Source organism: Phyllostomus discolor, chromosome 4 (genome assembly GCF_004126475.2).
Source record: "Phyllostomus discolor isolate MPI-MPIP mPhyDis1 chromosome 4, mPhyDis1.pri.v3, whole genome shotgun sequence".
Taxonomy (NCBI): domain Eukaryota; kingdom Metazoa; phylum Chordata; class Mammalia; order Chiroptera; family Phyllostomidae; genus Phyllostomus; species Phyllostomus discolor.
This window is the reverse complement of record NC_040906.2, coordinates 107,062,114-107,200,906: the sequence shown is the minus strand read 5'-3', so window position 1 is coordinate 107,200,906 and position 138,793 is coordinate 107,062,114. Positions and strand designations below refer to the sequence as shown.

General features: G+C 58.6%; 1 protein-coding gene across 1 annotated transcript; it reads left to right on the top strand.

Annotated features, from left to right (window-relative positions):
- Nucleotides 1-19,165: 19,165 nt before the first annotated feature.
- On the top strand, nt 19,166-128,503 carry GRM4 (glutamate metabotropic receptor 4). The gene is made up of 11 exons (XM_028510973.2): nt 19,166-19,295; nt 29,728-30,626; nt 69,659-69,875; nt 93,811-93,946; nt 96,875-97,029; nt 99,078-99,218; nt 110,322-110,522; nt 110,769-110,905; nt 113,895-114,830; nt 121,192-121,438; nt 127,523-128,503. Exons 2-11 carry the CDS (start codon nt 30,108-30,110, stop codon nt 127,570-127,572), a joined length of 2,739 nt encoding a protein of 912 aa, XP_028366774.1. The 5' UTR covers nt 19,166-19,295; nt 29,728-30,107; the 3' UTR covers nt 127,573-128,503.
- Nucleotides 128,504-138,793: the final 10,290 nt, after the last annotated feature.

The following is a 138,793-nucleotide window of genomic DNA, read 5'->3' as shown; positions in this document are numbered from 1 at the left end:
AGAGTAACTATCACAGGCCCACAGGGTCCACAGTGGGGGTCAGCTAAGGACAGAGCTGTCTCATCCACTCTCCTGAGAGTCCTCGTGGGGATGAGGGAGCAGCTCACATCCCTATAGGGGATGCCTATGGGACACCCAACCCCCAAACCTGACACCTGCGTATGAGGTTCTCCTGGCTACCCACACTTGCTTCAGGTGTGGCTGGAGGAAGGGGGCAGGGGAAGCGAGGGAGGAGGCTCCACGCAGGCCTGAAACTCCAAGTCACCTGGTCCTGCGCTTCCCCCGTCCAGGTCCTTCTCACCCCCCACACCCAGCTTCCCCAGCGTCACCCAGGCCTAAGCCTGGTGCTTCTCTGTGTTCCCAGGACATACTGGGTTCACCCTGAACGGCGGAAATCCTCCGAGTCCCCCTTCTCCTGAAATTCCCCCATCACATACAGCAGGAACATTCTTACACCCCCTCAAACCCCTGGCTACTCCTTCAGGAGGGGCCTCCAGATGGCCTGTGCCAATCCTTGACCGTGGCCAGAGCTCACTGGATGCGGGGCTGGGAGTACTTCTTTTCCCTGTGGGGGTTTTGAAACTAGGACCCAAGGTATAGAGGTCTATCTGTTTCTCCTGTGGAAAGCAACAAGAGTTTAAACTCAAGAAGCTCTTGGCCGCGAGGGTAGAACACCCGCCGCTCCCTACCCTTAAGCGAGGCCCTCTTAGTAGTCTTTTGGAAAGCGCCCTCCTCCCTGTGGTCTGATAGGACTGACAGACAAAGGGGTGGGCCCATCAACCTGGCTGGACCAATCAGAGTTTCTCCTGGAGGTTTGGCGCATGCGCAGAAATACACAAAATGATGGGCGGAGGGGGGGCGGATGGACTTGGAGCTCACCCGCCCCCTTGACAGGGCCCCATGGATGGGAGTCCCTGAAGCCTCGGCTTCCTTTTTCATCTTCCCTGAGGCCTCGCTAGTCAACTGTGATTTTTTTTGTCTTTTTTTCCCCTCCTCTAATTATATAAGCCAGGAGTTTCCAATAAATTCTGCCTTTCTGTTCTCTAATAATGCCCCACCCCAGCGCATGCACATTTTAGTTTGAAAAATTTCAAAATTTGCTAAGTTGAAAGAGTAGTTCAATGACTATTCTTATTCCCTTTACTTTGATTCCCCACCTGCTAATATTTTGCCACATTTACTCACATATACACAAACTTTTTTTTTTTTCTGAATCATTTGCAAGTGGCACCACATCTCTAATTCCTTCAGTAAATTCAGGACATCCTCCTGAATACTGTAACACCATTACCATATTATCCAGTTATCACTATTGCACAATGAGTCACCTTAAAACTTAGTGGCTGAAATCAACAACAGCAACAATAGCAACAATTATTTTATTGTCTTGGTTCTGTGGGTCCACTAGGCTCAGTGGGTGACTGTGGCTTGGGATCCCTCCTGTGGTTGTAGTCAGATGGCAGTGGGGCCTGGAGTGGTCTGAGTTTCCCTCATTTACATGGCTGCTGGTTGAGACTGACTTGTTGGAAGTTGTTGGCCAACACCCCTATGGCTGGCCTTTCAAAGGGACCTGAGCTTCCTCACTGTGTGCTAGCTGGGGTCCAAGAGTCAGGCCCCAATAGGCAGGAAGTGAAAGCTTCCAGGTTCCTCAGACATGGTCTAAAATGCTAGCCAACATTACTTCTACCATATTCTATTGTTCAAGTCATCACAGAGCCCAGATTTAGCGACAGGACAGAGCCCCATCCCTAGATTAGAACTGTCAAAGAATTTGGAGACTACGTTTTAAAACTACCAAACAACTCTATACACTTAATATCTACACAATAATACCTTAAACCCAGTCTATATTTAAATTTGTCACAATAGTACCCATTATAATTATTTTTTAAAACTTCAGGGTCTAACCTGACCAGTGCAGCTTAGCTGGTTGGGCATCATCCTGTAAAGTGAAAGGTCATCAGTTCAATGTCTGGTCAGGGCACATAGCTGGGTTGCGGGTTCGGGCCCTGTCAGGGAGTGTGCGACTGATGTTTTTCTCCCTCTCTTCCTCTCTCTCTAAAAATAAATAAATAAAATCTTTAAAAGAAAAGCCCAGGAACTAGTCAAGGTTATGCACTGTATTTAGTTGTTATGATTCTTTAGTATCCTAGAACACTTGCTATGTATTTTGTCTTTTATGATATTTCCATTTTTGAAGAGTCCAGTTGTCTTGTAGAATATTCTACAGTCCATGTTTGATGGTTTCCTCAGGATTCGATTCAGGTCAAAACATTTCTGACAAGAGTATTACCCAGGCAGACACAGCCTTCCTGCAGCGTCTGGGGCTGTCAGTTTGTACCTTCACTGGTTAAGGTGGAGTCCACCAGGTTTTTCATGGCAAAGGTACACAATCTCTTTTCTAAGGTCTACTAAGGTTTTTCTTGGTTTACTAAAATCTCAGAGTTGACCATTCCAGGTCAACTTTTCTAAGTACTCAATAGGCCCTTTCAATACACAGATCACGTTTATTTCTAGAAAGTTTCTTTTTTGTGGGGGCGGTTACCTTTGTCTGCTATTAGCTCTTTCTATTGTTTTGTTTTTCTCCTTCTATGAACACTCCAATTATGTATATGTTGCATCGCTTTTGCATATCTTCTTTAACCATTTTTCTCTGTGATACTTTAAAAAAACTTTGTTATTGATTTTATTTTTATTATCTTGGCTCTTTTCATTTATTCAATGGTATGAATACCTCATTATATTGTTAGTTGGATTTAATTTCCCTTGAGTACCTTGAAATTTAATCTTCACTTCTGAGATGATTTTGACTTTTTCTTCAGTTTCTTTCCTGATTTTCATTAATTCTCATTTTCTTTAAAAAATTTTTTTTAATCCTCACCCAAGGACATTTTTTTCTAAAAAACATTTTATTTGTTTATTTTTAGGGGAAGGGAGGGAAAAAGAGAGGGAGAGAAACATCAATGTGTGAGAGATACAATCGGTCACTTCTCATAATCCATTGCCTCTTGCACGCCCCCTACTGGGGACCTGGCTTGCAACCCAGGCATGTGCCCTGAATGGGAATTGGACTGGCAACCTTTTGGTTCACAGGCCGGTGCCGGATCCACTGAGCTACACCAGCCAGGGCTCACTGCTTTTCTTCTCCTCCTCCTCCTCCTCCTCCTCCTCCTCCTCCTCCTCCTCCTCCCCCTCCCCTCCCCCTCCTCCTCCTTCTCCTCCCTCTCCCACTTCTTCTTCTTTTCCTCCTCTTCTTCTTCTTTTTTGGAGAGAGAGGCGGGGTGAGAGAGAATCATCAATGTGCTGTCTCCTACATGTGCCCTACCTGGTATCAAGCTGCAACCCTTGGAGGGGGGAGGGGGGGGCCTGACTTGGAATTGAACCCGCATCGGGTTATAGGACAATGGTCCACTGAACTGAGCCACAGCAGCCAGGGCAACTCTCATTCTCTGCTTTCCATTTTTTTGTTCCATTTCTGTTTGATGTTTTAAAATTTCTGATTTAAAGTACTTTTTATATGTTCAAATGCTTGTTTAAGAATATTTAGTCTGCCCTGGCTGGCGTAGCTCAGTGGATTGAGCGTGGGCTGGGAACCAAAGTGTCCCAGGTTCGATTCCCAGCCAGGGTACATTCCTGGGTTGCAGGCCAGAACCCCCAGCAACCGTACATTGATGTTTCTCTCTCTCTCTCTCTCTCTCTCTCTATCTCCTTCCCTTTCCTCTCTAAAAAGAAATAAATAAAATCTTAAAAAAAAAAGAATATTTAAGTCCATGTTAGAGTGTTGTGTTAGAGATTTCCTCTGCTTGGTAATGTTTCTCTGGAGTAGAATTTTCATTAGCTGAAATGTTTAGATTTATACAAGTATTGTCTGTTTTGTTATTGTTGTTGATGTTGAAATGTCTTCTACTTCCCTTAACCATCAATAACAGGCATTTGAAGACAGAGTGAGGTTTGGATGACTTACCAAGTTTCTTAGTTCAAGAGAGCCCTCTTCTGTTGGCAGAGTGAAGTTTTAAAAAAATTGATTGGCACTTTTGGCAGGGATGGGGGAGTGGGGGTGCCGTTGTTGATATGAGTTTTGATTTGGTGACTCTTGTGTCATTTTTTGTGTGTGTGAAGATTTTATTTATTGCCCTGGCTGGTGTGGCTCAGTGGATTGAGTGCTGGCCTGCAAACCAAAGAGTTGCCAGTTTGATTCCCAGTCAGGGCACATGTCTGGGTTGTAGGCTGGGTCCCCTGTAGGGGGTGTGTGAGGCAACCACACATTGATGTTTCATTCCCTCTCTTTCTCCTTCCCTTCCCTTCTCTCTAAAAATAAATAAATAAAATCTTTAAAAAAGTTCAGGATAACTTCTTTAAAAAAATAAAAAAGATTTTACTTACTCCTTTTTAGAGAGAGGGAAAGGGAGAAAGAGAGAAACATGGATGTACAAGAGATCCTTTGATCAGTTACCTCTCACACTCCCCCTACTGGGGACCTGGCCCTCAACCAGGCATGTGCCCTGACTGGGAATTGAACCTGCCACCTTTTTGTTTGCAGGTGGGCACTCAATCCACTGAGCCACAACAGCCAGGACTCTTATATCCTTAAGACCAGTAACTTTCACAGCTTATGCCTTTCTCTCTTTTCAGCAGCAGGCCTTCAAGGGACACCTTCCCCTTCCTAGTCACACTCTCACTCAGAAGTGATGCCTTTTCAAGACAGCCACCTGGTTCTGTGTAGTCTCAGACACCATCCTTCCAATCCCCACAGAAGCCAGTGCTCTCTGACCCATGGTGTCTCAGATCTGTTCTCAGTGTTTCCCCACCAGGGCAGGTCTCTCTCTCTCTCTCTCTAATTTTATTTGTGCCTCCATCCAGGCTCTTGGTGCTCTGTCCTCTTGCGTGGAGTCTCTCCCTCACCCTTTCCTCCTGCAGCCCAGATCTTGTGGTCATTTTCAGGTGTTTATTTCCCTACTTAGCTATAGATTGAATATTTCAGTGCTCTGTTTCCTGGTTACCCTGAAGGTTGGGGCACGGGTGGCTTTATTTGCTTTCCTTCTTATTCTGCACGGCTTTGGGAGGATGGGTGGATTTGGATTTTGGCAGCTGCTATTGTCCTAGGGAACCTGGAAACCAACTCAGGCCCTCTTAGTGAACTGGTAGTGCCCATCAGCAAGTTACACGTGAATTTGTCAAGGTCCTGTAATTTTACTTTATTTTTGCTTGAGTTTGCTAGAGTCATCCTGTTGCTTGCAACCTGAGAATCCTAGCTGTAACATCATGTTTCCTGTTGAGCTGGGCCGCAGGGGGAGGCAGATGGGAGCTGGAGAGAGCTTTGGAGCCCTGGTTTCAAGCCATCCTGAGGCCCCCAGGGCAATTCTGGGAATGGAGCAGCTTCAGAGTTCTGTGTATTTATTGAAATTTTACTGAGTAAAACACACTTTCACAGAGTGTCACTGGCATCTGCTTGCAGGACAGAGAAGACAAGCCCCCAGAGGACTCCTCATGTCCCTTTTAGCCACTACCCTCTTCAAGAGGAATCAGTGTGCTGACTTATCTAGCTATAGGTTACTGTGACCTGTTTTTATGCGCCGTACGGGCAGAGCCACACAGGATCACACGGTGTGCACACTTGGACCTGCTTTTTTCTGCTCACAGAAGCGCCTGTGAGTTTCTCCCATGTTGTTGCATAGATTTAGCACATATTTTGAGGGGGGAACTGACACAATGGAGATTTGCCTAGAGCCCTTGGACTGGCCGCCTCACCTCTCCAAATTCACTCCTTCCTCTGTAAAGTGGGACAGAAGGCACTGCCCTGGCGTCAGTGCAGTGGTCCCCACACTTAGCTCCTCAAAAGGGCCTGGAACAGGAGGGCCCTGGTAACCCTTGCCCTCCCTTTGTCTGAGCGTGGAGTTGTGAATGGGAGCACTTGCACTCGGTGGGCCCCAGTGTGCGTAACACACGCCTCTCCACCCACACACCCCTTGCTATTTGCACTTCCAGATTTTGAAAGGGCGCTTCTCCTGGAGCGCCTGCTGGCCTCTGCTCTCGACTCTGTTCCCCGGTCCCCAGTCCTCCGGCCCCTGGAAGAACGTGGCTATCCTGTCAGTAAAAGTACTACAGGAATAGCGATACATGTTACTGAGAACCTCTGTCAGCTTAAGGGGGCATTCGTTTGCGCAGCGTGGCACAGAGGTTCATTCCCAGCTCTCTGATAGCTCTCCGAGCCTCTGAAGATGGGGACCATCGTATGTATCTCTCTGGGCAGTGGTGAGGATGACAGGGGCGACCCCACGACGGCCTGTCATGCTGTGCCTGTGCCTGGCACTGTGGTCTGGGAGGTTTCTCTGGGTTTGGGGGAGGGTATCAGAAGAGGTTCTCCCCACCCCCGGCCGTCAGCACAGGTGAACCCAGCAGCGCACGCATCTGAGGGGGCGGCGGCCCAGTTGGGAAAGGGCTTGAAATAGACACACACCCACCCGCCCCCTCTGCCTCCTTGCGGAATCTGCTCAGGTGAAAAACAACCCTCTTGATTCCAGTCTCTCTCGGATACTCGGAGCGAGGAGGCGTGAAGCCACGCGGGCCGGGGTCCGCTCAGATCCGCCGGGACCTTCCCCGGGCAGGACCAGCGTGTGGGGTGAGGATGCTTGGCCACACGGCGGCGCTGCTGACCAGTGATGGGGCGTCTAACGCAGGCTGGTGGGAAGGGCGCCTGCGCCTGGCTCTCCTGAACCCACGCTCTTCGCGGCCCTTCTCCCTGAATTTTGGGGATAGAGCGGGGCTGAATGGACCCTTCCTCCTGAGGAAGTCGGGCACGGGTGTGCGCAGGCCAGTGCCTACACACTTCTGATCCTTCTGCAGCAGCCTCAGAAGGAGAAGTGGGGCCATCATTTCCACTCCTCTGATTCTTCTTTTGGTTCCACATTTCCCACATGCTTTCTGAGCTGTGAACTCTGGGGGTGTGTCAGGACCATTTAACCATTCGTCTGTGTATCCATCCAAATGTCTACCCACCTAACGCGTGCCCTTTACAGGCCATAAACCCACTGGGCTGAAGAAATTAGGGCGGGGGTAGTGGGAAAGATTGTGGACCAGTGAACTGGGTGCGTCCGAATTCTGGACCGGGGGGATGGTTAAGCCAGGCCTTGAAGCCTAGGAAGGGTCTTTCTGAGTGGGAAGAGGAGGTGATTCAGCTACAGAGGCCAGAGGGAGAATGCAAGGCCCAGGGTCCGAGGCTCTGGGATGCAGGGGAGGTAGGGAGGGACCACCTGACCACTCAAGACCAGAAGCCACACACACATCTCACCGGTCCCTCTGTATCAATGGGAAACTGAGGCTGCACAGACCAGGTGACCTGCCATAGTGTCCATTGCTGGCAGTGACTGCAGGCTCAGCTAGAGAAAGAACCTATCACCACAGAGCACGCTAACTGGGGGTATAGGCCAGGGTCAGCCCACATTAGCTCACAGTCCTGGTGCCGGTCTCCCAGGGACGTATGGGGTCTTTCATGCCCCTGGCTTCTACTTTTGTGCCCCCAAGGTTCCTCCTGCTCTGTATGTTCCACCCTGCTCTTGGAGAGGCTCTGCCATCAGCCACCGCCTCTGCAGTACATGGGAAAAGCCCTTGTGATTTGAATTCTGTCAGAAGTCAGGGGACACTTGGGGGTGCCAAGCCAATGCCTCTGTGTCCCCATTAGCCCTGCAACGCCCAGGGAGCTGCGGCCTGAGACGTTAGGGGCCCAGGGAATAGGGGCTGGGGCTTGGGACTGTGTAGAGTCGGGGCGGGACAGAGGCCAGACAGCTCTGCAGCAAGGCTGCTGTGCAGCCCTGGCTTGGTGGCTCCCCCTTTCTGGGCCTCAGGTGCTTGTGTGTACACTCAAGGCAGGGTGCAGATCCTTGAGGCCAGGAGCACTGAGGGAGGCCCGGGTGTGGGGATATAGGGGTGGAGCTGGGTACGTGGGCAGGCTGGTGGGAAGCTCTGGGTTCTCTGGGTAATGGCTGTGGCAACGGGTTACCACCCAGCCCTGTCGAGAGGTTCCGAGGTTCCGTTGCACCCCCAGCCACTCTCCTACCTTGCTCCTCCTTGTCCCCCACTCTCAGTTGTGGGGGCCTCATACCCCACTCCAGCTGGTTGGAGTTCTATTAATATTTCAGTTTGATGAATTAAAGATTCATTCTACCCTCCTTCTGACGTCCCAGGAGGGAATTAAAAACGCATCTGATCCAATCAAATGCCATTAAGATGCAGCCCACGAGGGTAGAAGCTGGTGGGTGTGGGCTTTCTTTCCAGTGCTGCTTTGTCCTCTTTGGGGGTCTGGGTGATGAGTAGGTTTTGTGGGTTACAGGTGGAGGGAGAAGGGTGTTTGCGTCAATGCTGCTGCCTCAGAGGCAAGCAGAATCCCTGTTCACTCAGGTCTCTGGAATGACTGAGGAGGTGGGGGCAGGGCAGGCCGCTGTGACCCCAGCCTCGATATCCCGCCATGACACCGCCAGGTCGGATATTTTCAGGGCGAGGACAGTCTCCCCGCTGCCAGCATCTCAGCCCTGGTGGCAGCACGAGCAGGCGATGCTCCTTGAGGCTCCACAGGTGGGAGGTACTGGGGGTCATTTCCGGCTTTCTGTCCTGTCAGCTAAGTCCCCCTAAGAGTGAGCAGCTGCTGGGCTTCCTTCCGATGCTGTCCAGGAGGGTCCTACGGAGAACTGGGGCTGCAGTGTGGGGGGACTTGAAAGAGCCCCGTCCCCTGGCTCCCAGCCCGCCATCAGCCAGCCAGCCAGCCAGGCTGTGTGGCCTGCGCCTTGCCCCAAGGGCCTGGGAGGACAAGAGCCACTGGACCAAATCTAAAGCTCCAGGCATTGGCACCCCTACCCTTGGAAAGCGTTTCTCCCTCCCATTCTTTCCTTTCATCCCTGATGCAGCTCCGAGTGAGAGGCAGCAGCCGGATCCACCCTGGACAGTAGAGGACGCGGAGGCTCCACGCAGGGGAGCGGCTGGGACATGAGTCCGGCAGCCTGAGCTGCTGTGGACAGCGTCTGCGGTCAGGTGGCTGTGGATCTGTGGATGAGACCAGAGCCCAGGGCGGTGGGTGTGTGAAAGGGATTGTGGGAGCTGGGGAGGACCTGGGAAGGCACTGCAGATGGGCACTCCCTTTCCACAGATGTCGTCTCATGGCCAGCTGGACTGTGTCCCTTCCTGCGAGAGTCACCCGCTGCTCCCCTGGCCCCCAGAGCCCTGCCACTTAGCCAAGGAAGTTGCAGCCTGGCCAAGAGGCCAAAGGCAGGGCAGGAGGGGCTTTTAAATGTTAATTGTATTTTGACATCCTGGCTTGTGACATCCATCCTAATGACATTTTGCTCACAGCTGACAGTCCCTGGACAGGTGGGGAGGGAGGGATGATAAGTAGTTTTAAATTGCAGTGTGGCAAAGAGATTGGAAAATTCTTAGTCTTAAGAAGGCAGAGAGGGGGAGAGAAGGAGCAGAAGGAAGCTGCTTCCTCTCTGGGGCAGGAGTCAGTCATTCATTCGTTTAACAAGGAAATATTTATTGGGCACCTGCTGTGTGCTCGGCACAGTCTCCGCCCATGGAGGGCGAGATGCCCTGTCTGGTGGTGCAGCCTGGGCTCTCAGAAATTTTTTAAAAAGATTTTATTTATTTAGGTTTAGGGGAAAGGAGCGAATCATCAATGTGCAAGAGAAACATCAATTGTTTGCCCCTCACATACCCCCAGTCAGGGACCTGGCCGAAAACCCAGGCATATATCCTGACTGGGAATCGAACCCATGACTCTTCAGTTTGCAGGATGACCTCCAACCCACTGAGCCTCACCTTAGGTCTGGACTCTCAGATCTTCTAAATCCCACTCCTTTGCCAGGGTCTGAGTGACAGATAACCTCCTCAGCGGCCCTGACCTCCAGGCCTCAGCTGTCCCTTCCTTCCTGGCCACCTTTGAGCTTGAGGCAGCCCAGGTGTCTTTCCTTTTTTTCCTTTCCCATATCCCCTCTCTTCAGCCCTTCAGGGAAACTGAGGCCGAGGAATAGAAGGGGAAGAAGCATTATCTTTCAGGCCAGGAAGCTCCAGAGCAGACAGAAGAAGAAGCTGAAGTTGACCTAAAGTGGATTTAAGTCTCCCTCCACGTGCCCCACCCCTAGTTCCAGTCCCGCCCACCCACTTGGTGAAGGTCCTCCCCTTCCTGGCAGCCGTCATCTCCGTGCAGGTGGCAGAGCCAGAGACCGCAGCTTAGCCTTTTGGCACCTGTCCTTTACCCTGATTTTTGTGGGGACTCCTGCAGCATGCTAAGGCCCCTCCATCCTAAATTCTTACATACCTCGTCTGGCTTCTGCATCTGGCTCTGCACACTTGGGTTTAGCAAAGATGTGTTCAGAGTCTGCTCTGTCTGCTCTGTCCAATCTCTCTCCTGTTCTCATTTGCCAGGGCAGCAGGAGGGTGTAGAGGTGACTGTGCTGGGTGCCCTGGAGAGCCCTTGGTCCAAATGGATGCTTACGGGTGCATAGCCCCTGTCAGAGACCCCTGGGGCCAGAATTTTTGGAATTTAAAAATATATGATGCAAATATCACACATCATGCAACACACCCAGGAGGCCTGGGGAAGCATCGCCATTACGAACCCACTGGGTTGCATTTCTACAAGCGAAGCAGGGCCTCTCCCCGCAGGGAGCTAGGCAGTGGCAGTGGCAGTGACTTCCTTTCACATCAGCTTTTGTTGCTAAATGAGTCTGCAGAAAACGTTGGGACAAACATGGTTTTCAGAGCATTTTGGATTTTGAAACTTTGAATAAGGGATTGTGGCTTTAGCTAAGTCCTTACTTCAAGGCAAAGACTTGAGAAAGTTCCAGGGGTACAGGAGGAGTGTAGGGGTAACCTCCAGTTCCTGGAGATTAGATCATACCAGCCTAAGGGAAGAGCAGGCTCCAAGGTAAACCGTCTGCTAGGGGTGTCAGGAGGGGGCGTCACTCACTGGTCCCAGCCAGTCCCAGAGCCCAGGCTGGGGGAATTTCAGAGTCCCGTGTCCTTGAAACTCAGTGTCTTCATGGGTCAAAGGAGAGGGGCTGGGGTGAATCCGGGTGGCAGAGTTGTATGGACGAAAAGGGGCCACTTTCTAAACCTGACAAGCTCAGCGGAGGTCTGCACGGCGGGCCTTACACACTCAGGGACCCACACTCACCCCATGGGGTGGGCTGAGCCTAAAATCTCCTAAGAGCAGGTCAAGGCGGCAGTCACATTCTAGCCCTGGAGCTTCCTTGACTAGACAAAGGTCGATCTTTACCTAAGTGAGCCTGTTCTTTTCTTAGCACCTTTCAAATGTTAGAGTCACCTTTTATAGGTCCCTCAGGGTGCACATGCCCACCAGGTCACGGGATCTCGGGCGATCGCAGAGCCCTCAGTGTCCTCTGGTCTCCCCCCACACACCATCTCTGTATGCTGTGAGCGTGACCCATTGCCCTGTTCTGTCCCCACCAATGGAGAGGGAGCATGTGTCTCTCGGTTTTACTTTCTATCCAAGTCCAGGAATTTCCCCTCTTCGCTTTCTCACACCCCTTCCTCTACCACCGAAGGATTTCATGTAGCCGCTCCTTTGATTCTAATGATAAAATAGGCTGCAAAACTGCCATTCTCTGGAGCATTTCCTCAGTCTTGTTGAGATTTTGCTTGCTGGCAATTGTCATCTGTTTGGCTCAACTAAACTCTTATAAGGCTTTTTCTGAGGCTGATGTTCTTTCTTCTGTAGGAGGAAGGACTTACTCCAGGATTTTTACGGAGGGGGATGCCCTGCCTCTGACCCCGGCCCTCTCCGACTGCTGCAGCCGCAGAGGACCTGGGGCTCTCTGGAGAGCCTGGGGCCGTTCCCTTCTCTCTTGTCTAGCTCTCCATCACAGAAATGTCCTGCCAGGGGACAGTTATTGTTTAAATAAACTCCCCCATCAGAGACATTTCCATCTAATGGCCTGGTTTAGGGGAGACCAGAATTGAAACCCATCAGACACAGGCTGAGGCAGTGCTGGCTCAAACCAATGTGGGGACTATTTATCAGGTGTTCTTGCCCCTGCACCTTCAAGCTCACTTTGATATATTTCAACAATTTCTAAACTTCAGAACTGTCAAAGACAATTGCCCACTCCTAACAGGATTATTTTACAGCAATGCTTTGAAACAAAAAGCTTTACATTTGTAAATAACCAGTGGCACTTAGTGCCACAAAATACAGCATTATAGGGGGTAGACTTCTGGCCAAGATGGAGGCCCAGGTAGATACACTTCGCCTCTTCACACAGCCAAAAGAAGGACAACAACAAATTAAAAAACAAAAAATAACCGTAAGTGCCAGAAAATCGAACTGTATGGAAGTCTGACAGCCAAGGAGTTAAAGAAACATTCATCCAGACCAGTAGGAGGGGTAGAGACAGGCAGCTGGGGTGGAGAGGACTTGTGGCAAGGTGGCTGCTGGAGGACCTAGGCCAGCGAGGCGGTGGCTGATGGACTAGGTGGTCCCACATTTGTGTGCAGATAAACTGGGAGGAACAATTGGGGAATAAGACAGACCTTGCCAACCAGGGTTCCAGTGAGGGGAAATAAAGCCTCAAAACCCCTGACTGAAAAAACCTGTGGGGGTTGTAGTGGCAGAAGAAACTTCCAACCACACAGGAGAGTTCATTAGAGAGATGCACAGGGCCCTAGAACATACAGCAACCCACTCACCTGGGGAATCAGCATCGGAAGAGCCCAACTTGCTTGTGGGTAGTGGGGGAGGTGACTGAAAGCAGGCAGAGAGCTGAGCAAGTGACACTGGTCCCTCTTGGACCCCTTCCCCGCAGGCAGCACCACGACACAGTGATGTGGGTTGCCCCGCCCTGGTGAATATAAGGCTCTTCCCCTCACTATGTAGCAGGTGCTCCAAGACAAAAAAAAATATGGCCCTAATGAAAGAACAAATCAAAACTCCAGAAAAAATACAACTAAGTGATGAAGAGACGGCCAACCTATCAGATGCACAGTTCCAAACACTGGTAATCAGGATGCTCACAGAAATGGCTGAGCATGGTTGCAAAATAGAGGGAAATGTGAAGGCTATGAAAAGTGAAATAAAGGAAAATGTACAGGGAACCAACAGTGATGGGCAGGCAACTGGGACTCAAATCAACAGTTTGGACCAGAAGGAAGAAATAAATAGTCAACCAGAACAGAATGAAGAAACAAGAATTCAAAAACATAAGGAGAGCCTTAGGAACCTCCAGGACAACTTTAAATGTCCCAACATCCGGATCATAGGGGTACCAGAAGGAGAAGAGGAAGAGCAAGAAATGGAAAACTTATTTGAACAAATAATGAAGGAGAACTTCCCTAACCTGGCAAAGGAAATAGACTTCCAGGAAGTCCAAGAAGCTCAGTGGGTCCCAGAGATATTTGATACAAGAAGAAATACACCAAGGCACATCATTATTAAGTAACTCAAGATTAAAGATAAGGAGAGAATCTTAAAAGCGGAAAGAAGAACGGAGACAGTCTCCTATAAAGAAGTTCCCATAAGACTATTAGCTGCTTTTTCAAAAGAAATCTTGCAGGCAAGAAGGGCTGGAAAGAGGTATTCTAAGTCATGAAAAGCAAGGACCTACACCCAAGATGACTCTATCCTGCAAAGCTGTCAAGGAGAATGGAAGGGCAGATAAAGTGCTTCCCAGATAAGGTCAGGTTAAAGGAGTTCATCATCACCTTATTATATAAAATATTATATAAAATGTTAAAGGGACTTATCTAAGAAAAAGAAGATGATGAAGAACATGAATAGTAAAATGACAGCAAACTCACAACTATGAACAACCAAACCTAAAAAAAAGAAAAATGAACTAAGCAAACAACTAGAACAGGAACAGACTGACAGAAATAGAGATCACAGGAAGGGTTATCAGCGGGGGAGGTGGAGGGGGGAGGGGAAAAGGTACAGGGAATTAGGAGCATGAATGGTAGGTACAAAATAGACAGGGGGAGGTTGAGAATAGCATAGGAAATGGAGAAGCCAAAGAACTTATATTTGTGACCCATGGACATGAACTGAGGTGGGGGAATGATTTGGGAGGGCGTGTGCAGGGTGGAGGGGAATCAAGGGGAGAAAAAATGGGACAACTGTAACAGCATAATCAACAAAATATATATTTTTAAAATCACATCATTACAAAGGACATTTATATGAATAAAAATATCTGCAGTCTGAAGGTGATGTTGAGGCAGTACAGTAAGAAGCTAGGAAAATTCCTTGGTAAGTGGAATAGGCAAACTGAGACACAGAGCTGAACAAACTGGCCAATTTATGGCCGGACACAGAAGGCCACCTCCCTGGAGATAACATCCAGGCCTCAGTAGCATTTGAGCTCCAGGCCCAGAGAAGCTGCAAAACCAGGTGGATGGCACCAGGACCAGCTGCAATGAATGATGACCCCCCTGAAGGGGCACACTGGGAGAACTGATGAACATTCTGCTGCAACCCTCCCCTGAGACCTCCCCTAAGATTCCTGCCTGCAGGAGAGAGATAAAACCCGCAAGACAAAGGACCCAGCGCCCGCATGCTCTCTCTCTGGGGAACACAACCACACCTTCCTCTCTCCCCTCTTCTCTCATAGGCAGGCATCTCCTAGACTCTAAGGGACCCTATGAGACTTGCAACCAGGGGAGTAGTGGGCAGCATCAGCTTGTTCTGCGTTAACCCCCTGGTCCTGTCTCCAAGGCCCCCTTTTTTTCTGACTTCCCAGTGAACTAAAGTGTCCCTGCCTAGGCTCTCCTATTGCATCTTCTATGCTAAGTCCTTCCTTGTCTCACGGCCCCAGCTTTAATAAATGTTACTCTCACATCACCTGGATTCATGCTGTGAAATCTTCCCTACACAAAGTCAAGAACCCACACACTACCAGCTGGCCCTAGGCAGACCCACTCGGGACCAGGTCCCTGTCCCGTAACAATGTGACCTCAGTCCTCATGTATCTGCACAGGCTGAGACCACCCACAGTCAGGAAGAACATTTCCATCCCACTTGGTGTACTGTTGCTCAGCTAGCCAGCTGCAGTCCAGGATTCCAGGACTGTGATCAGAAGCATCTGGCTGTGGCTGTGTGTACAGCATCCAGTAAATGAGTTTCTACAAGATGACTATCCTTCCAGTTTCCAAATAAAAAGACCCTTCAGCACAAATACACTGTAGTTAAACCTTTAAAAGAAGCAATAGACTCGATTATTTTCTTAGGATTCTTTTGAAGTAGAGAAGTCACAGGAGCAGTTTGGTGGGTTTGTGTTGCCAACACAGTGGGCGGGGAGGGGCGGACACGTTGTTTCCCCTTACCAGGGAGGCAGAATAAGAACAGGAAGAAAGACTGCTGCAGCAGGAGGGAGTGGGGGCAGACCTCAGGAATAACTTCCAGGGCACAAAGGTATGAAGCAGAAGTGCAGAACTTTGTATTATTATTTTCTCTAGCACCGCCTGCCTCTTTCCCTCCTCCCCTCAGGTCCTCTTTCCCCCAACAGCTGCTTTCTTTCCTCTGGGTAAGTCTGTGCACACGAAACTGGTGTTTCAATTGAGCGCCCTGCTCGCCCCACCAGTGTCAATCTAGTCAGCCTCCTGCAAAGGTGGCAGGATGAGACCCAGCCCCTAATCTCGGGTCCTTAGAGAGACCTCTGCCCAGCTCCCCATCTCTCCTATGGGAAACCAAGGCACAGAGAGGCTGAGGTTCTCCCCCAGGTCACACAGTCTTAGCACTGAGGACTTGGCTGCCTGCTTGCAGCCCTGTGTGCCCCTTCTCAGTCAGAGCACAGCCCTGAAGTGGGGGACAGCTTGCTGAAGAGGGCCGTTTGGAATTCAGGCCCTCGTACCAGCTGGCCCAGGCCCAGGCCCTTGCTATGTGACACCCTGAGGTCACTTCTGACCACTCTTCACTCACAGCGGTGGCTCTGTAGCTCCCTTGTTTCCACCCAACGACCCCAACTCCCCAGGGCAGGGGCCACCGACGGAAAGTCCTTGAGGTATGTGTGACTATTCGTGCATCTGTGTATGTCTGAGGGTTTCTGTGTGTGTGCATGTGGGTGTGTCTCTGTGTATGCATGTCTGAATGTGTCTCCATGTATCTATGTATGTACATGTGCGTATTTGTATGTGTGACTCTGTGTTTGTCTCCCTGGTAAGTCAAGCCAGCCATAATCAGCACGAGGGCACCCCTGCTGGACCACGCAGGGGCTCACATTGGGAAGGCCAGGTGGCTGACCACGAGGGATGGGAGGCCTGGAGGCCTGGGCAGGCCCAGGAGGCTGCCCAGAAGGGCTAGACCTCAGGCTGGGAATCTTCAAACTGGACGAGTCCACAAACTCAGCCATCTGCCAGCCAACAGTGTTTCTTTTTTTAACGCCTGAAAAATATAGCCTGCCCCAGCCTCCTGCAGCACAGCTGGTGGGGGGCGGGGGACAGGGTAATTATGGCCGGGGTGAAGGCAACACTGCGGGGCAATGGGTGGGGGAGTGGCTGGTTAGTTTTGGCTCTCAACAAACCGTGGCCCATTTATTTCCAGTTTCATTTATTCATTCATTCATTCAACAAAAGGGTATTGACAACTGTATTCTGTGTAAAATTGCAGTGGCTCCCACCTACGGCATCTAGGCACAGGACTAGGCACTGTGCAAACAATACTTCATTCCCTTTTCATGACTAGCCCTCGGGGTGACTTTGCATGAATTGGACAAAGGTCACTGATCTTTTGGGCAAACAGACTCAAGACATAACGTCACTTGGGAAGCCCAAGGCAGGCTGAATTTGAGCCTCCCAGTACCCCCTCCACTGGGTGGCTTTCTGCATACCATCCTGGCAGCCCTGCTCTGAGGTCAGCATTATGGTCCTTTTACTACAGATAGGAAACCGAGGGACCCTGGGCAGGAGGACCCAGGCTCAGGTGGGGTTTGGTCTGAACACAAGCAGAAAGTTCCCAAGGACACAGCCTCTCCAGGAGTAACCTGACTGCCCTGCAAGCCCAGAGCAGTGCACACTGGCTGGGCAGAGCCACTGGACAGCAGGAACTTCCGTGGTCTTGGCTTATATCCCTCCAAAATGCGCCGTGCTGAGGTGCTCGTGGCCACGTGGTGCACTTCCCAAGGGCAGGGTGATGTTCGGTCATTTGCACGATCCCAGGGCTGGGAGTGGAGCAGGATCTTGGTCAGGGCTGATTGCCTAAAAAAAGACATGAATAAATGCATGATCTAGGCCCTTCCGTCAGAGACTTCAGTCTGATTGGGTAAATAAGACATGTATTTGGGGCCGTTACACGTGACAGCAAAGAGAGTTTGTGCTTTGCCAACATTTATTCATTCACCAAACATTCATTGAGCTCACACTATGGGTCGGGCAGGCTGCCAGGCACTAGATGAACCACGGTGAACATGATGTGGTTTGGGCTGACCATAACCTGGAATTCTGGAGGAGGGGGCATCTGAGTGGGTCTTTGGGAAGGGGCAGGGTTGTTGGATAGGGGCATGGAGGGAGCCAGGGCAGACCAGTAGGTTCTGCCAGGAGGTTCAGCCCTGCTATTCTCGGACTCTCCCAGGCATTCCCCTGACTTATAAGGAGGTTATCTGTGGAATTAGGGGTTGGGTTGTGAGGGGTGCTGACTCTCCCAGGCCGGGGCTCAGCTGAGCACAGGCTGGCACTCTGCAGAGCAGCCAGGAGGACTGATGGGAAGGGAGGCCACTGGCCAGACACTCTCTCTCCCTAGCTCCCTGGCATGTGTTTGAGCACCATGCCTGGGACAAGGACAGTCACGCATCACAGCTCTCATTGAAGTTGCTTCTGCAGCCTGGGAGGTGATGCTCCTGCAATCCTAAGAGGGCCACATGGGTCCCTCCCTCTCTTCCTCCCCTGCTTGCCTCTAAGGCCAGCCCTCTCCTGGGATTTTTCACAGCCCTCTAGGAAGGAGAACTAGGGCTCCAGCTTTTCCCTGACTGAGCAATTCTTTCCCAGGTTTGCTCCAGTCTGCTGGCCAGGCCACCTGTTACACTTTACAAACGGTGCCAGAAGGAGACCAACGAGCTGTGGGCCATGAGGTGGGAGTGCCCTTAACCTGGTGGGGCTCCAGGGTGGAGGGGGTCTCAGTGGAAACACTCCCCCCTCCCAGGCTGCGTGACCAGGCACAAGTGGAATCGTCTCAGTGGGCCTCAGTTTCTCCCTTGTCATATGCTCGAACCAGGAGCAGTGGCGTGTGCAAATGAACATGCCACAGGGGGGCACACGCCACTGCTCCTGCGGATGTGAGAAGCAGCCCAGCGGGTGGAGGTTCTACTGACGCAAGGGGGTGGGGAGGAGCGCAACCCTTTTCGTCGCTGTGTTTTGCTGTACTTCTCAGGGTGTGTGTGAAGAGGCTGTGTTCTCTGACCCCGACCTTTGGGATCAGGAGGGGTTCCCGCCACATCGCGGTGTGTGTTTGGGGGCGTCCATTAGCAGACAACCGCACGGTGGAAAGAGGGAAGAAAGGGGGCTTCCAGGAGAGGGCGCCGGTGGGGCACGGCGGGAGGGGTAGCAGACGGCTGGCCGGTGTGGAAGGTGGCAGGGCGCTCCGAGAGCCCCAGGCTTCCGGCAGTGGAGGTGCGGGTCCGGGTGGGCTCCCAGGTGCTCTCTCTTTAAAAGGCGGGCGGAAACCCCGAGCGCTCGGCCCGCACTTGCAGCGCAAACTTGCCGGGCTGGGCAGGCGCCTTCTCGCGTGCGGCCGCGGGCGCCAAGCTGAGCGGCAGCGGTCCCCTCGCCCCCTCGTGCTCTGTGCGCTCCCGCCCCTCCCGCAGCCTCCTCTCTCCGCGTCTGCCTTGCTCTCCCAGTCTCTTGCTCGCTCTCCGGCACGCTCTCTCACTCGTTCTCATTTTTTCCGGTTGCCCCTGCCGCGGTGCCCGCACCTCGATCGGCTGCGCCAGTGGTTGGCTCCCGCTCCATTCCCTTCCCAGCCCGGAGCCGCCTCTCCCGCTACCTCCGGCTCGGACGCCGAGTTCCGGGGCGGCCGGAGCAGGGCTTGCCGACGCTCCCCAACTCGCTCGCTCTCGCTGGAGCAGCCGCCGAACGCCGCGCGCTTGCAGGCGGCTGCAGCCCGGCGGCCACCAGCTCTTCCTCGCGTAGTCCAGAACTCCAGGTGGCTCCGCTCCCGGCTCGGTCCGCAGCGTCAGCGCTGCTCGCTGCGGCCCGGGCTCTGGGCACCGCGAGAACCGGCCTCCGGCTGCCGCCTCTCCTCGCCCCCAGGGCGGAGGGGCGGGCGCAGCACCGACCCCTCGGCGCCGTGCAGACCTCGCTGGCGCGCGGTGAGTTGTGGCGCTCGGAGATCTGGCAGAGGGGACCATGCCCTTCGGCCTCGGGGGCGCGGACTGCGGCGGGGACCCCGGGGCTTGGGGAGGTGGACTCTGACGAGCTCCCGCGCTCAGGGCTCCCTGAGGATGGCCGACAGACTGGAGTTCTCGGGGCTGGAGGGTGTCCCCTCGGGGCTGGCCCGCCTTTCTGAATGCCCCTAAAGGAAGAAATGGGCAGTGGCTTTTCTGTGGGCCTGGGGGAAAGTGTTTCTGTATCCGGGGTTATGTCAGGTTTCACCGGGTGGGGGGTCACGCCTCTCAGGTGGGGGCGACGGCATTAAACGCGCCCCTCTGCGGGGAGGCAGGGCAGGTGGGGGCGCAGGGCATTATCTGCATCCCTTCCTCGCCGTCTCCCGGCGAGAGGGCAGCGCCAACCTCGCGCGCCTTGGCTGCTTTTCCCGCACCGCGTCCCGCTCCCGTGGCTGCCCCAGCACCGCCTTCGACACCAGCCAGAGCCCGGTCCCTGCTTGCTCGCCGCCGCGGCCGGGTTGGGACGGGCGCCGTAGGGTCTGAGGTTTCCCCCCGGCCCCGAGACTTCAGGGTCAGGTGCTCCTCGGACAATCTGGACCGATCCTCTCCGGGACCCAGATGAACTCAAGCCTCTATGTGGCAGCCGGGCCGCACGCGTGTGTATATGTGTGTTGGGGGTCCTCTCCGGGGTCGGGCTTCCCCGGCACTCGGGAGCTGAAAGCACCCGCTCTGTGGAAGCGCGGGGGCGGGGCTGGGAGGTGGAGGCCGGGACTAAGAGAGGCGCCCCCGCACCGGCGGTCGGAGGCTGTTTGTGCTGAAATGCTAGGCAGTGGCAGCAGCCAGGAGTCCTGAGGCCCAAACGTACGAGCGCCCCCTGCCCCTAGGCCACGAGCAACACCTCAGCCTTTAGACTTTCAGTTCTTTTTGAAGGCAGCTCCTTCTTTCCTCTTTCGTCAGCATCCCTGCCCCTGGTGCGGGAGAAAGCCGCTTTGCGGTATTGAGCTGGGTGTGCCTAGTGGGGTGCTCGAAGCCACGTGTCCTGTTGGAGCAGTTAGTCCGTCTGCTCCTCTGTCAGTCTGGTAAAAACGTCTCCGTGAAGGGGGAGGGAGTAGTGTGTGTGTGCGTGTTCCATCAGAGTCCCTCCTTGCTCCATTCTGGGGTGAGAGTGGGGACTTAGGGTAGGCACAGGCAGCCGGCCAGGCTCCGAGAGTCACCGTGCTGGGCATCCCGTTCCCATGCCTGCTACTTAGCCTCACGGTGGAAGAATTCCCACCGTGAGGCTAAGAATGGCCGAGTTCCCATCTCCCCACTCTCCCAGGATGTGTCCAGGTCTGTTCCACTCTCCCCCTGCATCCACAGGGGACGTTGGGCTGCCTCAGGCTCTGGGTGGCAAGCTCAGCTCCTCAGAAGCCCCAGGGCCTACGTGGTAGAAAAACTTTCTTGAAGAGGTGAGGACTGAAGGAGCTTTTTCTGCGGTGGCAGAGACAGCTTCCACTGAGGACTCGGAGGATCCTGGGTCTGGTCACCCACTGGGAAGGGGCGCGTGGCCTTTCCTGGGGTCCAGTGGTGAGGGCCCCTGAAGGGGGCCTGGCTACTGGACAGAGTGGGGCCAGAGCCTTTTCTCCCCTCCGTGGCCACCACTTCCTGGGGTCCTTAGTCAGAGTCCAGTCCTTGGGGTGGGGCGGGGACCTTTGAGTATGGTGCCCCCAAGCCTCGGCTGAGCCCTGGCTGACAGGCCTGCCCACTGTCTGCACCTCCTGCCCAGGTGACCACTGTCTGCACCTCCTCCCAACTTTGGTCCTTTTAGCCATCAACTTGCCCTCACCTGTCAGCACCTTCACACCTCTCAGAGATGAAAATAGCAAAAAGTTATCCCCTCTTGAAGTCTTTGTCACTTCAAGGGCTACCCCTCCCACGGAGTTTTGCATTTGAGAGAGACCCAGAGAGGAAGGTAGCAATGCTTAACCCCCAGAAGTGCTGTGGTTGGGGGGGGTGGCGGCACATGTGGCATGTCACAGGGAGAGGAGGGGGAAGTGGGAGCATGTCAGGAGTCAGCTGCTTTCTTGGCCTCAGTGGCCTAGCATAGGCTGCTCCACCACCGCCACCCCTGCATCTGGGAGGCCTTAAGCTTCATCTGTTGGCAGTGTGGTGTCTCCAGGAGGGAGTCCTTGCACAGTGACAGGCAGGCAGCCAGAGGTGGGTGAGGGCGCCTGTGAGTGAGTGTGCAAGTGAGCGGTGTGCTCTCCAGAAGGGTCAGGGGGTGGACCCAGGCCAGAAGGGCTCTGCAGCCCTCACCCCCTCCTGAGAGGTCCTCAGCTCAGCCTCCAGGATGCTTGGCCACATTGGAACCGCCCCACTGTATGGGGACAGCTGGCAGGAAAAGATGGGACCAAGACCCATGGACTTATGAGGGTTGTAATTACAGCCAACAGACACATCCTCTCCCCTAGAAAAGTGTGGGGCTGGCAGCCCCTAATTATCACCCACCCCAAGACATCTGCCTACCCGCCATCCTCCTCTGCTCGGCCTGGAACCCAGCTTTCCATTGGGCGGGCCTACTGGCAGCCTGGGCAGCTGGGCCCACTGGCTGGAAGTTTATCTTCCTTCTGCAGAATGGTGGCTGCCTTTGCTGCCCAGAGAAGGTGTGGGGGGAGCTGGCACCTGGGCTTTGCCCTGCTCGCTGGGCTGGAAGAGGAGCTGCTGGTGCTGCTGGTTGTCCAGGCCAACCCAAGGGCGGAGGCTGAGGGCCTTCCCCTGGTGGGCAGTGGGCCTTGGGCAGGGGACGCCACCTCTCTGTTGCTCCCACCCAGCTGGGTGCCAGCTTCTGCAAAAAAGCAGGGATGACTTGTTTTCATGTCAACTCTGCCCTAGTTAGCAGGGGACTATCAAAAATTAATTTAGAGATTTCACTGCCTTTCGCCCTTACAGAGGGCAGGCTGCCTTTCCCTTCACCCCAGGAGCCCTGGTTTTCTTTCACCGAGTAGCTGAGTACCATCTCTGGCTTCCCTCTGGCCCCCCAGTGCGCCCCAGACCTGTAGCTCTGTGTGTCCAAGCTCCACCAGCTCCCCACCCCATTCACACTCTGGGAGCTCCTGCTTCAGTTTCCTCCACCTGTGTCACTGCCTGAGCCTGCTCCTGAAAGGAAGGTGGGTAAACAGAACTGGCTGAGAAAAGATGGAGCCTGCCCCGCAGCCCCGTGGCCCGCCTCCTAGCCCACAGGCCTGGGAGAGCCTCTCCCAGCCTGTCCGCGTCTCTCCTGGCTCCTTGGGAAAACAAGCACCACAGGATAGTAAAAATCACCCTTAAATTAAAGCTGATGACTCCTGTCAAAATGTTTTATTAATCTCATTATTTAGCAATCTTGTGGCAGTCGTGAGGCTTAGATAGATATATGTGTACACACGTATATTAAATAAATTGGGGAACGTAGTGCATAATGACATTATCTGGACCCCATTCAATTAAAGTGGATATTATCTGCAGTGATTGGGAAGTGCCAGCCCACAACGACAGCCTCTGTCATCTCGGGGATGGACTGCGACGACGGGCTGGCTATGGAGTCGAGCCTCCCGGCTCTGGAGGCAGCGCTGCTGCCCGTGGGCCGTGAGGCTAAGTCCCGGGAGAGCTCAGTCAGCTGCTCACCCCGGGCTGGGCCACCTGTATCAGGACCCGTATCAGGACCCGGAGCTTTGCAGACTGCCCCCCCCCCCCCCCGCAGCCACCCCGTTGTTCCTCAGGAGGACGGGTACTACCTCCTGGACCTGTTTTCTAGTTGGCTTTTAGTGAGAACACCATCACAGCCACAGGGTTGTTTTTAGATCTGAATATTGAAATAAGAATTGGAGACTTGACCTGAATCTTAAGTTTCTGGCGGGTGATGGCTTCTGCGGTGTCACTGCCCCTTCCCTGTGCCTAGCCTCCGTGCGTCCTGGGGATGGATGTCTCACCCACAACTGTAGTTATGGTCATGGCTGCGTAAGATGGTAGAGTTTGGGTTTCACCTTGCTAAGCCATTGGGCCCTAGCTTTCCCGGGCAGTGCTGGGCTTGGGGGGCTCTGAACTAAGAGGGGAAAAAGGGAGGAGGAAGAGAGGAAGAAGCGGCACTGGGGGAAGCCCGCCATGGCAGCAGCTGCAAACAAAGACACTTGCCTGCCTGGGCCTCGTGCAGAAAACCACACATGCAGGTGGTGGCGGCTCGGGGCGGTGTGAGTTGGGGCGGGAAGGACAGGCGTGGAGGCTGCAGAGGGGCTGGTGGTTGGAGGGGAGCTGGGCAAGCGTGTGCTTGCTGGCTGGTCCCCTGGCTCTGGGTGCGGGGGAAGGTCAGGGCTGGGCATTTTCTGGGCTGGACTGGTGGGATCAAGGGCCAAGGAGAGGATCTTGCTTTGTCTTCCACCTGCTGTGAGCTTCTGTGGCCTTAGGTGACTCCCCTTTAAGCCTCAGGTTTCTCCTGTTATGAGCCAGGGTCAACCTGTCGCTGTCCCTCCGAGCCCCTCAGTGGGCCCTCACCCTTCTGTCCACAGCACAGCCTCAAAGTCTGGGTGATCTAGTGCTTGGTGTCCTCTCCGACCACCCCTCTTTCCTCCCCCTACCCCCCAGCCCTCCAGTCGTGCTGGCCTCCTTGCTGCTCCTTGAACAATGAATGCCAAGTGTATGCCTACCTCAGGGCCTTTGCATTTGCTGTTCTCACTCCTCGGGATGCTTTTCTCCCAGATACTTGCTCATGCTTTTACTGCTTTAATCTTTGCTCAAATGCCGCTTCCCAGAGAAACCTTTCTTGGCAATTTTTTTTCCTGAAAAATCTCCTCTGGGTCATTCCCTGTCTCCTTACCAGCTTTGTGTATTGGTTGTAGCCCCTGGGTTCCCTGAAGTGCCATGTGTCTGTGTGTAGATGAGTTGACTGTCCCTCCTGTGCCACCCCCACTAGGACATTGGCTCCACGGGGCAGGTGTTTGTACCTGTTTCTCTCCCAGCAGTTTCCCCAGTGCCCAGAGCAGAGCCTGGCGCATGGTAGGTGCTCAGCGCATATTTGAGTGAAACATTGAGTAACTGAATGGTTGTGGCAGAAGGAACTGTACCCTGTGCCTGACCGCTCCAGAGGGCCTTCAGGGCAGTAAGAATTCAGTGCAAGGTTAGAGTCCTCTCCGCGGGCCTGGATGCTGCTGCAGACCTGCCCTTGGCTCTGCCTTGGTGGGGGTGGCTGCCACGCTGTCTCTGGGCAGGGACCCAGGTTTGTCTTGTTACTTACTGAGAATTCCCTGTGTTCTGAGCCTTGGGCCAGGCACAGGGACAGGGGAGAGGGCAGTGCTGTTTAGACAGGCCCTCAGTGTGCCCTCGGGCCCATTGGTGCCCAACAACGATGCAGAGAGAGGCTGCGTGGAGGTGGCTGTGGACAGAGGTGGTCCTGGGAACCTGAGTAATCAGGGCAGGGGGCCTGGAGGAGGAAGGGTCACTCCAGGGGGCTGAGTTCACAGGGAGGAAGGTGGAGGGCATTGGGAGGGAAGCACAGGCAAGGGACTGAAAGTTTCCTCCTCCTCAGTTTCTGCTGGCATCAAGCTAAAGGATTTCTCCCTCCCTCCCTCCCTCCCTCCCTCCCTCCCTCCCTCCCTCCCTCCCTTTGTCCTCCCTTCTGTCCTTTCCTACCTGTTGCTCAGGCCACATGCCCAGCAGGGAACTGGTTGCTTCTGAATCGGGCCCTTTGTGTTTTGGTAGAGCAGGGGGGTTTGGAGCTTCAGAACTTGGGGAGGTTCACGGTCCAGGCTGGTGAGGTGGAGCCGCTCCCGGGAGGAGAAGGGAAGGGGACCGGGGCCCAGTGCCCACTGTGCACTCCTCCTGAACTTAGAACACGGCTGGGGCTGGGCAGGGGCTGGGAGCAGGGATGCTCTCCCTGCTAACAGAGAAGTAGATGACCCGGGAGCGGAGGGTGGGCAGAACCCAGGAACCACTCACTCATGTCACACCGTTCATTGACTTCCGCAAACCCGGTGGGGGTGCCGGGCATTCAGACGGTGAGCAGGACCGACCCTCTCAAGCTGCGGTCCAGGTGGGGAGAGGGTTGTGCTGTTAGGGTTTGAGGCACTCACTGGCCAGCCCTCTTTCCCCGTGGACCAGGAGTCACCAGGTGGAGATCAAACCTGGGCAGCTGGGGTGGAGCCTGGCTGCTGACGACCTGCTCCCTGAGTCCAGACAGGCAGCCAGCTGTGTCTCTGCCCGGCCAGTGGGGCGGCTGCAGGCTAGTGTCTGGGACCCAGATGGCTCCCGTGAGGGAGGGGTATAGGAAGGAAGGGGGAGACCTCAGGTTCTCCCTCACGTCCCCTTGGGAGCCTGGAGCTGCCAGTCCCTCCTTCTGTGGAAACGTGACACAAGGCGTCGAAACAGACCCCAGAGTGGCTCCACTCAACCGTTTACAGCTCCCAGCTTTGCCGAGCACCTGAGTTGGACTGGGCCCCGCAGAAGCAGGGGCGACAGATGTGAAATAAGTGCTGAAGGGAGCATGGGAACATGGAGGGGCCGAGGCAGGCAGCAGGCCAGGGAGCTTGGCTCCAGGAGGGCAGAGGACAGGGGGCCGGGGCAGAGGACAGGGGCCCGGGGCAGCCGGGGCAGGCCTGGGCCCTCTGTGGGCCCGGCTGTGCCCGCAGACTCCCGCAGACCCCGGGGCTGGCCTGCGGAGGAGCCCGGAGCCGGGGAGCCCCTCGGAGGGCTGCAGGCGGGAGGGGTGTTCCGGCGAGGCCCCCACCACTGGGCGCACAGCGCAGCCTCATTTCCCTCGGCCCCTGCCCTTTATTTTGGAGTTTGGGGAAATTCCATTTCCTTAGGTTTGGGAGAGTAAAAAGCAGCTCTGTGAGGGCTAAATTGGAGTTTAGTAAATCACAGTGGCGAACTTTGGATTTGGTTGTTCCGTGGTTTGTGGTTCGTTCTGGCTCAGGCCCTGGTTGCCAAGGGGAGGATTTAGGTGGGACCTGGGAAGGCCACGGCGAGCTGCTCGCTCAGGCTGGGAGGGTCCCCGGGGCAGGTTTGGGAGCCTGCCTCGGGCAGCAGGAGGCCCTCAGACTGCAGAGGGGGCTGGGGGGCAAGGGTGCACTGCAACCACCCCTCCAGCTCCCCTCACATCCTCTTTTACTGAAGAGAGTGTTCCAGAAAATGCCCTTGGCTGTGAGCTGTTGCTGTGTGGAGATGATTATGGGCTCTTCCCTCTGCTCCTCATCCCTTCCTGTCTAGCTCTGTCATCCCCTGGAGCCAAAGAATCTAGCAAGGGCTGGAGAGGGAAGTGGATGTGGCTGGGGGACAGAGCGGGAGGGAGGAAGGGAGAGGGAACATGTGGGAGAAGAGACCCATCTGGGGCGGGGTGGGCGCACTGGCTTGGACCTGCAGGCATCCTGGGGACGTCCCCTGGAGAGGGGTCCCCTCACTGTCCGGGTTTGAGCCCCCCTGGCTGTTTTGGAATGGAAGGGGGGTGGTCTGAGTGCTCCGAGCCTCCCTGCACCTGCTACCCCTCCCCCCACCCCAGCCTCTGCTCTTGGTGAGTCCTTTCACTCACAGGGTATTTTTACTTTTCCCTTGTTCCTGCTCCATGATCAAAGGGAGAAGGGGAGGCTGAAAGAGGCCGCCGTGTGCCCAGCTCTCTGGAGAAGCTCTGAAAAGGCAGGGCTGGTGGGACTGAGGGAAGCAGTGGGACCCAGTCCCTGTGGTGGGGGCGGTGGGCAGCCCGGCCAGCTCAGGCAGGGCCCCGTCCTTCGGTCTTGCTTTTAATCCTGCGTGTATTTGCCTGCGGCCTCACTGAGCCCTCTTTCCCCATACGGGTCTCTGTCCTCTCCGTGTGTGTGTGTGTGTGTGTGTGTGTGTGTGTGTAAGAGAGAGAGAGAGAGAGAGAGAGAGAGAGAGAGACTGTGGTGTTGGTGTGTGTGAGACTGCAGCATGTGACTGAACTGTGTTTGTGGTGCCCTGTGTGTGTGCACTGCCCAGCCTGCAGGTGCTCGGGCTTCGGGGAAAAGCTAGCTCGAACCCTCGGGGAGGAGCTGGGGGCCTGGGTGGGGCCCGGCGGGGAGCTGCTGTGCAGGCCTCTCAGCCCGAAGGCCCTGCTGCAGTCTCCGCACTCAGACTGCCAGGACGCCCCAAATCCCTCCTCAGAAAATTCAGCAAAAGCAGGCCTGAGCTCCTCGGCTGTTAGCACTGGGCAGGGCCAGCATGGTGGAGTAGTCAGGGGCCTGGGCAGCCCTCACAGGCCCGGAGTCGCTAGCTGAGGTTCGTGCCTTGGGGTCCTCATCTTGGTGATAGGGATGAAAATGCCCCGAATACGCAGGTGAGTGTCGCCCAAGGAATGTAAGCAGAGCATTTAGGACAGTTCCTGGCACACTGCAGTGTGTTGTCATTTGCTGTTATTTGTCCTCGGGACACTTGGCATTTGGACAAGATAGTATTTCATTGTGCAGGCTGTCCCCGCGGCGTCTCTGACCAATGCCTGGATGCAGGCGAGTAGGTGACAAATGAAAATGCTTCTACAGGGACAGTGCATCCTTTTGAATGGATTTTACTCCAACTCACCCATTTTCCAGATTTTGAAGCCGAGGCCTCTCTCGAGGGTGTGCCTGGCCCCTGCAGGGCAGTAGCAGGTCTGTGGCCTCTGTCTGAGGCTTTTCCAGTCTCTCTTCCCGAATCGCATGGCATTGGCCTCAGCACCCAGGTCCCACATCCTCTCAGTGCCCCCGCCCCTGGGGAGCAGCCCTGATGAACTCCCGTGGCCGCGTGAGTGATGGTGATGGTTCCATTCAGGTGTGGTCACCCCCTGCATCTTAACAGCCCTCACGCCTCCCCAGAGCGCAGGCCCCCAGCCCAGGTCACTGTGTTCCGGCTTCAGGGGTGAGGGCCGTATTAGGAAGCTTTCCTGCGGCCGTCCCCAGGGCTCTCTCAGTGTGGCTGGCGCTGGCTCTGAGTCCTGGGCCCACCCTGACTTGCTGTGTGACGTTGGGATGCTGCTGGGTTACTGGTTCGTCCTCGGAATGGGGCTAAGAACAATTACCAGCGTGCTCGTGGCCTCTGAGGAGCTACTGGGGAAGGGGGCATTTTGATGAGGGAGCGAGATGTGCGGGTCCAGAAGGCACTTGGCAGAGAAGCCCAGGAGTGGAGGCTGGGCTCCCGGGCTGTGGGAGTCTCCTCCCCGCCCTGTCCCAGAGCTGGAGCAGTGGGGGTCTCTGGCGGGAACTTACGGGTGGGGATGGGCGGCTCTTGAGACCACAGCTTGGCCTTGATGGAGGGGCCACACACCTGGGAAATCTCCCGATGCAAACACAAGCCCTTCTTCTAAGTGGCTAGGGAGACTGAGGCATGAAACGGGCAGGAGGCTTGCTGGTCTTCATTTGACAAATGCATGAGGAAGGGCATCTAGGGTCGGCCCTTGGGCCCAGCCCTGACTCAGCTTCCAGCCTTCTCCCTGCGGCCTTCTCAGCTGAGGGGAGGGGGGCTGCTGGCTTCGAGCAGGGAGGCTGGGGGGAGGACAGGAACCCCGGGGGAAATTAGCCCAAATTAGCAGTGAGATGAGGAAGAGCTGGTGCTCTCTCCTCTCCCCTGGCAGATAAATATTTAATCGCCACAACAATAACAATGCCGAGGATCCTGATAGTGTGCGGTTGCTCAGGCCGTAACTGGAGCCCCACTCTCAGAGGGAGGAAGTGGGGGGGAGAGGAGCGGTGGAGAAACTGAGGGTGAGATGGGCTGAGGGAGGGAGGGCGGGGCGGTGCAGCCAGCGGGAGCCCAGGGTTTGCTCTGTGCCTGGGTCGCGGGCGGCTGGGGTGGAAATATGAAATGGGAGGGTCCCCTTGCACTTGCCTGAACCCCTGACAGCCCCAGCTTCTCCCCAGCTGGCAGGGTGGGCGGCTCCCAGCCTGAGTCCTTCTCCAGGGGACTTGTCAGCCTTCCCAGCTGAGTCCCCAGGACGCCCAGGAGTCCCTGGTTCCAGAGCTGGGAGCTGGGAAGCTGGATGCCAGGTGGTGTTCTCTTGGTCACTTCCCGTGTGACTTGGGCAAGGTGCTCTCCTGCTCTGGGCCTCAGTCTCTTCTTCTCTAAAATGGGGTTGGGCCCAGTGGGACTGGTTTCTCCTCCTTCATGTGGATGAGTGTTGAGGAAGCACCCGTTCCTCCCAAGTCAGTCCAGGCTGTCCCCTGAGGAGCGTGCCCTCTAATGCCCAGGCTTCTGATGGCAGTGGGTACAGGCCTTAAGAAATATTCAAACGTGACCCAGTTTCTGCCGTAAGCTCTCCCGTTTGGACCCGGGTTGAGCAGCAGCCAGGAGGAAATGAAGATGAGGAGATTTGTGGAGTCTTTGGTGATAACCTCCAGCGTCTCCTCTCGGGCTCCTGATGAGAGATCAGAATAGCTAATGTCTTCTTTGGGCTTCTGTTTGATTCTCTCTCTCTCTCCCTTCTAAGGTTGGTAGGAGGGGAGCACTGGAGCCATTTCCTCTTTGATGCCCAGATATGCCCAGCTAGGAGCCCACTCCTCCGCTCACCGTCTCCCACCAAGAACAGGCCTGCAGCACGTGGGGACCAAGATCACAGCTTTGTTTGTTCGTCGTGGCCGCCCCCTGCCGTCTGTGGGCATGGCCTCTGCCAGCAACTGAGCACTGCACGCACTGCGAGGAGCACCAGCATGGTTTGCCCCGTCGGTGGCCCTCAGCCCTCCCGCTGCTGAAGCTGCCCCGGAGAGGCCTGTGGGGGTCGCTCCGCCCATGCCCACCCAGGCCGTGGGGCCAGGGGCCTGCCAGGGCTAGGAGTGGGCCTGCCGCCCATGGATCTCTAGGGACTCCGAGATGCCTGGGAAGAGAGGCTGGGGCTGGTGGTGGGCCCGCCTGCCCTTCTGCCTTCTCCTCAGCCTTTATGGGCCTTGGGTGCCTTCCTCTCTGGGGAAGCCCAAGGGCCACCCCCACATGAATTCTATCCGCATAGATGGGGATATCACCCTGGGGGGCCTGTTCCCCGTGCACGGCCGGGGCTCGGAGGGCAAGGCCTGCGGAGAGCTTAAGAAGGAGAAGGGCATCCACCGGCTGGAGGCCATGCTCTTTGCTCTGGACCGCATCAACAACGACCCGGACCTGCTGCCCAACATCACGCTGGGCGCCCGCATTCTGGACACCTGCTCGCGGGACACCCACGCCCTCGAGCAGTCGCTGACCTTTGTGCAGGCGCTCATCGAGAAGGACGGCACGGAGGTCCGCTGTGGCAGTGGTGGCCCACCCATCATCACCAAGCCGGAGCGCGTGGTGGGCGTCATCGGTGCTTCGGGGAGCTCAGTCTCCATCATGGTGGCCAACATCCTCCGTCTCTTCAAGGTCAGTGCCTACTGGTTGGCCCCAGAGGTGTCCTTCCAGCAACAAGGTGCCAGGCCTGGCCAGCTCCTTTCTCTTCTTCCTTATTCCAAGAGAGAAGAGACTTTGTTTTTGTTTTTGTTTTTTCACATTCATTGATTCTAGAGAGAGAGGGAGAGAGAGAAACATCGATTCGTTGTTCCACTTATCCATGTCCCATCGGTTCATTTCAGCATGTGCCCTGGCCAGGATCAAACCTGAAACCTTGGTGTGTCAGGACAGAGCTCCGACGGACTGAGCACCTGGCCAGGGCTTCCTGGAAGTAGTTTCTGAAAGTCTGGGGCGTGTGCAGTGCAGAGTTTAGGCGGAGGAGGGCAGAGGCGTGGAAGGAAGGTGCGGGCGGGGCAGGACCCTGCGAGCGCTGCTGACTGTGGTGCTGAAGCAGCACCGCCGCTGGCAGCTCCTCGATCAATTCCACTCTGTCTGCGGGGAATTCTGAACGAGACGGGAGAGGAAGTGCTGGTGGACAGGGGGAGGAGCAGATATGTAGGCCGCTGTAGAAACAGACAGACAGATAGAAAAGTAGACAGAGCAAGAGACAGACAGATAGATAGAATGCAAATATGAATGTTTCCAGGGAGAAAAAGTAAGACTTTTGTTTTGACATTGTTTTCAAATAATTGCAATTCCCAAGAAAGATGTTTTCCTTTCGGGTGCCTGCGGAAACCCCGCATGGCCTTTCTGCACCGCCCCAAGATCCTGGTTAGAAACGTGTCCCAATTTCCTCTGTGCGCACCGGGCCACTGGGCCCACAGAGGGTGGGGCAGGTCGGAAAAGAGCCTGGGGTGAGCAGGCGGTCCGTGTTTCGGTGCCCTTGGCCCTGGACCAAGCTTCCTCACTCGTTTCCTTCCTCTGCCCTTTCTCCTAGCCCACCTTTCTCCCTTTCCTCCTGGAATCACTCCCCGCTCCCTCCCTGCAGCCTCCCTTCCTCTCTTCCTGGGGCAGGAGCTGCTGATTTGCAATTCAATTGGAGCCGAGTGCTTCGCTAAGCTGCTAAAGCAACTGAAAGCTACCGGGTAGAGAGAAAAACATTACAAGCATTTTACCCATAATTATGTGCCTGCTCCTGTCTCGGGGAGCCTCCTTGTTTGCTCTGTGTTTGTGTGTGCAATGAGAGAGAGAGAGGTACACAGAGGAAGCGTTTGGGTCCCTCCGTCACCCTGGTGTCCAGTTCTCAGCCCCTGGATTTGGCCCCTTGTGTCCTCAGAGTCTCCAGAGTCAGGGATTGGACTGAGAGGGGCTGTTGGCCCCTTGCAGGGAGGGGAGTGCTGAGCATAGAGCCTTCTCTCCTGGGCCCTTTCTGGAACCCCCTCCCAGCCCACCTGCATCAGCACCGTGTGCTTGTGGGGGCAGCTGAAGTGGGGAAGAGGCGCAGAAGGTCTCTGTGGGGGGTGGGGGCCGGTGGTGGGAGACAAAGGGGGCTCTAGTTGTCTGTCACCTCACTGCACACGGTGGGTAAGTGCTGGGTCATGGGCTGGTGTGGGCCCCACGTGCCATATGGTTCTTGTCTTTGCACTTTTTTCTTGGAGTGTTGGCTTTACTCAATGAGATGATAGAGATGGAAAAAACCACTATTTTAATATGAGAACGAATGGATGCGTTATGAAGAATGCAACGCAAAGATGAGGGAAGTAGGAGACTTGAAGGGAACTTTGTCCTTGCGGAGGACAGTCTGAACAGACCCTGAGGAGCTGTGTGTGGGGCCATTTCTTCGTGGGTGGTTTGGGAATGGTGGCCCCGTCCAGTCCTCCCACCTGTTCAGTTCTGCAGCGAGGCTTGGAGACTCAGAGGGCATGGGGGCAGGGCTGGGCTGTCCCAGCTCGGGCCTGGTGATGGCCTGGGTTGCCTGGGTCATTGGCAGCCGGCCTGCTGTGGAAGTGAGGAGAAGGGGGCCATCTAGCAGAGGGGGCAATCCCTCCACTCCTTGTCAGCCTGTCTGGGAGGGGCACAGGACCCCGCTCCCCAGGCCAGAATTTGGCTGGGGCTGCACAGAAAGGTGGTTTAACAGCCTGTTTGTGCCCTTGGGGCTCTGACATTGGTGAGGGCCCCTGGCACCACATCCGGGAGGGAGGCAGTGCCCACGTTAGAGGGAGGTGGAAAAGATCAAAGGAGCTGAGAGGTGTCACTTAACACGTGGCAAAGGCTCTAAGCAAGGTCACTGTCAGCGTCGGGCCTTAAGGCGTGTTCTTGGGAACATGGATGTTTTGGGGTGAGGAGGTACCTGTGTCCCACCCTGGGTGGTCTCTGACTCCTGTGCCCTTCCCAGGGTTGGGAAGGTCTTGGTGGTTGAGGGGACCTGGGGCTAAAGTGCCTCACCTGCCAGGGGCTCCCAGGTGTTCCTTCTCTGCACCCGGACCCTGGCTGAGGCCTCGGTTTGTGCCCCCTCAGATTGCAAATAGATGAGTGGGTTGGGGTGGGGCCCTGTGTCCCCGGGGTGCACAGAGAGAGGGAACGGGGGACAGCAGGGATGGGGGGACAGGAGCGGGGAGAGGGGAGAGAGCCAGAAGCAGACTGAGCTCTGTGGTCTGCATTCTGGGCCCCTTTAACAGTGTCCGTGTTCCAGGCTGGCGACAGGAAGGCTCCTCAATAATTAAACTGATTATGAGAGGCTGAAATGAGAGGTTGAATGAGAAACTTAAAAGCCATTTACAGAGGCAAAAAGGTTGAACTTTGGGAAAGGAGGTCAGGAACAGGAGCCCCAGGCTGGAGAGGATGAGGAGGGGCCCCTCGGGATGCCCGGGAGCTGCCCAGTCAGCAGTCCGTCTCCAGGGGCAGCACAGCGGCCCCAGCCCAGCTCCCGCTCCCGCCAAAGCCAAGGTGTTCGCAGGGCCTGCTGGGAACTCCTTCCAGAGGCTGTGATTATAGCTCTCCTTCCTCCAAGAGGTGGGTTTCCTGTGCACAGCTCAGAGCAGAGCTCTGGCTTTGGGGGCCCTAGGGGTAGCCCGCAGCCTAGAGAATGCTGATGGGATGCAGTCAGGGTGAGGGTGTGAACAAAACTCACAACTAGCAGACTGGAAGGGGCCAGCTCCCTGTCCTGCAGATGTGGAGACTGCGCCCTGATTGGGCGACAGGACAGGGCTGGGACGGAGGTCAGACCCCAGCTCCAGACCTGACTCCTTCCAGACTGCCCGCCCAAGAAAACGGGGTTGGAAGTGGGACTGGGCCCCAGGCCTTCACTGGGGATTGTGACCTCCCAGGCCTGACTGGGAGGTCACGGGTCTGACAGCTTATCTTCCTTATTTCCCCACTCCTACCCTTCTCTGTCATCCCCATTTTGGCTCTATTCTCCCAGGAGAAGGGATATCGATGGATGTAAAGAACACCTTTTGGGGGAGATCCTAAACCTGGAAGGTGTGGCCCGTACAGTGCTGTGTTGTGGGGACCACGCAGCTTCTGGAACCAGTCCGGCCTGGGTTTGAATCTCAGCTTGGCCAGAGTTACCTCACCATAGCCACTCACATATCAGTCACTTACACCATAGTGTGAATGAGCCAAGTGGCAACTTTTCCAGAGAGCAAACATTGTTGGGGGGAGAAGGAACATTGTAAGTGCCCTGGAAGGAGGTCTTGTCAAATCCTGGACCTGTAAGTGCACAGAGGACCCAGAAATCGTTCAGTGAGTCCCTTGTCCATCTTACAGTGTAGGAGGAAATGGGGGCCTGGAGAAGGGGAGATACACAGTGTGCTGGCTAAGACCTTGGACGCCGCAGCCAGACAGCCTTCGCCATTTCGGCAAATTGTTTAGTCTGTGCCTCAGTTTTCTTGTTTATACAATGGGGATGATAAATGGTCTCTTAGACCAGGTATGGGAATTAAGAGTTAATGCCCAGAAAAGGCCTAGTGTGGTGCCTGGCACACAGTCAGCCCACAGGAAATGTCACTGCACAGCTTGTAGCTGAGCCCAAAGTCAGCATGAGAGACTCGTCCATGCGGAAGAGGCTGGAGCGGGTGGGCAGAGACAGACGGTGACCTTTGAGGCTGATCCTGGAGAGGCCCCACCATCTGCTGGGTCTCCTGTGTCTCCCTGCAGAGTGTTGAGACTGGGCAGCCAACTTAACTTTTGGATAATGAGAGTTTTCTTGCTGTCACAACAGTGGGGCTGGGAAGGAGTGGGGTGGAGTGGAGGGAGGGCATGAAGGGCAGGCAGGAAAGAGGATGGACAGGATGCCAGCCAGCGGGTGGGCAGGAGCCCCAGCTTCCCAGGAGAGGCACCGGATGCTGGTGATCCACGTTAGCCCCAGTGCACCCCCACCCCACCCTGGCTGTGTGAGTCCCCTTGCCCCAGGCGGGGCCACGAGTGCCAGGAGCGCCGGGGGCTGCTCCCGGAGAAAGCTGCCTGCCTGGTGCCAGGCTCTCTGCTCCTCGGTGCCTAGCCCAGGGCTCCTGCAGGAGCTTTGTGGCTTAACTGACACCACATACCCGGTTGAGGATGTGGGTTTTGTGTCCTCAAAGTATTTTGACAGCACAACTAAGAGAAACTTCTGATGGAGTCAGACTGTTCCACAGCCTGGCCATCTGCCTGGAAGACTGCTCTGTCCTCCCAGCACCCAGGCCAAAAACTCATGGCAGCACTCTGACCACCCTCTTTCCGCTGCCAGGAAGCCCTGCAGCTGCCTGTCAGAGTGCGCCTTGGAGCCGGGGACTCTCACGCTCCCGCCCTGCCGGTCTCACCCGGCCGCCGCACGAGCCTTGTCTCTCCGCTCCCTGGGCCTCCACGGGGCCTCCGCGGCCAAACCGTTGCTCAGCGGCCCGCGAGATCTTTCTAAAAGCCACTTCAAATCTGCTCATCCTTCTGCTTAAACTTTTTGTTCACTTCCAGTTGCTTTTGGATTAAAATGCAAACCCCCAGGCCCCACGCCTGTCTGAGGGGCCCCGGGCTCCCTGCGGCCCCGACCGTGTGCTCGGTCTCTCCCGGTGCAGTCATACTAGCCGGCTGTTTCCTTTGTGTCGGCTGGAGACTCCGAGCTGGTTTCCCACCCCAGGGCACTGTGCTCGCTGTCCCCTCTGTCTGGAATGTTCTCTCCCTCTCTTTGAGCTGGATCCTTGTTACATAGCCTTAAGCTTAAATGGACTTTCTTGAGAGATCCCCCTGCCCCGCCCCCAGTCTGCGGTCGGGGTCGCCTCCGTGTTTCTGTTTGCTGTCGGCTTTCCCTCCAGCCCGTCGCCCAGCTTTGTGTGGCCCAGGAGCTAGGAATGGTCTTTGTGTTTTACATGTTTGAAAAAAAACACAAAAGCGTCACACTACGTCATGACACATGAAAACCTGTGATATTCCAACATCGGTGTCCGCAGTGTCCACACAGCGTCAGGCCGCCCGGCTGTGCCTGTCCTGCACGGGTTGTCCAGTGCCGCTCTCAAGCCACCGCCTTGGTGCTGAGCGGGCGAGAGAGACACAGACCACCAGCGGACCTCTGCTAGGCCCTAAGCTGCGCCTTTAGGACCCCAAACTGATACCAGGCCCACCCTGGGCCCCCGGGAAATCTTGGCCGAATGGACTCGTGGGAAGTGAGTTACCTGCCGCCTGCATGTCCCTCAAAACCCTGTGGCGATGGCAGGGCAGCCGAGGTCTGAGAGCCCCGTGTCTGCTCCCAGCTGTGGGGGGAGCGCGGCAGGGCCCACCTTACCACTGGGTCAAACCAGTGCCCACCAGTGCCCACCTCGCAGTGACCGTCAAGCTGAGTCTGCCGACGAGCCCCGGGGCAGGTGTGCAACGCTGTCCCCATTTCATGTGTGGGGAGCAGAGGCACAGAGACACTGGGCGACTCATGCGGGTCACACAGCTGGTGGCGGCGGAGCCGGTGTTCGAACCCTGACTGTTTGGCTCAGAATCCGCCCTCTTCACCACTCTGCTCCTCTGTGTCTTGGCCATCAGACGGGCTTGGGTTTGGGCTCTGACCCGAGGCTCACCATGTGGCCTTTCCGAGCCTCAGTTCCCTTGGCTGTGAAATGGCTCACCTGGCAGAAACCGCAATGCGCTCAAAGCCTTCAGTAGGTGCTGGGCGCAGGTCTCACTGGAACAGGCTCGGTAGACCTTAGCAGGGCGTCCAACCTTTGGGCGTCTCTGGGCCACACTGGAAGAAGAAGAGTTGTCTTGGGCCAAACATTAAATACACAAACACTAACGAAAACTGATGAGCAAGAAGAAAGGCCTTAAGTAAACTTACGGTTTTGTGTTGCGCTGCACTCAGAGCCGTCCTGGGCTGCGGGTGGGACACTGGGCCAGGGTGGCGAGGTGCTGGGCCCCCCGAGGGCGAGGGAAGGAGTGGCAGAGGGCACAGAGGTGGGTCTCACTGAGGGGGACCTGCTCTCCCTGTGCGAGGGCCACACAGCCCTCCCTCTGATTTTATGGTGACTCTCTTCCCCTCAGCCCAGGTGTAGGTGTCTCTTGGTGGCAGGAGTCTGGGGAGGGGCCTCAAGACCCGGTCAGGTGGGGTATGAACAGACAGGAGAGAGGGAGGAGGGAGGAGGGGAGTGTGGCATTGGGGAGCAGCCCCTGCGGAGTCTGGGGCCCCCAGATGGCCCCCTGCCAGTTCTTCTGTGCCCTTGGCTGGGCCAGGGATGGGGCCGCTGGGGTAGAAGGACCATTGCCCCAGGGGCTCTCCAGCTCCAGGTGGTTTATCACAGCCACCTGGGGAACAGCAGGTGATGAGATCTGGGGGCCAGATCTGTATTTGGACGCTGGCTGGGAGGCTCTGCTGGCCTCGGGACCAGATGCTGTGGTTCTCCTCAGTACCCCAGTATTCTTGTCCCAGCCGGCTTTTCCCTGGAGTGCCCCCACCTGCTGTGCAGGCCTCTCAAGCGCCCTTCCTCTGAGGTGCACCCTGTATTCAGTCAGAACCTCTCTGATATGGGAGGCGAGGGAGTGGAAGCAGGAGGAGATCAGCTCTGGCGGGTGGACTGGCAAACAGGCTCATTATTGTGGAATTAAAAGGAGGGGGTAAAGGCCTTTGGGCGCCATTTCTTGGAGATGCCTTGGAGGGAGGCCTGATGGGCTCTTAGAGACCAGGCTGGAGCTCACAGGCCCCTGGGTGGGGTGCGTCACGTTGTGGACGGGCGGAGGTGGGGCTGAGCCCGGGGAGGCTCAAGTTCGTAATGGCCGGCTTCCGGCTCTCGCTGGGCCATCTGGACCTTGGTTTGCCCGTCTGTAAAAATCTACTCATTCATTCATTCATTCATTCATTCTCCAAATCTGAATTGAGCGTCCCTGAACCTTTCATTGCTTGAGCGGTGGTTCTCCCTGTGGCCGCACCCTGGGGTCCCCTGAAGAGTTTTAACGGTCCCGGCGCTGAGTCCCATCCTGGGGATTCAGGTGGCATTGGTTTGAGATAGGCCTGGGCTCCCCACGTGATGCCCATGTGCAAACCAGGTGGACAGCCACCACCCTGAGCAGGAAACAAACCAGGTGGAAGCCTTGCCCTGGCGGGTTCCGTGTTTGCAGGGGAAGGCGGGCGCTGAGCAGGTAAAACGAGTAAACACCTGCGGAGCAAAGTAAGGAAGTGGCTAGAGAGCCGTGCGGAGCAGTGGTGCCGATTCAGACGGGTGGTGGAGGGACTTTTAGAGGAGGGGGCGTTTGTTGATCGACCTGAATAGAGTGAAGGGGTTGCCCTATGGATATCTGGAGGAGACTGTTCCAGACGGAACAGCAAGTACAAAGGCCCTGGGGTCTGACTGTGCTTGGTTGTTGACTTGACCCAGAACAGAAGCTCAGGAGAAAGGACCCAGACAGCTCTGGGAGCAGGGAGAGGAGGATCAAAGAGTCTCCAAAATCCTCATCCTGCTCCTTCTTATTGCAAAGGGCATTGTGGAAAGAGGGTCACCAGGGTTCTGGTGACCTTGGACAAGTCACTGGGCCTCTCGGGGCTTTAGTTTTCTCCCCTGTAAGATAGGCAAGTGGACCCTGGATGGTCCTTGTGAAGCCACAGAGGTGATGGAGGAGGAGCCACAAGGGCAGAGCCTGTGTGAGAGGCATGTTCTTCCCTTCGGTTCCCACCTCGCTGGCTTCCCCTGACCGAGGCTCCCGTGCCTCTTCCCACTCCCCCTCCAGTTCCCTGCTGCGGGTGAACAGAGTCGGGTCCTGGGGACGTGTGGGAGGCAGGGCCAGCGAGGCAGGTGCTCTGAGGGCAGTAGTCGTGTGGGCCCTGGGCCCTGGGGTCGGACGGTCTGGGTTCATCCCCTGCCCTGCCACTTGTTACCTGGGGGCACTTCTTTGTGCCTTAGTGTCCTTGTGTGTACAATGGGGAGCCCTACAGCGTGCACCTCAGAGGGCACTGAGGGCCAGCTGAGGGGTGCATGGAAAGGGCTCCGGGCACTGCCTGGTGCGGAGACTGTGGCTATCTGCCCGTGCCTGCTTGTGGTGGGCAGCCCAGAGCGCTGGCTTTGGAGGCAGCCGTGCAGTCCGTAGCTCAGACCCCAGCCCCAGGCCACTGGGCCTCCCTGGGCCTCACTCACCTCATCTGTAAGATGGGCGGGATCACAGGGGCCTCTCAGGTGTGGAAGTAGAGTGGTATCGTGGGGAGCTGGCAGCATGGTGGGCGTACAGTGGGGCTCAGGAAGGGTAGCCTTCCTCTGCTGCTGCCAGAGCACCCGAGGGGACTTCGAAGGGCAGAGGTGTGGTCTCCGAGCCATGCAGGTGGGGGCTTGGCAGTGTGGACGCGCAGCTTGCTGGCGTTTGGCAGAGGGATGACTCTGGTGGGTTTCCCTGTATGATGGTCCCGGGGTCCTCCTGCCCACACTGTTGGGTGTGGGGGATGGCAGGGGCAATCTCTGGCTTCCCACTCTGGGGGGGGCTGTGGGCCCCCTTACCAGAAGCCTTTCGTAGCTCAGGGACCTGCCTTCTGGGCCTGGCTCTGCTGCCGGCTCTCTGGGACCCCGGCCAGGCTGGCTGTCTCCCCTGGGGGACGAGGGTGTTGGGTGGGCAGGCTGTGACCCCACCCTGGACAGTGGCCTTCCTGCAGAAGGGGCCCTGCGCTCACTCCCAGTGCCGGGCTGGCCCTGGCGCTTCCATAGCCGCCGGGGCCTCTCCAGGCACCTCTGTGCTGTACGTCTTAGCTGTGTCCTGTGCTCTCCCCACCCTGCCCCATGCCTGCGCCTTCTCCCAGCAGCCTCTCCCGACGTCTGGTGCGTAGTGTCGGCCTCCTCCTTCAGCCTGACTCAAGGCCCCCGGCTTCCCTGCCCTGTAAAGGCTGCAGTGACGCTGGGGTCCTTGTGGGTCCCCCTGGAGTCTGTGACCATGTCAAGGGCAGAATTGGGCTGGACCTCTCTTGTCATTCCCCCTCACCAGTGCCTGGCTTGAAGGCAGACAGACAGACAGACAGACAAGTCAGGGAGTCCGAGGAGAGGAGCGGTGCCTGCGGCGATGGCGGCCCCTGTCATCCGGAGGGTGGGCTAAGTGCCCCTGCCCAGCCCCGAAGGACCCGTGTGCTCTTCAGTTTCCTCCCAGTTTATTAAGCCAGAGTTTTTATGACCCAGGCATGTTGGAAATGGAAAGAAGGCAAATTCTACTTTTTATTCCAATTGACCTTTATGCTTGCCACTGGCCCGGGGCCCTGCGCTGGTGAGGTGAGGAGACGCAGGCCCAGGCCTCCATCCTTTGCCCTTCTCAGCAGTCAGGGGTCACAGCCTCAGGGGTCTCGGCTGGCAGTCAGGGGTCACGGCTGAAGCCACTGCGCTGTGGGGAGGGGAACAGGGGCCCCCTTCTCTGACGCCCTTTCTCTGTGCATCTGTCCCAGCCCCTCCTCGTCCTGACTCGGTGGCTTTCTCTGTTTTCCTGAATGACCTCCCACATCACTGCTCCTCCCGGCCCCCTCTGCACCCTGTCTGCCCTGTTTGGGCCTCTCTCTGGGTCACGCCGGGCAGCCCCATCCAGGCCCAGGGTCAAGGTGAGGAGGCAGAAGCAGCTGATCAGCCTGCTTGTCCCTGGCCAGGTGCCCCAGCCTTGTGCCCACTCTGGCCGCCCACCTGCCGCACTCCTGGTCTCAGCCGTGGGCATCTCAGTACTGAGCACTGCCTAGTGGACACCCAGCCCACCCAGGCCCCCCTCCCCCCCAGGCTGACCCCACAGAGCTCCAGAAATCCCCCTTGAGTGTGTGCCTGACCGTGGGCAAGTCTTGCTGCTGCTCCGGGCCCTGCTCTGCCCGCCTGTGGGGTGAGCGGGGCTGGCTCAGCTGACTTCCAGGGCGCGAACCTATTCCAGAAAAGGAGATTCCTGGCTCTGCCACCGACTGACTCTGTGACCTTGGGCAGGCCCCGGAACCTCTCCGAGCCCAGTTCGCAGGTCTGTGAGATGGGGAGGGCAGTGCGTTAAGCGGGACAATGTGCAGTCACAGCACAGGGCCGAACGCGCAGCCGCTGCTCAAGAAGCAGCAGCTGTGTGAAGTGTGCGGTGTGTGTGAGCGGGCGCTCCTGGCCCTTCTCTCCAGTTCCCTCCCTCTGGACCTGCGTCCTCCCGGGCTCCAGTTTCTCCCTGAGGTCTGTGGGGCGGTGCCCAGGGTGGCCCAGGAGGCACGAAGCTCCCCCCTGGCCCGCAGGGACATGAGGGCTCGGCCTGGCTTCGGGGAGGCTGGAGGCCCTGCCTGCTCTCCGGTGTCCCCGGGGGCCAAGGGGGACTTTGAAACCCCTCACAGCTGACATGTCCTGACGGGAGGGAGCACCACCCTGTCCTGAATGGCTCTCGGACTTCAACACTCACCTCGTTCTCCAACCCCCAGGGCTGGGCTTTAGGGGAGAGGGCAGGCAGCTCTGACCTCTGTGGGGCCCTGCGCAGGGGTTTGACTTCCTGCCCCGCAGCCAGAGCCACCACCTCGGTCCAGCCCGGCTTCCGGAGGCTGCTGGGGAATGCAGGGTGGCCTCCGGAGCAGCTGAAAGAGGGCAGACTTAACCCTTGGGAGGCGTGAATTCCAGGTGGGAGAAATTGGGAGCTAGTTACTGCAGGGGCCTGTGAGGGGTGTGCACAGAGCAGGGTGCACTCGGCTTTCCCAGCTGTGTCTTTGCTTCATCAAAGGTGAGAGGCGCCTGCAGTGTGGCTCTGACAGGGACCGGCCTCTCTCATATATTTCAGGAACAAGCTATTTTAACCACAGGAAACGTTACAGAGAATAATGTGATAAGCTGCCCTGTGCCCACCACTAGGCTCGGTCAGGTATTCATATTTTGTCCTAATTTTGTGTCAAAATTTGTTTTCATTTTAAGAAAGAAAACATTGCAGATCTAATGAGAGGCCCCTGCAGGGGCCCTGGGTCCCACTGCTTTCCTCCCCGGCCAGGCGGCCACGCCCTGCCCTTGTGCGTTGTGTTCCGTCCCTTTAATTCCTGCGCACTCAAAAACACACGTCTGTCTCCACAGGTCACCCTTGCCTGTGCCCGTGTAAGCTGGGTAACGACAGAGCACACAATGCGGTGTGTGTCCTGTAGCTTGCTCAGTGTCGCTCTGCTGTGCGGCTTCGTTCCTCCTCCCCGCCGTGTGGCCTTGCACCTCCTGACCGCGGCAGTGTCCCGTGCATCCCCGTTCCCTCAGTGGGTCGGTCTCCTGGGCACGTCCGCGACAACGCTGTCCCCGGGTTCACCGATGATGTTGCTGTATGGCCGTCCCTGCCCATGCCTCCTGGTGCTCTCGGGGACTTTTGGGTCATGTCGGGAGTGGGTTGCAGAGTTGAGGGGAGGAATAAGCCTGCAAGACGACTTTTCCAGAGACTGCCATGCACTCGGCAGGGGCCTCCACATCTGCCTGCCCACTGCCCCCTCCCCCAGTGGCTCGTTAAAGCAGGTTTTCAAGGGATGCCTGGGCCTAAGCCAGCCCTGCTGCAGAGACCCTTGGGGTGTGCAGTGTTATTTCTTAGAGCTCTGGGGAACTCCTTGGACCAGCATTTGCAGGTTCCTCTCTCATCTCTGTCTGCACTCATCATGTGACTTTGGGTCAACTGCAGGCTCTCTCTGAGCTGGGTGCCCTCCTCTAGGGTGGCAGGAATGGCGAGGACTCAGGCCGGCTGGGCCTTCGCTCCCTGCAGGGGGTGGCTGATGCTTTCTCAGGGCAGGGCTGGGCTCCGTGCCCCTGCACTCGTCTGCGGAGTCACGCTCACATCGTGCTTTGCTCAACAGCCGTCACAGACCCCTGGTTTGCACAGGCTGTGCTGTGCTGTGCACATGCGGAGTGTGGGCCGAGGCTCCTCTCGGGAAGGTGGCTGAATGGGCAGCAATTCCGTGTCAGTGAGGTGCGTGCTCTGCTGGGGCAGGGAAGGGGCCCTGGGGGTGTCTCTGAGGGGCCTCTTCGCCCATGTGGGGTGGGGGTATCAGGGAAGGCTTCCCGTCGGAGGACAGCTAGTCGTGAGTCCGTGGCCAGTGCGTGATGAGCTAGGTGGAGGCCACACTGGCTGGCAGGGGAGGGTATTTCAGGTGGAGGGAATGGTGAGTCCACAGGCCTGAGGGTGGCAGAGAGCCTGGTGTGCGCTTTGTGTGGGGTTTGTCCCAGGGCTGCTGGGGCCCCGGTGAGGGCAGGAGCCTGGGCCCGACCCTGGAGCACACCTCCCTGCAGCCATCGCTCTGCTCTGCTGGCTTCAGGTTGCAGCTGGAGGTGCTGATGGGAAGCCTGAAGTGTGAGGAAATGTTAAGTACCTTAGAAGTGCAGTACTTTGATTATTTTAAATTGCCTAAGTGGTTTCTAAGATAGTCCTAAGTACCCTAGTGACACAGACACAAAAATCAATTAGGAAAGTACAACAAACCGGCCAGAGGGAAGTAGCCCCTCACCTGCCTTCCCTCCTCCCGCACCCACCTTGGCCTGGCCAGTCAGCCGGGCCCTCCTCCCACCGTGCTCCTGGCCTTGGGTCCTGGCTCCTCTCTAAACATTTCAGGCCTGGGTAAGAGGGTTGGGTAGGGGGCAGGAGGGAGGGCGTGGGGGGTGCCTGAGAAGGTCCCCTGTAAACATGCTTCTCTCTCCTGAATGAGCCTTTCATCCAGTGGCCCCAGGGGAGTTGGAACCCCCAAGGAATGGTTTTCTTTTCAATTATAGCATTCTTATCTGAAGCCACAACACACCCCCTAGTGTGTTCAAAGGAACCACAGGACATGCATGTCCTGGCCTGGCCATGGAGGTAGCACTGCTCCCTGTATGCTCCCTCCCTCCCTGTGAGCTCCCTCCCTCCCTCCCTGTATGCTCCCTCCCTCCCTCCCTCCCTGTATGCTCCCTCCCTCCCTGCGCGAGCTCCCTCCCTCCCTCCCTCCCTCCCTGTGTGCACCCTCCCTCCCTCCCTGCGCACTCCCACCCTGCGAGCTCCCTCCCTCCCTGTGTGCTCTTCCAAGGAGCTCTGGGGCCTGAGCACAGGGTGCTGGTGTTGCACACTTGGGAGCACCATTCATCCAGTGTTTTCGGGGAATGTGTGCACACCCATTTTTATACACCTGCACATCTGCTTGGTGACCTCACACAGGGCCCTTGGGGATTGCTGTCTGTCAGTGAGGGAGGCCTTTGTATGGCCACATAGCATCCCTGCTTGTCCGCTGAGGGACACTTAGGTGGTTCCAGATCTTGTGATTGTACCAGCAGAGCCACGATGGGTGACTGTGCACACTGGCTGCTCTGCACGTCCCTGGAGGGTAAATTCCAACACACAGTGCTGGGTCAAAGGGCAAGTGTGTTTGTAATTTCTTGCCCTCCTTCCAGCAAGGGCTGAGGGCTGGACTCTCAGGGCCCTGTGGTGGTGCCTCCACCCCACTGCCAGCGGGGGGTCATCAGTTCCTGGAGGAGGCCTTATGCGCATGCCCCCTTCCCAGTTTGCTCCCAGGGTTTGGTCTTCTCTGCTGGGCGTGCCCTCCCTTCCCTTCTAACCAGCCTTGGGACCCCGGCATAATCATTTAGACTGTCTGCTCCTCAGTTCTCCCTTCGACAAAATGCATCCGGACCAAATTTTACTGGGAACTTCTAGAGGGTAGCGAGGAAGCTTTCCCACTTCCTGGAGGGCCTTCAGCCTGTTCTGCTGAGGGGCTTGAATCTGTACTTGTTTCCATGTTAGACATGGTCTTAAGTATCTGGGGGCCTGCCGCCTCACTTCTCCTACCTGAGGTGCACAGTGAGGTGAGAGCAAAGTGCGTCACCTGGAGCACATCGTATGTGTTTATTATATTAGTGTTGTATAATTCACAAACCTCCTTTGAAAAAGACGTGGCTCCTCCCCTCATTGCCGCCCTACCCGCTCTTCCCTGCTCTTCCAGTCCAGCTTCAGACCTCTGCCTTGTCTGTGCGGGGCCCTCCCCGCCTCCCAGCCCTCACCTGCCTCTGACTCCCGCTCCTGCTCCTCCCGCTTCTCGCTTCTCGTGGTCAGTGCTGGCCACTGAGTTGTCGCCTCCTCTGGTCTCCCCATTGAGGGAGGGAGGGAGAGAGGGAGAGAGCGCCTGAGCTTGGGGACTGTGTCATTCATTCGTTTTGTGGGTCCTCATAGAATCCAGAGGGATGAGTCAAAATATATTTTGAACAGAGGGGTGTCAATGTGGAAAAAACAAACACAAACAAACAAGTCTGTTCCTAACAGAAATCAGGCACAGAACCTACTGGAAACTAGGCAGCTGGTGCCGATTCATCGCTGGACGTTGTTCTATTTTGTGAGAGGTCAGGTGAGCAGGTTCTGTTCCAGTTGGTACAGCTGTGTTCCGTTTTGTAGCAACCGTGACAGGGCCATAGGGCCTGGTAGAGAAGCGGAAACGGGACTCAGGGGTCAGTCCCGACAGTTCACGGTTCAGTCTTTTGCAGTCACCTCTCGATCATCCCACTCCACCGTCCCACAACGAGGTGGGACGGACGCCCTGTTGTACAGGCGAGGACACAGGCCTGGAGAAGCCCGTGTCGGGGAGGCCACCGGGCACTTGGGACCAGAGCTGAGCTTAGAACCAGGGCCCAGCCGCCCAGCCCAGTGCCCGGCCCTCTCCACGCTGGACATCCCGGGTAGGCGGTCTGGCAGGTCCTTTCAGGGCAGTGGCCCTTTCTTACTGCAGGAGCGCGTGGGTGGCGTGGAAGGAAGGTGGCTGCAGGCTGGAGCCGAGCTGGTCCTCCCCCGCCCCGTGGAGCAGGGGATGGCCAGCCCTGTGTCCTTGTGTGGGGGCGTGGCCTGATGTCCCCTGACTCTGTCTTGTCTGGGCTGCCATAAGAGCCGGCATATCCGTTGTAGATCTGGGAGAAAACAGAAGAACGTGAAGAGCAAAGGAAGTTTACCCCTTCATCCCACCACCCAGAGTGACCCCTTGATGTGTTTGTGTATTTTCTTCCAGCTGTTCCTCTGTGTAACTTGTGAAGGTTGATGTCACAACACCTATGCTTCTGTAGCCAGCTTTTGCCCCCAGGCTGCAGCAGGGGGCATTTTCCAACACCCTTAAGCAGTGTTTGAAACACGGTACTAGTGGCTATGCAGCCCCCACCTGGGACGCCGTCCTCTTTGATGTATTGCCTCTCACAGGGGGCTGCTTCCTCGGGGGTGTCTGCAGTTCCAGTGGGCTCCTTCCCCCGAGGAGATGACAGGAAGGCTGGGTGCTGGGTGTGGGAAGCAGGAGGTGGGAGGGCCCTTCTTTATTGGGGAAGTTATCCTGAGAGAGGCAGGTGCTCAGGTGAGCTCCCAGAGACAGCGGTGGGAAGGTGGACATGGCAGGTGGCGTGTAGGAGGCGGAACCAGCTGTCCTCGGCGGTGCTGTGGGCGTGGGGTCGGGAGGTGTGCTGAGCTGAACCACAGGCACGGGGCTGGGGGACTGTGGCTTCCCCTTATTCCTGCCCAGGACAAAAGCCCCTAGAGCCCTGGAGACTGCTCAGGGATTTCAACCCAGCGTGGTGGCCGAGGGAGGGGGTGGGCAGGGGTCAGGCTGGCAGGGAGGGTGGTGACCTCACTTGTACTGTCTGCTGTGGACAGGTGGGAAGTGCGGCAGAAGGGGCCTGGGAGAGGAGGCAGAGGCCCTGGGGTTCCCAGGGTGGCACTGCCCTGGCCGGGTGCCAGTGTTGCCCTTTTTGGCCTGGCCCCTCTCCCAACCCCCCGACTTCCGCTGCAGAGCCCCAAGGCCATTCCCCACCCCTCAGAGTCCCAGCTGCCAGCCTCTGCCAGTGATGTCCCCTCTGCCCCTGAAAAGTGCTCTGTCCACCTTTGCTCTACATGGAAAGGAATTGAAGTATAGACACAGTGAAGTGTTCACGTTTCAGGTGCACTGCTTGACGAGCCTTTATAATGCATACACTTGCATGAGCATCGGGACGGGACATGTTTAGTCCCCTAGAACGTCCCCTGGAGCTCCTCCTTGTCAACACCCCTCTCTCCCCGCGGCTCCTCAGGAGCCTGACTTCTGTCTGACAGCACAGAGTGGTTTTGCCTGGTTCTGAGCTTCAGATAAACAGAAAGCATGTGTTTTGTGTCTGGCTTCTTTTCAGCCACGTTGTCTGTGAGATTCATCCCTATGGTAGGGTTTATTGGCAATCCACTCTTTTTCATTGCTCTGTAATATTCTATTGTGCTTGTTCACATAGCTCATCACTTGTCTGTCCCTTCTGCTGCTGGGCACTGGGGCTGACCCCAGTGCTTGGCTATAATGAATAAAGCCGCTCCGAACATTCGTGTACCTGCCTTTCAGTGGACACAGATGCTCCTTTCATGTAAATATGCACAGGGTCGCCAGCTCAGAGGCTGCACGAGTGCTCAGCTTTAGCAGGCACGGCCAAACACTTCCCCAGAGGTGTCATACCATCTCTCCATGCTGTTTTGCTTTGGAAATTCCGCCTGTGCTTCAAGGTGCATCCTGAAGGCTCCCCTCACATCACTCTGCTGGAGAGCAACACTGGTCACTTGGCGTTAGCTCTGCAAGGTGGTGTTTCTCTTCTTCCTTGCTCTAGCTGCCGGCCTGCGACTGTAAGACAGGTGGCTGAGTGTGTGTGCCTGGCCCTGGGTCAGGGGCCTCCCACAGCTTGTCCAGCATAAGTCACTGGCTGCAGGCAGGCGGGGAGGCTGCTGCTCGGCCAGGCGGCAGCAGAGGCCTGTAGCACTGCCTGTCACAGCCTGTGTGCACGCCGCAGTTCTCGGTGGCATGTGTTTGGAATTTCTTGCTCTTTTTCAGCTCGCCCACTTTGATTTTACTCGGCCTCATATTCTAGTCCGGGGGTTGTTGAATTAAATCTCATGGGTGACCTAGTTAGCTTGGACCAGCCAGCTCCTGAAAGATCTGTCAGCTCTTTCCTCACGCTGAGTCTGTGCCCTGGAACTGGGGATTTCCAGGCTGGGTGGGGGTGGGAAGGCTGCAGAAGCCCACCCGCGAGGAATGAAAGCCTTCTTCTGCATCCTCCAACATTTGTGCCTCATTTTATTGAATGCTTTTTCCAGGTTCCCTTCCATTGATGGTGACAGTCCCCGGAGGTCATAGCCTGGCTGTCGTCACTTGCATTTTTTCAGGGACAAAACTGGCGCCCAGGGAGGTGGTGCGATGCGATGCGCCGAGTTTGTCATGGAGCCTGGAGAGGAGCCAGGCCGGCGCCCTGACCCTGCCTTCCAGCGCGCTGTGAAGTGTTCCGTGGGGGCGGGGCCTGGAGCTGGCGGGGGACTGACGTTAGGCTCAGAACCCAGAGAGCCTCGTCCCAGGGCCGCTCTGGGAAGCTGGAAAGGCTCTTTTAGTTATCGATTTACTAAATGGTCTTTTAGAGCCCTGAAAGCTCTGCCGGGTGTCTCAGGGGCAGCCTCTGGGATGATGCTAACCGCAGACCCCTTTGGAGGCCCAGGGGCCGCTGTCCATGGTCCTGAAACAACCTCGCTTTTGGGAGGCAGGGGAGGGCAGCAGTGTTGGCCTTGGGGGCACTCATGGGTCCGCAGGAGGTGCTCTCCTGCTAGTCTTGGTGGCAGCTGGGCATGAGGCTGGGCAGACGGTGTGGGTGCCTTGATATTTAAACTGAAGCCTGGAGAAACGGTTGCTCTCTCGACTGTGCTGACAGTGTACTGAATAAATAATTAAGTGGTGGCTGTGCTGTGCCGTGCCGTGCCGGCCACCCTTATTGTGGGGGTGGCCACATGTGCACTCACAAGTGCAAGCTTCTGGGTGGGTCGGGAGCTACTGTTGTGGGCTGCCGGGTGGACCAGAGGCGGTGCATTGCCATCCTGACAGCGTCCTGGCCACCTCTCAGCCACGGTGAGTCAGTTTCCTCCTGGGCAGCCCTGAGGAGACATTAGAGGAATGTGGGACCAGCTTCTCCCGTGTGCAGTGATTAAGTGGCACTTAAAGGTCCATTTGTCCTCAGACCAGCCTGAAAAGCCAGCAACCTGGAGGAAAGGCCCCTCTTCCGGGGCACTCTCCTTGGGCTGTGTTTGAACTGGTTGCATTTAATTCAGCAAATCTGGAGCTCCAAGTTTGTACAAGATACCAGAGCAGGTGGTGGGGACAGCAGCGACTGCCAGAGTGAATAAATCTGGGTCCTTTTGGATGGGAAGGTATGACGCGTGTGATTTGTCACAGCTGAATTTGGGGTTGGGGTTGGGGGCTCTGGTGGAGGTACAGGCGAGGGGCTTTTGGGGCTCAGAGTGGGGAGAGGACAGGTCTGACAGGGCATGCATGGGTGGCTGCCTGGAGGAGGTGGCTGGTGTCCTGCAGGGAGAGAGGGAGCTATGCCAGTGCTGTAAGTGGAGAGGGCTGTATGGCTAGACTTTGAGGTGTGTCTGATATGGGTGCCGCAGGGCTTGTGGCGTGGGGAGGGTTGGTTGGCGACTCAGTGGAGACGCAGTGGGGGTGGACGGGGAGGCTTAGGCCGAGGATGGGGACTTGGTCCTGTAGGATGATGGCCTGGTCTGACTGGGGGTTAGAAATAGTCCCCTGGGTGTGGAGTGGAGGGTTGGCTGCAGGCCGAGGCCTGAGGTGGAGAGTGATTAGAGACAGATGGAATACTTCAGACTGGAAGTGTTGGTGGCCCAAAGGATGGCCTTTAGCATTTTGTCATTTGCTCATTCATTCATCAGTCAAATACTTAGTGAGTCAGATGTTGGGCTAGGTGTGGAATACAGCAGTGAACCAAAGCCCGACCCTCGCTCATGTGGAGCCCACTTCCCAGAGGGGGGAAGACAGGAATGAGATAAGCAGTGGTTTGAGACTGTGCAGAGGAGGAAAACTGCCCGGGGTCAGGGGCTTTGAGAGTGAGAGGGGGGAAGTCTCCTTTAAACAAGACCGTCAGGGAAGGGGCGTTCAAATAGACACAGGCAGGCAAGGAAGGGAGCCAGGCGGCTGAGTGGTGGAGGGCAAGCCAGTGCGAGGGCCCCGAAGCAGGAATATTCTCGGCCTGTCAGGGGCAACAGGACAGGGTTCAGAGGGGAGAGGAGGAGGCAGGGGCAGATCGCCTGGACTCCTGGACTCCAGGGCAGTTTGACCGTTCACTCCGGGTGTGATGGGCAGCCTCGGAGGGTTTTAACCAGAGAGTGGCAGGATTGGATCTGTGGTTTTAAAGGTACCCTCTTGCTGCCCTGTGTAGGCTCAGTTTGTAGTATTGTCAGTGGCTCCTGTGGAGTTTTCGTAAAAACCCTGCCCTCCCCTGCCCTCCCCTGCCCTCCCCTGCCCTCTCCTCATTCCCTCCTCTTTGTTCCCTTTTCTTTTCCTCTCTCCCATTCATTCTCCCAGGGGGCAGCCAGCCCTCCTCCATAGTGGCCCCTGAAGAGGCTTCCAGGTGGCAACCCGGCAGAGCCGTGTCCTCCTCCGCCCCTGCCCGGGACCCTCACCACCACGCCTGGGCCTTGTGCAGCGCCCCCTTGTGTGCCTCCGCTTCCCTCGCCCAGGAGGCAAGCACCCTGCCGGTGTCTCTTACATGGGAGATTGTATGTAGAGGCTGTAAGTGGGAGGCAACTGTCACCACAGTTGTCAAAGCCAGAGGGAAGGCCAAAGGGGGTGGTTGAGGGGCACCGTGGGAGTGGTTACTTAGGAGTCTGTGGCCTCCAAAGGGAGCCCTGGCTGAAGCATAAATGGAGGCAAAAGCCACCCCAGGGAGGAGAGCTTGGAGGAGGCAGATGCCCAGTGAACTGCTAGAGGGTGCGGGGCACTTCCTGGGCCAGAGGCTGGTGCAGCCACCCCGGTGCCAGTGCCCCTGGTGCCGGTGTGCTGGGGTGGAGAGAGGAGTCCGGTGTCCCTCCTCCCCTTCCCTGTGCCTCCGCAGCCCCTCCCACTGAGAGGCTGGGGCCAGGGTGGTGTTTCCAGCTGGGAGCTGCTGTGGGCACTCAGTGTCCTCATTTGGGGGGTGCTCACACTCCCACCTTCCACACCCAGGCCCCTCCCCCCACAAAGAAACCGGTGAGTCCCCTCCCCCCGGCGGTAAGGCCCAAACGCAGGAGCCTCCCTCCTCTGTCCTGCCTTAGCAGGACGGTTGAGTCCACCGCCCTTCATATTCTCGGCAGAGAGCTGGCAGTGAGGCCCGAGCTGGGGGTGCGCCTGCTGAGGGCTCCGTGGGAACCCCTCGGGTTGGCGTGGGAACCCCGGTCCTCCAGGCGCAGCTTACAGAGCTGTAAGCAGGCAGACACTGGCTCTCCCAAGGGATGGGGGGGGGGGACAGAAAGAAAAGCCCTGTTTAATTTAATTCTGTGTTTTTTCACTTGTTGGATAAATAACCTTCATTAAGACGGAAGGTGGGGGGATGGACAGGGAGAAGTTTGATTAACTTCGAGCTGGTTTCTCATTTGTTAATTTTCTCCCAGTTCAGCAGGATTATTAAAACAAATTACAGACCCTGCTTTCTCCTCCCTGGGCTGGAGAGAGGGCTGGCTCATAGGGATGATCCTGCCCCCCGCCCTTTCACTACAGTTATTTAGGTGCAACTTGGGATTTTGGGGGGAGGCCTCCTCGCCTCAGGTCTTTGGGTAAGGCCCCTGTTCCTTTCTGGGGGTCCCCCCAGCCTCATGAAAGATTTAGACAATTAGGAAATAGAGCAGGGGGCTGCTGGCCAGGACACCCTCCCCCCAGCAGTGCCGAATAGCCTGGGTGGGCTGGCGCCCTGGGATGAGGGACAGGCCTGCCCACTGCGCCCCTTCCTGTGGTGTCCAAGGGGGCAGCACTCTGGTGGGCCTGGCGAGCTGGCTCAGAGCCTCTGGGCTGCCCTAAGCTGGTGCCTCAGGCCCCTGAACCCCCACATCCCCTCGCCCATCAGCTCTGGCCCACCTCAAGCTCCACCCCCTGCCAGGTGTTAATGGGGGATAGCAGGTCAGCACTTTCCTGCAGTTAGGAGTCCCAGCTGCTTGATGGACAGCTGGGCAGAGTGCTGGCATTCTAGGGGTTATGAACATTCTTTTGTGCTCCCCAAACACACTTCGAACGCAACCCCTCGGCAGTCCCAAGGGTACCAACGAGTGTGTGTGTGTGTGTGTGTGTGTGCGCGCATGCTTGCTGACAGGTGTGTTTACCGTCGTGAGCCACTGTGAGTGTCACGTGCTTGAGTGTCCAGGAACCTCTGTGTGGGCCTCAGGGAGTGCCTCCTGGATACACACTCCTCTGTGGGCATGCATCCCTGAGTGTGGGGCTAGGCAGCTCAAGTGTCCCACGTACACGTGTGTGCTTGTGTGTGCCCACCTGCCTCAGAGCACGCGGTATTGGAGTGTATCTGTGTGACTCAGCGGTGCTTCTCTGTGTGCGTGTGTGCCCGGGTGTGTGTGGAGTGGCTGTGGTGAGCACTTGAGCGTGATTGCATGCGAGGGCCGAGTGTGAGCCTTTCTGGGATGTCCCCAGGGCGTCGTACCGTGGGTGCAGGTCCTTCGGTTTGGGGGCCGGACGGAGCCTGCCTGTTCCTGCCGTAGCTGGGTCCCTATGTTTGTGCCTCCCCTCCCTGGCTGCTGCTGCCATTAGCTGACACTCTGGAGCATGAGATTGGATTATCTGGAGCTGTCACCTGGCCTCAGCAGCCTGAGGGTGACCGTGGGGAGACCTGTCTCTGCTCTCCTCCTTGCCGCCTGTGGGGCTCAGGATGCTGCTGGAGACAGGCCATTTCCCGTGGGCTTCTACCTCTCCACACCCCCGGCCCCCCCAGGGGACCTTCCTGTTGTCACCCCATCTCCAGGCCTGAGCCGGGCAAAGGAGAGCTGCCAGGCAGCACAGATGCCCTGCAGCCTGGGCCGGGGGCGGGGCACCATTGTGACCTCTGATGCCCAGCTGTGGGGGTGAGCCTGGACTCCAGGGGTTCGCAGGCTGTTGGGGCTCCAGTCCTGCAGCCGAGAGGCTGAGCCTGACACTGACTCGAAGAGAGTCGTGTTGTATAAAGTCGGGGTGAAAGGGCCCTGGGTCAGGGGCCAGGGAGTAGGGCGGAGCCGCCCTAGATGTTCTGTGCCGAGACAGCCCCTCTGAGGAGGCGACGTTTGCTCAGGGGTGGGATGGTGTGAGAGAACACGCTCTGTAGGGAAAGCCAGCTAGGCAGACCAAGTGTGCAGGCGGGGAGGGAGCTCAGGCCTCGGGGCTCGGGGGCTGCCTAAGGAGCGCCGTGTGCCCCATGCTGTGGCCTGGGCTGTGGCCTGGGGGAGGCGGTGAGTGGAGGTCAGTGAGGCGGCAGGCCCACCCAGGGATGGGCTTTCCTTCAAAGTGGGAGGGTTTTGGGCGGGCACGCGAGTGGCCAGACTCATGGACTCACGTTTTAAGTGGTGGTCCGGCCTCAGTGTGTCCGTTCTGTTCCCTGTGTTCACATGTGCATGCATGCGGAGCTGGACCACTGAGCGCAGAACAGGTCAGATGCCAGGGGGTGGAGATGGGAAGGGGTGTCAGCGTAGAAGGGAGTCACCGGGCCTTGCAGGCCCTCAGCTGCGGGCGCAGGCTGGGCCTCTGGGCTCCCGAGGGCAGACCTGGAAGCACAGAAGTGCGTGGAAGTGGCACGGAGGGAGATTCCTGCTCAGCTCTGAAGGGCCCGCAGGCACTTCGGCTGGAACGGGTCCCTGCATGAGTGGTGAGGTGCATGGTGCTCCCAGAGGAGGCAGCAGCGGCCAGAGCCCCTGTCAGGGGCACCACGGGGGCGCTCCCGCCTCCTCATCTAGAGTCTCTGGTTAAGGCACCTTCTTCCAGGGAATGTGGGTGCGTTTGGGCAGAAACTCACTTTGTCCCAGTGATGGGTGTTTGGACCCCGAGGCAGATATGGGGAGATGTTCTGGGGCCTGGGGCCCAGCGCAGGCCCCTCCGAACTGACCCCGCAGGTGGCTGCCGTCTGCCGGCACCTAGTGAGGACCTGGCCGTGTCTGGGGTGCTGGGTGGCAAGACGCCTCTCCAGGGTCTGCTGCCACAGGCTGCCCAGTGGGACCTGCCGTCTGGGACAGAGCTTTGCCAGCCCTCAGGCTTTTATGGAGGTTCTGGGACAGGGCCTGGGGGGTGGGGCAGGGTGGAAGGGGCCGAGACCCACTGGGGCTTCCCTCTTAGAAAGTGCCAACTGAGATTGCCAGTTGCTGGAGACTGGAAGCATTGGGCTGGGTCAGGGACAGACTCTGGGCACCTGCTGTCTGTCTCCTCCCAGATGTGCTGGCAGCTGTGGCCACGGGCTCATGTGCAGGCCAGGCAGCAGGAAAGAGTCTCCGCCTCAGGCGTTGGTGGGCCTGGGTTCAGCCTCCAGCAGCGCAACTGAGCAGGGGCGAATTCTCTCAGAGTCCTTACCTGTAAAATATGGATGATAGTATCTCCTTGGAAAGTCATTAGGAGTAAATTAGGTGAAGTAACGGGGCAGGCACCATCCCAGGTCAGCCGCAGCAGCCCCGAGGTGAGGGTCACAGGCATTCTCCTGGGAGGGGACCTTGGGGCTCAGCGAGGGAGCCGCGCAGGTTCTTTAATGAGCAGGTCACCGGGCGGGCGGCGGGCCGACCCCACAGCCCTGCGGGTTCTGTGCAGAACAGGTCTCAGTGTCGGGCAGGGACTGTCCTGCCCCCGCCACGTCCCAGCGCCTGGCACGCTGTGGGCAGGGGCCGTGGTCGCTGAGCTGAATCCAGCGAGCACTTGGAGGTCTCGGCAGAAGGGGGCCGGAAGCAGGAGGGCCTGGGCAGAGACCCTCCCTGCCCCCTAGCTGCCATCCTGCGGGAGAGGCTGGTCCCTTCCTGGCGGGAGCCCATATTTCTGGGCCGAGGATCACAGAAGCAGCCACCACGAAGCTGCAGGGGCTTGAGGCGAGTGAGTCCAGCCCGTGTTCCCACAGGGAGGCAGTGGAGTGTGGTGGCAGGCAGGGCCAGTGTGAGGGTTCAAACCCCGGCTTGGCCACGTATCTCTGGGCCCAGTACTTCAACTTCTCTGGACTCCAGTTCCCTCACTATAACGTGGCACATGATAGCATGTGTCTGTGTGTGCCAGGCTTCTGCCCGGAACCAAATAGGTTAGTGCATATGCAGTGCTCAGAGCAGCCTGGGCTATATAGTAAGGGCTCAGTAAGATAAGCTGCTGTTGTATGTAGTTATTGTTGCGGTTACCAGATGGGAAACTTGGGGTGTGGGAAGGAGGAGTGTCTAGACCCTCCTTCAGGCTCTCACAGCCCCCGTTCTCTTCCCAGCACTCCCAGAGGTGTGACTGTGCTGTCTGTGCAGCTGCACTGAGTCCGTCCCTCCCCCTGGACTCAGCTCCCCAAGGGCAGGGATTTGCCTGACTTTTTTATTTTTTGCTCACTGGGGCCCCCTGGTGCCTACATGGTGCGGGGAGCTCAGTGAGTGCTGAGCCAGTAATACGTTTTGAATGAATGAGTGCCGGGGTGGGAGGCCCTTATCAGCCCAGCCCTTGCCAGGGGCCAGAAGCCCTCATTTTGCAGGTGGAGATGGGGCTTCCATGGCAACATTCCCTGAAATGGAGCCCCATGGTGCAACACCACCCTGAGTGTGCCTGCGTGTGGCCCTTCCTGAGGATGCCGACAGGAGCTGGGTCAGAGTGGGGGCTGCCCGTGGCCAAGGGTGGCCGGGGGCAGCCAGGAGTCGGAGAAGGCCCTGCAGTCTGGGTGCTCAGCAGCAGGCTCAGCCCTAGGCCCCACTGGCGGAAGTGCTGGGTCAGTGGGGTGGGCAGGGAGAGGCAAACTCCAGGAGGGGCTGACCGCCAGCCTGCCCTAGCTGCCATGTGACCTGTCCATTTCCCAGTTTCCTCACCTGGACCAGACCAGCGGTTTTCAAACTCTTTCTTTAAAAGCAGGTGTTTTCCCAACAGAATACTGTAAAGAAACTCGTTTGTGAGAATCAGGTAAACGCAGACCGCTGCTGTGGTTCACCCATTCATTCACTGATCGTTCCGGCTCATCTGCAGAGCCTGTGAAATGAGGGCTTTAGTGCTAGCTGCTGCCCTAAGTCCCGGGCCTGTGGCAGTGAGCGAGGCAGACGGAAACAACAACAACAACAAAACAAATGAACAGCCGTGCCCCTGTGGGCTTGGCATTCCAGTGGAAGGCAGAGGATCAAGAGGACACGTGAATGACATGTATAGTATTCTAAGTGGTGATAAGTGGGAACAGCCTGTGCAAGGGCCCTGAGGTGGGTCCTGCCTGGTGTGCTGGGAGGGACAGCATGGAGGCTGGAGCGGCTGGAGCAGAGCGAGCAGGGCAGGCAGTGGGGTGCGGGCTCAGGAGGCTGCAGGGGAACGTGGGCTGGGGCCTGGTGAGCCGTGGCAGGACCTTGGCTTTCACCCTGGCTGAGATGGAAGGCTCCTGAAAAGAGGAAGGACTGGATCTACCTGGGGGTTCAGTCAGGTTGCTCGGGCTGCCAGGTGAGCAGCGGACTGTGCCTGTGTGGTGGGTGGGTGGTACTTGTGGGGGTGGAGACCAGCCTGCTGCCAGGCCCAGGGTGGTAGCAGCAGAGGAGGAGCCGTGGTGGGTTCTGGTTCTGTTTCTAAGGTGGAGCCCCCAGTAGCTGCTGATGAATCCGGTTTGGGAGAGGAGAGGAGTCATGGTTGTGTCAGACATTGGTCCGGCTGGGAAGGACTCGGGCAGCATCTGGGGGTCCGGGGCTCAGTCAGCTCTGGGTCTTGGGAGTTTGAGATGCCCGTTTGCTGACCACAGAGAGCAGGCAGCGGGTGGGAGCCCGAGTTCAGGGGCATGTCATCCGCTGTGGGTGGCCCAGGAGTGAGTGGAGAGAGAGATGGGCTGGGGGACGCACCCTGGGGTCATCAGGGTCTGTCAGGGGAAGGAGGCGGGACCATCAAGGAGGCTGAGGAGGGGCTGCCTGGGAGGAAGGAGGGTACTGGGAGAGGGGGGCTGGGCTGCCAAGTGGGGGGCCTGCGTGGTTGTCGAGTGCTGCGTCAGGGAGGGGTGTCAAGTGAGTGGAGGACTGGCTGGAAGGCTTGGGGCCAGGACCCCCCCACAAGCCACAGCCTGGCATTCGGTCCTGGGGGTCACCTGGCCTTGCCTGCTTGACTGAGCCTTCCTTCCAGGCCGGTTTTGCCTTAGTTCCCGCCCAGGACTCAGGCCCCTCCCCAGCAAAAGCCCCAGAGTTCTAGTGGGGCCTTCCTCCTGCCAGCCCGGCTGTGGCTCAGCCTGGGTGTGATGTCAGTTACCTGGAGGGATGGTGCTGTGACTTTTATCGGGTCGAGTTCAGTAGTGTTAATGCATCCGCTGTACTGCCACAGAGTCGGCAGTACACACATTAACTTAACTTGGGGGTGCGCTAGGCAGACTGTGGGGCATTTCCTCTCGGCCTGGCCATGCCCTGTTGCTAGCCCTCGGTGTGTGCCAATGGTCAGCAGGACACCGGTGTCACACAGACACCCCAGGGCACCCTCTCTCTGGGGTGGTCCCAGTGCTGTAGCCTGTGGGTGGGTTGGCCAGTTTCGTGGAAGAGGCTTTTGGATGTCACTCCCACAGTGCGGAAGCCCCTCCCTCTGTCCTCGCTTTGTGGGTCCAGTGGGGTGGGGATCATTAAGCCCCCATTAAACAGGATGTGGAAACTGAGGCGCAGAGATATGAAGCAGCATGCTCAAGGGATGGGGAAAGGCTGGTCATGGACCCCTGGCTGCCTGCCAGGCACCGGGTGGGCTGGGCAATGTGCCCGAGGCAGCAGTGAATGGGGAGCGGGTCAGAGTCAGGTGGGCTTTGGGGGAGAGCGTGCAGGTGCTGGAGTCAGCGCACCCTGGGTCCAGCTCCCTTTTTGCCACTTACTGTGTGCTTTTTGTTTCTGCATTTTCTTGGGCCTCAGTTTTTTCATCTGAGAAATGAAGGTAGTAAGTAGTGTTCACTGCCCAGGGTTATTGGAGAAGGGTGGATGAGATAATCCCTGGGAAGAGCTGGTGAAACCCGGGCTGCGGTCCTCGTGTCAGCACTCACACCTGAGCAGCCTCCTGCCTGATGCCACCTGCCTGGTCACCAAGGTGTCCGGCCCGGCCCAGCCAGTTACCTGTCCCCAGTGCCTGCCCAGCTGCATCCTCAGCTTGGCCCCCTGGCACTGCAGCCATCAGGGCTGGTCCCGAGCCCCTGGTGCCCTGCACAGGGGAGCGGCCCAGCACTGCCAGTTCCCTGAGCATGGACGGACCCCAGCTGTGCACAGGTTACGGCGTGGTGATGCCCAGAGGAAAGGGGGTGGGGGAGGTAGAAGAGGGAAAAGGGGGGATGAGTGGTGATGGCAGGAGACATGACTTGGGGTGATGAACACACAACACAATATACAGATGATGTGTTATAGAATCATATACCCGAACCTGTATAATTTTATTACCCAATGCCACCCCAATAAACTCAAAGAAGACAAAAAGCCCAGATTTGCCACCAGGTGGGCCCGGGTGTCGCTCCTGACGCCAGTGCGGTGATGGGTGTGCTCCTCAGCTTTCTGAACCGCGCCTCCTCCTGGGTGAACTGGGATGGGGTTCCCCGCCTCGGGGCTGGGGATTGGCGCAGGGGAGGCTGGGTTCGCTGACTGCTGTACCTGGTATGTGGGCAGAGGTGGAACACTGGTTGTTCCCCTCTTTCCAAGCCTCTGTGACATTCACTCCCGCATGTGAGCCCCACAGTGGGGAGGACAGAGCCCAGAGTCTCACCATCTGCACCCACTCGGCCGATGAGATGGGGGCCCACGGGAGAGGTGACTCGCCCACAGTCACAGAGCCAGGCAGCAGGTGCAGCAGCCTGCCTCTCACCTCTGAAACCAGGGCTTTGGGCCCTTCCTGGACGAGGGGCACAGCGCTGTGGGCCCCTGGGGCTCCCCCAGGTCCCTGCCCTCCTCCGCGGGCCTCCGCCCCACCCCCCGCCCCGTGCCTGGCCTCCCCCACATGTATCATCCTTGACAAGGTGATGGAGTCAGCATGTAAAACCTACAAAAATGAGTATAATTTATTGATCTACATTTTGCCAATGATGTAGGACAAGTGCTGACTTGAGGGTTTCACTTGCTCTCAGCTGGCGCTCACCTGCGGTCGTTTCTCTGAGTGGGTCGGAGCCCTGCTTTGCCAGCCGGCCCAGGCTCTCCGCGCCACACCCTCTTCTCCAGCCTCATCGGCCAGCTCCCCTTTTCTTCCGGGGCACCTAAGAAAACATCGTGTTTAAAAGGGTGAGACAAGTGACCGAATAAAGTGCTTTCTGGGGAAATACTTGTTCAAAGGCCTGTTGCCTGCATCTGGCTGGTTCTCTCCAGGAACACATAATTCAGAACAGGCCCGGAGATTAGTCCAAGTGTCCACTTGCTCTCCTGATCAGTGGTGGGGCAGGCCCGGGGAGGTGAGGGACACTGGAGGGACCCCTCACCTCCAGCCTTGGGGAGGGAGGAAGGAGCCACGAGAGCTCCTTCCGTGTGCCAGGCGCTGCCGTGGGGCGGCCCCCTTCCCGCAGAGCCGTGCCTGTGGCTGCCCCTGGGGAGTGTCGGGCCACGTGGGAGTCGGAACTGCCACTGACAGCTCTGCAGCCTCAGCAGGGCCCCAGGCTCTGAGCCTCACCTGCCCGCGATGTTCACGGCACGGTGGAGATCGTCCTCAAGCCGGCTGTGTGGAAGGACGGTGGCGGCCCCTTGGTTCATGGCGCGCCTGCCCTGTGCCCAGTGCCCCAGGGCACAGCCGTGAGAAGTAAGACGCTCCCTGGATTCATGGAGCTGGTGCTTCAGGGGAGGTGGGTGGTGAGGAAGTAAGTGAGTAAATGCAGAGCATGTTAGAAAGTGACCGTTGTGTGGGGGGTCAAAGCAGGCTGTGGTGGGGATGGGCACGGGGGAGGGGACAGGGCTGCTGTTAGGTCAGCTGGCTGGTAGAGGGGAGGCCCCCTGAGAGGGTGACGCTGGAGTGGTCTTGAAGGGAGGGAAGCGAGGGAACGAGCTGCATGCCCATCTGGGTGGAGGAGCACTCTGGCACAGGGAACTGCCAGGGCAAAGGCCCCGAGGCAGAGCGTGCCTGGCATGTCCATTGCACAGCCAGGGGGCCAGTGTGGCTGGAGCCACGACGGCGTGGCCGAGACAGCAGTGGCTGCAGATGAGGTCGGAGGAAATGTGTGCAGAGACGCTCTGGTCAAACGCCAGGCGTTGCTCTTCATTGACAGCTCGCCCTACACTGAGCCGAAAAGGGCATTTTATTAGCACCTGGCTGGGCTCCTGAAGGAAGGCTGGCACGTGAGTTTTGCTGGAAGAAGGGAGGCCTGTTCTCTTTTCCGTCCCTGCCCACCAAAGTGCCCCAGTTCTGCTGGCTGCAGGGCGGTGCGAGCCCTTCCACAGCTGTTTCCCCTCACGACGTCAGGGGAGCAAAGAGGCCACTTGTGACTCTGGGGCCGTGCTGTGGTGTGGGATGGGTGTGGGCCTGGCAAGGGGCCCGGACCTGGCCAGTGGGGCACTGCTGACCACGGAGGTGCCCACCCATGCTGGCTGTGCCTGTGGCTTTAGGGAGAGGAGTCAGTGGCCATGAGCCCCCTCCTGCAGCCGTGGGTGGAGTTGGTGATCCTAATTAAAAGCTTGGGTCCAAAAGGCTTGATGAGAGAACGTCTAATTAAATCAATTTCATCTCATCTGGGAGACAGAGGTTTGCATGTGATCTTTGGTGTTGGAGACAGATGGGCCACGTCAGCCCTCGGGGTGACAGCCGGGAGTGGGGGTGGGCCGAGTACAGGGGGAGTGGGGCTGGCCGTTCCGCCACCGCCGCTGCCCGGAGGACCCTGCCCCGCAGGAGGTGTGGGCGGCCCTTCTCATCACTGAAGGCTGCCGCTCCCACCCTCAGAGTCTGCGTGTGCGTGTGCATGCACATGTGTGTGGCTCACTTGTGTGAGGGGAGACAGGTTTTACGTGACAGTTAGTGGCATGGGCTGTGGGCTAGTTCTGCGTTCACATCCTGGCTCAGCCACTCGCCGGCTGGTGACCTTGGACAAATCACCGCACCTCTCTGTGCCTCAGTTGGGGGACGATGGGGAGACTGAGAGGGCCTGCTTTACGTGGTTACTCTCAGACTGAAGGTGTTAAGGCACATGAATCTTCTTAGGTCAGTTCTTACACATAGGGAGCACTCAGGGTGAGTGCTCACAGTGCTAATGCCCTCTGTGTGTGTGCGCGTGTCTGTCTGGGTGGATTTGATTCCACTCTCGGGCCTCCTGGCCTGTGGTGAGTGTGAGCCTGACACGTCCAGGCGTGCGAGGCAGAGAGGAGCCGCCCAGGCTCTCCGGGAGCAAGAGCCCTGTGCCACCGCATCTGCCGCGTCGGCGAGGAGACGAGGAGACGCTGCAGGAACGAGCCGCCCCCAGGTCGGTGGCTGGAAGTGCACACGTGCAGTACCTGCTAAGGTGCGAGGCTAGGCACCCTGCCTGTCTGCTCAGGGACCGGGCTGGTTGGCCACAGGGCTGCTCTCAGTCACAGAGGGAACGTGAGCCTGCAGGGGCACACAGCCACAGTGCAATGCTCTGGCCTGAAGTGATGGTCTTTCCTGTTCCCAGCTCATTGGCCAGAACGTGTCACATGGCCCCAGCCTACTGGGAGCAGGGAGTCAGATTTTGCCTCATGGGAAGGGCAGAGAGCGGGGTTGTCTAAGGGCCAGCACCCACTGCTGGTTCTGCGCATACTCCTTCCTTGTCTGTTTTTTTCCCTACAGCGTGGGCTCCCTGACGGCAGGGGTTTCTCTCCGTGTGTGTGCCCCAGTGCTGAGGACTGTGTAGGGCGCCCGGCAGGTGCTCAGTAAGCCATCACTGAGGGAGTGGATTCATGAGGGAACCAGCGGTCTCTGAGGAGTGCCGGTGGGGGGAGGAAGGCTGGGGCCATGGGAGCAGCCGAGGCAAAGGGACTACATGGGCCTCATGGGCAAACTTCACTGTCTTTTGAGAACCTTTGCCCTGCAAAGACTCTCATGTCCACCTCCCAGTTCCAATGGGAAAATGCTGCAGGCCACAGTGTGACAGCAAGGGACCTGTGTGACAGGGCAGAGGGCGCCAGGGCCACCCAGCGCCCAGGCCTGGGGAGGGGCAGAGCCTGGAAGGCTGCGTGCCCTGGGCGGGGAGTCAGGCAGGCTAGCCGGGGCCTGGCCGGCAGTCGGTGGCCCTGGGGCACAGGTCTGCAGCCCCGGGCCAGGCCCCTAAGTGCGGGATACCCGTCTGGGAGTCGGTGGCCAGTCTGTGTCCGCAGAACAGAGTAATGTGATCTGACTGATGACGGCGTCCTGAAGTGAGTAGCCCAGGCCAGCCTGGCCCGAATTCCCAGGGGGTCTGTGGGGAAGTGGCCAGCAGCCCCCAAATGGCTCAGCGGGCGTGGGGAAGGCCCCCAGCATGTGGCCCTGGAGGAGGAAGTGGGGCAGGTGGCAGACTGTTCTATCTGGGCTCTATCCTAGCCCTTCCAAAGGCCACCCTGACCCCAGCCCAGTGCCTTGTCCAGGGCGCCCTCCACTGCTTTCCAAGCTTTGGAATTCCCTTCTCTGTTCCTGGATAATTGTGGGGGCACCCCCATGGGCTGTGGGTATCTGAGGCTTCCTGAGGACTGTCTTAAGCTGTGGGGCACTCCTGCCATCTGCCCTTGGACCTGTCACAGCGGGCTTGTTCAGGGTTGACTCCCTCCTCGGTGCTGGGCTGTTGGACTCTCCCTGTAGCTCCCCTGCAAGGCCCCAGGAATCCCTGGTTGCCCCAAGCCTAGCTCTTCAGCTTGGAGGCGTTCCGCTCTGAGGACCTCCTTTTTCAGCCCCACCCCCAGGCTAGTTCTCTGAAGGTGGGTTATTTACATCCTGTTCTCGGCACCTGGTAGACAGGAGGGTGTGTGCCCAGTTCTTAGTGAGACACCCTCTCTTCACCCACCCCCCACCGGCAACACCTCTTGCCCCCCTGGGCACTGTGTCTCGCAGCAGAGACCCCCTGCTTAGGTGGGCAAGAGGTGTCAGGGGTGGGGGACGGTGCCCCTCAGCCCTGACCATGCAGGCTGGGCTTTTGGAAGCTGGGCTTCTCTCTAACCCACACACTCCTGCCTGCATAGCTTCCATGTACCTAAAAGCCTTCCTTTTTTAAAAATATTTTATTTGTTTATTTTTAGAGAGGGGAAGGGAGGGAGAAAGAGAAGGAGAGAAACATCAATATGTGGCTGCCTTTCATGAGCTCCTGCTGGTCCCCACAACCCAGGCATGTGCCCTCACTGGGAATTGAACCGGCAACCTTTTGGTTCAAAGGCCAGCATACAATCCATTGAGCTACACCAGCCAGGGCAGCCTGGCTGCCTTTTATCTGTGAACAGCCAATGCTGAGAGCCCGGCACGCATTCAGCCAGGGTCAGAGAGGCCAGGAGCAGGCAGCCAAGCTCCAGGGTCTGCACAGCCCCACGCAGGGTCCCTGCTCCCTGGGTGAGGGGATACAAGAGCGTAGCTGGGGTCCTGCAGTTCGTGTGGGCCCTGGCCGGGACTGGGCTGACGGCGGAGGTGGCCACAGGATCCCAGCCTCACTCTGGCTGCCTGGCCTGGCCTGTGGTAGAACAGAAGGAGCAGAGTCAGCTGGGTCGGTGAGCCGGCCCTGAAGCCTGGACTTGGGTGGTGAACAGGGAGGCAGACCACCCTATGTGCCTTGTTCCTGGTACTGCCTGGTTCTCACACTTAGTGGGTGTTCCCATCTTTCTGGGCCTGCTTCCCTCAATCTGTAAAATGGGCCCAAGGGCCAGAGCCTTGCCTCCCTCTCAGTAATGATCTCTAGCATTTGCGGAGGGCCCCATGCTTTAAGCACTGCATGTGCTCACTAACACGGCCCTCTCTTTGTTCCTGTGACTCCTTTAGAGGTCAGGGAACTGCGGCCCAGGAGGCCTCTGGCTCCTCTGAGGTCGCACGGGATGGCAAAGCTGGGCTGCATGGTCCTGGGAAGGCTGGCTCTAGAATGTGCTGGAAGCTTACCTGCTGTGCCAGCATTAGGGAGGGGAAGGGAGGGGAAGGGCGGGGAAGGGAATGGAAGGGGAGGTGTTTTCAATCACTGAGCTCACAACAAGTGGCTTGGGGTTTCTGTCCCGTGGCCCTGGGGTATCCACGGTGGAGGCCGTCCATATCCAGCCACTTGGCTTGGGGTGCCCGGCCTTGCGCAGGTCGGGGTGGGGCTCCTGCCCGAGTGTTCTGAAGAGCCGTGAACAAGTGCTGGCCCTGGGAGACTGCGCCCTGAGTGGGCTCTGAGCGCTGGGCAGGCTGGCCCCCTCCCAGCCCCCTCCTCTTCTGGGTGGTGGGGGTGTGGGCTGGCTGCCCTCGGGGCCTCAGACCTCTCTGGCCCGGGAGCTGGTGACCCTGAGCCCGAGCCGTGGGCCCTGTGGGCGCGGCCAACGTCACCACACCTGGGTGGGTGTGTCAGCCGGGCAGCCCAGAAGAGAGCCAGGCCTGAACACATGTGCATGTGTGGACACAATGCATGTATACACTTACACACGTGTGCCCGTGCACACGGGCCTTTGCACTGGCTGCTCCCTCTGCATGAAATGCCCTCCCTCAGATACCCACGTGGCTTCCCCCTTTGTCTCCTGGCGTCTCGACTCAGAAGTCACCTTGTTAGAGGGGGTGTCCTTGGCCCTTCTGTGTGATGGCGCCCTGTTCCTCCCCTTCCTTCTGTTTCCTCCCGGGCCCTCTGCGCCATAGCAGCTCCAAGTCACCTTTCCGCCGCTGTCTCAGTCCAGACTGGGCACCCAACAAGGGCAGCGGTCACTGTTCACCCCAGGACTCGGCACCACACCTGGTAAGCGGTCGTGCTCGGTGACTTTTTGGGAAGAGTAAATGAGTGTGCTGCATACTCATGTGCCCAGGGCACATGCCCCTGTGTGTGCGTGTGTGTGCATGTTTGTGCTACACACACACGTGCACTTGGCATTCACTTTCATTGTTGCTCAAGCCTGGAGGCAGCTTTCGTCTTTCCACACATGGCATGAACCTGCTTACCTCTGAAGGAGTGGGCACTCTCCCCCTTCAGTCTCTCAGCCCTTCCACAGTGAGGCTCCACTGGGGCCAGCTGCAGACACACTGTGTGTCACTCAGGGAGTTCCACGTGCCCCTCCCCAGGGCGTCCCCCACAATGCAGTAGGGGTCACTAATTTTGGGACTGGGGTCAATCCAGTTCCCCTCCTCTGCTCCCCACAAACCCCACGTGGCCTTGCCCAGCACAGTGGGGTGCCTAGAAGGCTTGTTGAATTGGCAAGCAGACCAAGCATCCCCTCCGAGGGCACCTGAGGGGATGTGCCTGGTGCCCTCGGAGCAGCCTGACTCCATGCTGTGGGCGGTCTGAGCAGACTCTGTGGAGGATGAAGGCAGAGGGAGGGCTGCCTGGAGGAGGTGAAGTTTGAGCTGGGGTTTGCCTCACAGGGAAGAGTGGATGTGAGGAGATGAGGTCACAGGCTCTGTGGACAGGGAAGAAAGAGAAAGACAGATGGACGGACCTAGAGCAGGACCCGTGTGGCTGGCCGAGCACTGCTGGAATCTGGGTGCTTGCTGGTTCTCGCCCTCCGAGGATGTGGCAGGAGGCGCCGTGTCCCCAGCACCTAGAGCCCAGCAGGTGCTTAAAGTGTTGTGGCGGTGGGGAGGCGAGAGAGAGGACTTGGTGGCGGGTGGGCAGGCTGCCTCCCCCCTCCCTCCCTCTCACGCTGCTGCTGTGGGAGGAGAGGAGCGTCCCTGAGGAGAATGTTAATCCAGACCCTTCTCCGCCCCTCCACCCCCCTCCACTGTTGCTGGGCTGTGGAGATAGTGAGAGCTGAGGGGGACATCAGAGGCCCACTCGGGCCAGGCTGTTGCAGTCACCCTGCCCATGGTGTCCCTGGGCAGCCCCTGGCTCTCTCCCACCCCACGCCGGGCTGGGGTGGGGCGGGGGAGGGGCGGAGTGTCTCGGAGCGGGAGGGGCGTGACTGCAGACCTTCTCAAGCACAGCAGACATCTGGACTGCAGAGCCAGCGCTGAGAGCTGGAGGCGGGAGGGGTGGGCGCAGGGGAGAGTCCCGGGGTAAAAAAAAGTCAGGGGCAAGGGGAGAGGGCTGCCAGGAGGAAGACGGGACAACAGCTCCCGAGGCTCTGCCCCGAGGGCTTCTCATGCTCAAGGCCTTCACAGGGATCGGAAGTTCCCATGTGGCAGCGAGGAGAGGGAGGCCCAGAGAGGTGCAGTGGCTCCCAGAGGTTTCCCAGCGGGTGGTGGCTGAGTTGTGTAGTTCCAGGTCTCTGCCTGAAACCGCCCCCAGGGAGCTCGGCTGGAGCTGAGAGATCTGGCAGAGGGGACACATGGAAGGGTGCTGGGGCCCCTGGGCCCTGCTACCCTTTGGGGAGTGGGGGTGGGATGGGGAGTGGACGGCTGTGGATCTGATGCTGCAGGCAGCCTGGCTCCCCGGAAGGGCTCTGTGTCCCAACAACTGGACGGCATCGGTTCATCCGCTGACCCCGCCGGGTGGAGTGCCTGAGTGGGAGTGGGGGCGGGAGGCTGTGTGGAAGGAGGGAGGAGGGGAGAGTGGGAAGTGCTTCTCCAGCCTGCTCTGCCACCAGCCCCGACGCCTCCCGGGGCTTCCTTTGATTCTGGGCTGTGTTGGGAGAGAATGGCAGAAGTAGGAGCCGGTCTTCTAATTAGCAGGAGGCTGGGTTCCTGGGTGTGTGATTAGGGCCAGTGGCGGGTTGGGTGGGGGGGGCCGAGGCGAGCTACCGAACAAAGGGACAGACCTGCTGTCTCCGCCCGGCCAGTCGGAAGGCTGCCCCGAGGTCCGCAGCAACCTCTGCCACCTTCTCCAGCCCCAGCTCTGGCCTCCGTCTGGGACTTCTGTCCAGAGCAATGAGTTGGAGGCAATGTTAATTTTGTTCTGTTTTATTGACAAATTAAAAAACAAGGGCATTTCAGACACGTGGAAAAGCACAACAAACGGCCGGAGTGCTGCTAAGCGTGCCACGCACAGGCGCCAGCTCCGGCCGGGCTGCCCCCTCACCCCCACTCTCCCACCCGGGTCCTCTGAAGGGCGCCCCTTCATTGGGTCGCCTCATTGGGTCGCTTCATCCCCAGCCGGTTCGGAGCGTGTCTCTAAGACAGTGGGTCTCAGCGGCACAGTGCTGTCCCCAGGGGAAATTTGACAACGTCTAGAGATGTTTTTGGTTGTCACAGCTGGAGGGGGGGGTGTGCCATGGTGTCTAGTGGGTAGGGGATGCTGCTAACCCTCCCACAATGCACAGGACAGCCCCCAACAAAGAGCGGTCTCCCCAAAGCACGTATTAATAGTGCCGAGGCTAAGGAACGCTGCTCTAGACACAGGGGCTCTCAACAACCAGCTAACTGCAACTATAATGTCATTACCAGACCTCAAAACCAGTAATATTTTTTAAATGAACCATCAACGAGACAATCAGAGCCTACATTTTAGAGGGTGCCATCTCAGGCAGGAAAAGATGCTCACCAAGATTCAAATGTGGTTTGTGTTCTAAACAGGAGCTATGTTCGTGTGGAGCTGCACACAAAAGGTGCAGAAGGTACCAGGTGAAAGGCCCCTGCCCAACCCCGCCCAGCACCCGGGTCCCTCCCCAGAGTTTACAGCTGAGCGTGCACGGCCCTCATGCAGTGAATGCGTCTGCACCCTGCCTCTCTACTGCGTTGTGTTTACGCTGGGCCCCAGAGAGCGGTCCAGAGCTGCCGTGGAAGGCCGTGTGTGGAAGGCCGTGTGTGGAAGGCTGTGTGTGGAAGGCTGTGCACGCCCCTTTTTGCAGCTGCAGGGCGTTCCTCACGTGGCCAGAGCTTCTTTCACCAGGTGGTTCCCACAGTGTCACTGCTGCAGCGGGCGCTGCAGTGAATGACGTAGAACAGCGGTCCCCAGCCTTTTGGCTCCAGGACTGGTTCACTGTCTCACTCGCCTGCTCCCTGCCTCCTGCTGTGTGGCCCGGGGGTCGGGGACCCCTGACACAGAGCATACCGTTCCACAAAGACCACAGGACTGCCAGGAGAGGGTGGCTCAGGAGATCCGGAACACCGGTCATCTGTTTCTCCCTCCCCCGGCCTCCCAGGGACTTGGTCCTTTCCCAGCGAGGGGCCTGCTGGGGCACTGCAGGGGCTGAGCGGGGCCCTGCCCTTTTTGTAAGAGGGGTCCTCAGTGGAAGGCACACCCCAACTCTCCTTGGGGATAGGGCGCAGCATAGGCTAGGTGGGCAACCACTTGTCCAGGGGACACCCCAGTCCTTTTGCCCCCAGGATGTTTTCCCGCCCTCAGTTTTCACAGGGATTGAAGCTCTGGCCACGAGTTTTTTGGGTCTGTTTTTGGCAAGATTGAATCTTAGTGATTCCTTAGGGATATAAGTTTTAGATTTGACATCAACACAGATCGGTATGCTGACCCCTGCACCCTGCCACCCTGGTCAGCTGAGGGCATGGCAGAGGGCATGCAGGAAGGGCACGTTTTGGTGTGCACAGAGGCGGTAATGGTGAGCACGGGGCACGGAGCATCCCCAGGGCCTGGGACAGTGGGAGGCCTGTGAGGAGCACTCTGGGGATGTGAGTGAAGGCCCGGCAGGAGGGAAGGTGCAGGAGGGTCCACGGGCCCTTCCAGGTCCTTCGGGGGTGGTGTCGTCAGCCACCGGAGGAAGGGGCGCTTAAGGGCCCTGCATCTCACCTTTCCCCAGGGATGGGCACGTGGGGGCTGTGGCCTGGAAAGTGCTCCACAGCTGGGGGAGCGGGGGCTGGGCAGCAGGCCTGGAGTCTGCTGCGGAGAGGCTGTGGGCCTGGTGGGCTCCTCCCCCTCTGGGTCCTGGGTCCCAGGCTATCACGAGAGGGACTTCCCGGAGGCCCCACCCACAATGGCCTCCTGGGGCGCCATCCATGGGAGGGTGGGGCCGGCGGGGCTGGAGCCTGGGCTCTGCCTCCTCTGAGCCCGGCAGGAGGAAGGAGCCGGGGCCAGGAGGGAGTTTTGCGGACAGGGCTCTGCTGGGTGCTGACCTAGGGGCTACCTGGGGGAAGGGGATGGACCAAGTGACCCCTCAGGGCTCCCTCTCATGACCCTCAGCCCACCGCACCCCCAGGCGGAACCATCTCACTCACCGGGGATTTTCCTCAGCTGGAATCTTCCCTCTGTTTCAGGGGTGTCCAACCTGTGGCCCAGGATGGCCAATACAAAATCATAAACTTAATGAGATCATAAACTTAAAACATTATGAGATTTTTTTCATGATTACGTGTTGCAATGTATTTAATGTGTGGCCCAAGACAATTCTTCTTCCTAGGTGACCCAGAGATGCCAAAAGGTTGGACACCCCTGGCCCAGAGGCCCTGGGGTGTGTATACACAAACGTGTATGTGTGCGTGTGTGTGAGGTTCCTGATGACTTTGTGGTGTGTACGTGTGTGCCGTTGGGGCACCACCAGCCACCTGACCCAGCCGAGGCTGCTGGGAGATTTCTGGAGGACGGTGAGGCCGACAAGACAGTCACTTCTCACTCTGACGCAGCCTCACTTGTGCTGGGTGCAGGGGGCCCGGGGCACAGGATCTGACTGGAGGTGGGAGGCATCGAGACCCCGGGCTGGAGCCGGGAGTGGGGCCGGCCAAGCCCCTGCCCAGCCTCTCTCTGGGCCTTGGTTTCCTCCGTGTTCCAGGGTCTCCCCAGCATCAGAGGAGGCCGCGCCCCTGGGGAGGGCTGGGCCATGGGATCGGAGGAAGGTCGGTGCGTAGGGGTGTGGTGCTGGCTGGGCAGGGTGGGGGTGCCAACCACCCCATTAGTGGCCCCTCTCACCCCCAGATCCCCCAGATCAGCTACGCCTCCACAGCCCCCGACCTGAGCGACAACAGCCGCTACGACTTCTTCTCCCGAGTGGTGCCCTCGGACACGTACCAGGCCCAGGCCATGGTGGACATCGTCCGCGCCCTCAAGTGGAACTACGTGTCCACGCTGGCCTCGGAGGGCAGCTACGGCGAGAGCGGCGTGGAGGCCTTCATCCAGAAGTCCCGAGAGGACGGTGAGTCAGGCGCCGTCTGCAGGGTCCTGCTCGGGGACGGGGGAGGTCACAGCACAACAGTGAGCACTGGCCGAGAGCCCTGCTCCGGTCCTGCTGGGGGCTCTGCCTGCCCTGGGCCGTGCCCCCTGTGGGCCTGGGTCCCCCCTCTGAGCACCGGGGACTGGGCTGTGGCCGGGCCAGGCAGCTGGGTGACTCCTGGGGGCGAGGGCTGCATGTGAAGGACTTCTGCAGGTGAGGCCGATGCAGGGGGATGGTCAGCATTCCTGCCGTGGGAGCTGGTGGAACAGCCGCTGTTCTCAGGCAGAGAGGAGGGGACAGGGTGGGGACGGAGGTGGCCTTGTCTAAGGGGCCTCGGGGCCAGCAGGTTCTTGGAAGGTTGGGAACTCGGGGTCCCTAAGACTGAATAGTCTGGTGGGGGTGGGAGGCAGGGACTGTGAGAGTCACATGTCACCTCTGTCTCTGTCTCGGCTCGGCTGGGGCTTCAGTGAAGTGGGTGCCCTGGGGGTGGGGTTTGAGGACTGCAGAAAAGCGGTGAGCTTCCTCGGGCTCCTCCCACTTCCACAGGCTGCCTCCCCCTGGTTAAGCTCCCTGCTTTTCCTTAATTGCTTCAGAAGCTCCAGTGATAAAGCTCTTGGCATTAGCAAGCGATAAGAGGGAAACAACAGGGTTTAACACCTGCGGGGGCTGAAACCCTGGGCCTCCGAGGGGGTCTGTTCCATTGGCCCAGCCGGGGGAGGGCAGCCTCCTCGGGGCTGTGGTGGTGGGCCCTGGGCGGGGGGGGGGGGGGGGGGGGGGGGGGGGGGGGGGGGCTCCCCCTGAGTTGGGTGAACCCTGCCTGGAGGGAGGGCTGATTGAGGGCAGTGGGGGGCCCCTCCTCCTCCTGGCAGACCCACCTTCCGGTAGGGAGGGCCCCCTCTGCCCCCTCTCCCGAGGTCTTTTCTCCGAATAGCTCCTGCAGCACACTCGGCTTGGGGGGTGGGGGGGCGCGGCGCCTGTGTGTTTATGTCCGTATAACCATGGACTCTAATTGCTTTTTCTAAGGACCAGTGTCTAGAGGCTGGTGTTGGTAACACCCTTTGGGCATAATCCCGCTATAAATCTTGGATAAGCCCCTTTAATTGTACAGCCAAAGCCACTTGGGTACCTGCGACCTGGTGGAGAGGGCAGCGGGCAAAAGTGGGGCAGCAGCTGATAGATGCCTGCGGCTCCGGGCCACTGCCCGCTCCAGCAGCTGGGCCCACAGAGGGACGAAGGGCTGGCCGGCCCCACTCCCACCTCCAGCCAGATGGGGGGCAGCTCCCCGAGACTCCTGGTGACTGTGTCACACCATGGTGTGGTGCGAAAGCCCCCTCCCTCTGGCTGTGCGCATCAGACTCTGGGCTGGCCCATGCCCCCTCCAAGTAAGCCCATTGCCTTTCTGTTCAAGGTGCAACCTCTGCAGGATTGGGTGACAAAGGTGCTGGATGGGGGCAGGGACAGAAAGTTCAGCATCTTAGATTTCAGCCCCTGCACTAAAGGACTTACAGCACCCCCAGTACCTTCTAGCCCTTCACGTGTGTCCAGAGAGTCAGAGTACCTGGCTTACCCTGTTGTCCTGGGTATTCTGCTTTGTCCCATGAGGTAGACACCCTGTTTTACAGGGAGGGCCTGAGGCACAGAGAGGCCAAGTAATAACTGAGAGCAGGTTACACACACATTATTTGTAGAGAAGGGATGTGAACCCTGGCAGTCTGGCTCCAGGACTAGGGGTGCTAACTGCTCTTGTATTCTTGCGACTCTAGCTTCTGTTGTTTCCCGCTGCGCTGACTGAGACCCTCGTGGACTGGTCCTATGCAGAGCATGTGCATGTGTGTGCGAGCGCGCGCGTGCGCGCACACACACACACACACACACACACACACACATGGTATTAAGAGCTGGGGAGGCAGGAGATATGTGTGAGGTCTGGGTACTGCATTTTATCTGAAACTAATTTTTCACAAGCACCTACTCAAGCATTGGGTAGTTAGAAAATAAATATAATTTATTTTCCTCAAGATTTTTAAGGACTTACAGAAAAGTAAGAGAACTAGCCGCTCTCCCAGAGCCCCCAGCTCAAGGGCACCCCTGCCCTGGCGCCAGCGCCCCCCAGCACCCTCCTGCCTGCTCCCCATCCCATGGTGAAGGCCAGGCCTCCCACGGCTGCACTTCCCACACCTCTAGACCCTCCTGCTGTCACCCGGCCTGCTAAATGAGTTTGATTTGGGGCGACCGTTGGTAGGTGAGTGAAAAGAAAAGGAGAGAGAAAGCCATGCTCCAGCTGGCCAAATAGAGATCAGAATTGAATGGCCAGTGGAAAGAGGCCGCTGTACCTTGTAGCCTAATCCCTGCGAAAGATTGAAGGTGCCTTTGGCTGTATGTTGTATTGATCTGTCCTCTGAGGTATAAATCAGTGAGCTGTTCAGAGGAGTGTCGGGGAGCGGGGAGGAGGGGGTGCGCCCACCAGACTCAAGGCGCACATCAGGGCCGTGGTGAGAGCTCAGCCAGCACGTCCCGGGCACCCGCTGTGTGGTGGGCTCCGGGACCTACAGGGAGCATAATTGTGCCCATTTTATAGATGGGTAAACGGGGGCCAGAGAGGGTATGTCACTCTCCCAAGGCTATACAAGTAGAACGTGGGAGAGCTGGGACTAGAACCCAGCTCTGGTGTCTAGGAGGGGAGCTCCTGGGTTGAGCCCAGCGTAGATTGAGACATTGGCATAGAGCTTCAAGATAGCAGGGGCCTCTCCACGGGGCCCCTGGGGGCTTGGTTCTGGTCCTCTCCAATGAGCAGTTCCGGCACCCTGGGCACATCTGGGCCCATTTTCCCAGGGTGGGGGACTAGATGGCCTTTCTGGGTGTGGCAAGAAGGGGCATGGGGGCCCAGGCCTGCCTTGGGGCCATCCTGTAGCCTCAGACGGTGGGGAGTTCCAAGGCCTCATCATCCTGTTGTATCCCTGCACCCCCGTTGATATTCCAGAGATGCCGAGGGGCAGCCTGTTGCTGGTCCGACCCCAGCTCCAGCTCCCGGGGCCGAGCCTCAGGACTGGTATTTGGATGGCCCCACCAGTGTGGCCCCATTGGCACAGGTGTGGACGGGGCCTGGCAGGGCCACAGCCTGGGCCCCGAGGCTGGGGTGCCCCCTTGTTCCGCTGGCTGTGTGACAGCTCCGCACGCAGCTGCTGTGCTGTGAACGGAGCCCTGGCCCCCTGGGGGCTCTGAGCGCGGTGGGGGGGGGGCAGAGCCCGGCCAGCTGGAGGGAGCTGTGCTGGCCCCTCTGGGTGCTTGTGTGTCTGGGAGACCAGGAGGAGAGGTGAGCCCTGGGGCACCCCTAGGACCCAGAAATGCTGAGGGGCTGACATTTAGAGTGCCCACCACCCTGCTTGCTGCCTCCCCCTCATCTTCTGACCGCATCTCCTTCCACGTCTTCTGTCCCTCAGCTCGGCCCCCACAGCCCCTCGCTGCTCCTGGGACGCTGCAGGCACAAGCCCGCCTCTGGCCCTCCGCACTGGCTGGCCCCTCTGTCTGGAAAGCTCTTTCCCTGGATATCTGTGTGGCCCACATCCTCAGTGCATTCAGGTGTCTTCCCAGGTGTCCACTCTGCAGAAAGGACCCTCTGACCTCTGTATCCCACACAGCCTCAACCCCAGCCTGTTACGCTTCATCTCCCTGTCCCTGCTCTGTTTCTTTAAAACACTTGACAAGTCAGTCTTCGTTTACAGTCCGCCAGGGCAGAGGTGTTTTTTTTTTTTTGTTTTGTTTTGTTTTGTTTTTAACTCTTTTGGTCTCTGCTGCATCCCTAGCCTCTAGCACAGTCCCTGACTGGCACATAGTAGTTGCTCAGTAAGTGTCTGTGGAGTGGATGATTGGTCACAACACCCAGGCCCCAGCCACTCACTCCTCTAGCCCTCCTCCCACCCTGGGCCTTTGCAGCTGCTCCCAGCCTGCAGAAGGGCAGGCGGAGGCTGGCAGAGTGTCGGCATCTGGGGTGAGGGCAGGCAGCCCTGGGTCCTCAGCCTCCTTCCCCACTGAGAGCCCTGCCATCTGCAAGCCTCTGTTGAGACACTGGGACAGAAATTCTTAGTTAATTAACTAGTTAATTTTTAGACAGGAGGGAGAAAGAGAGGCAGAGAAACATCAATGTGTGGTTGCCTGTCATGTGACCCCCTCCCCACTGGGGACCTGGCCCACAACCCAGGCATGTGCCCTGACAGGGAATCGAACCAGCAACCCTTTGGTTTGCAGGCTGGCACTCAATCCACTGAGTCACACCAGCCAGGGCATAAGCAACTACTCAACAGTGGGAGCAGGAGTCTGGAGGTAGGTGTGAACAAGGCAGAGGGGACCCTGGCGAGGCACCTGGCCTGCCCTAGTGGCTGTGGGACAGGGACCAATGGGAAATGGAGCTGGGCAGAGAGTCTTTTAGGCCAACCCTGTGTTTTTTAAAAGTTCCCTTTTTAAAAAAATAATTCTCATAAACATATCCATTCCTAAGGATATGTTTATGGTTCTAGAGAGAGTAAGGGAGAAAGAGACAGAGACAGGAAAACATGGATGTGAGAGACGTAGGTTGCTTCCCGTACATGCCCTGACCGGGGGTCAAACCTGCAATCTTTTGGTGCACGGGATGGCACTCCAACCAACTGAGCCCCCTGACCAGTGCCCAACCCTGTACTTTAAAATCTGCTGGCACTTTGGGTTGTGCCTGCTTGCCCAAGAGATTATATGAGCACACGCCATCTCCCCTGCTGCACCCAACCTGCTCAGGGCCAGGCGTCGTCCTCTCTGCCAGGTGAGGACAGGCCCCTCACCGCAGGCTTCCCTGAGCTACTCCCCAGGCGGAGTTGCTCACTTGGGTGGGGAGGATCTTCCCCAGGGCTCACCGCCTGGGAGCTCAGTGCCCAAGAACTCTTCCTCTGTCCCTTGCACTTGACTCTGGGCTCCTTGGGGCCGGGGAGGGACAGGACCTCACAGCTCCGTGCACCTCAGCCTCGCCACTGACAGCCCACCCAGGCCACAGGAGGTGTTTGTAGAATGAACAAACAAGGGATCAGATGCCCCACCCTGTGCCCTGGGGGGTGGGGCTGCCCCTGGGGCTCCCTTTCCTCCTCCGTGATAGGGTGGGCGTGTGAGCTCATCGCCCTGGCCCAGCTCTGACACTGACAGGCTGTGTCCTCGGAGTGCGAGGCCCGACCCCAGGCATTCTTCTTGTAAGCAAAGGCCCGTCAGGGCTTGTCCCCACCTTTCCGGCTCATTCTGAAAATACCGACATTCACAGAAAACTACTTACTTAGGATGATGCTTCTCTCAGAGGAGTGCTGGAAAACGGACTGTCCCTCAAGGCCTGAGGGAATGTGGTCAGATGTGGCACTTCAGGGCCTGGCCTTTGGATCTGGGCTGTGTGGGGCGGAGCCCAGTGAAATGGCACTGGCCTCAGCTGGGCGCACGGGGAGCTGGAAGCAGGGAGGGTCCTGCTGTGGGTGCAGTGTTTATGAGAGTGGGACGGCCTGCAGCCCCTTTGCAGGGAGGGGCCTCTGGACTGTCCCTCCAGTCGCCCCCTGGACTCACCACCCAGGGACCCGGCCAGCTTGCCCTGCCCACTGACCAGGCGTTCTCCAAGGGCCAGGGAGGGGAGAGGGCCCACCCAGCCACCAGCCCCCACCATTCCAGCTCATCAGCCCTGCCACCCTGGGCCTGAGACCCATCGAGTCCTTGGTTCCCCTGTGCCACCTGTCACTCTTCCACGGGTGGAAATCAAGTGGACCTGGTGTGGGCACCTCCCACTGAGCCACGAGGCCCATCATACACTGGCCACATCCCCTGGCCACAGTAGAAGACAGCGAGGTGCCAGCGTGGGTGTGGCTGCTCGGTGATTGCCAGGTCCCTCTGTGTCCTGCTGTAGAGAAGAACCCCGTGCCTGCCGGCCCACCTCGGGACCTCGCCCGTCTGCCTGGCTCTCGCTGCCACTCCGGCCTGTGGCAGTGCACTGTCACCTCTTAGTGCTGTGAGTGCCTTGGGCTGGGTGTCATCAGGCCACCTTTCCAGCTCTCTCCGACTCCGGTCTGCCCGCCCCGGCCCATCGAGATGGGCGCACGCGCCCACCTGAGTACGCCTCGGCTGGACGGGAGTGACCGGAGGAGGAGGACGTTAGACGCCCAGCCCTTGTTGCTCTGGGTTTTCATCTTTCCCTCTTGGACAGGAAGCAGCCGTTTCTTTCACTGGCCTCCTTTGTGGCATATGTTTGAAGATTTCTTTGGGCTTAAAAAACAACTTCCCTTTGCCAGTTGCAGCCCCTTTGTGGCTTTGGCCTTCTGAATGCTGTTGTGTGGCATTCTGGGTGGCACAGCAGAGTGCCGTGCTGAAGAGCCTGGACGCTGGCTCTGCCACCACGAGCCACGCCGTCTCGAGCAGGCACGCAGGGTCTCCGGACCTCAGCGCTCATTTGGTGAAGTGGGTGTGGACAGCGCCTCCCTCCCAGGTTGCTGTGTGCCCTGAACAGTCCCTACGTGTACAGCACGTGGCACGGCCGGGCCGCACTGGGCACTAAGCTGCCGGAGGTGTGGGCTTCATCGTCACTGACCAGAGTGCAGGGGGCCGAGGCCCTGGGCTGGAGGCTGGCCCAGCTCTAGTCCTGGCTCTGTCTCTGGGTGGCTGTGTGACCTGGGCTGGTCGCTTGCCCTCTCTGAGCCTCAGTTTCATCACCAATGTGCAGGTGATGTATCAGGGGACCTCTGAGGTCCGCCATGACGTGGGTCTTCACGTCCTTCACCCTCGGCTTTTCTACCTCCCACACAGAGGTCTGGTACCACGGGGCTGGCCTTCGGTTCCCGGCGTGTCTGCTGCCCGTGGGCCCAGACCTGAGTCCACGGAGTGGCCACGGCCACAGCAGCCTGTGTCCTCAGCCCCTTCCGCCTCTTCGGTTTCTTGACCTCTGATTCTTGTGTCAAATAAACCTCTGAACCTGGTTTAAACCCCGTTTAAGTTCCCCGTTTCCTCAAGTTCATTTTCTTGCCCTTGTGTCTTCCCCCTCCCCTTACCTGAGCCTCTTCACTGGAAGCACGCAGGGTTCTGTCCTCCCAGGCTCTTGTGACGGGGGTCCCTTCCCACTCCTTCCCCTTTGTTAAAGAGCAAGCGGTCAGGCCCTTGACCTTCTCCTGCCCGCCTCTTCCGCTCCCCTGGAAGCCCTCTGACCTATTTTTGTACCTGAGGTAGGGTCCCCAGCACCCCATGTGCCCCACTCTGAGCTTCTTGGAGATGTAACTGAAGCAAGTCCCACCCCCCTTACTCTTGGCAGCTCCGGACGGGCCCAGAAAGCTCATCATTTTCTTCCCTCTCCACCTGAGGCTTCTGCTCCTGGCCACTGTGGCTCCTGACTGTCCTGTGTGGGGTCCCTGTCTCAGCTGCATGACCTCCTCCCATGTGTCCTCGGGAAAGTCACTTCCCTTCCCTTAACCTCCCCTTCTTGATCGACACTCCCAGGAAGAGCTTTGCGCGGTCTTCAGTGGGCTCATGAACGTGGACCGGGGGTGGGGATGGTCACCGCCCTTTCCCCTGGTCACTCTCTGTGTCTGCCCACCGGTCCTCTCCAGAGCCTTTGAGCCCCACAGGCTCTGCCTTCTGCGCGGGCCCCTCAGCCAGCCTGGTCTGTGAGAGCCCTGTACCGCCGCCTTTTGTTTTAATGTTCGTATTTCTGGGGAATGTCCCATCAACTGTCCTCACAGAAGCTGCTAAGCTCTGGCCCCACCTTGGCTCCTGCACGGCTACCCTGAAATTGTCCCCATTTTACAGGGGGACTGACCGTGGCCTGGGCTGCCCGAGGGCTTGCCCAAGCCCCCCCAGCTTGTCAGTGGCAGAGCCAGGGTTTTCCCTCAGGTCTGTGCCCCTCCCAAACTGCCCGGCCTCTCCAGGGAAGCACTGGTGCCCGTCAGATGGATGGACCTGGGAGCACCCGTGCCCCACAGAGGGCCCAGGAGGGAGGAGGCGGAGCAGGCTCTGTGATGGGGAGGGTGTGAGTGCGTGACAGGAGTCGCAGCCTTGCGGGGCCTTGTATGGGCTCGTGAGGGGTCCCGCCTAAAAGTGGGCATAAAGGCCTAGTGGTGGGGAGGTCGTGTCCCCTGGTGGGCACTCCTTCAGCCGATGCTGGCTCTTCTCATGCTCCTGGGCTTTCAGGCACTTGGAGGACAGAGTCCAGGCCTCCAGACTACACAGTCTGCTCCACGGGGCTGTGCCGGCGAGGCGGGGGGTGGGGGCAGTCTTTTCTCCTGCTCTTCAGCCCTTGCACCGCCCCCCCTCAGCACAGTAATTCATTCATTTGATGAATGAGCATTTACCGAGCACCTACTGTGTGCCCGGCACTGAGTCATGACATTGAGGATATAGCTTACCATGAAGAAGAAAAGAGGAACAGAAGTGGACAGAAGTGGCAGGTGGTCAGGGAAGGCCTTTCTGCAGAGAGACACAGTGGACAAGAGCTGTGGAGATCTGGGGGAGGGAGCCCCAGGCAGAGGGACCAGCAAGTGCAATGGCCCCGAGGTGGGGGCCTGCCTGGCATTTGGGGAATAGCTGAGTGGCAGGGGCAGAATGTGTGAGGGGACAGAGGCAGAAGAAGAAGGGCAGATCCCGTGGGGCCTCTGGGCCACTCGGAGGGCTTTGGTTTTTGCTCCGAGTAAGATGGGAGCCGGCGGGGGCTGTGTGAAGAGGAGGGACGTGAACGGACTTGGGTTTAGCAGGATCGTGCCGGCTGTTGTGTGGGCATAGACTGCAGGGCTGAGGCAGGAAGGCCAGCGAGGAGGCTCCTGCCGCCGTCCAGGCGAGAGGAGAGGAGACTCGGATGAGGAAGGTGGGGTGGTGAGGAGGGGCAGGTTTGGGGTGTGCTTTGAAGCTGGAGTCCACTGGACTTGCTCTCAGGTTGAGTGTGAGCCAAGGGCAGGACATCACCCGGGCCTGCGGCTTCAGCACCACGGAGAGCGGCATCCCCCCAGGGCGCAGCTCTGGTCTGCTCAGGTGGGCAGCAAATGGCCATTTCTGCAGTTCTTGGGCAGTCTGTGGGCACAGAGCAGGACCCTCACCTGCAAAGCGCAGATCCCTTTCCCTTGATTTTGCTATCAATTTTTTTTTAGCCAAATATGCTTATTTCTGGGCACTGCCGTAAATCCTTTTGGGGATGAAGCAGGTCGGAGTGCGGTCTCACACCTGGGATGAGGCAGGTCTGAGGGCAGTTTCATACCTGGGGTGAGAGATTTAGAAGCAGTTGTCTCCAAAAATCTCTACACCTGACTGAGCTGTTGTGGGAGGTGGGGCCGGGTGGGAGGAGAGCCTTGCCGTGGGGTGGGGTGGGGGGCCAGTGCCAGGGGAGTGGGAAGGTGCCCTGGGTAAGGGAGCTGTGTGACCGAATTTGGTTCTCCGTGCCGCCTCCTTCCCACGGAGAGCAGGGACAGCGTTCCTGAGAGGGCGGGGGTCCCATGGCGGGGGCGGGGCGGGGGGGGTGAGCAGCCGTGGCCGGACGCTGCGCCGCTCTGCCATGGGCTTGCTGTGTGCGTCCGGACAAGCCACAGTTCCTCTCCAGCTCTCAGTCTCCCCATCTTTAAAGTGAGATAAGTGCAGTCCCCACTTTGTTGGTTGTTGTCAGAATGACAAAAGCAGGCGAATGAGCCGTCAGACAGGTCAGGAGAGAGGGATGAGGGGCTGCCTCCGAGGCCTCGCCTGCGCGGGGCGTCTCTCTCCCACCGTGCCTGTCCTCCTCTTCCTCCCCATCTCGAGTGCTGCATTATGTCCGCGCTCTGTTTTGCCGTAGACAGAATGATCATATGGATATTCTATGCAAATTCTCATTTTTAATGAGCCAGAAGGAAAGCTAACGACCATTTTACAGACATCTTGGGCCCGAGGGAGGCCTGGGGATGGGAGAGGCAGGAGGACAAGTGACAAACAGGAGAAGAGAGGAGGGGGGAGAGAAAAAATGTAGGGGGGCAGAGGAGGGGCTGCATGGGGGAGCGGGGAAAGCCGGCCCCCAAGTCCCATCTTTCAGAGGCTGCCTGCCCACCCCATTGTACAGATAGGGAAGAGAGAGGGGGCCACTTGCCAGTCACCCCAGAGGCAGGAGGGATAGAAAGGTAGCGGACAGGGAGAGGACAGGCTGGACAAAGGGAAGGTGAAGGCAGCCAGGACTAGGCTCTGGCTTGTGGGGCTCGGTTTCCTTGTCCGTACACTGGATGTAATACCTAAGAGTGGGCTGACTGGGAGGAGCTAATGAGAGAACTTGTGAAAAGTTATTCAATTGAGGAGTGCTGCGTGAACATGAGGGGCCATGGAATAATGGGGGAGCAGGGTGTGTGTGTGTGTGTGTGTGTGTGTGTGTGTGTGCCTGGAGAGAAAGGCAGGGAGGAAGGACAGGAGGGGGCAAGGGAATGAGTGGGGTACGAGAGGAGGAGGAGGGTGGAGGGGCAGGAGCTGGAGGTGGAGCACGGAGACCTGGACAGTAGGTCAGCTCTTAATGAATTAATTAGCCATTCATGCTGCATTCTTTAGCATCTGCAGTGCACTTCACAGGGGCATGTATGTGCCGTGAGGGCAGGATTCCTGTCTCTCATACTTACGTTATACCTCTGGTGTCTAGGACAGTGCCTGGCACTGGGAGGTGCTTAGTAAATTGTTGCTACATCAGTGACTGCCCCATGCCTGGCATTGGGCCCGGCAGTGGCCATCTCCCCGAGTTCAGAGGCTGATGGGAGACAACTGCTTCTACATCTCTCATCCGGTCCAATAATGTCCATGCATTGTGCTAAGTGCAGTGATTGAGGCATTGGGGTCGTTATGAGCACTGGTGGTGAAGGAGCCTGGGTCACCCACAGAGACTTCCTGGAGGAGGGGGCCTGAGCTGAGTCCTCAGGAACAGACAAGAGCTGACTTGGAGTTTGGGAAGGGCAATTAGGTAGAAAGGCAGAGGGAACTGCCTGAGCAGAGGTCTGGAGATGGAAACCGCTGGCATGCGTTGGAACTCGCAGGTGCTGTTGGAAGTGGGAGCTTCGGGATGTGAGGCTGCAGGGCCTCAGGATTGGCCTGAAGTGCTTGGACTTTGCCCTGAGGGAGATGAGAGCCCTTGAAAGTTCAAGGGAGGTGAGTGGTGGGGTGGGATTGGAAGTTTGGTGGTGAGCTGAGGGGCCAGGTTGGGCAGACTGAGGTCTGCGTGCAGGCATGGGCTCGGGTGTGGTGAGACAGTCGATGGCAGTGGGTGAGTGCAGGGGGTGAGGTCCTGAGGGGTCCGCCCGGGGAGGGGTCAGCAGCACGTGTGTGAGTGGCAGGTGCTGGACTGCCTCGGGCAGCTGGGCCCCTCTCTGGGCCCCGCTTTAGATCAGAAAGGAGCTCTCAGTTCTGGGGCATTTATGTGTCATCATAAATGCCACTGCAGCATGGGTCCCTACTGACATTTAGTGCCCAGCTTCCCAGGATGACCCTTATACTGCAACATGGGACCATTCTACACTAGCAGAAGTTGTCCCCACCAAGTGCCTGTTGAGAAAAACTAGCAGTTGGTAGCCCCTCCTCCAGCTCTGGTGCAGGGGGAGGGTCAGCTGAGCACCCTACCCCAGCTCTGGTGCAGGGGGAGGGTCAGCTGAGCACCCCACCCCATCTCTGGTGCAGGGGGAGGGTCAGCTGAGTACCCTACCCCAGCTCTGGTGCAGGGGGAATGTCAGCTGAGCACCCCTCCCCAGCTCTTCAGCTCCTGGGTACTCTCCTGAGCCTACTCAAGGCTGCTCTAGGGATTCAGGTATAGAGTCCCCTTCCCCTCTTTTCCTGGTCCCTGTTGCTCCACTACCATATCTGGCCAAGCAAGTCCCCAGGCTGTGGGGCCGCAGGCTTTTCCCCAGCAATGTTGGAAGAGCCTGGGGAGGGGCAGGGTTGTGTGTGTGTGTGTGTGTGTGTGTGTGTGTGTGTGTGGTGAGCACCTCTCTCTCTCCTACGGCCCACATCTGGGTCTCAATCCCTGACCTTTGTCCATCAGCTTTATTGCCTGTGTTTCTGGAAAACCAGCCTCTGACAGCACGCTGGGTCTGGCCCGTGTCCGCTGCTGTCCTCACTACCTGCACCGCCGTCCTCCACCAGGGCCAGTGTCTGGGCACACTCGCACCCACTGTCTGGGTCTTCCCTCCCTGGCACAGTCAGCAGCCCCATTTTCTGGTGGGTGAAGGGATGGCTGCGGACACACGCAGTACCATGCTCTGCCGTGCTGTTGTTGAAAGGGTCAGCTTGGAGGAGCGGGTGGTTTACCACTCCTCCCCCTGCCCAGCCCAAAGAGGAGGGGGCGAGGGCTGGTGTGGGAGAGGGCCTGGGAGGACTTCATTTCCCCGTGCCTGCTTGTGGCAGGCTGGGGGTGCTGAGGCCGCTGCAGGCGGGAGACATGCTTGGCGTGCCTGGGTGATTACACTGCAGCGTTTCATTTTGCTTGTCAGTTTCCACTTCCTGGGGACGTGGGCTCCTAAATATTTCATCCTGGCCTGCTGCTGCCTTTTCGTCTCAAGCCAAATCATAGGCCTGCTGCTGGCCCTTAACCCTGGCCCCTCCCTGCCCGGCTGAGCCTTGGTTCCTGCTGTGGGTGGAGCTGGCAGAGGTCATCTTCTCCGGGCCCTTGTCCCACGCCCCACACTGAACTTCCCACCGCCAGCCCAGTGCCACCTCCTCTTCCCAAGGGGTCTGGGGTGAAGAGGCCAGGCAGACAGCATTGCCGGAAATTAGGCTCAGTTCGGCCAGCACTGACTTTGTGCCTGGCCCTCTGCTGCAACCCAGGGAGTTAGAAATGAGAAAGACGCCGTCTGCCCTGAAGGGCTTATGGGCTGGAGGAAACTGACAGTAATATAGCAGTGGCAAACTCACGCCGACCACTTATGTGCCCAGCACTGTTCTAAGCCCCTCGCATGTATTAACTCACTTATTCTTCATATTTTATTAAAAGGAGACAAGGCCTGGAGAGGTTAAATAACTTGTTTAATGTCACACAGCTCTGAAGAGACAGAGCTGGCATCTGAACCCAGGCGTTGGCTCCAGCCCTCAGGCCCCGAAGCGTGAGAATTGTGGAACTGACCGCAGCACAGGCAGGGGGCGGCAAGTGCCAGCAGAGAGGGTGTGATGAGAGCCCCAGTGGGCAGCGTGAGTTCCAGTGGGGGATGGACCTGGGACGTTCTGGGAGATGGAGAAGGAGAGACTGGGTTCCTGGGCTGGGTGGGGTTGGGCAGGGGAAGAAGCAGGAGAGTCTGGGAGGGGACCAACGGAAGCTCAAGGATGGAGAGTCCGAGCTGAGGTGGGGGAGGGGGAGAGGGTGAGTCTGCTGTGGTAGCTTGTGGAGCTGTGAGGCTGGGAGGGGGCGAGAAGCTGCTACATGACCCCATCCCCAGGTGTGCCACTGGAGCTGGGGACAGATGGGGGAGGGGGTTGGGGGTCTTGTTCTGTGAGTGGCTCCTTGGTAGAGGATTCTGAATGAACTCTCAGCGGTCCTGGGTCAGACTCCCCCTTCTCTGAACCAGATCTGAGAAATGGGTGATTTCCCCCCATTTTCACCACTGGGAGTGGGGGAAAGGTGGGGGCTGGGGGGCTGGCCAGGAATGAGCCATCTCTCTGTGCCCCCACCCCTGCCCCTCCTGCCCTCACCTGCCTCCAAACACCTTGGTTTTATTTTCTATTTTTTTCCTCCTTTCTTGCTTCAAAGGCGTTTTGCCTAAATGGTTTTGTGTTAAGATATTAGGTCGATCGCTCAGCAAATTTCCCTCTGCTCAGAGCTGAGTGCCATGAATAATGCAGCTCTGAGCAAGGCTGCTGCTGCCCAGGGCCCCTGGGGGGGTGGGGTGGGGGATGGGGAGAGACAGCAGCCTCAGCTCAGAGGCACTGAGCCCCGTGGATGCTCTGACGGGTCCCCAAAAGCCCACACCATCCCCCTCCCCAGAATGCCTTCCCCCGGGCTGGGCCTGTCCACAGGTGACCCCTTTACCCTCACAGCACCCCTGCATGTCGGGGGATAAAGTGGGGATCATGCATCCTACTTTATAGGTGCAGATATGGAGGTTCAGGGTGAAACGGCTTTTATCACCAAGCAAGTAGGTGATTGAGATGGACACACGCCCTGCCTGTGCCCAGGCTCAGTGCGTGGTGTCAAACCAGGCCAGCCCCCTGGTGCCTGTCTCCCCGGCAACCCAGACCAGCCCATTTCTCAGCAGGGGCAGGGGCAGCATGAGTGGAGGGTCCGGCAGGCCTAGGAGGAGGGTTTCAGAGGAAAGACAGGACCCACCCCTATGGGTGCTCCCCAGCCAAGCCACCTATGTGCACCAGTAGCAAAGGGGAGGCATTAATGGTGCCCTGGTGTGGCCCTGACTAGCCCAGTGGCTCCAGGGAGGTGTAGGCACATGCCCTGTGTGGCAGTGTGCAGTTTGGTGGCATGTGACTGTGCAGGGTGCGATTGGGTGCAGGATGTGATGAGCGTGGGAATATAAGCTGTGTGGCTTCCGTGTGAGCTTGTGAGAGGTACAGCTGTGTGTTGGTGTGTGTCCTTGTCGTTGTGAGACTGTGGAGGCTGTCTCTGGGTTTGTGCCTCGAGTCTCTGTGTGAGGGTGTGTGACTGAGGTTGCGTGAGGTTGAGGTGGTGTGTGGTATGCTATTGGTGAAGGTGTGTGTGCATTGGGGGGTGTGCTGAAATGTGTGTCCTGCCCCACGCAATCCCTGGACCTCCAAGCTATGGCCCTGGGTGCTGCCCAGAACCCTGCCCTTGGGGACAGTTCTGCTTTGCCTGGTGCCTGGTCCCCAGAACTTACAGACCTCACCAGCCCTGAGTGCAGACCCGAGCTGGGCGAGGAGGTCCCCGTCCTTCCAACACCCCCTCCCGCCTCGGCAGCCCCCGCCCACTGGGCCTTGCCCACCCCCAGAGGCTGTGGCTCCAGGAGGCAGGCCCGGGCTTCAGAAACACCACCGAACATGACCCTCCCTCCAGCTTTAGAAGACGGAGTTCTTTAAAGTCCTTCCCCTGTTTTGCAGATGGAAAGTCTGATGCCCAGAGAAGTTTAATAACTTCTCTAAAGCCCCACAGCCAGGAAGCTGTGGAGCTGCCATCCTCTGCCCTGGGCTGGAGGGCGTCTCTGTTTCACACAGCCCTTGGATGGCGTGCTTTAGAGACGCAGCTCCCGGCGGGGAACCAGGCAACAGTCTCCCCCCGAGCCCACCGTCTCCGCTGTTCTAGTCTTCTTCGGCTGGCCCAGCCGCCTCCAGGCCCTGGGCTCTCAGGGCCGCACCAGTTCGCTCTCTTATACTTTTCTTTGCGTGTCCTGCTTTCCCATGTGTATTTCCTAAGTGCTCACAGCAAGGAGTTTGCATCTCAGTCTCGATGGAGAAGTCAAGTCCCACGAGCAGGCAGGACTGAGAGAGGTGTTTGGGCTTTCCTGACGCCTGGCCCCGCGTGTGCATGGAGCACATGGGCGGGTCCTGCCAGGGCAGGCATGGGGGTGGGGTGGGGGGTGGAGCATCTCTGTGGCCCAGGGCCTGGCACAGAGTGGGGGCCCAGTGTATGTGCACGCAGGTGTCTGGGCACCCAGTGAGGCCAGGTGGTGACACAGGGGATGCACAGTGGGCTGCGGAGGTCAGGGAGGCTCCCGGAGGAGGCAGGTGTCAGAGAGAGTGCAGGTCCCTGCCCCGGGGTCCTGCCGAGTCTCTGCCCCCTCCCAGGCCCGCAGCTCCTGCCACGCCACCCTCCCATCCCTCTCAGCTGGGCACTTGGTGGCCAGTTTATCTGGGAGGCTTGGACTCTTGCCTGTCCTGAGCAGAGGCAGCAGGCCTGCTGGGTCCTTGGAGGCCCCTAGTGGAGAGACAGACACCAAGGTGATGACCAAGGTCCAGCGAGGGAATAGCTGCAGTGAGGAACCAGAGGGTCACTGACCAGCCCCAGGGGCCCTTCTGGTGAAGGGAGCAGCGTCTGTTGGGGAGCAGATGTGGTAGGATGGTGGATGCTAGTAGGGACCAGGGCAAGGTTGGATGTTGCAGACCTGAGGAGGAGATATAGGCCTTGAGTGTCATGCATGTGTGCGCGCACACACACACAGGTACATATGCTCACACATGTACACACATGCGTCCTCACATGCACACACAGGGAGCCATATGTTAGACTTGTGCTTTAGAGTGGACTAGAGTGCATGGTGGCGAGTGGGGCTGGAGCCCAGGGCAGGGAACCTGGCCAGGACCCAGCCTCTGCCTCTAGCCCTCCAGCTGGAGTCTACCCCCCTCACTGTCCTGCACAGTCCTGCTCACCCTGGAATAGCTGCAGGTTAGGGCCATTAACTCAGGGCCTGGGCGCCTTCCTAACCTCAGAACACCCTCAGGCCACAGCTCTGCTGCCTGGAATCTGGCATAGAGCTCCACTTATTTAGGTAAAAGCTTGTTTCCAGTTGAAAACAAATGTAGCATCTTATTAGTCATCGACCCCTCTGAGTAGCTCCCTTTGCTGCATGCAGACCTGGGAAGCAGGCCTGGCTGCAGAGTGGGAGAGAAGGAGGGAAGAACCGCGAGAGTGCATGTGTTGGCGTGAGCGTGTGCGTGCATGTGTGTGAGTGTGTGAGGCCATACGGCCCAGGGTGACCCCCACCTCCTGCTCCGCTGGGACCTTAGGGGAGCCTGGGGACCCCCCTTAGGTTGGGTAACACCCCGCTTTGCCATTTGCTGCCTTCACATTTTGCTGTAATGTAGATTTTTCCACTTGGTTTCCTAGAATTTGTCTTTTCATTGTTTTTCTCCCCCTTTTGAATTAAAAGGACATGTCTGCTGGCCTCCTGCAGCTATCTCTGCCTGCCTGGGCCATGGGAGGACAGCCCTGGCTGCGCCCCTGCGGGGTGGGGCTGCAGGGAAACTGCTCCATGCCCTAGAGGAGGATTTTTCCTCCCTTGTTTGAAGCCCAGGGCCTGGGGTGCGGCTTAGGCAGAGTGCGCAGCCTGGGTTGCAGAATGTCACCCCAGGGCCCTGGGCGCTGGAGCAAGGAGGTGGGTGCCAAGTACCCCGGAAGCTGTGGGTGCGGTGCCCCATCTCGGTCACCGGGGCCACCTCCCTGCGGGCTGGCCAGTGAGCTCCTTCCTGGGCAAGGTCTGTGGCTTGCCTTGGGGCCTGGCAAGGGTAGGCCTCCAGGTGAGTGAGAGAATGAAGAAAGGAATTGGAAGAAGCCTGAAGGAGAGTGAGAGGTTGCCAAGACGGGGGGATGTGGTAGAGATGAGCCCAGGCCCCTGACTGCGCCCTGCATGGGACAGGCATGAGCAAGCGCAGGCTGCTCCAGTGGGGGGTCTTTTCTGTCTGCCTTCCCAGGCTACCGGGGTTGGGCCGTGAAGGCAGGAGATCTGGGGGCTGCTTGGAGGGGGTAGCCCTTCAGGACGGTGGGAAGGGCTTATTTAGAAAGCCGGAGTGGGGAGAGCCGTCCAGTGGGGACAGGGAGGTGCCGGGCGGAGCACAGGTATGGTGATCATGCTGTGTGACTAAGTCCACGGGGCACTAGGGACACAGGCACCCTCGGGCCGGGGAGCAGGCTGCTTGACTGCTGCTCCGTGAGCTGGGTGCCTGCAGGTGCCCGAGCTCCAGCCCTCAGATGAGCTCCCCGGATCACCTGTGCTGATGGAAGGGTCCAGGCACAGAGGGTCCGGGCAGTGGAGGGCAGAAAGCAAAAAGCAAGGTCATTTCAGCAGAGAGCCCTCCCTGAGGGTGGACTTTCAAGTCCAAAGTGTTTGCAACCCCTGGCTCTCAGGCAGGGCAGCAGCTCCTACAGAAAAGTCTGAGCTGAGTCCAAATCTGCCTCTGCCTCTTCAACTGCGTGGCCTGGCCTGTGCCTTTGTGTGCCCTAGGAGCGAATGGGGTGGGCCGAGGGCTCAGCCCCAGCCTCCCTCCTTCCCTGTGCCCTGCTTGTTTCCACCTCTGCCCGGACCCCACGATGGTTTCCATCCCTCTGCCCTGTGATGTGGGCTGCCCTCGAGGGGCAGGGCTCTGTCCTCACTGCTGCCTCCGGGATCTAAACCTGGCGGAAACACGAGTGCTCAGGAAATAGGTGTCGAGTCCAGGGAGAAAAGGCAGCGGTGGCGCTGGGGGGCAGGGTGTGTGGCTGAGCAAACAGTGTCAGGGGAAGGGCGCCGTGGGCCTGCCACCCTGTGGGCCTCTCCCTGCCAAGGGGTGCTCCCGCTGGCGGAAGCTTCTCAGGCCACCAGTCTGTCTTGGTTCACTTTTCCAACTAGACTCTGAATTCGCAAGGAAGGAGTCGCACTTGCTATCATTACTTAAGGATCAATTGTGCCAGGAATGAAGCAGGACACTTCTTGAATGAATGAACAAATGAATGAATGAACGAACGAATGATCAAACAAGTGCATGAATGAACGAATGAAGACACGAAAGAGCGAACGAAAGATCGCACAGACCCAGCCCTGTCCTTGGGGAGTGCGCTGTGCTTGTGGCGGGGGACAGGGGGCGGGGGGTGGGGCAGACACGGACACAGACACTCTGGCTGGACCTGGAGAACCCTGGGAAAGGTCACCAGACCGCAAATGGAAAGGGCAGAGACCACAAATACAACAGGAAACCAATATCGAGTTTCGCTAGTGGAGACTCTGTGTCAGTCAGGTGGGGACAGGTGCCTGGAGCGGGGGAGGTGCGGGGCTCCAGCTCTCACCGGGGAGGGCCGTCGGGGCCAGGGGCCCCCGCAGGGGGAGGTAGGATTTCAGGAGCCACGGGCTGGCAGGAGAAGGGCAGCCCCAGGTGGGCCCACCCCTGTATACTCTGTATGCCACGGGGGGGGGGGGGGGGGGGGGGGGGGGGGGGGGGGGTGGAGAGGGCCCTGGCCGGCTCCATGGGAGGATGCCTGGAGGCCCCCGTGATCTCGTCAGGCGGCACGTGCGAGGGCTGGAGCGCCTGCTCTGTCACAGGCGTCGGAGAGTTCTGTCTGGGGCCTGGTGTCCACATCTACCAAGCGTTTACACTTTTGCCGTGTTTGCTTCTGACTGCTTTTCGAAGAAATAAAATCTGGGTTGCCCGGAAGCCCCTGTGGAGCCCGTTCCTGTCCTTCCCTTCCTTGAGGCAGCTGGGACTCGGAAGGCGGCCGGATCTCTTCTCGTCCTTGTTTGGTCACTGGGCGAGCATTCCCGAGCGCCCAGCCTGTGCCGCGCCTGCTCTAGGCCCAGGGGAGACTCAACGCTGCCGACAGACAGACGGCACCTCCCACCTTCGTGTGGCTTTTGCTCACGTGTGTGTATGTGTCCATATGCCGTGAATCTCTCTGTATGTCTGTCATCTTCAGATTCCGCAGCAACGGGCACATCCCACCGCCGTGTGCCCTTCAGTCAGCTTGGTTTCCAGGGCTTTGTCTCGCCAACCCCCGAAGACGTTTTGTTAACCCGAAACTCCGTCGCAGCCGTTGCACAAACAAGCTGGGTGCGCTCCTCTGTGGTGAAAAGTTTGGGTGGTCTCCGTTCTTTTGTCTTGTGAATGGCGCCGCAGCGAGCCTGTCCTGCCGTGTGTCCGCACGCCGTGTGCGGTTTCTGTGGGATGCGTGGTGGAGGGGCGTGCTGGCCAGTAGGCGCTCAGCACGCTCAGCTTTGTGAGACATCGCCACGCGGTCTCCAGTGACAACTCTTAATCACCTTGTCCTGCGTTCCTGTAGCAGAGGCAGGGCCTTGAGGGGTGGGACCAAGGACAAGCCAGTCTGGGCTGTGTGCAGGGCAGCACCCTGTGGCATCAGGCCTGGGGCCAGCACCGCTGGGGGTGGGCTGGGTTTTCACCGCAGGGCTGGGGGGAGGGTGAGGAGGGAGTCGGGAGCTAGGAGAGGTGAGTGGGCGGGTGGGGCTCTGGGAGGATGGGGCGCCCCACCTCACTGTGGCGGTAGCCCTGGTGGCTCTGCTGCCACAGTGATAAGCAGGTGGGAGGCAGTCAGAGGGCTGGCCTGGGTTCCGAACCCCCTGGTGCAGTGATGAGAGCCTCCCCTGCAGGTGGTTCTGCCCCAGCTGTTGTGTTTCCTTGGGCAAAGCACTGCCCTTCTCGGGCCTCAGTCTCCTCACTCCAAGTCCAGCTGGGGCAGGAGGTCTCCCAGGTCCCCATCATCCCCATACGCCCAGATGTTCTTGGCAAGTGGCCGTGGCTTCCTGCCCTGGCCCTGCAGGTGGAGGCACTGGCTTGGCAGGCTGCAGTTTGCAGCTGGCATGTGGCAGTTGGGTGCTCGCCAGGGTGAGGGCCTTGCCAAGGGGGATCCGAAAGGGCCTAGAGGCCATGGGGAACCCTAGACTCCTCCGTGCCCCTCCCTTCTTATGATCCTGTGCTGAGAGCCAGGGACCTTGGAGGGCTCCAGCCTCTTCCCAGAGGTAGGGAGTGGGCTTGTTCTTCACTGTGTGAGTTTAATTTGATCATATTTACTGTCAGTATGGACTCATGGATTCTTATTTTATCCAGTGAGAGAGATTGTGGGGGAAAGGAATGGGATGCAAAGAAGAGCCCCCTCCTTGGGGGAGAGGTTTGAAGAGAGTGCCCCAGGGCAGTGGTAGCCGGGGCTGGGGAGGGGCTGCAGGAGGTGGGGTTCGTGGAGACCCGGTGACCCAGGCCCTCTTCCTCTGCCCGAGAGGTTCTGGATGCAGACCCGGACTGCGGTCCCACCTACCTGCTGTGTGAGCCCCATCAGGTAACTTAGTTCCTCTGTGCCTCAGTTTTCTCATCTGTAGGATGGGGCTGTGAGCATCTGCCCGCAGGGCATGTGAGGATTCACTGAGCGCCAGGCATGCAGGTCCTCCCAGGCCATGTAAGGGGGCCAGGAGGGCAGTCGAGGCAGATGCTGCACCGCCCACTACTGGACGCTTGTGTCACCCTGGGGAGACCCTGCGGAGCAGACCTGGAGGCCCCGCTTTGGGACTCCCCAGCGGCCATGCTGACGGCTGGGCAGCAGCGCAGAGGGGCCCCGCGGGCACTTGGTGTCCCGCCCTGGGGGCAGTGACAGCAGCGGGTGCTAACGCCAGGCCAGGTGCTGTGTGCTTGTGGCCCGGGGCGTCCCCTTGACTCCAGGCCCTTGCCCACGTGGCCTTTGGCATGACACAGTGGACGGGCTGGAGGGGTGGCTGAGGGAGACAGGTGGCCTGCGGCCACACCCCTGCTCTGCCCCTGACTAACTGTGTGACCTGGGTGAAGCCACTTAAGCTCTCTTGGCCTCAGGTCCTCATCTGTGTACGTAGCTGAGCCGATGATCCTGACCTCAGACGGGTGTGCTGTGACATCCTCGGGTAACAGTCAGCGTGGGCTAGACGCTCCGTGTCCTTCGCCAGCATCGCTGAGCTCTGCACAGCCCCCCACACCCCCTCCAGCCCCCACTCCTCTTGTGGTCATAAGAGTGTCACACCCAGCTCAGACCATGGTCTGGCCTCAGTGCCTGTGACTCGCATTCCGGCTGACAGAGCTGTGCTCACCTCAGTCTTCCTTCGCCAGCCAGACGGAGCCTGTGAGATGGGCCTAGGGTGTCTGGGGGGCCACCCCACGGACCTCGTACCCTCTTACAGGAACGTTGCCCAAGAAACACTCTTTAACCTAAGAGTTTCTCCCTGTTGGAGAACAATTAACTCCCTCTCCTGCCCCCGCCTCTGCCCCTGGCCTCCCTCCTCCTGCAGCCAGGTGGCTCACCCTCACCCCCAGCCAGCCGCCTCCTCTTGTCCATCTGTCTCCCCAGATGGGGGAGAAATGTTGCAATTGGCCCACTTTCTAACTGGAAAGCAACCATATGGAGGGCTTAGCTGGAGCTGAGTGTCTGCCTGGGGGTCATTAGTGCCAGGCCAGTGCATGGGGTCTCCTGCTGACCCAGGACTGAGGGGCTCCATCCTGCCCAGGGACCCGCACTCCTTCTCCCCTCTTCTTCTCCATGAGCTCCTGGTAACTGTGCTGTTCTCCGGAGCGCGGCAGTTCTTTGGGTGTCTTAGGAGAGGAGTGAGGAGCTTGGTCTGCCTGGAAGAGCAGAAAGTAAGGGAGGTGGGTGCCGGTCAGCATGGGGGCAGGGACTGTGGCCGCCGTACCTGCTACAGAGGAGGAGTGGGCTCACCTCCTGGGGACAGGGGTGTGAGCATGTGTGTGTTGTGTGGCCGCAGGCCCAGCAGGCGCCTGGCACGAGGAGTAGCTTCCTTCTCCTCCCCGTACCTTGTTCTCCCCAGAATGCCTCCCACTGGCTGCCTACACTTCTGACCTCTAAGACCCAGCTCAGGGTCACCACCTTTGGGCAGCCTTCCCTGGTTGCCAGCTATGCTCATGGGTAGAGGCCCTTTTTGGGTGGAGCCGGGTGTTGGCACCTTTCCCCATGGGGCTGGGAGTGGGTGGTCTTCCCCTGCACTGTGAGCCCTTTGCAGCCGAGGCCTCAGCACAGAGGTGCAGGGAGCCTGTGCAGAAGCCGAAGGGGGCCCCAGTCTGCACCAGGAGGCCATCCGCAGGCCCGGGGATGCTCAGCCAAGGTGGATGGTTTGAGTCGTCGGCTGGGCCCCAAAGGGATCCTGTTTGAGCTGTAGCTGGGCCAAGGCCCTTGAGTGGGACCCTGAGGTGGGGGACGGTCTTAATGAATAGTCTGGCTTCATTAAGAATGATCCCTCATGCTTTCCCATCAGCTGAGCCCCGACTCTGCTATCAGAGGCCCTGGGGGTCTAATTTCCTGGAGGGGAGTACTCTCTGCACCCAGTAGGGCTGGGAGTTGTGTGGCTTTGGGCAAGTCACTTCTCTTCTTTGAGTCTCCGTTTCTCCGTCTTTCAAATGTGGTTGATGACAGAAGCAGTGGCCCACAAGTGCTTTTGTACCAGGGATTGGGGAGGTTTAAATCCATGAGTGACCCCTGTCCCTGGCCAGCACTGGAGAGACAGGTCTGAGTGTGGCAGAATGATGCCGGAGGCCCCAGGGTTTCTGTGAGCCGCCCAGCCTGGGTGTGCACCCGGCTCCGTGTGCTGTGCTAAGTGTATCCTGAGGCTCCTGCAGGCTCGGTGCTGCTGGGTTTCTGCAGCAGAGTGAGTGAGAGGCAGGCTGGCCCTGAGTCCCCTCTCCGAGGCTCTATCCAAGTGGGCAGGGAGCCCTAGTGACAGAAGGGCTCCCGAGGACCCCCTGACCCCAGTCAGAGCTCCCGAAGCACTGCCTGCCCTTAGAATGGCCTTCCCAGGCTCTCTTGAGCTCCCCACTGGGAATCTCATCACAAACAAGGCCAGTGGAGGCTGAGGGGTCAAGGCACTGTGCTGGGCGGGGTGGGAACCGGGGAGCCTGCACACCGCAGGCCTGTGAGTGCCCAGAAAGGAATCTGGGAAGACCTGGGCCCAGAATGTGTGGGCCCAGCCAGCAGCCGTGCACGCTGCTCCACCTTCAGGGCCTGCTGATGGGCCCAGGGCCTGGGGACGAGAGCCCTGGGAGGTGGCGGGGTGGGAGGCACTGATGGCCCATGGCGGGCAATTTGCTCTCATTCTCAGATTCACTCTAAAAAACCTTGTGATTTGGTTACAATGAAGATAATCAGTGTTTACTAAGCACTTGCTGTGTGCCAGATATTATTGTATTTACCTGCGCTAACTCACTTAGCTTTATAACAACCCTATGAAGTAGGTAGTATTGTCTTCACTTCACAGGTGATGTATTGGAGGCACAGAGAGGTTTAGTAACCACCCTGAGGTCACACAGCAGTAAGTAGCAGAGCCGAGATTGGAACCCCATCAGACTAGCTCCTAAACATGATGCTGTATTGCCTCTGGCCAGCAGCCTATTTTATAATGGGGAAACTGAGGCACAGAGAACTTAAGTGACATGTCCAGAGCCACCCAGCTGGTGAATGGTGGAACCATTCATTCTGCTGGAGGGAGCGTGCATTTTGGGGTAAGGGGGAGAGAGACAGGCGCTCCCCTGTCTGCCCCAGGCTGACCACCCCTTCCCGCAGGGGGCGTGTGCATCGCCCAGTCGGTGAAGATACCGCGGGAGCCCAAGCCGGGGGAGTTTGACAAGATCATCCGGCGCCTCCTGGAGACCTCGAATGCCAGGGGAGTCATCATCTTTGCCAATGAGGATGACATCAGGTGAGGGTGAGGGCGGCGGGGACCCCTGTGGGGACCTTCCCAGACCAGTCTGACCCAGTCTGGGTTCCAGAGGGGGTGGGTGGGTGAGTGAGTGTGGGGCTGGGCCATCCCTCAGGCAGGGCCACAGGCTGGTGCTGATGGGCACCTCTGCCCTCCCCCCGCCGTGTCCTGCATCCATTCCTCCAACCAGGGATGGGAAGCAGGTACTTTAATGGAGGGGCCAGGACCATGGGCAGGAGGCCAGAGCACCTAAGTTCTAGTTCTGCTCTCTCTCCTGCTAGCTCTGTGACCTCAGGCAAGTTTTTCAACCACTCTGGACCTCTTTTCTGCTTAAAAAGGGAGCTAATGATACCTGCCTGATAGCGTTTGAAAACTGAGTGCAGAGGTGGCATAAAGGGTTTAGAGCAGTCTGGCATGCAGCGGGCGCCTGGCGCTCGGCGGCTGCCTCTCAGCGCCTCCCCGCCTTCTTTCTCTGGTGCACTCAGAGGAGCAGGAGGAGGCCCAGGCTGTGGGTCTAGTCCTGGCTTGGGGACACACTCACTGTGGGCAGGATCATCCCCATCCTGGGCCTCAGTGTCTGCATCTGGAGAGTGGGAGCAGGTGGACTACACATGCTGGACCACGTGGTCCACAAACCTTGGTCCAGCCCACCGCCATGCACGTCTGCTTCCGGGGCCTGGGGCACAGGTCTGAAACTCAGGGCCTTTAGAAGATGACCCCTGGACCCCCTGCTGATGCATGTCCCTCCTTCCTGCCATTTCCCTTGTTACCACCTCGCAGAGACTAGATGTCAGGGCCAAGGTGGGCCAGGCCTCTGATTCCCTAGTCTGGGGGGACACTGTCTCTGCTCAGAGTCTGGTGAGGCAGGCACGGCCCTGCATTTGCAGAGGAGGGTGAGACAGCAGGCATGGCCCTCCCCAGCCTCGCCCTTAGGTGCCCAAGCTGCCAGAGCCGCTGTGCCCTCAGGCTTGCCTGCCCACCCAGTGTGCCTGGCCACTCCCTCCTCACACCCATTGTCCCAGCTCCCTCCCCATTGTTAACAAACGTCTTCTCTGGGTCTCATCTTTTCCGATGATGAAGAGCCCATCTTGGACTCCTGAATTACAGGAAAACAGGTTTCTTCCCAGGAGACATTGCCGGGGCCCTTCAGGGATGGAGGGGGGAGTTCTGGAACATCATCAAGGCCTCAAAAGCCTAAGGACCAGCTCCAGTGGAGATCACTCAGGCAGCCCAGGCCAGGGCCACCCTCGAGTCCACCTGACATCTCTAAGCTGAGCACAGAGGTTGCTCCTGGCCTCGCTCACAGCTTGTGTGTAGGTTCCTTGATCGTGGCCCTGGAGGTTCCTATTCCCCATAGGTCAGCCAGCTCTGCCAGGGGTGGCGTGGGGGCCTGGGGACCGAGAAGGGGGTAGGACCCCTTCTGAGCTCCTTTTCCTCACGTTAGTCACCAGTCCCTACACTCCTGCCTCCCGCTCCTACCCCACAGCCCAGCATGAGTCAGGTCTTGCACCCCACCCAGATGTGCCCCCACTCCAGGGGGCACGTCTCGGCTCAGGTGGGCCCTCAGGTGGGAGGGACGGATGAAGGCCCCTGGGGGAGGGGGCAGGGCCTGGCTGACTCAATGGCCCTAGGAAGTGTGATGGGAGGTGGGGGCATTTCTGGAAAATCCGCATGCATTTCTGGAAGCAAACAGAAGTGAAAATAAACCCAGGCGACCTTGCAGGGACGGAGGCCTGGTCATTTCTGGTGGCGGGATGCTGGCGGGTATTGATGGGGCTGTGGGTGTGGGCTCCGGGAGTGGCCGCACCTGTGGTGCGTGGGTGGTGGGGACGGCAGCAGCAGGTGTGGGGGTCTGGATGTGCTGAGAGAGGAGATTGGAGGAGGGACGGTGTGGGCTCTGGGGCCTGGAAGCAGGTTTCTCCCTGGCCACCCAAAGCTGTCTCCCAGCGGGGCTGGCTTCTGTGCAGGCCCCGCCCCCAGCCCAAGCCCTGGAGTTGTGTCCTGGCTCTCACCTGTGGGAGGGGCCTGGCCAGTTTTTAGTATTTTGGCCTCTCACTTGCTGCGTGATCCTGAACAAGCCCTTCCAGTGGAAGGGAGTGGGGGAACTTCCCCAGTCCTCCCCGTTTTTCTCCTTCTATTGGCAGCAGATGTCTTTGAGGGCCATTTAGTTGCCGCGTGTTTTAAACACTGGCTGAGCGCCTCCGGGGTCTCGGCCCTGTGCTGGGCCTCGGGGCCCCTGGTTTAATGAAGACCACTGCCGCGGTGGGGCAGCTCTTTGCAGAACCTGGCCTTTGGCACAGAAGGAAGTGGGGTGGGAGGGCACCGCTGACGGGGAAGCAGCAAGTGCAGAGGGGCGTGTACACCCATGTGTGCGTGCACATGTGCACATGCAGATCTGAGAAGGGGTCAGGTGGTGTGGGCGTGGGTTTAGGGTGAGCGTGGCTTGACCCTGAGAAGACAAGGGTTGGACAGATGTAGTTCTGGGAGCCTGGGTCAGACACGAGGCAGGTGTAGAGCTAGGGAAACAGGTGTGTTCTTTGCAGGGACAGCTGTGGCTCTAGGAGACAGGAGTGTGACTGGGGGAGCACATGCAGGGACTGTAGGCAGGTGTGGGCCTCAGGGACAGGCAGGGGTTAGGGGTACATGTGTGGTATGGCTGAGAGGGGCACCCATGGGCCTGTGGGCAGGTGTGGTCAGGGGTAGAGGGAACCACGGACCTGGGGGGACAAGGTGGGCCCTGGCTCATGTGGGCTAGCAGTGGGGGACCCAGGCATGCCTGGGGGACATCAAGGGGACATGCCTGTGGGCTCTGAGGGGGACTGGTGTGTGCCTGGGAGGTCAGCCGATGGCCCATGACCAGGTGCGGCCAGAATGGGGGCAGTTGCATGGACAGACATGGCCGGGCCGGGCTGCTGTGTGTTCCCACAGGCGGGTGCTGGAGGCAGCACGGAAGGCCAACCAGACGGGCCACTTCTTCTGGATGGGCTCGGACAGCTGGGGCTCCAAGATCGCACCTGTGTTGCACCTGGAGGAGGTGGCCGAGGGCGCTGTCACTATCCTCCCGAAGAGGATGTCCGTGCGAGGTAGGCCCGACCGGCCCTGATGGCGCGTCTGCTGCTCATCGTCCCCACCTGCTCCTCGGCATCGCCCCCACCCCACTCCCTTCCTCTCCCACTCCTCCTCTTCTCACACCCCATCTGCCTTCTTCCTTGGCCTGCAGCCTCTTCGTGCTAACATACTGGGCTGGCTTTCTGGCCACACTCAAGCCAGGAGGATGCAAATCCAGATTCAGGACTTTTCTCCCTCCCTTCTCAGATATTTTTGAGTGTAGGAGACGTGTGGCACATCCAGGAGGCTCCCCTTCCTCCCCATAATGCCTTCTCCATGTGGAACAAGGCCTTCGGCCTGCCTGGAGGGGGCCTTCTGCTAGAAGGGGCCAGGAGCTGCCAGCAGGCCACAAGAAGGGGGTGCTGGGTGGGGCAGGGAGCTCCCTGAAGAAACTGCCTGGGCTGCCAGGCCCTGGGTAGTGCTGGGGGAGGGCCTGCCCTGCTTAGCACGCCTTCCTCTTGGGATAGAACCCACAGTTGCCCTGCACAGGAACAGACTGCTCTGGCCAGAACCTTGCTGTGGGATGTGACATTCCTATTAATGGCCCGGTTTGCCAGGGACCTCACTGTCCCTGCCCCAGGGGAGGCAGGCTCCTGGGCCTTCTCCTCTGCTCTCAGTCCATTTGATGGAAAAGCCAGCAGACATCTGTCTCCAACAAACTTTGCAAGAGACGGAGGCCTGCGCAGGGGAGGAACTTGGTCAAGGCCACAAGGCAGTGTCCCCTGTTTACACAGAGGCGAAGGGAGCACTGGCAGCCGCTTCTTCCCAGCACTCTCTGCCTCAGGCCGCAGCGCACAGATAACAGCAGTCGTGGCTGTAGGCTGTCGGCTGTGGGCACCTGCAAGTGCCAGGCCCCTCATCTGGGTTAGTTTCCCCAGCAACCACACGAGACCCTTTAATCCACAGTCACTGGGTGAATACATGGAGTCTCAGAGAGATAAGTGGCCTAGTGGCTATTGAACTCGGGACTGGCCTGATAAGTCCCCTTTCTCTCTGGACGTAAGAGAAGCCTTTAGAGCCGTGGTTCTCACGTGAGGGTGTTATTTGACCCTGAAGGGACACTTGGCAATTTTTGGAGACACTTTTGCATGTCACAGTTGGGAGCGATGCAGCTGGGCATCTGGCGGGTAGAGGCCAGGGGTGAAGTTCAACATCCTGCAATGCGCAGGGCAGCACCCCTCCCCCACAAAGCACAATCAGGCCTGAAGTGCCAAGGCTGGGCAGCTGCTGGTGCCCACCAGTGCCAGCACTCCTCCTGCTGCTCTGACAGAGACTCACGGGGCCTCCGCTTGGACCCTGCCTTGGGCAGGAGGCTCACCATGGAGTTTTCAGGCCTTTGGCCCATCCCCAACAGCTGAGTCAACCGTGCACATCACAGGGGACAATCACGGATGTAGCAGCGGCACTGGGTGGAGGGAAGGGGCGTTATTCACCCGCTGGCCTGCCCGCCCTGAGACAGGGTTTCCTGGGCTCAGAGCAGAGCTAGTGAGTCCCAGGAGCACAGAGAGGAGGCAGCTGCATCTGTCGGTGATGGGCTCCAGCTCCTGGGCTTGCCGTGTGACCTGGGTCATCCCCTACCCTCTCGGGTTCGGGCTCCTTTTCAGGACCAGAGAGCTCAGGTGCTTCTAGGTTTGGGGACCCCCACCCCCACCCCAGCCTCTCTGTGCTCCAGTCCCAGGGCCTGCAGGTAGCTTCTTCTCAAAGAGACCCTGATGTTAGCATTTCGGTAGTAAAAAGACAGCAGAAACATCCGCATCGCACTTCTCTCACATTAAGGCCATAGTTGTGAGATTGCACATGCCTCCCCTGGGGCCTCATACAGCTCTTTTCATTTAGAATGAAATGAAATGCTCCCTATTTTGTTTTTCCACTGGGCCCTGGATCAGAGGATGTGCTCTTCCCTTCCTCCCTCCCTCCACCTGAGGCATCTGTAAGCCTGGGGGGGGCGGGGGGCGGATGCAGGAAGGGGTGGGGCCAGGGGGAGGAGGGGATCCTGAGGCCCTGACCTCCCGGTTCCCGCCAGGCTTCGACCGCTACTTCTCCAGCCGCACGCTGGACAACAACCGGCGCAACATCTGGTTCGCCGAGTTCTGGGAAGACAACTTCCACTGCAAGCTGAGCCGCCATGCGCTCAAGAAGGGCAGCCACGTCAAGAAGTGCACCAGTGAGTATACTCAAGCGCTGGGCAGGACCAGGTCCAGCCCAGGGACTCGGCGTCTCCAGGGTCCAGGCAACCGGGTGGGCAGATGGGCTGGTGCCTGAGGGCGGAGTAGGGGGCTCAAGGGGGTGGGGTCAGAGGGGAGGGGCAGGCCCAGCCAGTTCCGAGTTAGACTTCAGAAGCCTCGAGGGCTCAGGGTGGTAGAAACCTCTGTGGTCTGTGGGAGCGCAGGCCACCTGGGACGCTGCTGAGCTGGGGGAAGGCAGAGGGGCCTTCGGGCACGCGGCCACCTCAGGTTCATCTGGAGCCAGCAGAACTGAACAGACCCAGCTGCCTGTGTCGAGTCCTGATGCTCATGGGTGTGAGCACTTCACCGAAACTGTCTGTAAGGCCTCTGATGCCCTCAGCCACTCAGCCAACACCAGTTGGACTTCCAGACACGCCTGGCCCTGCCCTTAGCGAGGTGGACAGAGCAGAGAATGAGAGTCACAAATCTCTCAGAGTTTTTAACCTAGAGGGGAGACCGACAATAAACAAGACCAGTGTGTAAGTGTACATTATGTCAAAGGAAAACGTGCAGTAGAAACGAAACAGGGAAGAAAGAGAGTATAGTGTTTGGGCAGAGCCCTGAAAGGGCAGGGGATGAGCTGCGGGAGGACAGGGCAATGCATCCATTTTACAGATGGGAAAGCAGGCTCAGAGAAGGTAAGTAAAGAGACCAAGTGTCACTGATAGCAGGTGGCACAGCAGGATCTGAACCCAGTCTGAGCCCCAAACCCTCGGCCCCCTAGGGTCGCCGCATGATTCGGATGCGGGTCCTCGTGTGCTCTTGGTTGGGCAGCTCTGCAGCAGGACCTGGCCTCAGTGGCGTGGGGTGTTTCTGGGTGTCCCCCAGCCTGAGCAGTGCCTGTTCAAGGATCGTGGCCTCCCTCTTATGTCCTCCTGGACTGACCGGTGTGGCTGGGGCAGAGGGCCACATGGTCGGGGGGACACTGAACAGCCCGCAGCAATGCGCTGCATGAAGTGTTGGCCGTGGGGTGGCGCCCTAGTGCCGGGGAGGTGAGGAGCACGCAGCTCTCCTTTGGTCAGGGCCTGCCGGGAACCGCGGCCCTGTGGGTATCCCTTGGGGGCCCAGGCAGGTCCCCCTGCGGGGGTAGGTGGCAGAGTGTGTGCTTGCACACTTGTGTGTGTGTGACTGTGTGTGTGCGAGTCGGCATGTCTAAGGGAGAAGAGGGTGAGTGGGCGTGTTTGTGCTCCTAGGTGAGCTAATAACATAAACCCCACTCTCTGCTGCGCGTCTGTGTTCTGGACGCTGAAGGCACCAGTCGTTTCACCCGCACAGTAACTCTGAGGGCGGCTGTGACCCTGTGTCACGGAGGCGGGTGTGGGGAGTCAGTGGGCCGAGAGCCTCATCCAGAGCTGCCCGGCAGTCCGGCAGTGCCTCCCTCAGGCCCTGGTCACAGCAGAGGGGCCAGAAGCCCAACGTGTGTAGGTGCGGGGCACGCCCTCGTGACTGGGGTGAGCGTGCACCCTGTCATGCTCTTTTCTGGGGGGGGGGGCAGTGCAATTGTCGAGAGTGTCCCAGTGCAGTCTCAGAAGTGCCCACATGGGGATGGAGAACTGCATGGCTGCCCTGAGTACGGGCCATCACGTGTGGCTTGGGGCCGGAGACGGGTGGGACCGGAGTGGGGCACAATGGGCAACTGCTCCAGCCCACCAAGGGCAGGGGGCTTTCTGGAGTCACCTCTTGGCCTGGGAGAGGCAGGCAGGAAGGCCTTGGTCCGTCCATGGAGGTCTGTCCAGACTCCGTCCTCAGGTCAGCATCCAAGAGCATCTCCTTGCTGGGCTGGTGGGCCGGGGAGAGGGACTCCTTGAGCAGTCCTTGGGGCAGGGGCACTTTTTTAAAGCTCCCCAGGTGGTTTTATGTATGTTTAGGCCTGGGAGCCTTCAGTGGGGGAGTGCTTACCCAGCCTGTTCACACCGGATCACCTGGGGACCTTTCAAAGCCATGGATGCCTGACTCCCACCCGCCGACATTCTGATCGAATGGGTACTGGGTGCAAGCCGGGTGTCAGGGTTTTCAAGAAGTGCCCCAGTGGTGCTACTGTGCAGCAAGCACAGGAGGCTCAGAGGGAGAGGTGGGTGGTGGGAGGGAGGACAGCATGTACCCCAGGCAGGAGGGGACAGCGTGAGCGAAGGGGCAGAAGCTAGAATGAACGTGGGGGTGCGGGGAGGAGTGGAAGAACAGCACCCAGCAGCTGACCTGGATCCTTCTCGTTGCATCCGAAGTCCCAGCAGAGACTGGTGAGAGTTCTTGTGTGACCCCAAGTCAGGTGCAGTGAGCCCGTCCGTCTCTGGGCGAGGTGAGGAGGGAGGAGCTGCTGGGAGTGTTTGTGGGGCCCGAGGTGCACCGTGGGAGAGGGCCAGGCAGCTGTGGCTGCCCGCGGCCCTGCCCTGGCTTGAGCTGGTCTCTGGGAGACTGCCTTTGGACGGGAGGGCTGGGATGACGCCCATGGTGCCCTGGCTCTGGACTGGGCACCTGGGAGGGAGGGGCCTGGGAAGGACTCACCCCCAGGTCTGGCCTGACTCTGCCTTCTCCCTGCTGTGTGACCTTGGATAAGTTATTTAACCTCTCTGAGTCTCAGAAGTTTGTCTGTAGAACAAGGAAGATAACACTCATCCCAGTGGTTTGTTGTGAGGGTTGGAGATAAAGCGTGCGAAGAGGCTGGTTGAATAATGAAGCCCATGAGAGGTGCTGATGAAATGCTTGTCATTGTTGATATACAGAGCTAGTGAGAGAGATGGGATTTATAGGCTGTCGGGCAGTTCCGCAGCCCAAGTCCATTGGTACGGCTGTGGCAGCTGTCGCAGCCTGGACCCTGAGGCGGGTGGTGTAGGCGGTCACAGGTGTGGCGCCCAGTCACAGAAGAGGAGACTGGGGCAGGTTTTCTAACATCAGAGCGCTAGAGAACTGGGGTCCCCCCAGGCCACTCCTCTGGGCCCCCTCTCTCTTGTCCTCAGCCTGCTCTGTGTACCCCACCTCCCACAACTCTGTGTCCAGAGCCTGGCCTCCCTCTCACCCCCTCCAGGACGCCTGCCCCTCCGCACTGCCAGCCCTGGATCGGCCCACTGGGGTCCGTGCCCGCCCACAGGCCTTGCCTGCCGTGCCGCAGGCCTCCCGGTGAGCAAGTGACAGTGCCCCGGTCAACGATGGGCCTGTGGCCTTCCGAGAGGACAGGGGACCCTTGTACCCTGGGGTGTTTTACTTGGGAAGATTGGATCCATCCTTCAAGTCTGTCTTCAGTTGAATTTCCTCCGAGACAAAGATTTGAGAGCAAGCAGTTTATTCGGGAGGGGCTCCCAGGAAGCACGGGCGGGGGAGGGAAGGCGGCCACGAAGGGTGCGGTACCAAGCAGGCTCCTGGCGACCAGCAGGGGCTTTACTCCCCTGGGGCTCCGGGGACAGAGGGGCGTGCTTTTCAGCCGTCCCACTGGACGTGCTCCGGAGCCAGGGAGTGTAGACACCACCGCGCGTCAATCACTGGCAGCTCTCCTGGAGAGCGGCAATTCCTCGGCGCCCCAACCCGCTGCCTGCCGGGGCAGTGAGGGCTTCTGTGGCCACAGAAGTTCTCAGATGAGTGGCCGATGCTGGCAGTCGGAGATGGGGCCCGTGTGTCTCAAAGTGGTCAGGAGGAGGGCAATGGGTGGGCACCTGTTCTTTCTCAAACATACAGCTATGAGCGTCCAGCAGACTTGGGTGGGGTCCTAGTGCTGCCACGTCCGAGCCGTGTGGCCTCAGGAAGGTCACTTCACCCCTGGGGGCCTCGGTTTCCTCATCCTCTCTCCCCACCCCAGCCCTGCCCCCAGCAGAGCTGCCTCTCTCGGGGTTCCTGGGAGAAGAGCCGGAGGTGACCCACAGGAAGCACTTGCAGGTGCCACATGGACCACCCTCACCTCAGTGAGATTGGGGTCATGGAGCGGGCATCTCTGCAGCTGCCACGGCCTGTGGGGGGCTGGCACCTGCTCCCTCCCCCTGTGCTGGCCTCCTCCCTGGGAGCTCACAGAGCAGGGTTTGGGAATAAAAGCTGTAAACAGGGCAGATGTGGCATCTGTCTTTTTGACAGCACTGCCAGCCAGGTGATGGCTGAGCGGAGGAAGGCCCGGTTTATGAGGAAATAGGAGAAATTTACTGCTTGCTGCTCCCGGGGGCCAGGAGCTCTGAGAGGGAGGGCAGCTGTGTGGCAGCTGGGGATGTGTGGGAGGGTGTCGCTCACCCAGCCTGTGCCGATAGCAACCGCAGCAGCATCAGCAGCTAATACTTGTATGGCATTTATTACTTGCAAGCTCTGTTCTTGTGCTTTGCATTTAATCCTTACAGCAACCCATTTTACAGATGGGAAAATTGAGGAATAGAGAAGTTAAAGACTTGCCCATGGGCACAGGGCACTAAGGAGCAGAGCCGAGATTTGAACCCAGGCTGTCTGGCTCCAGCGATGTTTTGCCTTGGGCCAGCTGATGTCCTACCCCCAGGGCCCTCGTGGCTATTCCAGCCTGGCTTTGAAGGACCTTCTCACCTCCACATTCCCAAAGGAACCCCAGGAATCCTCCTTCCCGAGGAAAGGAGGGAAGACCACCATTCAGAACTGCTTGCTGTGTGCCAGGCTGTGCTGTGCATTAGAGGAATTCACGTTCACCCCAGCCATCAGCCGGGTAGTGCCCAAAGGGGCCCTGGGCCCTGACCCTCATTGCTGCTATTCATGTCAGTTTTCATCCTGGGGTCTAATTCTTGGGGATCCGCAAGAACTGTTTTTCTTTGGAGGGTCCATGGCCAGCGGAGGGCTGCGGAGCCCTGGGCTGCTCGGCCACATCGCTCAGAGCTGGAAGGAGGACATTCGAGAGTCAGGAACCCACTGTGCTGGGCATGTCCCTTCTCCTTCTTGCCCCTGCGCTGCTGATCCCATCTGCCCCAACCAGCAGCCCCCAGACACCCAGGCCAGCTCCGTGTCCCCTGGCACCGGGGTTGGTGGAGAGCTGAGGTCCAGTTTCAGGCACAGACTGGGGGATGGAGGGGGCGCAGCTGAGCTGTACAGAGACACCCCAGACTGGAGAGCAGGGGACCCGATTGAGGCTGGAAATGTGGGGAGGGGCCAGCAGAAACCATGCACGTGCTGTGGGGTAAAAGAAGAGGTGTGGGATTCTGGACCAGGGCGAGGCTGCTGTGTGACTTCCGGAAGTGCCCAGAAGGACGGGGGGCCAGTGGGCCTGGCCTCAGCAGCAGCACCTGAGGCACGCTCAGAAAGAACCGCGTGTCCCAGGGAGGTGCTGGGAGAATGGCTTATCCTTAGGAGGGGTCGAGGGAAAGGGGAGTGGCTAGGAAGTACAGCCCCGCAGCTTTCTTCCCATCTGTACGTGGGCACTGAGCTGACCTGGGCCCTGGGGTGTGTGTGTGTGTGCGCGCACATGCGTGTGCCAGAGGAGGAGTGTCAGGGAGGGGAGGAGGGCTGAGGCTTGTGGAGGAGTTGGTGGGTGAGGTGTGATGCTGTGTGTTTGAGCTCTGCACTTCCTGGACTCCTTCCGGTGCCCTTCCAGGTCCATAATGCCGTCCTGAATTTGCATGTGAGGGAACTGGGCTCGGGAGACTGGCCACCTGGCCTGAGTCCCACAGCTGGTCCATGGCAGGGCTGGAAGTCAGGGCAGCTGTGTTCACTAGGTCCGCCACACCCAGGCTCCCTCTGGGGGCATCCTGGGGCCCTCTGGCCCAAGGAACAAAAGCCAAGGCATCCCTGTACATTTGTATGTGAATGCAAGCTTACATACCTGTAGGTGCGTGGTGCGTGCACATACCTATTTTGGGTTCCACATGTGGACCTATACCTGTGAGTGCATTCGAGGCCAGTGCCCCTGGTGCCCACGGGTCCCTTGGTCCTCACCATCTCTGCTTTTGCCAGTGGAGTCAGTGCCCCCAGGAGCGGTCCTCAGCTTAAGGCTGGTGGGGCCGGGGCCTCTGTCCCCTCGATGGGACAGCACTGCGCCAGGCGCCCCGCAGTTTCCAGGACGTCCCTGGCAGGACTGGGCCGCACAAGGGTCTTAGCTGCTTCCCTTCCTGTCTCCCTTCCCCACGCCCACTGGTGCTGGGGTCAGCCCCCCAAATAAAGCACTTGCATTCAAATTCTTGTCAGGACCTGCTGTGGCACCTCTCCGCTGGGCAGTGGGTGGATCTGAGTGACCGCATGTTTGTATGAACGTCTTGCTGATTGTGTAGCTGTACAGATATGTTTGTGTATTTATAGGCACATTGTGTTTAGGTTTGTGTGTGCATACATGTGCAGACATGTTCAAATACATGCATGTTCATGTGTTGCTAGCCTATATGTGTAGATGTGAAAGTATGTGGGTGTGAATATGGTTGATTTTGTGTCCTGTGTGAGGGCTGCATCACGTGTGTGTGTGTGTGTGTGTGTGTAGCACCCGGGGGGGTTGCACTAGGCAGGGTGAGTCATGGAGAGGTGAGGGGGAATCAAGAAGGAGCTCTGAGTATTTCAACCTTGGAAACTCATTTCAATTACGATGTATAACCTGCAGACAAAGGCCACAGTCACCGTGGCAACCACAGCTGTGGGGTTTTGATGGAGAAAGTCCTCTCTGACCACTTGCTCCCTGTCTGGCCGTCACCGTGGCAGAGATGCACGCATGTCTGGCTTGCTGGGCCCGGGACACAGTCAGGACAGCTCCACGCTGTTGGTGCTGCTGCCGGTGCCGCCATGCGTTGGGGGTCTGCCTCTTCCACCGTCTGTCTCTCAGGAATGTGTGTCTTGCCTCCTCTGGGAACCGCAGCACCCCTGCCTGGGCCTGGGGTCCCACCCACCTGTGAGAGGGGATTTTCTGACCCCCTTTCCCTCCGTGACCACCCACCTCTTCTAGCCCCGCAGACGAGGATCCTCACCTCCTGGCCAGGCCTGACCTGACCGCTGGTGCAGGGCCTGGGTCCCAGAAAGGGGACGGAGGCAGGTCAGGGGTCTGGGTGGAGGGAGATGAAGGGGAGGGACTGTTCAGGGTAGTGGAGATTCTTGTGGATTCAGAGAAATCCGGGTTCAAATCCCAGCCCTGCCAGCTGCCAACCAGGCCAGTCCCCAGGCATGTACAAACACCTACTAGGTGCCAGGATTCCTATGAGACTCTGGGTATCTGTGAGTATCTGGTATTCCTATTACTCGACCATCTGTGAACCTCAGTTACCTCCTCTGCTGGGGGGCCAGTCCAGCCTCCGTCCCAGAACCACAGGAGAGAGAAGATGGCAAGGGCATGCAGGCTCTCTGGGCCCAGCCGTGTCGGTGGGCCATGTGCTGGGCCGTGTGCTGGGCTGTGTGCTGGGCCATGTGCTGAGGGGCTGGGGCTGTGTGGGGAGCTGCATGATGACAGGCACAGCTTCTGGACGGAGCGTCTAGTCCTTGTTTAACTGGTGTCTGTGACTCCTGCACCCTGCAGCAGCAAGTGCCAGCACATCTCCTGGGCTTTGTTGTGCTTCCCGTGGGGCTTGGGGGATGGGCCCTCAGGGTCTGAGGGTGTGTGTGTGTGTGTGTGTGTGCGCACTCACGTGCATGAGCCCGCAGAGCAAATTCTCAAGGCCTGGTGCTCTGTCGAAGGTAAAGGTCCTCTGCAGGCCTCTGCACTGCACCTGTTTTCTCATCTGTAATTGGGGCTAGACTTGAGACAGAAGCCAAGGATGAGGAAGTGAGAGGAGTTTCTAGAAGTCCACGGCCAGCACCGTGACAGCTTGGGGTGGAGATTTGGAGGGCCCACAGAACCCCCAGCCCTTCTTACAGGAGGCTCCCAGGCTTCCTGGTGTGGGGTCCTCCTGTGGGGTGGTCCTCACTGCATTGTCCGAACAGGTGGCTTTGCGACCCCCAGCGAGAGCACTTGGTCCAGGGCCCAAGTGGCCCAGGAATGGATGCTTCATTGGAACCGCTGAGGAGGGGCTCCTGGGGAGACAGAGGGAGCAGAGGCTGAGGGCAACTCAGCTGGGGAGGTGCAGCCAGGGCCCATCGGCCGGGTGTGTCCTTGGCCTTGGGAGGGAGCTGCCTCCTTTCTGCAGTGGCCGCAGCCTCCTCCCCCTCCATCCTGGTTAATAATTCAGTCTCATCCAGTTGAACTGCGGGGTGATGGGAACTGCAGGGAGCTGGTTTTACCTCCTTCAGGCTGCAGAGGGAAGACCCTGGGGACTGCGGGAGCGAGTGTGGGGTCCAGAGAGGGGGCTCTCCAGGCCACCCTGTCCCAGCCCCCACTGTCGCCCTTTGAGGACAGGATCGTGCCTTGCATTGCTCCCAGCTTTTAGAACCTTGTGATCAGCAGCCTGAGACAGAGGGCAGGCTGGTGGAGCTGGAAAATTTGCTTTTCACGTTCATCCTGCCTCTGTGCCTTGGCCTAGAAATAGCTTTTCCCGTTAGCAAAGCTCGGTTGGCACAGAGCTCTGAGGTGGGGTGGGGCTTAACATGTCTCTGCACCCTGGTGTTTAACAAACTTCTGTGGCACTTGGCAAGCACCTGGCCTCTCTCTGTGACCTGCTGTGAATGTTAGCCCATTAGCTCTCCTAGGGCCCCGATCCTGTCCCTATGAGATGGGGTGGGAGGTTCAAGGTCAGACAGCTAGAGGTGCAGGCAGATCTGGGGTTCCAGCCCAGACAGCCGTGTGCACACACCGCACAGTGGTAGCCGGTTGTGCACAAGGGGCTTAGCTGACCGCTGAGAGCCGGGGAGGCAGCCTCAAAGCCCCCGCCTCCAGCCCTGAGGCCACACAGAGAGCCGTGAGCTCTGTCTGGACTGAGCGGTGCCTCCCAGAGCCGACTGGATGTCCGCCCCAAACTGTCTGGTCTGCATGATGACTGGACTCTGACTCGAGGTTGGGGGAACTGGAGGCAGGGTCAGCCCTCGGTCACAGGGTCTCGGTGGCCAAGGCCGGGACGTGCAGCATGTCATGGAGCCCTGGGCAGGCAGGGCTCAGTGCCACTGGGTGAAAATGCAGGACCTGGGGGCTGAGCTGGGGACTCCTGGGGCCTAAGGTCCTGTGCAGTATGGGATGGAGGGCAGGAAGGGGCGGGAGTTGGGACCGCTCTTCCTGTCACCAAGAGGCTGGCTGTGTGACCTGGGTCTTCCCTGTCTGGGCTTCAGTGTTCTTATCTGTATGTCAGAATTGGAGCAGATGGTCCCTACAGTCCTGCCTCCCTAGCTTTGGGATTCCAGGGTTTCTAGCATCCACTCAGCAGTCGGTGAGTGTCGTCTTGAGCGAGGCTGAGAGTGGGCTGGGGGCCTGGCCAGCTGAGGGGTGACCTGCCACAGCCCGGTTATCCTACTTCCTGAGGGGGGCGGGTGGCAGATCCTCCAGGTGTGAGGGGATTAGATGGTGGAGCAGACCAGAGGGACAGCAGCACGTCCCCTACACCCTGTGTCTGTCTCTGAGGTATTAAAGGGGGGTGGACACAGTGACCTCAAGAGTTCCGGGGGGATCAGGGCCTGGTGCTGCTCTGGCCCAGCCTGGCCCGCCCACAACAGGTGCTGGAGGCTCAGGCCAGTGGCTCATAGGGCTGGGTGGGCACGGACGCAGCTGCTCACCCTGCCGTTAGCTGGGGAATTACCTTGACGAGGCGTGGCACTGGCCCTCTAGCACAGTGGCCTGGAGTGGGGGTGTCTCATGAGGGCTGATTTCCTGGCCTTGTGGGAGGAGGCTGCGGCCATGCTGTGTGCAGGGGCTGTGGCCTCGGGAGGGAAACTGGGCTTCTATGGCCCTCTGTTTACCCCCCTGCCCGCTGCCATCCCCCTGCCCCCATGTCCTCGCCTCGGCATCCCGGCCCCCTCTTCTCCTCCCCTCCTTACTTTCCTGCCCCCTCCCCCAAATTTGGCTCCCACAGTCCCTCAAGCGTAGTGTTGGGCACAGGCTTGGAGCCAGAGTACGTGGGCTCAGATCCAGCCCTGCGTGGTCCTGGAACGTCACTGAGCTTTTCTGTGCCTCAGTTTCTTCGTCTCTGTAGTGGGGGTAATTCCTCGCCTAAGCGTTGTTTTGAGAATTCAACAAGTTAATAAACACAAAGAGCTTCTAGTGGTGCTGGGCGTGGAGGAGGTGCGTGGTAGAAGCGAGCAGTCCTTAGTCTTCACCACCCTTACTGGCCGGCCGGGAAGCACCCCCCTCCAGGAAGCCATCCCGGCCTGTCCCCTCCCTCAGAAACCCCTTTTGGGGACCACTTAGCACAGTGATGATGTAGCATGGTCACCTACTCTGTGCCGAGTGTTTTCCGTACCTCATCTCACAGCACCTCTGCGGCGCAGGACACGATCCTCTTTTACTGAGAGGACACCAAGGCCTCGGGCGCCCAGGAGCTGTCACAGGGCGGAGCGGAGCAGTTGGGTGTGCCCAGAGGAAGGCTAGAGCCCTGAGGCAGCACTGCGGTTTGCAATGAGAAAGGGGTAGGGGTGTGTGTTCCCCATTTTGCAAAGTTTGCTCACCCTGGCTAATGGGGAGGTCATTGACTTGGGGGAAGAGTGGGTAGGGACAATGGTGACCTCCGGTGTCTGGGGCAACTAGAGGCCATTGAGGGAGGACATCAGGAAGCCTGGGCCCTGAAACCTGGGGGACTTTGGTAGTCTCTCAGCCTCTCTGGGCCTGGTTCCCCACCTGCGCACTGTGGTGTGGGCAGTGTGTGGCTGCCTGGGGTGAGTGGTGTGGGGGCACCACTGCCCTCAGTGGCAGACAGAGCTCTTGTCCTGGTGATTTCCCAGCCTGCGCTGGGCCTGCTGCTCCCAGTGATTATTCTGGGCTAGGTGTGGGGGAAAAGGCAGGCACCACAGCCACTGGGGAACAGTGACAAGGGCATCTGCCCTGGCTGTTCTGGGGCCTCTGGGCACAGGGTGCAGGGTGCAGAGGTGAGGGCAGTGGGCCTCCCCTTTACCCTTCGGGCCCCCAGGCACCTCACCTCCACCAGACCATCTCCGGGGGCACGCAAGCTGTGGGCAGGGACCCAGGGCAGCCGGCCCACTTGGGTGCTGCACCTGCTCTGCTGCCCACTGCGCCGTCTGTGAGGATGGTGGGCATCGCGGCACTCACGCTGGGTGTTTGGTTGCAGACCGCGAGCGCATCGGGCAGGACTCGGCATATGAGCAGGAGGGAAAGGTGCAGTTTGTGATTGACGCCGTGTACGCCATGGGCCATGCACTGCATGCCATGCACCGGGACCTGTGTCCGGGCCGTGTGGGGCTCTGCCCGCGCATGGACCCCGTGGATGGCTCCCAGCTGCTCAAGTATATCCGCAGTGTCAACTTCTCAGGTGGGAGCATGGTGTGGGGCACCACCCAGTCCTGGGGTCCTGCTCCATGCAGCCGGGCATGGGCCCTGGGCTCTGTGGGGTGGGGTTGGGGGATCTCTTCAGGTGTTTCTAAGGGGTGAAACCTGCCCAGATGCCCATGCAGGGGCCTCCCCAGAGGCATCTCGGCCCTGGGCTCATAACCCCCACAGCCTTTGGGTAAAGTCTCAGCAGAGACGCTGAGTGTGTGACGCCCACTGCCTCCCACAGGCATCGCAGGGAACCCCGTGACCTTCAATGAGAACGGAGATGCTCCTGGGCGCTACGACATCTACCAGTACCAGCTGCGCAACGGCTCTGCTGAGTATAGGGTGATCGGCTCCTGGACTGACCACTTACACCTTAGAGTAAGCGCCTGACGGTGGGTGGGGGTGGGGGCAGGCTCAGAGGGTAGAGGGAGAGTCATGTAGTCCGTCCCAACCCTTGGGAGGGGGCCAGGAGGAGACGGCCCCTGAGTAGCTCCCCACCACGCCGATCTCTGGGATTGCAGCCGCCAAATCGGGGTTTTGTTCCATGCCCCTCTAGACCTCACAGAGCCCTCAGGCCAGCACCCTGAGAGGGAAGGACAGGGCAGCTAGACTTCCGCTGTGTGTCTGCCCCTGCCCTTTCCCTTGGCCCTGGCCTTTCTGCCTGCTGCCCACTTGCAGGGCAAAGCAAGACACCGGCCAGACGCCTCCCGCTGGAGTGAAGTGGTTCGGAGGCTGCATAGTGCAGGGCAGGATGGTGGGGTGGCAGGGTGGCAGGGTGGCGGGGTGGGGGGCTATGTTTGGGCAGAGGATGATGTTTAAGGCAGAGGTGCAGTCAAAGGGCGGGCATGTGAGAGTCGGTCCTCCAGCACTGCCACAGTGCACAGGGAGGCCCTTGTTCTCCTGGGCGATGCGGGGGTGGGGCACTTCTCCTGGGTCCGCCCAGCCACACCTCCCCAGCTCACAGCTGCTCAGGGACAGGGTGGCTGTGCCTCTCCAGCCCTCAGGGTCCCCAGCTGTGAGATAGAGCAGGGTCCTTAGAGAGGAAGGTCCTGTGGTTTGCTCCACAAGGAAGTGCCTGTGGACTTGGTTCCTGCCTCATAAGGTGAAGGGGGAGCCGGTGTGCACAGCGTGATACCTGGACGGACCAGGGAGGCTCCCCTGCCCAGGTCTGCACCCGGCCTTGGCCACACTTGTTTGTGTCCTCAGAGAGTACATTGTGTCCCACCGCCTCTCTGGTTCTAACGTCTCCGCTGACAAGCCCCTGGAGCTCTTCAGAGCTCTTTCTGCCCATGACCTCAGTGAGCCTGACAGTCTCTGAGGTCAGAGGCAAGATCTCAGGAAAGCCAGCCTGAGGGGTGTCCGAAGACCACACAGCATGCGGTGGGGGGTGGGATGGAGCCCATTGCTATGGTGATGCTCCTTGGGTTGCTGGGCAGAGACAGATGGAGCAGGGCAGGTGGGAGTGCTTGGCAACATGGGAAGTTACCCCATGTGGAGCTCTGTCCCAGCTGAGTGCAGTGGGGACCAGCAACTCCATTCCTAGTAGCAGCAGCAGCTGGTCCTTGCAGAGCACCCGCGGTGCACAGCTCCTGCTCTGAGCACATGACCTCACTGTGAGGATGGCAGCCTGTGGGCAGGCAGGTACTGTTACTGTCCCATGCTACAGGTGTGGTAGGTAAGCAAAGGCAGGGTGTGGGTGTGGGGGTTGCAGCGGACCCCTCCCCTGAAGGCCCCTCAACCAGCATGGAGTATGGGGGGTGGGAGGACGTGAGCAGGGCCTGGACCACCACACTTTTTCCTTGAATGCCCCCTTTGGGCTGTGCTGTGGGGGCCATAGAGCAGGTACGGCTCAGGGGTCCAAGGAAGAGGCCTCCCCCTGGCTGCCCATTGTCCTCCTCCTGGGTCTGAGGTGGCCTCTCATGGCTGATGCTTCTCCGTAGATTCCCCAGAGATTCATGGCCCTGCTGACTCGGCCCTGCTTGGAGGCTGGAGGTGCAGCAGGGAAGCAGACGCACAAACCCTGCCCTTGGGGCTGACTTCGGGCAGAACCAAAGGTTTTCCCTTATGACTTCCAAGTGGAAACCACCCTAAGTAACAAGGGCAAGGCGGCTTCCCATCTGTCGGGTCAGGTGGGAAACAAAGGCTCAGTGAGGTGGGAGGTTTGCTCAGGGGCGCATGGCTAGCTGGCAGCACGCTGTGGTCTGCGGTTGGAGCTCATCCACGGCAGCCAGAGTTTTCCAGAACTTGCGCCCTCTGGGGAGGGGTCCTGGCCTGCAGGACCAGGGAGTGTCCTCGCCACCCCAGCGCAATGATGGCGCTGGTCGTTGCTGTGCTCTTTGGCTGACGGGACCACACGACACCGACACTGTCGTGCCTTCTTCCTCATGGTTTTCCTCTATCTGCTGGGAGGCCATCCTTGGATTCCCCACCCCACCCCGCCCTCATTCCTCAGCTCTGAAACCCTCTCTTCGGCCTGGAGCCCCTGTCTGCTCCTTCTCCGGGAGGGAGCACCCGGTGCCAGCGTGACCCCAGGCCAGGCAGGCCTGCTGCTCCCCAGCCACCCACTCTCCATTAGCATGTCTTGTGTCTTCACGTAGAACAGGTGCTTGAAAACGGCTCCCAGGTGTGGTCAGCTCCCTTGCCAAGTGTCTGGAGCTCCTCTTCCTTGCTCACTGTCCAGGATGCTGTAGTGAGTGTAGCACGTGCCCACGCTCCTGTGGCTCCCTTGCTCACGGTGCCTTGTCTTCAGAGACATGGGGTGGTGACCAGCACTAGTTTAGAGCACGATGTAAGGAAACACTAACCCCTGGGCACTCGGCGACTGTCCGCTGAGTAAAACTGTGCTTCTTCTCTGCTGACCCCAGTGCCCTGGTCTGCCCAGAGGAGGCCCCGTGGGCTGAGCTATAGGGAGAGCTTCCCCACTCCAGGGTGCACCCGAATCACCTGGGTCTTGTTGAAGCTCAGACTCTGAGTCAGGAGGTGTGAGGCGGGCCAGAATTCCGCTTTTCCCACAAGCTCCAGGGTGATGCTGCTGCCGCCGGTCTGGGCCCACTACTGAGCAGCAAGGCGTTAAGAGGGTCAGCACTCCTGAGCGCTCTCTGCTCTGCAGAGTGAGTCCAGCCTGTCACTGCTGCTGTCTGAGTCCCCCCACACAACCCTTCAGAGTTTTGGACTCGATCAGGATCCCCCACAGGTCAGCGTACCTGAATCATGAGGGGAGCTTGGTTAAATCCAGCTTTTGGTTCCGCGGGCCTGGGGGCCCAGGCAGCTGGAGCTGGAGCCAGCCTGCTGAGGTGGGGCTGTGGCAGGGTGGTCCGGGGCACTGGGACATGTCCCGAGGCCGGCTCCTCTGTGCTGTCATTGCCAGATAGAGCGGATGCTGTGGCCGGGCAGCGGGCAGCCGTCGCCCCGCTCCATCTGCAGCCTGCCCTGCCAGCCGGGTGAGCGGAAGAAGACCGTGAAGGGCATGCCCTGCTGCTGGCACTGCGAGCCCTGCACCGGCTACCAGTACCAGGTGGACCGCTACACCTGTAAGACCTGTCCCTACGATATGCGGCCCACGGAGAACCGCACTGGCTGCCGGCCCATCCCCATCATCAAGCTTGAGTGGGACTCACCCTGGGCCGTGCTGCCCCTCTTCCTGGCTGTGGTGGGCATCGCGGCCACGCTCTTCGTGGTGGTCACCTTTGTGCGCTACAACGACACGCCGATCGTCAAGGCCTCCGGCCGCGAGCTGAGCTATGTGCTGCTGGCGGGCATCTTCCTGTGCTATGCCACCACCTTCCTCATGATCGCGGAGCCCGACCTGGGGACCTGCTCTCTGCGCCGCATCTTCCTGGGGCTCGGCATGAGCGTCAGCTACGCGGCCCTGCTCACCAAGACCAACCGCATCTACCGCATCTTCGAGCAGGGCAAGCGGTCGGTCAGCGCCCCGCGCTTCATCAGCCCCGCCTCGCAGCTGGCCATCACCTTCAGCCTCATCTCGCTGCAGCTGCTGGGCATCTGTGTGTGGTTCGTGGTGGACCCCTCCCACTCAGTGGTGGACTTCCAGGACCAGCGGACGCTTGACCCCCGCTTCGCCAGGGGCGTGCTCAAGTGCGACATCTCAGACTTGTCGCTCATCTGCCTGCTGGGCTACAGCATGCTACTCATGGTCACGTGCACGGTGTACGCCATCAAGACACGCGGCGTGCCGGAGACCTTCAACGAGGCCAAGCCCATCGGCTTTACCATGTACACCACCTGCATTGTCTGGCTGGCCTTCATCCCTATCTTCTTCGGCACCTCACAGTCGGCAGACAAGGTGGGTGGTGGGGGCTGAGGGGTGGTGGGGGGTGAGGGCAGAGAGCAGGGCGAGGCCTGGGGGTGGGTGCTGGCTCCCCCAACCCCCGCTCTGGGACTGCCTTTCTTCATGCCTCATTCTCTCTACTGTGAGATTTTCTCCAGGTTCTGGGTTTTCTTTTCTCCCTTCCTGCCTCCTCTCCCTTTTCCCTGTCTCGTCTCTTCCCTATTCTCTCCTTCCTCCTCCCTCCCCTCCTTCTTTCTAGCCCCCTCTTCTTCTTCCCCCGTCTCTGCACACCAGCTCCTCCCACCCTTTGCTCCTCCTCCCCTCCTTTCATCTTTTCTCTCTTGTTCTCTTCTCCATGAGGCTGGGAGGCTACACCTTTTATTCTTCATTCTTTTTTAGACTTTCCATTACTTTTCTGTCGCCTCAGCCCCACCTTCCTGTCTGTCCATTCCTCTCTTCTTCCTCCTCTGCCCGCTCCATCCCCGCCCTCACAGGACCCCTGTGGGCTCCTGAGGTGGGACATGTATCAGGTACTGCCCCCCCAGGCCCCAACCTGCCCGAAGCCCGCGAGGGCCCGTCCCCCAGCGCGTCCTGCTGGCTCTCAGGCCATCCTGGACACATGTCGAGGGCCCCGTGGACTCTGCCCACATTCCAGCACAGCTTTGCCTGGGCTCTGGGGGACTGTCTTGAAGAATTACCTGTCTGTGAAGAAGAGGTCAGAGACACGGAGGGTGGTGGGGACCCCAGACCCCAGTTCTTGGTCTGCGCTCTGTGTCTAGCCGTGGGATCCCGGGCAAGCCAGCTGGCCTCTCAGCCTGTTTCTTCCTCAGTGGATTGGGGTCATGCCCCTTCCCCTGAACGCTTGTCGGTGTTTTCACAGTCACGCGATGCGATGGGTGTGGGAGCAGCTGACTAGCTGTGTGGGTCTGGGACTGAGCAGGGCAGTGGGGACGAGGCCGGAGACAGGGTGGGCGGCGTAAGACCCAGTGGCTGTGGGAAGGCTGTTGGCTTTTACTGTGGGTGAGGAGGAGCCACTGTGGGGGTGTGAGCTGTGAGGGAAGCGTGGTGTAGGTTTTCAAGGGTCCCTCTGGCTGCTGGGTGGGGCCCAGGGGAGGTGAGCTGGGAGCTCGGTGCCAGTGCGGAGGTCACTGAGTCACCCCGACAGGCAGTGCAGCGGGCTGCTGGCGGGCGGAGTCTGGATGTGCCTGGGGGTGGGAGACGTGGAAGAGAGTCAAGGATGAGTCCGTGGCTTTTGGCGTGAGGATGGGAGGGAAGGAGCGTTGTGCTCTAAGGTGGGGAAGAGGACAGAGGAGCCAGTGTCAGGTGGATACTAGGGGTCCTTTGGGTGTGCTGAGTTTGGGGTGCCCCTTGGATGTCGAAGTGCAGCTGTCAAGTGAGGAGTTGACAGCAGTTGACAGACAGGTCTGGAGCTGAGGGGCAAGGGCCAGGCTGGAGACATACCGGGTGTGGGGGGGGGAGTCGTCAGCCTGTGGGTGACACTTAAAGCCGTGAGCCTGGGTGTGAGCTCCCAGGAAGGCTTGGCTGTCAGTGAGGCTGGTGTCCAAGCCAGGACAGAGGGTGCTCGGCATATGCCAGATGCTTCATCTGGTTAGCAGGTGAGGGTAGATCTCACCATCCCCATTTATGGATAAGGCATGGAAGCACAGAGAGGCACAGTGACTTGTCTAAGATCACACAGCCCGTAGGTGGCAGAGCTGGACAAGCCCCTTCTCTGTCTGACTCGGGAGCCCCCTGCAGCTCTGGGACACCTTCCTCACCTTGGGGCTTTTTGGTAGGTGCCCACCTCTTCTCCAGCTGCTCCTCGAGGGCGGGAGCCATGCCCTCCAGTCCAAATGCCTTGGGCCCCACCGAGGGAAGCCTGGGGCCTGTTTTCCAGTGGTGGCCTGTGAGCTGCGGTTCCATGCAGCAGACCTGGGGGCTGGCAGTGAGTGCCCTGAGGTCAGAGACCAGGCCTGGCTCCTGAGCCAGAGCAGCCTCCAGGCCCAACTGGTGCTGAGAGCCAGGTCTTCAGCTCCCACCAGGCCTGCAGTGTGTGTGGGGGGCCTGGGGCCCTCCCTGCTGAGGGCAGGTGCAGGCAGAGGCCCCTCATCTGCAGTGCCAGGGGGGCCACGAAGCCAGCGGGGGGTGCCGCCTCACACTCCGGGAAGCTGGTAGCTTGAGGAGTCACCCTCCGTGATACCAGGAGGCCTCTACCAACACCTCTGCAGAGAGTCAAGGCGCCCTGCTGGGAGGCTGACAGCATGGTGGTTAGGCCCCTGCGCTGCCTTCTCGAATTCCCTCGGGTTCCGGGTTCCGTGCCTACACTCCGCTCCCAGTGGGGTCCCTGCCACCCCAGGTGTCGGACCCTCCCACCTCCAGTCCCCCAGCATCTCTCCAGCTGACCCCACCTGCCTCTGATCTCACCCTTTTTGGGAGGCTCCCCTCGGCACTGATTATGAAAAGGGGCCTCTGAGAGGATTTCTTCTGAGGCCCAGAGAGAAGCAGGGTCTTGCCCTGGGCCACACAGCAGGCTGGCCTCACACCAACGCGTCCCCAGAGGACCCAGCCCTGGCCCTGGTGGTGTGGACGTGGGACGGGCCTCCTCCCTCTCTGAGCTTCTGCCCGAGGAGGGGGTGGGGCAGATGAGCTCTGAATCCCTGCGGTTCGGACCACCAGGCTTCTCAGAGGCTCAGGCAGCCCTGGAGTTGTGCGTGCCCTGTCATGCAGCCACACAACACCCAGCAGGAGCGGCGGGCCTGCCACTGTGTACACACATGTGTGCATATGTGGGGGAGAGCAGGGCAGGTGTGGGCTGTTGTGGTGTGGGTGCGGAAGTGTTCACAGAGTGTGCATACCTTTTTGTGCACGTTCAGTGGTGGATGGGCAGGGTGTGTGTGCCCAGGGGTTCATGGCTGCTGGTGTGTGGTATATGGCTGTACAGATTATGTGAGAATGTGTGAGTGCAAGTGTGAGTATGCGCAGGTGTGTGTGTATGTGTGTGTTCAGGTGTGTGCACAGGTATGTAAATGCACCTTTGTGTATATGCATACCCAAGTGTGTGCCCAGGTACATAAGGGTACATGTATGTGTGAGTGCAGGTGTGTCTGAGTCAGGTGTGAGTGCGCAGTTGTGAGCTCAGGTGTGTGTGTGAATGCAGAGGTGCATGAGGGTACAGGTGAGAGTGAGGCGCTCTGCTGTGCCCCTCCCCAGGGTACAGGTGCTGGTGGGGCCATCTGTGCGGGGCTAGTAAGCAGGTGGCTGGATCCCCAGCATTAGCTCAGGTTCCCAGGGCTTACCGCCACAGCCTGGCAGCGTTACACTGAGCCCTCCAGAGTGGGGCTTCTGCACTTGTGGGTTACTGCTCAGCCAGGCTGGGGCAGGACGTGGCATGGCGGCCGGCCACGTCATGCAGCTGTGGTGTGCACAGAGGCTGAGGGTCCCCGTAGGCATGGGGTAGCCTGGGCAGAAGCGCAGGGCGGGCAGGACTCCCAGTGCCCCCACCAGGGCCCCTCGCACTCTGTGCCCACCGGGCTGCATACAAAAACAGGAACTCCACCACCCACAGCCAAGTAGCTCCTTTCTGTGCCCTTCGCCCCACCCAAGGTGACCTCTGTCCTCCCCTGCGGGACCGACAACCTCCTTGCCTCTGGAGAGCACTGACTGGTGAGGCTTCATGCGATTCCTTATAGAGGGCGGGGCGCACGAGAGCCTGACCGAAGGGGAGCCAGAGTGGCCTCAGTTCAGACACCTCCGGGCCGGGGCGGGGTGGACGGGAGGGAAGGTGGCCTCTCACTCTGCCTGTCTTGAAGGCCTGCATCCACGCCAGGGCCCAGTCTCCACAGGAGGGCCTGCTGGGTTCCAGAGGCTCTGGAGGCCCCCTGCCTCTCTGATGGGGCCAGCACATGCCCGCTCCCGGTGACACGCACCTTCTCGAAGGCAGCTCTAGAACACTGGTAGGGTGGGAATTCCAGACCCTGAGGCCAGGAGAGGGACTGGGGGCTCACACTCGGGCCACCCCAGCCTGGGATGGCTGGAGGGGCCCCCAGGGCCCACGCTGAGGGAGAGGGAGAGGTTTGCTCTGTTTATGCCCCGCCTGGTGTTTTGTTTGCCGAAAGGCTCCTGGGCTGGAAGCAAACTGGAACAAAACACCAAGGGCTGGCCTGTGCCTGCACCCAGGGCTGGCCCAGGGTTCTCCGGGCCCAGTGCAAAACGCAAAGGGCCCTCGTGCAGAAGTTATTCAGGACTGAAGACGGGGCAGCAGGGCACTAACCAAGCACAGGCCCTTCTGAGCACAGGCACCTATGTGACTGCACAGGCCACGTGCTCAGGTTGATGACTCTGTCTGTGGTAGTGGGGGGCGAGGCAGCCCACACTGGGTCAGGGCAGAGCCGAATCTGTGTCCGCCATAGGGTTCCCTCTGCCCAGAGAGGGGCCTTGCTACCGCCGCCCCACTAGTTCTGAATGGGCACAACTGTAGCCCTGCCCACAACGAGGTGCGGGCAAAGGGCCTACGATGGATGTCTGACCTGGAAACTCGATTTCTGTGCCCAAGAAACCGCAGTGTGAAAGGAGAGACAGCCCCTGCCCTTAGGGAACCTCCATCTAATGCGGGGGGTGGCACACCCTGTCCAGGGAACTCCCAGTCCCACCGGAAGACCAGAGAAAAGGCCTGTTCTCGAGCGTCCGGGCCTTCCCTGTTTCCTCCCAGGGTCTGTAGGGGCGCTCCGGAGCCAGTTCCCTCCTCTGGCCCCTGGGCCACCAGCCCCTGCCAGTGGCTCGCCCTGACCTCTCCCTGCCCACATGCCAGGAGACCGCTCAGTGCCATGGGCTGCACCTGTGGTGTGTGGGCTGTGTGTGCGCCCTGGGGAATGGCTGCCCGTGTCTGGAGGTGGGGTGTGCTCACTGGGGAACAGGCTCTGGTGCCCCCGGGCCCGTGACATTGTCCTGAACGGTGGGGATGGAGCAGCCTTTCCACACGCGCCTCCTTCCCCACGCGCCGTGCAGGTTTCATGAGGCTTCAGCCTGTGCTCGGGTCAGGTAGGCGCTGTCATCCCATTGCACAGATGAGAAAACTGAGGGCCAGCGAGGGATGAGGCTTCCCCAGGGACACTCAGCTCTCACCTCTCAGAGGCAGGAAACTCAGGGAAGGGCGGCTGATGTGAAGCCCTTCAGACCATGTCATGAGGTATTCGTGGACAGAGGCAGGGGGTCGGGGGCACATCAGAAGAGAAAGACTTGCCTGTCCCCCAGGTGGCTACCGGATGAGGCCAGGGCTCCTGGGGCCACAGGAAGCACATCCAGACCCATGACCTCCACAACTGGGTTAGGTGCAAGGGTGTCATGGGGGGTTGGATACAGCTGGGGTCAGGGAAAGCTTCCTGGAAGAGGTGGCACATCAGCTAGGCCCCAGGGGAGGGGGGCCCACGACCAGAAACAGAACAGCAGATTTAGGGAGCAGAGTATCCAGTTTCTCCAGGCCCAGCCCTGGGGGCCACAGCCTGGGCCTGGCCAGGCCCCACCCTTGGCTGAGGGTGGCCATAGGGACAGCTGGGGCCTGGGGGACAGGGAGGAAGGGAGGAGGTGGGGAGGGGACCCCAGCTGGGGGCCGTGGGGATTGTCAGGCCCTGCCTAGAAGGTCCCACTATTGAAGAATGGATTATCCGACACCCAGATTAATAGACTTTCATTTTGCTAAACATCTGTCACTGTTAGTGCTGGCGAGTGAGCATGAAATGAGCTTTGACGGGGCTGCCTCTGCTGTGTCTGGCTGGGTGCTGCGGCTCCCGAGCCAGTGGCCTGCTCTGCGCAGGGCGGCACATGGTGGGCGGCCAGTGAGCGGGGCAGCTGAGGGGCTGCGGCACCGCCCCTGACAGTCACTGGGGCACCACCCCAACAGGGTCATCTCGCTCCCAGCCCTGCGCAGGGGGCTGCCCCCCGAGGGTCAGCTGTGGTCCCTGCGCCCCTCCTGAGGGCTGCCTCCTCCAAACAATGTAAGGACAGCGGGAAGCATGTCCATGAACTTCCCCTGTGCCCGACGTTGTTTTACGTACTTGTGCCATTTAGCAGACTTTCCGTCTTCACAGCAGCCCTAGGAGGTAAGCGCTATCCTGCCTCGGTTACATGTGAGGAGACTGAGGCACAGGATGGGACGGGTTCAGTATCCCCGAGCTAGAAATGGTGGAGTCAGGCTTCCCGCCTGAAGCCCCAGCTGTAATCCACGACTCCCTCCAGTCGGCCACGGGACTGTCCCCAGTCTGTCCTTGCTGTGTCCGCATCTGGGGCGCTCCTAGGGGTCAGGGCCGGAGGGGTCTGGGCGGAGCTGGCTCTGACACCTCCCCCACCCCCGCGCCTTCCCCCCACCCCCGCGCCTCCGCAGCTGTACATCCAGACGACCACGCTGACGGTGTCGGTGAGTCTGAGCGCCTCCGTGTCCCTGGGGATGCTCTACATGCCCAAAGTCTACATCATCCTCTTCCACCCGGAGCAGAACGTGCCCAAGCGCAAGCGCAGCCTCAAAGCCGTCGTCACTGCGGCCACCATGTCCAACAAGTTCACTCAAAAGGGCGGCTTCAGGCCCAACGGCGAGGCCAAGTCTGAGCTTTGCGACAACCTGGAGGCTCCAGGTGAGTGCCTGGCCCCGCCCCTCTCCCATTGGCCCGTGCAGGCCCCGCCCCCTCCCTGGAGGGGCCAGCTTCCCATCCCTGCCCCTAGCCTCATCTTGCTGGGGTGCTGGGAGAGCTCTGAGGTTTCTGGTGAGCGGCTGCCCGCCCAGAAGGATCTGGGGAGAACCTTAGGGTGCAGGTTAGTACCTCTCTGCCCTGCCTCCCGTCCTGGTAGCAGGGGAGAACCTTCAGGACTCACCCCATGTCCATGGTGATTTCACCCTTCTGGGGATCTCTGCTCCACCTAGAGGGAGGCCGTGGGGGGCCTGGTTGGTGCACTGTGATGGGAGACCCCCCACCCCAGGTTTCTCTGCCCTGGAGCCCCCAGCCGGGCCTGTGACTGCAGCCCCTCTACGAGGAGCCGTGGTATAGATGGCCCCTGCTCTCTGGCCCTCTGGTAGCCTGGAAGTGGCGGCCCTGGCATCAACCCAGCCTCCCCCTAGCAGGGCCCTAGACACAGGGACTCAGGACATGGGCCCTGATGGGTAAGCAAGGGGTGGGGAGGGGCATAAGGCCTCCAGAGGCCAGAGCTCTCAGGTGGCAGGGTGGCCCCGGGCTTGTCCAAGGAGACCTCAGGGGAGGGGAGGAGGGAGAGAGCTCGGCATCCCAGGGGCAGGTCCAGAGTCTGGGCCTGAGCAGGACAGGTCCCTCTGGCTGGTTAAGGCATGTGTGTGGCAGGGAGCAGGGTCACCCTCCAGCCCCCTGTGTGAGAAAAAGAGATGGCAGGAAGGAGGGAGGGGCCCAGCAGGGAGGGGCGGGTCAGGCCCCGGACCAGCACCGGTGGGGACCACTGTGTCTTGAACCCCATGTGCCACACCCATCAGGTACCGGTTGCATCCTCCTCCCAGCAATTGGGGAAGGCAGGCATTTTTGTCATCCGGATAATACAGAGGAAGAAGGAGAGGCACAGAAAGGCAGGGGCTGACCTAGGCCTCACAGCCAGCAGGTGGCAGGGCTGGACCTGACCTCCCGCTATCCCGCTGCCCGCTGTCTCCTGGGACAGACCATGGCCTCTGTCCTGGAGAGCTGCATGCAGGGCCTCCACCTGTGGGGTGGGGGGCTCCCATGGGCCTTGCTTCTGGCTGATTCACAGTGGGGAGGGTCGAAGGGCCACTGTGGTCACCCCGCCTCACTGCAGACCTTGGCTCCCTTCCTGGACACCCTGTAAAGGGGCCACACGGCTTAGACGGCAGCATCTCCCTGCTCCCTGCCCTGAAAGTCTCTGGGGACACCAGACCCTGGTGGGACCTGGGAGTGAGCACTCTGCTTCCTCCGCCTGGTGCTGGTGCGGGGGGCGGGGATGGGGGGAAGGCCGGAAGTGGACAGTGTCCATGGCAGCAGGAGGGATGTAGGCTAGACCATGGGCGGGCCCAGAGCACAGGCTACAGAGAGGAGCTCTTGTCGCCCACCGAGAGGTCAAGGAATGCCACTCCCAGTGTGTGGGGCTGGGGCAGCACCTCTCACAGGCCCCGCCTTGGGGCTCCGCGTGAAGCGCTGCCCCTTCCCATCCCCAGCACAGGTTCCGCGTGTCCAGAGAGTAGTGAGTCGGGAAAGGACAGTCCCTTCCCAGTCCAAACAGGACTTTGCAACTGAGTGATCTTCCTAGCAGTCCTGAGAGGGCTGGTTGGGACTGAGGTTCTATCCCCAGCTGAGGCTTCAAGAGGGTGAATGGTTTTCCTGAAGTCGCACAGCAGGATGGCGGCTGGCTGAACCCACACCCCGTCTTTCCCCTGACCCCAACTTCCCGTGGCCTGCCTGTCTCTGAGGTCCCCGTTCTCTTCCTCTTCTGTGTGGAGCACCTGGCTTCTGAAGCAGCGCCCCTTCCTCCGATCGACTCCCCTGATGACTGTGTCGGCACCACCGCCACCCTCCACTGCATGACCTCTGGTTCTCTCCGGTCCTGCTGCCCCTCCCCCCGGAGCACCGGCTTGTCTGTACCTACAGCCCTGGGGTTCCCTCCGCGTGCCACCTGGGACCCCCACTCTGAGACAGGTAGCAGCAGAGTATACTCAGGACTCCCCACCCCTGGCCTTTTGCATTTACAGAAATGCAGCCCCTAACCAGGCCCTCTGTCCTCAGCAGGGACGCCCTGCACCCTGCCCCGCACTCCTGACTGGGCCCCTGCCCTCTAGGCTGCACTGCTGGTGCGGGGACAGGCCCGTCAGCCAGCTGTGCTCCAGGGCTCCTGAGAGTAAGTGGAGCATTAGCCCTCCCAGAAATGACACCCTGACCCCAAAAGGTGGCACTCGTGGTGCTGTGACAGGCCAGGGGACCATGGAGGGCTGGGGATCAGAGAGTTCTGATCGTACCAGACAAGGAGGGCTATGGAGGCGCGGTGAGGGCAGGCTCAGTGCCCCTGGCCCCTCCCTCCTGCAGGGGAAGGACGAGAACTGCCCACTCACCACCACCCCTGCAGTGAGGGCCAGAGGCCAGGGCCCCTGTCCCCCACTGTCTCTCAGCTCTGTGACAGCAGGGGCCCCACAGGAGCCAGGTGATTAATTCCGGGGATGCCAGATGGAGGGGTTGTGAGCGGGAGGAGTGGGGAGGTGTCACTCCAGTGGAACAGGGACATTTTTCACTCTGTCACTGGCAAGCCATGTATCTTTAAACAAACAGCAGAATAAATAATTCAGGGGCCTGATAGCAGGCAGGTTGGGTGCGGAGACATGGGGGCGACAAGCGGGGCTGCCAGCTCTTGCCTGCCACTGCCCAGCTAGTTGTTACCCGGGGTGGCCGAGCCGAGACCCCTGCAAGGGCCTGTCATCAGCATGGGGTGGGTCTGGGGCTTCTGCCCACAGCCTCTGCCCCCCTCCCACACTGAGGATGCCTCGGGGGGTCGCTTTCCCTGCCCCTCCTCAGCGCTGCGGTTATCCAGCCCTGCCCCTGTACCCATCGGATCGAGAGGCCTAGAGAGTATTTCCAGCCACCCTGTGGCTGAGAGCTGGCTCAGGGTTACGACCCATTTTCAGGTGAGACACTGGGGCTCCGACAGGTGCAGTTTGTTGGAAGGGCCACGCGGCAGGTACCGAGACCCCCTGTACTGGAGAGGGTGGGACAGGACCCCAAGTCTCCTGACTCCTGGCCACACCTTCCTTTTGTTCCTCACAGCTGGCCCCTGGGTGCCCCAGACAGATCATTGCCCCCGTCTGCAGGGGGTGAGGCTGAAGCTCCACCAAGGGACGCTCAGTCACGGGCTGGTGGCTGAGGGCTGGATACTTGCAGGTTCTGGAAGCCGTGGGTTGGCTTCTCTGTTGGAGACAGACCACCACTGGTCCTGTCTCAGAGGGACAGCAGGGCCCGTCCCTCACCTCCCAGGCGCTTTCTGTCCCCCACCGCCCTGGTGTCCCTGCAGCCGCCCTCGGGCTCTGACCCCCTGCAGTCAGAGGAGCTGCGCCCGCTGCGCCTCCACCTCAGAGCCAGGGGTGGGCGGGTTCATGGGTTTGGAAGCTCAGTTTGATCCATTCACCCCTGGGCTGATGGAGCCCTGGGGAGCAGATACTCACCAGCCGGCCTCCAGGGCATGATTCAGAGCTGGCTGCTGGCTCTTTTTGTGCCGGTGGGGTATCGGGTGAGGTATAGTGTCAGGTGGAGACATAGGAGTGGGGGTTCCCCTCAGGAAAACCCCTTTCATGTTACAGGTGGGGAAGCTGAGGCCTTGAAGGGCAGGGAAGGAGCAGCCGGACGTCACACAGGGAGTGTGAGGCTCCTGCCTGCAGAGCCTGATCTGCTGGTCCTCCCACCTGCCTCTCTTTCAGCAGCTCTGCCCTCTCGGGGTCCAGCCCTAGTCCCTCAGTTCCCTTCCCCAAGTTTGCCCCTGCCCATCCTGGATTCTGCTCCATCAAAACCGACCCATCCTGTGGTCCTTCCTCCCTCTGGGTCACCCAGCACCCTAGAGGGCTGGGGACCACTTTGCAAGTGAAGTGGGAATTCTCTGTGCACCACGAGGCATAGTGCTGCGTTCTCACTCTCCTCCTGGGTGGCATGGGCACCGTTCCCTTCCGTTAGCGCCCGTCGGGGTGGCGGCCAGCACTGGGAACGTCCCTGGGGCTGCCCAGCCCACTGCTGGTTCACTTTCTGCTCTAACATTTCTGCTGACAGGGGGCCGCCTACCACCTAGGGCCACCCCTCCCTTCTCAGCTCTGGCCAGGGGGGAAGTCCCTCAGCTCAGCTGCACGCTCATCGCTGGCCTCCCGACTGGTCCGCAGTGTGTCCCCTGCTCACGCCACCCCACCTCACACTGCCTCTGCCCACACCCGATGGGTCCCTAAGAGTGGGACATGGCAACCCTGCCTGTATCCGTGGGGTTCCAGTCATGCTGCTGTGATAAAGGCCCCCAACAAGGTGGCTCAGTCAGATGTTTCTGTCTGCTAGGATGGCTTGTGGTGGTGGCAGGAGTGGGACCCAGATTCCTCCCATCTCGTTCTACCCGCTCCGAGAGGGCCGCCCTTGTCCTCATGGCTGAGGCCGCTTGCCTTGCGTGTCTGTCCTGCCCACAGAAGGCAAGCGAGAGGAGGTTCAGGGAAACTCGATGTCAGCGACATGACAGGGAAGTTGCACACGGCCGCTCTACTCACAGGCCGGCAGGGATGTTGTAGTGCAGGGCTGCACTCGGCTGCAAGGGAGGCTGGGCGATGTGGTCCCGTATTCTGGCCGTGTGAGCCCAGCACAGATGGGGAAGAGGGCTGAGGGGACGGGGTGCAGCCCGCCGTGCTGTACCCCTCAGTGTCCTTTCCTCTAGGCCGCGTGCTCCTTTCCTGAGCCGACGGGGTGCTGGGGAGGGTCAGAGCAGCTTTATGACGAAGGACACCACCGTTGTCTCCCAGCCCGCCTCTCCTCTGCAGCAGCCAACCAGCTCCTGCCCCTGGGTCGCTGTGAGGTCTGAGCCCTGTGGGGGCACTTGCTCATGCTGCCTCTGGCGTGGATGTCACCCAGCCGGGGGTGGGGGATGAAGGCTGCGGCGGGGGATGGGAGCTGCTCAGACAGGCACCTCCGGTCCTAGGGGTGGGCGAGTGAGGGCCAGGGGTAGGTGCAGATGAGGGAGGCTCGAGGCTGGGGAGAGATGGGGCCACCCAGACACGGGAAGGGCAGGCTGAGGAGACTGAGCACTTCCGTCCCCCCCACTCCCTGCCCTCGTTATGGGGGAGGGCCAAGGGGGATGCCTCCATTTCCAGCTTCTCGAGGCTCCTCTGGTTCCGTTGTTGATTTCCTCTGTCCCACTCCCCGCTCACTTGCTGCAGGCTGCCAGTCTGCGTTCTGGGCACGGGGTCTCTTCCCGGGCGTGTGCTGTTGGGCTTCTGAAGACCTTCCTGTTGGGAGGCAGTCGGCCTCTGAGTGGCAGAGGGGCTGGGGTGCCAACCCCCACACAGTCAGAAACACGCACATAACTTTCGACGCCCCCAAAACTTAGGCTGTCTCTCCAGGACCCCCGTGGACACCAAACCCGCAGGCGCTCACGTCCTCTGTTTAAAATGCTGTGCCTACTGCAGGCTCTCCACGCACGGATTGAAAACACCTCAGTACTCACTGACAGAAAGAAACCCCTGCATAGTTCAAACCTGTGTTAAGGGTTTTAAAAATATCTATTTTTTATATCACAAATAAAAATGGCTCTGTTAAAGTATGGTGGAGTCAGGAGTGACTCTATGTTTTAAAAATATCTATTTTTTATATCACAAATAAAAATGGCTCTGTTAAAGTGTGGTGGAGTCAGGAGTGGCAGGGGCTCTGTGGGGAGCAGACCCTCACAGAGGGGTGGGGCCTGGGGGGAGCGCTCATGGGGGTCAGGCGTACAGGGAGGGGCATTCCAGGCAAACAGCCCTGCCCACCAAGCAAAGGCGGGAAGGTGGGAAGGATAAGCCGGGAAGGTGGGCCCAGTGCCGGGAGCTGGGGGCAGTGGAGGAGCAGAGCCCGGTGCCCAGTTGAGGGGATGTGGACTGCTCGGTTCCGGGGTCTGGACTTGATTCTGTGGGGGGCAGTACCCGTACAGCAGAGGGTCTGAAGAACTAGCCACTGAGTCTTGGGTACCCCTGGCCTCTCTCTTTCCAGTGCTGACCACCAAACAGACCTACGTCACCTACACCAACCATGCAATCTAGCCAGCCCGCCAGAGCCGGACAGGAGGAGGAACTGAGACCCTTGTGGAGACCCTCGTGGATGGCGCGTCGAGCCAGGGCCGCCCTCCCAGGGGCCCAGCTGGTGTCCTGCCTACCCGTGGCCACCCACGGATGTGGTTTGGTGCTGAGGACGGCAGAACCCCAGCGGTCACTGCTGGGTAGCCTGCACAAGCCGCAAGGGGGCAGCAGGAGGAGGGTGCAGGGCTGGGGCAGCCACAGCCCCTCTGGAGCCTGTGTCTCGGACCAGGGCCTCTCCCGGCCCCAAGTCACGGGGCCGGGTCGTGGGGGCCTCAAGCTGCTTTTTTTTCTTTCTCCCTCTGTCTCTGCCGACCCCTGGGTGACCTTCTCAGTCGTCCCCGCTGTGTCTTTATTTTCCCTTATCTTTTTTTTTTTTATCTTTTTTCTGTACTGCCTTCTTTTCTCTCTGCCTTCGCCCATCTGTGTGCTCTGCTTTCTGTTTGTTTGTTTGTTTTTTTCTGACCCTGCCTTCTCTTATCAACTCTCTGTCTCCAGGTCCCTGGTGCGTTTTCCTTTCCTGTCCTCACCCCTCCCCACCTTCATTTACAGCTGCCTCCGCCCTGCCCTCCCCACGACCTCTCCCAAGTCACTGAATCTTACATGTCACAAAAGAGAAAAAAGGAAAAAAATTGAAACTGAAAAAAGCCAAACAAAAACAAACCTGGAGTCGTCGCCGAGCGCCTCGTTCTCCAGGCAGCCTCTGCGCCCCCAATTGCCTGCAGCCCGCCCGCCCACCTGCCCGCCGTCTGCCGTGCGTCCTGCCCGCCTGCCCCTCCTGCGATGACTCGGAGTTCAGTGCCTGGGTGTTTGGTGATGGTCAGTGATGACAATGTGTAGCGCATGATTGTTTTTATACCAAGAACATTTCTAATAAAAATAAACACATGGTTTTGCACCCTGGCTTCACGTCCACTGAGGCCCGACAGCGGAACCCCAGGCCAGCTCTCAGCCGGAAGGCTGCAGGAGGGGGAAGGAGGAAGTGGGTGATGGGGACCTGGAGCATGGGGTGGTGCAGGCTGCGCCCTGGGTTGGCGCCCAGTGGGGGCGTGGAGAGGCCTTGGACAGGGAGGGGCCGGGACACTGTTACAGAACAGGGCCAAGGGGGGTTGCAATATACTATTACTGAAAGGACCCCCCACTAGGTTCACTATGCCCACTGCCAGAGAAAAGACGTCTCTCGATGCCAGAGATTTGTGAAAAGGAAAGGAAATGTTTATTTAAGGCTATACAGACTTAAAGTAGTGACCCAATGTCTTCATTAAAATATTAAAGTTCTTTAGGATACCCACAGATGCCCACAGTCCTTCCTTCTCCCTCTGCCCTAAACTGGCGTACCACATCTCAGGAGAAGAAGCAGAAGTCTGTGATTTGGGCTCCCGGCACCATCAGCTGTGTCACCACCTTGATCTCCAGTTAATCCAAAGCCATGTGGCACCTTCTCATGGCCCACCAGCAAGAGTCCTTTCACCCCTTTTCTTCCAGGCAAAGTCTCTCCTGCTGCCTAAGCCACATGGCAAAGGGGAGCAACTCAAAGCTACGTAGTCCCCACTCTGCCAAAGCCGAGTAGTTCTCTCCCACCAAAGCTGCAGGGGTCCCCACTCTACCAAAACCATGTGGTTCTCTCTCCTCACGGCTGCCAAGTCTGGGTTTGAAACCCCGCACCAACCTTCCTTTGTACCCCCATTTCTGACTCCTCCTACAATCAGTTACACCTGCCAGCATTCCTGTATTATTTCAAGTTTACTGGGCTGCCGTCGTGAGTCTGGGCAGGTGTGGCCCCATGTCATGGAGCCACTCGTCTCCAAGCTCTCATGCAGGCGCTGTAACCAGGAGGAGCTGCCTCCCAGTTACATCCTGGGTGGAAGTCACTCCCATCTCCCTGGCTCCAAGCATAGCCACAGCTATTTAACGTATCTATGCAACCAGTTAAAGGTTATAGATGTGTTAAATGACCAGCCAGAGGTTAGCTGCAAAACCATTGCTGTACAAAACAGCTCTGCATGTTCCTGCTCCTCGTGTCCCTTCCCCCGACTCACACCTGTGAGGGAAGGGGAAGGACATCCTGTATATCTTTCTAATATTTCTGGACACCTTGAGTTCTGGACCCCATTCCAAATCCCTATTTGGGGCCCCCCTCTTGGCTGCACCCTGTTACAGTACTGTGGAAGATTCCAGAAGTCAGCCCCTGCTGGTAAGGGGGATTAGTCTGTCCCTGGCCTCTGCCTTGCAGCCCCTAAGGAAGGAATCATTTTTGCCTGCCTTTCCTCTGGCTCATATCCTTCACCTGGGGACTCCCACCCCCACCCCAGAACCTGAGCCCCCTCCCAACCAGGGGACTCTCTTGAGGAATTGACTTCCAGAACTCCCAGCACCCACTGCCCTCCCCTCTTGCGTGCCCTGTCTTCAGCTCACAGGTGCCATGGTGATGTGTGTGGCCCGAGTCCAGGTGGGCCAGGTGCACGGCACAGGGGAGCGCGTGTGTGGCTGCCCCGGCTCCTTGTGTGTGTCCGCTCTGGCCGCGTGTGTGCGTGTGTACCCCTGGTACCTCCGTGTGCACAGTTGTTTGTTCAGGCCCAAGTGGGTGTGAGTCCATGTCGCACCCACATGTGCGGGTGCCTGTCCCTGGCCAGCATTGAGGGTGTGATTGTGTGTCCACAAAAGTTGGCTTCGCTGGCAGGTTGGGAGGGAGGGAGTGGGGAGAGGCTGAGGGGATGGGCCCTGCCTGGGCTACGTTATAGAGCCAGTGACACAGCAAGGCCACAGGCAGCAGCTGGAGCCCAGGCAGCCCGGGCTGCTTCCCGTCACCCCCCTCCGAGGCTGGTGGCGTGTGGAGCACTGTGGCCAAGGGCCTGGAGGGGCTCTGGTGGGAGTCAGGCAGGCAGGGATTGCATGTGAAGGTGTGTGGAGGTGAGGCGGGCAGCACTGAGTTGTGCCAGGTGCTGGTGCCCTTTGGGTAAGCACATCTTGTTCCCGAGGGCGGCTGGTCTCACTCGAACGCACCTGTGCCAGGAAACCTGCTCTCTGGAGGGCCTGTATGCGCTTGCGCAGCATCGACGGCGTGCTCCGTAACTGTTTGTGTCAGGGGAGGAGGGAACGTGGGTGTTTCTCACTGGTGGTCTCGCTTTTGCGGATGGACTCTAAGATCCAGGATAGATCCTACCTAGTGACCCAAGCTGACCAGGCAAAACCGGTTGTCAGACCAGGGCCAGAGCTTCCGGGGCAGTATTTGTGTGTGTGTTGGGGGGGAGGAGTTGGTTGTACCAGCGGAGGGTGGCCAGTCCCCCCACCCCGGGCGATTCCCTGACAGCACCCCAGCTCTGTACCTGGCCCCACCTCTGGCTCACTTCCCTCTCAAGGTGGTTGCCACACTGAGGCCCAAGGCCAGGCAAGTTCAAGGCCTGACCTGGAACCCAAGGGTTGGGTGCTCAGCCTAGGACTTGTCCAGCTGACCCTCACACCTGTGGGGCCTCCTCTAGGTTCTGGGGGACAATCACCTGTCCAGGAGGGCGCTGTCCCTCCTACTCCCCTCAGCACCGAGGAGAGGCCAGCGAGGGACCCCGTCAGTCCTCACAATCTTGTGGGGAGGAGTGGGCCAGGGCAGGCGCCTGGTGGGGCCTGTCGAACATCCCTGAGACGCGGCTTAGTCCCGCCAGCCCGGGGCTCTGAGAGGGAGCAGGTGGGGAGACCACCAGTCTGCTGGGGAGACTCTGCCCTCAGGGAACCAAAGAGTCCAAGAAATGCTGCTGGTCCCAAAGTAGCACAGTTGTGGGAACGGGGTGGGGTGGGTGGGGAAACCCTGGGTGGGGTATGAATTCTGAGCACTGAGGTACAGAGAAGAGGTGTGCGGGCTTCATGGGCCTGAGAGCAGGGACCGGTCCCCAGCAGGCCTTTTGGAGGTCCGGCCGGCGGCAGCAGTCGGGGAGGGTGGGGACCACCCATCACCTAGAGGGCACGGGTCAGTGCAGCAGGGCTGGGATCCACATATGGCGGGGTAACTGTGCTGATGCCCACAGTGGGGAAGGCCCAGGGCCCTTCCTGGGCCAGGTGGCTTCTCATCTTTGCTCCCTGTCCCAAATTATGAATTCCCTGGACTCATGTGGGACACCCAGGAAAGGTGGACAGGCACTCAGTACCTACAGAATTTTGTATTTTAATAAATTGCGGGGTTTTCAGTGCCCCTGGTCCCTGGACAGAGACCTGGTAGCCCCCAGAGACCATTGCTCTGTAAGAGGGGCAAAGGGGTCCCCACAGGCTCTGTGCTCCCCCCTCTTCCCGGGCCTCAGCTTCCCAGCCGGAGGCCAGGCTGGGAGGTGAGCTCAGCGGCAGCCCCCGGGCTGGTCTCAGGGCGGAGGAAAGGGAGTCCTGCCTTTCAGATGAGCCAGCCCCTCCCCGGGAGGTTTGGGTCCGAGACTCTCTGGGCGGGCCCTGCAGGAGTTTGTTCTCCAAGCTCCCCGGGAGGTCCACATGCAGCCCTGGGGGTCAGATGAAGCCCTGTGGAGCCGCAGAACCCTTTCTTTAAATCAGCGCCGAGCAGCATCCCGGGGGTCTGGTTAGTAAAGCGGATTATGGGCCCCGTTCCCCGCCTGCTGGCCGGGAAGCCCTGGGATGGGGTCCCGAGGTCTGCCTCTCTGGGCACTGCAGTGCAAGCCTGAGTGTGAGAACCACCACCTGTTCAAAGGTCAAGGCGTGTGGCTGAACTGTTTGGGGCAGGCAGGAGGGCGAGTCCAGGCCTAGGGCTACCAGGCCAGGGAGACTCCTGGGGTGCAGCGCCCACACTGCTGAAACCAGGAATGTCCCGGAAAGACTAGATAAACTGGCCGCCCTGTGAGACCCCCTTCAGCACCCGTTCTGCAGGCGTTAGATGCCTACTGTGGGCCAGGTCCTGGGTATACAGAGGTGCATGAGTCGTGTGGTGCCTGACCTTGGGGTTCTGGCATCAGAAGGGAGCAACACCCACTCAAGAGCTTGTCAGAGCTCAACACCAAGACCGGGGTGCTACCAGCCCTGAGCAGGAGCCCATGAGCTACCAGGTGCTGGACACGCAGGGCACTTTGGTGGAACCCGAAGGACCCTGGGGACTCGGCTTTGGCAGCAATGTACAAACTTGAGTCCCTTCCAACTCCGGTGGTTGGCTGTGAGTGCCAGTGTCCCGTGTCTGGAGGCACAGGAGAAGGGGGCCAGGGAGTGGCCTGTTGGCACCCTGCCGGTGCCCCGCCCCGCCTCAGCCTGCAGGCCCAGGGAGGGGTCCTCAGGGGCCACGTGATGATGCTGAGCTTCCAGGAGGCTGTGTGGCCCCCTCCAGCCAGAGGACAGGCCTTTCTCTTCGATACTTTCAGCGGGGCCTGCTGCTCCCCCTCCCAGCCTGGGTGCCCATCTTCCGCTGAACGGCGAGGGGAGTCTGAGGCGCCCTCCCTGCCCTCCTGCCTGCCTGGCACTGCCCGGCTGCCCCACAGGGCCGGGCCCTGGCACGCTGAGCGCTGCAGGCCTTCCGCCTCCCCGAAGACACCGCGGCACTGAATGGCACACAGTGCCAAATGCTCCCTTCAGCTGGCAAAAGCAGCAATTAGTGTCTAATGAGGCTCCTTGCTTTATTTTTAGGTAACCTCCAAGGCCCTGCCTGTGTAATTCAGCCCGCCATTGCTTGGCAGATAATTAAAGCATGTCACCATAATTTGCCCTTTAAAAAAAAATAAAGCTGGTAATTATGTTTTTATTGCAAGTGAGGGGGAACGAAGAGGGACAGAAAACAAAGAGGGGTGGAGCTGGGGCCAGAGTGGGCTCGCTCCGGTTCTCCGGTGCTTCCATGCAGGAGCCAGGAACCCACCAGCCCCGCGGCCTCCTGAACTTCAAAGGTGGTTCTGCCCAAGGCCCCTCCTTGCTGGCTTCCCTGGCCTGCGCTTCTGGAGTTCTCCTCTTCCAGGATTGGTTGGAAAGAAGCTTTAAATTTTTTTCCAAAGGTTTATTTTATTTTCATTAGAGAGAAGGGAAGGGAGAGAGAGAGAGAGAGAGAGAGAGAGAGAGAAACCGATCAACCGCCTCCTACACGTGCCCCAACCAGGGACTGAGCCCACAACCCAGGCAGGTGCCCCGACTAGGGGTCAAACCTGTGACCTCTTGGTTGCGGGACAATGCTCCAGCCAACTGAGCCACACCGAACAGGGTGGGAAGAACCCCTTTCTCAGCCCCAGCTTGCTTGGGAGTACTCCAGGGGGCAGGAAGGGGTGGGCCTGAACCCAGAGTAGGCATGAGTTGACTGCTGAGCTGCACATGGGCACCTGGGAGCTCCTGAGGCTTTTGTGCTATTACCTGTGTTTGAAAATTTCCAAAGTAAGTAGTTAAATAGGACTTCCCTCCCCGGAGGGGGTCTGCTAGAGCCTGGCACCTCTAAAATTTTGCCGTCAAAGCCTCAGGCTTCTGGGCCAAGTCATGTTCTCCCAGAACACATCTGTCAGTTTGCAGCCATATTGGACATCAAGACACCAGCTACTGGCTACCCCAAAGGTATGAGACGGGGACAGGTAAGTTTTGGAAGATCTAATTTTGAAAGAACTTTGAGATTACCTTCATTCAAGTAGCAAGCAGTCCCCCACCTCCTGCCCTACCACTTCCTGAATGCCACTCAGCCCTGAACCCAGGATGACAGGCGCCCTGGAGCTGGAATCGAGAGATCTGGATTCTAGGTAAGGCTCTGCTGCTGGCTTGCTCTGTGCCCTTGGGCAAGTTGCTTTCCCTCTCTGGGCCTTAGTTCTTCATCCATAAAATGAAGGTTTGAGCTCTGAGCTCTCAGAGCCTGCCAGCATTGTAGTAGCACAGAAAGGGGAGGTGACTGCGAAGAAGAGTCTTTTGGGGCCAGTTGCTACGGCAACTGTGCACACACTAAGGTTGGGGGAAGGGCTTGAGTATGCAAATCAGGCCCTTCCTTCAGCTTCCCCCACCCAGGCTGTGTGTCTGCGATCCAAGAATCAGGCTCTGTTAATACTGTGGGGCCCTGGAGGAGGATGCAGAAATGGCGGGGTTGTCGGAGAGCCAGCCCTGTGCCCCACCGCAGGTGGTGGGTGGGCTTGCCTGTGAAGAAAGAGCAGAACTAGATGCCTTACGTTGGGTGGGACCCCAAGGACCACCACCGACCCCCCTCACACACACAGCAGCAGAGGAAACTGAGGCTTTTGAGAGATCCCAGGAGACACCCCCCCGCCCCCCCCCGCCCCCCCCCCCCCGCCATTCGGATCAACCTAGAAAGTCAGTGGCCACGGTTACTAGAGGCCCATGAACACACTGTCGGGAAACACTGCCTCTTCTGAGCTTGTGTTGGGGAAGCTGGGAGCCAAGCTGAGGGGGAGGGACCAGTCTGTGCACCCAGTCCATGCAGGTTGGCAGCTGTGCCTGGCACCTGTGGGCATAGGTGGAGGGCACCGGGGTGGGGCAAATGTAGAGGCCCACACAGGAGTTTGGGGTTAGAGCCCTGGCTTTGGTCTGTGGCAGGTCTGAAACTCAGACGCCTGAATCTCAGCTCTCCCAACTTCAGTTCCTGTGAAACAGATAATAATATCTACTGAAGATGTTGGCAAGACTACAAAAGCATCATGAGAGCACAGGAAGTCAAGGGGAGACTGCAGTGGCCCCGTAGCCTTGGCTGCCCCCACCCAGGGCAGTGGGCTCCCCTCTCCTCCCCTGACTCCGCTTGCCCTCGTCTGTGGTTTGGGGCTTCCGTCTTCCACCCGCTCCTCCAGTGCTAGGGTTCCCTCCTGAGCTCCAGGTCTGTGTCCATCACCTTTTTCTTCTTCCACCTTGAAATTCCATGGCCTCGCTCATCTAAACTGGTGGCTTCAGTGCCTTCCCAATATTCTGTGTCCTCCTCCTGCACGTCCCAGCCTCCCTTGCAGCAGTTGGGTTGGGGCCACACGACCAGTCCTGGCCAACAAGCCGTGGGAGCCCCAGTGCTGTCGCCTCTTGGACAGAGGTGCCGCCTCGAGTAGCACGAGATGGCGGCATATAAGATGGAGGGTGCCCGGGTCTCTGGCCACTGGCTGGAGACCCTCTGCCAACCCACGATGAACTTGGTGTGAACAAGAACTACCCTTGAAGGGTACGATGCTGTGATTTCAGAATTTGTTTTTAAGTTAGAGCTTTTCCTATCCTGACTCATACACCATCGGAGAACTGCCAAGTGTACCCCTCCCTCCCAACCCCCAAACCTCCTTCTGCCCTCCCACTGGCTACTCCATCACCCGTAGTGGAACTCGGTCTTCTAAATGTGTTTCTCTTCCATGGTCTCCATTTGGGTGGTCAGCAGCCACCCACGCCAGAAACCTGCACCTTCCCACCTCTCATCAGTAGCCGAGTCCCTGTCATTCTCTCTGTCCTCTCCTCCATGCCCACTACCACCACCTCTCACCCTGGATGCAGACTCAGTCTTCAGTTCCTCTCCCAGTGTCCAGCCCTTATCTTAGTTCTTTTTTTAAAGGTTTTATGTATTTATTTTTAGAGAGAGGGGAAGGGAGGGAGAAAAACATCGATGTGTGGTTGTCTCTTGAGCACCTCCTCCTCGGGACCTGGCCCACAAGGCAGGCATGTGCCCTGACTGGGAATCAAACCAGCAACCCTTTGGTTTGCAGGCCTGGGCTCAATCCACTGAGCCACACCAGCCAGGGCTGTCTCAGTTCTTTAAACATGTTTCTCCCTGTCTCCTGGCATGTGTTCTCTCACACGATAGATCTGCCATCACCCTTACCTTTGTCCCTTTGTGTGTAATGTGTGTCTCTTTCTTCTGGCTGCTTTTACATTTTTCTCTTTACCACTAGTTTTAAGCGATTTGATGATGACATACTTTGGTTTTCTTCATTTTTCTTGTACTGGGTTTTGTTGAGCTTCTTAGGTCTGTGGGTTTACAGTTTTTGTTATATTTGGAAATTTTTTGGCCATTGTATTAATAGTTCTTTTTTAATTGTATTTTTTCCATTACCATTTATCCCCCCTCCTTCCTCCTCTACCCACCCCTTCCCCTGCAATCACCACACTACTGTGTGTCCATGAGTTTTTAATTTTTGCTTGATTCTGCCCCCCTCCCGACCCTGCAGAGCTGTCAGCCTGCTGTCTATCTATGAGTCTGTCTCTGTTTTGTTTCTTAGTTCAGTTTATTCATTAGATTCCACACGTAAGTGAAATCATACAGTGCTTGTCTTTCTCTGACTAGTTTATTTTACTTAGCATCATGTTCTCCAGGTCCATCCTCACTGTTGCAAATTGTAAATTTTTCTTTTTAATAGCCAAGTAGTATTCCATTGTGTAACTGTCCCATAGTTATTTTATCCACTCATCTACTGATGGACACTTGGGCTGCTTCCAAATCTTGGCAATTGTAAATAATGCTGCAATGAACACAGGGGTGCATATATTCTTCCAAATTAGTGTTTTGGGTTTCTTTGGATAAATTCCCAAAAGTGGAATTGTTGGGTCATAAGGTAGTTCCATTTTTTATTTTTTTGAGGTAACTCCATACTGCTTTCCACAGTGGCTGCACCAGTCTGCATTCCCACCAACAGTGCACAAAAGTCCCCTTTCTCCACGTCCTCCCCAGCACTTGTTGTTTGTTGATTTATTGATGACAGTCATTCTGACAGGTGGGAAGTGATACCTTATTGTGGTTTTAATTTGCATCTCTCTGATGATTAGTGATGTTGAGTATCTTCTCATATGCCTATCAACCATCTGTATGTCCTCTTTGGAAAAGTGTCTATCCAAAATTTATACAGAACTTACAAAACTCAACCCCAAACAACCCCATAACAATGGCCATTAATTCTTTTCTTTAAAAATATTTAATTAATTTATTTTAGAGAAACAGGAAGGGACGGAGAAAGAGAGGGAGAGAAATATCAATCGATTGCACATGCCCCAGATGGGACTGAACCTGCAATCCAGACGTGCACCCTGACTGGGAACAGCACCGGGTGAACTTTCGGTCTGCAGACTGGCACTCAGTCCTCTTAGCCACACCAGCCAGGGTGAAAATAGCCATTATTTCGGCAAAAATGTTTCTTTCTGCCTCTCTAACTTCTCTCCTTTGAGAACATCTATTACATATTATATTAGACCTTAACGTTGTCCAATAACTCTGATATGCTCCTCTTCTTCTTCTTTTTCTTCTTCTTTTTTTTTTTGGTCTTTTTTTTCTCTTTGTGTTTTATGTTATATAGTTTGTTGCTATGTCTTCAGGTTCACTAAACCTTTCTTCTGTGACATCCAGTCTGATACTAATTGTATCAAGTACACTTCTAATCTCTGCATTGTAGCACTCATCTCTAGAAGCTTGCTTGGTTCTTTTACTCCTTGGATTTTTAAAAAAAAAATATCTTCTATGTCTCTAGTTAAATGTTTAATTTCTTTCTAACTTCTTGAACATATGGAATACAATTCCATATCTATGTTATTTCTGTGTTGATTTCAATTAATTGATCTCTTTTCTCATTATTTCTTTTCTCATTTTCCTCCTTCTTTGTATACCTGGCATCTTCTTATTGGATGCAGCTTTTTTGAGTTCTTCCTCACACAGCTGGTTACTTTTATATACATGTAAATATTCTTGAGCTTTGTCCAGAATGTCCTTAAGTCACTTGGGGATGGTTTGGTCCTTTTAGTCTTGCTTTCAAGCTTGGTTAGATGCGATCAAAGCAGCATGTGTTCAGGGACCATTTGGACCCACTAGGGAGGCAAAACTTTTATGAGTCCTCCGGCCTCCGCCGTGAACTATGGGGTTTTCTGCTCGGGCTGGTGGAGCTTGTGTGGCCCTGCAACTGTTTCCTCTGACTAGGCTCAGCTTGTTCCCTAAGGGAACCTGATCTGTGTTCGGCTGAGTGAGTGCTTGAGGGCAGCCTCTCTGGGGTTCTCTCTCTGTGCAGCTCTTTCTTCTATGGCCTCTGACCTGTGAACTTTTGAACTCTACCCACCTTGGTCCCCCTGGAGTCCAACTCTTCCTGGACCTCCACCCCCTGCGCCACAGCCTGGGCACTCTCTCCAGACAGTACAAGGGTCAGCTGTAGAGCTGACCTTATCCATTCCCCGTATCTCAGGGATCACTGTCACCCAGAGCTTAATGCCCAGTGCCTTGAGAACTGTGGTTTTGTGGATTCCGTCTATTTTATTGTGGTTGTTTCAGGCAGGAAGATACATCTTCTACTTTATTTTG

Coding starts and splice junctions, on each gene's coding strand:
- GRM4 (XM_028510973.2), top strand. CDS start 30,108: ATGCCTGGGAAGAGAGGCTGGGGCTGGTGGTGGGCCCGCCTGCCCTTC. Junction 110,523..110,768: donor CCGCAGTGTCAACTTCTCAG/GTGGGAGCATGG, acceptor TGCCTCCCACAG/GCATCGCAGGGAACCCCGTG. Junction 110,906..113,894: donor CTGACCACTTACACCTTAGA/GTAAGCGCCTGA, acceptor TGTCATTGCCAG/ATAGAGCGGATGCTGTGGCC.